The sequence below is a fragment of the Anomaloglossus baeobatrachus genome, chromosome 5 (genome assembly GCF_048569485.1).
Source record: "Anomaloglossus baeobatrachus isolate aAnoBae1 chromosome 5, aAnoBae1.hap1, whole genome shotgun sequence".
Classification (NCBI taxonomy): domain Eukaryota; kingdom Metazoa; phylum Chordata; class Amphibia; order Anura; family Aromobatidae; genus Anomaloglossus; species Anomaloglossus baeobatrachus.
The window spans coordinates 18,981,905-19,126,083 of record NC_134357.1 but is presented as its reverse complement, the minus strand read 5'-3'; the positions used below and the strand labels follow the sequence as shown (position 1 = coordinate 19,126,083).

General features: G+C 48.1%; 2 protein-coding genes across 2 annotated transcripts in view; both read right to left on the bottom strand.

Moving 5' to 3' along the window:
• LOC142310669 (uncharacterized) overlaps nt 1-13,021 on the bottom strand; it is a 22,388-nt gene extending 9,367 nt beyond the window's left edge. The window contains exons 1-6 of the mRNA XM_075348252.1: nt 12,843-13,021; nt 12,598-12,747; nt 8,962-9,141; nt 6,417-6,540; nt 5,816-5,883; nt 4,979-5,096 (exon numbers count right to left, since the gene is read on the bottom strand). Of these exons, the coding sequence (XP_075204367.1) occupies nt 4,979-5,096; nt 5,816-5,883; nt 6,417-6,540; nt 8,962-9,141; nt 12,598-12,675 (568 nt within the window). The 5' untranslated portion in view covers nt 12,676-12,747; nt 12,843-13,021. The remainder of the gene's footprint in view (nt 1-4,978; nt 5,097-5,815; nt 5,884-6,416; nt 6,541-8,961; nt 9,142-12,597; nt 12,748-12,842) is intronic.
• A 39,248-nt stretch (nt 13,022-52,269) lies between these two features.
• LOC142312566 (uncharacterized) lies at nt 52,270-126,857 on the bottom strand. The gene is made up of 14 exons (XM_075351558.1): nt 126,674-126,857; nt 123,020-123,199; nt 122,814-122,937; nt 122,583-122,650; nt 115,695-115,815; nt 111,314-113,032; nt 107,035-107,326; nt 88,789-88,828; nt 75,441-75,575; nt 66,567-66,746; nt 66,361-66,484; nt 66,086-66,153; nt 65,268-65,388; nt 52,270-57,640 (listed from the first exon to the last, which is right to left on the bottom strand). Exons 1-14 carry the CDS (start codon nt 126,749-126,751, stop codon nt 56,004-56,006), a joined length of 4,887 nt encoding a protein of 1,628 aa, XP_075207673.1. The 5' UTR covers nt 126,752-126,857; the 3' UTR covers nt 52,270-56,003.
• Nucleotides 126,858-144,179: the final 17,322 nt, after the last annotated feature.

Below are 144,179 nucleotides of genomic sequence, written 5' to 3'. Positions count from 1 at the left end.
CAGCCCCGCGTGTGGTGCCTGTGCCCCCAGCCCCGCGTGTGGTGCCTGTGCCCCCAGCCCCGCGTGTGGTGCCTGTGCCCCCAGCCCCATGCCCCCAGTTAATTAATTGTTTCACCCAATATAGCAGGGTCATTTAAACATTGATAATTTTGTGCGGCCCCTGAAGGTTGGTAGAAATTTCCAAATGGCCCCCAACAGAAAAAAGGTTCCCCACCCCTGCTTTAAGGGTATTGAGAGCAAGACCCGAGTCCATACCGTCTTGCAAAAAGGCAAGAACATTAGGGATTGAAAAGGTCAGGGGCGACCGATTATGACGGTCACACCAGGACAGATAGGTCTTCCAGGTCCTGTGATAAATGCTGGCGGAGGAAGGCTTGCGAGCATTAAGCATGGTATGAACTACCCTGGAAGAAAGATGAGACTTGGCTAGAATCAAGGATTCAAGCGCCACGCCATCAAATGTAGCTGTGCTGTATTCTGGTGGAATATTGGACCTTGCGACAGAAGATCCGGGCGGTCGGGAAGACGCCAGGGAGTGTCGCCGAGAAGGTGGAGGAGCTCTGGAAACCAGGCTCTTCTGGGCCAGTCCGGGGCCACGAGGATCCCCGGGATTCCCTCCGCTTTGATTTTCTTGATTACTCTCGGAATGAGAGGGAACGGAAGGAAAACGTATGGCAGGCGAAACTGCGACCACGGGAGGACTAGAGCATCGGAGCCGAGTGCTAGCGGGTCTCTCGACCGGGATACGAAGGGATGTACTTTGGCGTTTAGCCGAGACGCCATGAGGTCCACATCTGGGAGCCCCCAACGAAGAGTGATCTGATGGAACACCTCATCGTGGAGGGACCATTCCCCTGCCGCTAGACCTTGCCTGCGGCCCAGTTGTCTATCCCCGGAATATGGACAGCTGAAATAATGGGAATGTGCATCTCTGCCCAAAGAAGAATCCTGGAGACTTCTTTCATCGCTGCCCTGCTGCGAGTTCCTCCCTGACGGTTGACCTAAGCCACAGCCGTGGCATTGTCTCACTGGATCAGAACCGGGAGGCCCAGAAGCAAGGATTGAAAGGTCTGAAGGGCCAGAAATATGGCCCTGATCTCCAGAACGTTGATATGAAGGGATCGTTCGGGGTGAGACCAGCGTCCGTGAGCAGTGTGGTGGAGAAACACCGCCCCCCAGCCTAACAGGCTGGCATCTGTCATGACTACGTGTCAGTGGACAGGGCGGAAGGACTTCCCCTGAGATAGGGATGAGACCTGAGTCCACCAGACGAGGGAGCTGAGGGCAGTCCGAGATAAGCGGACTGACCAGTCTAGAGAGGCTGGATTCTTGTCCCAAGAGGACAGAAGATCCAATTGCAGAGGGCGCAAATGGAATTGGGCAAACAACATGGCTTCCATGACTGCTACCATCTTGCCTAACACTCTCATCCCACTCCGGAGGGATGGGTAACGGCGGGAGCGGAGGGATTGGTCGGCCCGGATCAGGGAACACCTCTTGTCTTCTGGAAGAAAAACCCCAGGCCTGAACCGTGTCTATCAGCATACCTAAAAAGGTGATGCGCTGATGAGGAATGAGGGATGACTTGTTGAGTTGAGAAGCCACCCTAGCCTTGAGAGCGTGTCTGGGCAAATTTGCACGCTTTCTGAGCAAACTTGAGGAGAGCTCCCCTTGACAAGTAGGTCGTCCAAATAGGGAACGACCAGAACGCCTCTGGGGTGCAAAATGGACATAACGGCCGCCATGACCTTTGTGAAGACCCGAGGCGCAGTAGCCAGTCCAAAGGGAAGGGCCCTGAATTGGAAATGACGGTGTCCTACGGCAAAACGAAGGAACCGTTGATGCGATACACATATGGGAATGTGTAAATAAGCATCTTGAATGTCTATGGAAGCTAGGAATTCTCCCGGTTCCATAGCAGCTAGTACTGCTCTCAATGACTCCATTCGGAAGGTCCGAATCCGTACGGACCTGTTTAGCCTTTTAAGGTCCAGGATAGGACGGACAGAGCCATCTTTTTTGGGGACGACAAAGAGGTTTGAATAGAAACCTTTGCCGCGCTGTTCCAGGGGCACTGGAATGATAACGTTTGCTTTCTGTAAAGAGGCTATGGCCTGAAATAAGGCCTGGCTTCGCGTTGTGGACTTTGGAAGCCGAGAACGCAGAAACCTGTTGGCCGGTAGGTAATGGAAATCGATCTTGTAACCTGAGGTGACGATTTCTCGAACCCAAGCATCGTGAGTATGGTCTAGCCAGATATCCCGAAAAAGCAGAAGCCGCCCTCCAACAGGAGTCGGCTCTGAGGGGTACCTGGCGTCATGCTGAAGGGGCCTTCGCGGGGCGAGGTCCCTTGGGTGTAGATTGCCTGGAGTGGGAATGCCAGGAAGAGTCCCTTGAGGGACCGGATCCCCGATCTAAGCGTTGCGACGACCCCTGTGATGGTTTTTGGGGGGCGGGCCGAAAGGACCTTAAAATTTTTGGATACAGGCCGCTTTTGTGGTAGAATGGTACTTTTACCACCCGTCGTCTCAGATATAAGCTTGTCCAGGGATTCTCCAAACAGACGAAGACCCTGGAAGGGGAGTGTGGACAGGGACGTCTTGGAGGCACTGTCCGCGTTCCATATCTTTAGCCACAGGACTCTGCGGGCAAAAAAACAGCATTGGCTGTCAAACTAGCTGCATCTAAGGAGCCATGAAGCAAGTAATTAGAGGCTAGAGAGAACAAATCAAGGATCTCAAGAGCCTCTGAAGGAATATTGCAAGAGCGAAGCAACTTGCGCAAGTTCCTACTCCACACACTCATAGCTCTCGCCACCGATGTCAAGGCAAACAGGGGGCGCAGAGAGGAGCTGGAAGCCTGGAAAATAGATTTGACCGCAGCATCAATTGCGCGGTCAGACGAGTCCTTGAGAGACGCGGTGTCTGAGACAGACATAACCGTGTGTTTAGCCAGCCTGGATACTGGCGGATCCACAACGGGGGGTACTGACCAGAGCTTAACCAGTTCCGATGGAAAGGGATAAGCGAATGAAGAGGAGGATGTTTTATTAAACCTCCTATCAGGGTGATTCCACCGTTTTAGATATGATTTGATGAAAAATCGGATCCTGGGCAAAGGACTTAGGAGGCTTCTTGGCCCGCTTGATTGCCGACTGAGAAGTCGGGTCCGAAGGCTGATCAGAAATCGACAGAGAGTGATTGACAGCCGAAATGAATGTGTCTTCCATATGTCTAGACTCAGAAGGGACATCTGAATCAGAGTCAGAGTCTTGGGAATCGTGACTACTAAAGGTCACGGAGCCGGAGTCAGACTGATCATCGTCCGAGTCGGACGAGACGTAACGGTCGCAATGGCGCCTTTTGGAGACAGCCTTTTTACGTACTGGGAACGAGACACCAGACGAAGGCGGGCTTCCTTGGGGGAGCTGAGCCGGGGGGAGGCTGTGAGAGCCTGTGGAAGGCTGGGATATCTGAGTGGCCAGGTCATCTAACCTCTTAGACATTAGAAGAGCCCAGGCAGGAATAACGTCATCAGACTGGGGTACTGACTGGATAGTGGCCGCAGCCAAATCCACAGACTGCACGACCTCCTGGTCCGGCAGCGGAGGCTGTTGTGACACGGTAATAGGGGCATCGCAGCCCCGGCATAGTGGATAGCTTCGGCCATTACAAAAAAGAGCGTCCACAGGTGGTACAAGCATAGTACAGGTCCATAGAGGATGCCTGGGAAGCTTTATCACCCTTGCGGTTACGCATGTCAGCAACAGTTCCACAATAAGTACAGTGAGCCTCTAGCAGTATTATAAAGGGACTGCTGTGGGTGAGGAGCTGCTAGCAGTATTATAAATGACTGCTATGCAGAGCCGGTATATACCGAGTAAAGTAGCACACCCTATCAAACAGTCGGTATATACCTACAGGCACAGTTAGTATATACTGCTAAAAGCTGATATACACCGCCAGCCAGCAGACACACACCGCTAGAAAGACAGCGATATACCACTGAGCAGAGCGGTATATAGTGCTGCAGAATCGCAGAGCCAAGGAGGCGATCTCACCAGTGTCTGCTCCCCACAAGTAATGGCGTCCAGTGTTCTCTGGCAGCATGGAGGGGAGAGATGGCCCACTAGAGGGGGCGTTGCTAGAATGCAGGCCGACGCCGGGAGCTAAATTAATGATGCTTCCCCGGGATCACGGCCTGCATTGCCCCACCAGCGCCTTTCCAGGCGGCGGTTTGGATGCAGGGGACTGACTCGTCGTCTCCCTACCTGCCCTTGCTCCGTCTGAAGACGCGTCGGTCCTGGGATGCGGGGATCTCGGGGACGCATCTTCGGCTCAAGGCTGAAGCAGGTTCTCGGCTCTGCTAGCCCTCTGGAGCTACCTTTGTGAGGTGCTTCCAGGGAGCCTGGAGGGGTACGCAGACCCGACCACTTGGGCGCGAGGGAAGACTGACAGCTTGTGCACGCCAGGTTTCCTCTGCCCGTACACGGGGGGGACGGGGGTGGCAAGGCACCCTGGTATTGCCCCTATCAAAAATAGAATGAATAAAAAGTAAAAATAAGCTGGCCTGAGGCACCTCTGGTGGAGCTCAGTCCAGACATGTCAGCCTCCCTGCTGACACTAGGAAAAAACTGAGCTAGTTTCCTGCCTAGCTGGGGTTATATGCTGTGGGGGGAGGAGCTAACACTTTTTTCAAACCTAGTGTCAAGCCTCCCCTGGAGACACCATATAACCCACTGTCTGTGTCCCCCCCAATGAAAAGGCGAGAAAGGAAGGTCTTTTGTACATAGAAAAAGTCTTAGATCTGAGTTGGGAGAAAAACCAAAAAAAAAAAAAAAAGTGTTGTGTTGATATAATTGGTGAATCTGGTGAAAGTGAGATCTGGTGAGAGATCCACTTCATAAAATTCAACATAAAGCTGCTGCATCCAGTGGAGAAGAGGAATATGTGATCTGCGTTCAGTGGCCACTACTCACCGGAGCAGTCATCTGTCGGAGTCTCCTTACCCTGCTCGTCACCCCTCACATATTCCTCCTCTTCTTCCATTATGTCTGTAGTAGGACAATGGTTCAAAACTTCATCCTGATTCACAAGCTGTGAAAGAAATGTGCTAAATGTGACCGGATACTTGGAGACTTCACATGGAATGAATAGATGACCAGAAAAGATCATTAAAGGGTTATTCCTCAGCAAAACAGCAAGTTATCCCCTATACATTGTAGATTGGTGGGGGCCCGACTGTTGGGACACCAGATCCAGGGATCCTGTGAATGCAGCTCTGCTACACCGTCCTGAAAAGAGTGAAGGTGCGCATGCTCGGTTTCTGCTCCATTCATTGTCTATGGGACTGATGTAAATAGCAGAGCGATGCACTTCCAAGTCCCACTGACAATGAATGAAGTGGAGGTTGAGCATCTGCACCTTCGCTCTTTTCAGGAAGGGGCAGCAGAGCCACATTCTCGGATTTACAGAGCCCCAATCGTAGGATCAATGGAGAGACCAGTGATCATGTCATTCCTTATTCCATGGACAGGGAATAACTTCTTGTCTAGGTAACATCCCTTTAAATATGATGACCGAAGCTCACATTACAGCAAATAGCGGCACATCTGCCATATAAAGCCAACCTGTCGGTTCCTTTACCCAACATTTTCCACAGCCAAAAAAAAACTGAAGAACATCCAGACCCCATGTAACTTCTGTGGTCAGCTGCCTTCTCCACCATGTATAAATCATATAATAATGCTGGACGGCAGAACACGACCTGCACAGCCTCCTACACATCAGATCCCTACAACCTCCTCCCCACCGACCTGATGATCCTGTGACCAGTCCTGAGCTCCGGGATGTCTCTCTGGCGTCGTCCTCTTACTGCTTCTTACTGTAGGAAAGACACAGAAGGAAAGTAATTCATTCTTTATATACTATATATTAGTAATTTACTATTTGCCACTTTGGGAAACTCAACACAATGATTGTAACAAATGTACTAAAGTTTTATCAAACGTTCTGCTCTGTTTTCGCCCCTTCCTATGGCAGCTATGTCTTCTGACCACACACCGCTCCCCTCATTGATATGGAGGAGCCTGTGACCAGACACTCTGCATCCAGGACACGAGTGCAGGGGCTGTGCGCCACAATGAGAGAAACGGAGACGTCTCATCATTGACCGCAGCGGTAACTGCTGTTCCTGTGCCCATGATTGATGGCAGAAGTCACACATCAATCTATATTGTGCAGCACAGTGACAGGTAAGTGACCCAGGAGAGGAATCATAGCAGATCAGTAAGGGGAACATTACTTATTTCTTATCTTTCTGAATGTTTTTTTCTTCAGTGGCTTGTCAACTTTTAAAGATTTCCCTAAAGCGGACAATCTTTTTAACAGATGTGTGTATTTAGTGTTGTCTATTACCTGGTGATGTGCAGGGCTGGGGATCCTTCATCATGACGTCCTTGTACTGATCCTTGTGTCCTTCTAGATACTCCCACTCCTCCATGGAGAAATAGACGGTGATGTCCTGACACCTTATAGGAACCTGATACATACAATGATACTATCATCCCCAGATCCCTTCATAGCGTTACTGTATAATGTCCCAGCATTCCCAGCAGGGGCGTAACGACCGCGGTCGCAGAGGTCGCCACTGTGACCGGGCCCGCGGGGTTAAAGGGGCCCGGCAGCCGCTCTGCAGAGCCGGCTGCCGGGCCCCTATGTGTAGTGCCGCTGTGTAGTGGCCGACTGCGCGACTGTTAGGGGGCCGGCCTGTGAGTCAGGGGGCCCGGTGTCAGCAGGGGGCATAGGGGCCCCTGACCTGGAGAGGCCACCAGGCATTCCTGACCTACAGCAGAGCAGGACTGCTCCTGCACGGCAGACGGAATCCATCCTGCAGGACCTGCGATGATGTCATGCCCATGTGACTGTGGGAGGAGACACAGGATTGCCGGGGAGAAAGCAGGAGACGATACTTTGGACACATGACTGGTAATGAGAAAAGAGGGAAGATGAGAGGGGGAGGGGGGCTGCAGGGTGAGTGCAGACTGCGACAGAAGCATGTGAAGGGGTGCAGAGTGTTTGAGAGGGGTAATTTGGGGTACAGGCAGGGTGAGTTATGTGGGGCAGGGTGTGTGACATATGGGGGTGTAGTGTGTGTGTGAGTGATATGGAGGGATGCAGGCTGTATGGGGAGCAGGGTGTGTGACATATGGGGGCAGGGGCGTAACTACCGCGGTCGCAGGGGTCGGAAGGAGAAGAGAGGTATTGTACTTGTTTTTTGTTATTTTGCTGGCTCCATGACACGTAGAGGCCCCGGGGGAAGCTGGCTGCATGACACATAGAGGCCCTTGGGGGGGAGGGGAGGGCGGCGGCTGGCTGGCTGCATGACACCTGGTGGGACTGGCTGCATGACACATGGAGACCTGGGGGGGCTGGCTGCATGACACATGGAGGCCTGGGGGGCTGGCTGCATGACACCTGGTGGGGCTGGCTGCATGACACATAGAGGCCTGGGGGTCTGGCTGCATGACACCTGGTGGGGCTGGCTGCATGACACATAGAGGCCCTGGGGGGGCTGGCTGCATGACACCTGGTGGGGCTGGCTCCATGACACAGAGGCCCTGGGGGGGCTGGCTGCATGACACATGGAGGCCTGGGGGGCTGGCTGCATGACACCTGGTGGGGCTGGCTGCATGACACATAGAGGCCTGGGGGTCTGGCTGCATGACACCTGGTGGGGCTGGCTGCATGACACATAGAGGCCCTGGTGGGGCTGGCTGCATGACACATGGAGGCCTGGGGGGCTGGCTGCATGACACCTGGTGGGGCTGGCTGCATGACACCTGGTGGGGCTGGGGGGCTGGCAGCATGACACGTAGAGGCCCCGGGGCAAGCTGGCTGCATGACACATAGAGGCCCTGGGGGGGCTGGCTGCATGACACCTGGTGGGGCTGGCTGCATGACACATAGAGGCCTGTGGGGCTGGCTGCATGACACCTGGTGGGGCTGGCTGCATGACACATGGAGGCCTGGGGGGCTGGCTGCATGACACATGGAGGCCTGTGGGGCTGGCTGCATGACACCTGGTGGGGCTGGGGGGCTGGGCTAGCAGCATGACACGTAGAGGCCCCGGGGCAAGCTGGCTGCATGACACGTGGAGGCCTGGGGGGCTGGCTGCATGATACATGGAGGCCTGGGGGTGCTGGCTGCATGATACATGAAGGTCTATGGGACTGCATAATAAACATGAAGGACACCTTATACATGGACTATAGGGGTGCATTATACATGGAGGAGTATGGGGCTGCATAATACAATATGATTCATGGGGCTGCATTATAATACATATAGGACTATGGGGGCTACATTATAATATATGGAGGACTATGGAGGCTAGTTTATACATGGTCTGTGGGGGTGCATTATAAAACAGGGAGGACTATGTTGTGCAGTATAAAATATGGAGAACTATGGAAAATGTATTATAATACATGGAGGACTATGGAAGTGCATTCTAATATATGAACGGTTACGTGGGACCCTTTATACTATATGGAAGGCTATGTGGGGGCCATTATAGTATTTGGAGAACTATGTACGAGGGGGGACAAAGATACAAGTATGGGATGGGAATGTTTTGTGCTGAGGTGTGAAGGCTCTTTCCCTCAGCACCCAGCTTTCCCATGCTCTGCTATACATCTCTCAGCACCCAGCTTTCCCATGCTCTGATATGGGAAAGCTGGGTGCTGAGGGAAAGATGTGTGACAGAGCATGGGAAAGCTGGGTGCTGAGGATAAGATGGATATCAGATCATGGGAAAGCAGGGTGCTGTGGGTAAAAGCCAAGTGTCAGCATCATTATCCCGTACCCTAAGTGTCGGTGTACATGGAGGGGGGCCCTGGTCCAAATTTTGCACCAGGGCCCATCAAACTCTAGTTACGCCACTGATTCCCAGCAGTGTCACCTCTCCAGTCAGCAGCTCAATCATCTTGTAGGTGAGTTCTAGGATCTTCTGGTCATTGATGTCCTCATGTGTCCGGGGGTGAGGTGGAGGCCCTGGGATTGGGCTCAGGGTTCCCCCCCATCCCTCAGACACAGGGGCCTGACAGCGCTCACTAGAGATCTTCTTCACCAATGTGTAATCCTGTGTATGGAGACACAGTAACAAATCTCACTACAGACATTTCTATAAATCCTTCAGTTGCAATGCTGCTTAAATGTTTGTGAACCCTTCATAATTTTCTGCATAAATTTTACCCAGAATTACATCCCATTTTCACAAAAGTCGTACAAATAGACAACAATCAAATAAAATAAAGGAGTAAAACATAGATAATTACTTACTGGTAATTGAGTTCCTCTTTTTTTTTTTTTACACTGACCCCGTGACTTAAACAGTATAACACACCACTAAAGAGGAACAGAAAAAATGGTAATAGAAAGAAAGGAAGAGAAAATAAAGGGTGCTGTCATGGGTCTGGAAAACTCAATTAACGGTAAGTAATTATCTATTTTCCCTTCCTCACGACAGCACCAAGGAAGGATTACAGAGCAATCCCTTAGGGAGAGACCACCATTTGGAAAACTTTTCTCCCAAAGGAAAGGTTATTAGAAGCCCAACCCAACCTGTAATGCCTTAAAAAAGGAAAGTGAAGACCATGTGGTTGCCGTACAAATTTGTTCAAGAGAGGCTTCCGCTCTCTCCGTCCAAGATGTGGATACAGCCCTGGGGGGTGTGTGCGTTGAAGCTTTTAGTGGGGGTCAAGGACTTCCTGCCATGTATGCTAGTGAAATCCTGGATTTAACCCATCTGGCCAAAAATTCTTTCGATGTTGCCTGGCATCACTGGGACAGTGAAGACTAAAGAGGGAGGTAGATCTTCTGAAACTCTTTGTTGCTTCTATGAATTGAAGAAGATACCTCCTATCATCAAGCATATGAAATTCCCCTTCTCATTCTTGGGGTTATCACAGAATGAAAGTAGTACAATACCCTGGCATCTATGAAATACTAAGACTACCTTAGGAAGGAACGCTGGGTCAGGCCTAAATATTACCCTATCCGAAAGGATTTTTGTAAAAGGCCAGTTAATTTACAAAGCCTGTAGCTCCCCTATTCTTGTGGCCGATGTGAGGGCTACTAAATGAGCAGTCTTAATGGTCAGAACTCTGGTAGTGCATTCCGACAATGGCTCGAATGGGGCTCTAGGACAGGGCCTTCAAAAGTAGGTTAAGATCCCAAGGGAAGGTCCGATGTTGAGGTAGTACCACAGACAGACTTATGGCTTTAACACACCTCACTACCCAAGGGTGATCTGCTAGTTTACAATTAAAAAGAACTCTTAAAGCTGAAACGTGAACTTTAAGAGTCAAGCCAAGACCTTTTTCTAGCTCCTTCTGTAGGAATTCCAAAATGACTGACCTGGGAATTGGATTATTTTCAACAGGATTTAACCTTATAAAAAAAAATCTAAACACCCTTAGGCTATGTGCCCACAAACGTTTGTACCTGCAGATATATCTGCAGGTACATCCGCAGGTTTCCCGCAGCTGCTCGCCGGAATCCTCAGCTATTTTTAGCTGTGGTAGTACAGCGTAATAGCTGTGGTAAACCTGCGGGCATTTGTGCGGCTTACTTGCGGAGGTCCCGGCCTCTTTCTCCATAGTGGAGGGCCGGGATTTCCGCAGGTAATTCTGCAGAAATAATTGACATGCAATTACGTGCGGCTGCGGGACATGCGCAGCATGTTTTGCAGCCACCCGTATCCGCAGTATGGACACAGCACTCCCCATGTCCCATGGGATAACATGGGGAGTGTCTGTACATGCTGAAACTTGAGGATTTATCTGGAAAATCCAGAAAATCTGTGGATTTTCCGCAGATAAATCCGCAGGTTTAATCTCCCGTAGGCAGATAGCCTTAATGTAAACGTTAGCAGTTATTCTCTTCCTATAGTCCATCAGACTGGAGGTAAGACTGTCCGAAAATCCCCTGGCCACTCAAATGCAAGCTTATTAGCTTGGGATATGGGATTGGACCCAGGGATAGAAGGTCTGGAAGGACCCACAGGTCTCCTGTCATTATCAGGCGCAGCCATGTGAACCAAGTCCTTCTGGGCCAAAAGTGAGTAATGAAAAGTACTTCTCCCCCAGTCCATCAGAATCTTCCTCAGAACAATCAAAATCAAAGAAATGGTAGGGAAGGAATAAACCACCTCGCAGGCCACACTTGGAGAAGGGCATCCACCTCCTGGGGAGATTCTCTTGGGTTTAGGGAAAAAAATGCTCTGACTTTTTGTTTGAACACAAAAGTCTATTAATGGACCCCTGATCTGTGAGTAATCTCTTAGTATATTGCGGGGTTCAGATTCCATTTCTCCAGGTTTATACAGTGACGACTGAGGTAATCGGCTTCTAGAATTCCTTAACCTTTAGATAGTTTGCCAACAGTGACTGAAAATTCTCCTCTGCTAAGGTCATTATTTCCATTGCCTTCGATATGAGTTTTCTGGATCTTGTACCTCCATTTGTTCTCGTAAGCTACAGCCGTACTGTTGTCCGAGAATACTTTCATATGGTGACCTGATAAGCACGGCAGAGCTCCTAGAGGTGCTATCTTCATGGCCACTTGTTCCTTTAGGTTTGACAATGCCTCCTTCTACTTCTCCTACCATCCACCTTGAAGAATCTCGCCCTCTGTGTGGGCTCCACAAACAAAAGGACTTTTGTCTGTTCTGATGATCTTGGGATTTCTTATCTCTCACAGAACCCCCTGGGAGAGGTTCTCCCTGTGTTTTCACAAGGACTATGTGGAGCACACGCATGTCTGTGTGCTCCGCACAGTGACATATCCATTTTTATCCAGCAGCACGGTTGTCACACGGACTGTACATTGATGTGATCCATGTGACACGTCCCAGAGAAAGCTCAAGTCACATAACAATAAATAATGGTTATACTTGCCTGTCTCTGGTGCTGCTGTGTCTGCCTCTGCTGCTGCTTTTGGGTCACTCATTATGCTCATTGCATATTCACTGCACTCACTGTAGACCCAGAAGTAACAGCAGCGCTGGGGGCAAGTAAGTATACCAGCTCATGCTGTCCGTGTACTATCCGGATATTACACGGCTTGCACATGGACAGAACACAGAGAACACACACATATACACACCTACACCACTGACTGTGCAAGCTGTTCATGTTTTGTCCGGACATGTGAAAGAGGCCTAAAGTAGAGGATTGAGGTTTATATGAGAAATATTATGTCTGGACAAAGAATATGCTGCATTAGAGGATAAAACCCTCCTCCCATCTGTGACACACGGTGGCGGTAGTATCATGGCTTTATCACTCACAGACACGTCACACTGGATCAATCTCCTCGTCTAAAAAATGATTGTGACATTTTTTTTGAACCATTTGTTTGATTTGGGGTTTTATCTAATTTTAGGACTCGTGTGAAAGTGTAATATAGTTTTAGGTCAAATTTATGCAGTAATATGGCAAATTCTGAAGGGTTCACAAACTTTCAGGTACCATTAAATGTCCATCTCTTATTCCCATAGATAATAATGTAATGTGACGTCACCAGAACCTCTCACCTCTCCAGTAATCCGGAAGAGGATCTCCAGGGTGAGGTTTATTAACCTCTCCACCATCTTGTCTCTGTCCTTATTCATCCTCGATGGGTCAATCAGGAAAATGATGTTATCAAGAAGATCTTCACTGAGAGGATCCTAGCTTGTTGGAATCTGAAAGCAAAGAAGATGAATCAGAGTAAAATCATCCAAAATCCCATTGAAAAAATACAATTACTAAGGATAAGAAGGGGAAACGTGTTACTCACATCCTGGGAAGGAGTCCTCACGTGAGCTCCGTCCACACGTGGCAGATGACGGCTGTATTTAACAGCCAACATTTGTTTCTAACAGCCACTATTTAAATGTAACACTTAGGAGCCGATGTGCGGGTGCACCACTATCGGACATTACACATAATTCAACGCATACCAAGAGGGAGGGTCCTTTTTGGAAGTGTACAATCTATGAGGAAATAGTGGTAAGAAAAAGTAAAAAAAAAAAATAAAAAATAAAATGCTCGTCATGTATAGTTTAGCCATTATTATTATAATAAATAGTGGCGGGGGCGTGGCCTGGCAATGGAGGAGTGAGGACGCTGACTTCCCTTGCTCTCGTGCTCGGACAGGCCCTGGACCCCGTTTAGGAGACACATACCCGGCTCTACCTCAGCCAATGCCGGCTAAGAGAAGCAGCAATAGCGGCAGGCCCAAAATAGAACATCGGATACCGGCTCCTGCGCGCATAACAAGATATTTAAGGAGCTCCACCGGACCAGGCCGAGTGTCTTCCTCACCTAAAATGGCGGCCGCAGCACTCCGGGAGACATCCGCGCCGCCCGGCAGCATGGAGGAGGGCGGCATTATCACACAGCCTCAGCTGCCCAGGGCCCTTTCGACAGCGGCGGTGGTTGGAAAGCAGAGCAGCGGCGGTAATGGGCCCGAACGCGGCGAGGAGGCGCAGCACAGGGGAATCCCCTCCACTCACATAATGGCGGCAGCTGCAGCGCCGGAGACCCACCGCCCGAGGGACCGGGAGAAAACAGAGCAGCGTACAGAGCGGGACGCCGAAGGCCAGGATGGGGGTAAGGCTCTGGGGAAGCCCCTGATAATGATGCAGCCAGCCCAACAGACTAACAGGGGGAATCAGCAGCAGGACTATAACGACATCCCCCATGGGGTACCCTATGAGCGGGAAACACTAGAGGAATACAGGGAGGCATCGCTCAGTACAGAGCAGTTAAGGCTCAGGAGCCTTGGTGATGAGCCACTTGTTACTGCTGTACACAGTACATTAGAGGCCCCTCTAATCCCTGCTCCCAGTAGTGCCCGGCCTAAACGGATGGAAAGGGGACCTCCGGTAAACGCCCTAGACACGGTGGGGGACTCCTATATAAGTGAAACCTCATCATCCCCTGAAAGAGGACGGATACCAGCTGCCCTCAGGTCTCCTCCACACAGTCCGGAAGATGGAGACATTGGAGAGAGGGGATCAGAGATATGTGTCTGGGATGATCTTAAGGCCCGTATCCGAGCTATCCCAACTAGAGAAGAAATGGAGGATTACATCAGCAGAATGGAGGCTTCATACAAAGCAGAGTCTAAGTCCATGAGAGGAGAAATGCAGCAGTTAAACGTACGCATGACAGCTTCCGAGACGTGCTCAGCCTCTATGTCTGCACAGCTTTCCCAACAGGCACAGACTCTTGCGGCACAAGCTATCCAAATAGAGAACTTGACGAACCTGTTAGACGATTTAGAGAACAGGGGCAGACGTAATAACATCAGGATACGGGGTATCCCCGAGTCCGTAGCCCCCCAGGACTTGGATGCATCATTAGGACGTCTGTTCAACTCCATTTTGGACCTACCAAGGGATTCCCACCTGGAATTGGACAGAGCACATAGATCTCTGGGCCCCAGACCATTGGACAATGCTAATCCTCGGGATGTAATATGTAGAGTCCATAAGTATAAAAAAAAAGAAGAAATCCTGGCCAAAGCTAGGCAAAGGGACTCTGTCTTGTTTAAGAATACACCGATCCAATTACTCCCGGATTTGTCTAGGCACACTCTACAGAAGCGCAGGGCCCTGAGACCTCTATTGGACGTTCTACGACAGAGAAATATTCTGTATTCTTGGGGTTTCCCCTTTAAACTACAGGTTCGACATGCTGGAGGTTCTCATGTGCTCCATTCTCTAATGGATATTCCATCCTTTTGTGCAGCCCTCGGATTACCGGTCGTTCATATCTCAGACAAGGAGTGGCCACGAGTGCACAGCCTCCCTGGAGAGTCAACCACCAACCCTCTACCGCGACGAGAAATTACTCGTAGGAAAAATCGGGGCTCACAGCGAAAGAAAGGGGTGGAAATGACACCAGCTGACTGTGAGGGGGAGTGAGATCATCCCACCCTTTCCAGTCTTGGACATGTTGTTGAATCCAGATCTTGCAGGCCGGTTTAGAGTTGATTCAGAATTTATTTCGGCTAAGTTCTGACCTGAGCCATCAGTCTCAGGAACGTAATAATAGCTAAATATTTTTGATGTCTTACTAGTTAATTACTAACAGTTATTTGAAGTTCAATGATAAGTGGGGTGAAGGTGTGTCGTCCTCAAATATTGTTCTAGTTTAAAATACTTCAGTTTAAGGGGTCTGGGGCCTGTTCGGGGGAGACGGGCCTCTTTTGAAAGACTACTCCCCACCGGGGTTCTACACGCTGCGGGCAGGTGTAGGTTATACTGACCCCAAGACCACGGCCTAATACTATTGTTGAGGGCCTATCTTCTTTTTCTTAGTCTTTTTCTTCCCTTTTCTTCTTATTTCCTCTTTTACATTCTTTTTTTCTTCCTCTTCTCTTTTTCCTTCTTTCCTCTCTTCCTTGCTCCCATCTATAACTAGTCCTATCGCTAACTCTCCTTAGTAGTTGTACTACCTCTTCTCCTCTCTTCCCTTCTGCACATCACCTCCCCCCCCCCCCCTTACCCCCCCCCCTCTTCCTCGCCCCTTTCTGACAATAATAATTTCCTGTTCCTTGGGGGACCTATAGACGGGGAGATGGAGGCCCTTAGATTATGTTCACTCAATGTAAGGGGATTCAATATCCCACAGAAGCGCTCGCAGGTCCTTTACTCCATGCACAAACAGAGGACACAAATTCTCCTGTTGCAGGAGACGCATTTCAAAACCGGCAATATACCAGCATTTAAAGATAGATTCTACCCCGTATGGTACCACAGCACTAACCCGGAGGCTAAGTCTAAGGGAGTCTCTATAGCAATACATAAACAGCTTGCGCATACGATCATTGATACATGCATAGATAGCCAAGGTAGATACGTGTTCCTCAAATTGAGGGTATTCAATATGGTGTTTAGCATTGCTAATTGGTATCTTCCAAACAATAACCAGGTCTCTATGTGCAGATCTCTCCTGAAGACACTGGCGGACTTCGCAGAGGGGACGCTGCTTATCGGCGGGGACTTTAATTTTACCCTAAATCCAGCAGTAGACTCCTCCTCTGGAAGAGGCCCAGGTCGGCGTCGCGAGATGGGTTCTTTGAGGCGGGACCTCCATGCCCTCCAGCTGATAGACATTTGGCGCATTCTGAATCCACAGGGTAAGGACTATACTTTCTTCTCCCCCCCACATAATACATACTCTAGAATTGACTTCTTTTTGGTGGGACAGCGAGCCCTTTCTTGGCAACCGATAGCTAAAATTGGAGATATATTCTGGTCAGACCATGCCCCAATTTACTTGTCCCTACAGATCCCCCCTGTCACTCAGCGCCCATGGACATGGAGGCTAAATAGCAATCTTCTCAAAGATAGCATATGCCAGAAAGAGTTGCAGGACACAATAGAGTCCTTCGTCCAGGTACATAAAGGAGATCCAACATCACCTCCGGTCCAGTGGGAAACATTGAAATGCGTCCTGAGGGGAGTGCTGATTAAGCACGGCTCCAGACTTAAAAAAGAAAGGACAGAGGAGGTGAACGGTTTATTGCAGCAGATTCACCGATTGGAGCTTCGGCATAAGCAGACGCTCGCCCCAACGGATATGGCTGACCTTATTCAAAAGCGAGCTGCGCTTAAGGACCTTCTGGACCGGAGGTATTTGTATCAGAAAGAACGTATGAAGCGATTCTTTTATGAGGCGGCAGATAAATGCGGACGTCCTCTGGCACGCATGCTACATCCCAGGGCTGCCATTTCATACATCCCATTTATCAAGACACAGAGAGATGGGAACACACACGATCCAGGGGAGATCCTTGAAGTCTTCAAATCATACTATGACAAGTTATATAACATTAAGGGTCAGTTCGCGGACCTCGCCCCAACGGAATTAGGGGAAAAAATAAGAAAATATGTAGGAGATACTGCCCTCCCCCCTCTGGATGTCTTGCTTTCTGGGGCTTTGGAGGAGGACATTTCAGAAATAGAGATAGGTGCCGCTATTCGACACACTCCCTCTGGTAAATGCCCGGGACCGGATGGATTCACCCCGGCTTTTTATAAACTGTTCGGAGCACAGTTGGCCCCAATTATGGCCAGAACGTTTAACTCCTTGGATGGAGAGGTTGGATTCGTTCCTCAGTCCCTAGAGGCACACATTAGTGTAATCCCCAAGCCCGGGAAGGACCTAGCACATGCTGCAAATTATCGACCCATATCTTTGTTGAACATTGACATTAAACTTTTCTCTAAGATACTGGCGGACAGATTGGCGCCCTTGCTGCCCCCGAGTATACATACAGACCAGGTGGGCTTTGTCAAAGGCCGTGAAGCCAGGGATAATACCATCAAGACTGGACTTCTGGTAGCGAAGGCCAAGCTTGAATCAATCCCCATGGGCTTATTGTCCATCGATGCAGAAAAGGCCTTTGACCGGGTCCACTGGGGATTCATGAGAGCAGCCCTAGATCAACTGGGATTGGGTCCCAAGTTCCTACAAAAAATCTTTGCGCTATACTCTGGTCCGACTGCCCGGGTCCGGATCAATGGTATGTTGTCCTCCTCTTTTGCCATACAGAACGGGACCAGACAGGGGTGCCCTTTGTCCCCTCTGTTATATGTAATTGTTATGGAACATTTGGCGAATGCCATTAGGAAAAATGAGGATATCCAGGGGATTAGATGTGGTTCAGTCCATCATAAAGCGGCATTGTACGCAGACGATTTATTATTATATGTCAGTCAACCCCACACCTCCCTACCATCATTGATGAAGGAACTTGAACGATTTGGCCACTTAAGTAATTTTAGGGTCAATTTTTCTAAATCGGAGGCCTTGAATATCTCGTTACCCCAATCAGAGGTTAGTCGGATCGCCTCCAATTTCCCGTTCAAGTGGAAACCTGAGGCAGTGAAGTATTTGGGGGTGTACATTCCGGCAGATTTATCTAAATTATACACGCTTAATTACCTAACCCTGCTAAACCGAACAATTAAAAATCTAACATCCTACAATGGATTGAGACTATCGTGGTTTGGTAGGATGAACGTGATTAAGATGGACATTTTACCCCGTTTTTTATACATTTACCAAACTGTCCCTATAATACCCCCAAGTGGGTTTTTTCAGAGCCTACGTTCAGCTTTGGTGCGCTTTGTGTGGGGGGGGAGGAGGCCTCGGATTGGGTTGCGCTCCTTGACTCGCCTAAAGGAAAAGGGGGGAGCTGGACTCCCTGACTTTAAAACATACTTCCAGGCCTCAGCTCTGGTCCGTGTGCTGGATTGGACTTTCCAAAACAAACATAAACAATGGGTACAGATAGAACAGACAGATATTCCAGTCCCTCTGGGCCATCTCCCCTGGATACCACTACCAGACAATTCCATGATGGGTTCGGCACCGAAATACACAAGGGACACCCTCAAAGTTTGGCACACAGTATCAGGCAAATTTGCTCCATCAAACACTCTAGGCCCCCTGTCTCCTCTCTTTTCTTGCCCTTCTTTCTGTCCTGGTTATCGGAAGAGCGCTTTTCTCGGATGGAGGGCAGTGGAGGACACCCGCGTTGGAGACATTCTCGTGGATGGTAAGCTGCCTGACTTTCAGGATATCAGATTGCGGCCCATGGGGAGAGGAGTGCAGTGGTTTGAATACGTACAGCTGCGGTCGTTTCTCGCTGCACGGGAGGCAGAGGGCCTGATCCGCAGAACTCTTACTCCACTGGAGGAACTGTTCAAAAGGGGGGACTCCCCGGATCATGCAATCTCCCTCATATATAAGGTCCTCATCGGACATGGGGGAGCTGATAAGACAAACTACCAGCTGGCTTGGGAACGGGATCTGGGGGAGACCATCTCACAGGAGGAGTGGGCGAAAAGTTTCTTATTCAGCCACAAGATGTCAATTGCATGCTCTGCCCAGGAGAAAAATTATAAAATATTAACACGATGGTATCAATATCCGTCAAAGCTTCACGCGATCTTCCCACAGGTCTCCCAAGTGTGTTGGAGGTGTAACAAGGAGAAGGGCACCATGATTCATATCTGGTGGGAGTGTCAGCTGATAAAACCCTTTTGGACTAAGGTATTTGACAACTACCGACTCATAACTGGGAGACAGGTGGTAAGTTCTCCTAAAATTGCCCTACTTTCCATTTTGCCACAGTCAATCTCTTACCACAAGAAAGACATCCTGAGATTCTGCATAACAGCCGCCCACTCGGTAATTCCAAGACATTGGAAAACGACCACAATTCCTCCAATCACAGAATGGTATTCGGAAATGACCGATATCTACAGAATGGAGGAAATGTCGGCTGACCTCTCTGGATATGGAGCTAAGTTTTATACAACCTGGAGTGAGTGGATGAGTTTCCATGACTCCACGGATTTCCATAAGCTTTTTTAAGAAACCTGAAATGGGTGGACAGGGACACCTGCTTGCGCGGAGAGATATGGAAGGAGGAACAGGGGCTTCGGCTTGACCCTTGGTCACGGGTCCCCCAGGTGACCTCTTTCCCTTCCCCTCCCCCCCTCCCGCCCCCTCTTCGCCCCCTCCCTGCTTTCTCTTTTCTCTTATATGTATCTTTTATAATGCTCTTTACTCATTCATATCCATAATCTTGTTGGAGTCTTTAATCTCTCTGGAAGTGACGAACAATATAATATTTCTTAAGATATACTGTCCTAGTGACCCAGGAAGTCCAAATGTAGTCGTTTGTGGCTACATTCCTTGTATTGCATGAACTCAGCTACAGAAGGTCATGGGGATGCGGGGGCACTGTTTGGAATGGACAGAGGGAGTTGTGTCTTAGGACACATAAGGACATAACTAAACAGTTCAGTACATTTTTGTGTTGGAAATTTGTAAATGTTTTCAATATATGCTCATGATGTTTATTGTAATTATGAAAAAATACTTAATAAAAAAGATTGAACATAATAAATAGTGGCATTCAAATAACGCTGCATGTACCAGTCATCATCCAGTATCTGTACCCATACAGATACAAAGTGCTATTACGTGCATGTGTGGGAAAAGATGATACGAGAGACCAGTATCTGATAAACATTTAGGAAGGGATAGCAGGCAATAGTTAAATTATTGAGGTGAGGTGATAGGTGCAAGTCTAAAAAAATGCATTTTTAGGGCAAATTTAAAACTGTAGATACTGGGAATTGTTCAGGGTACCGCATTCCAGAGAACTGGTGCAGCACGAGAGAAGTCCTGCAGACTAAAAGTGGGAGGTTATGGGAGGATATTGGTCTTAGGTCATTTTAGGGCACGCTTAAAACTGTGGGTATTGGGAATTAAGCAAATTGTCCTGGATAGTGCGTTCCAGAGACTTTACGCAGCTCACAAGAAGTCATGGAGAAGGGAGTGGGATGTTCGGATAAAAGAGGATTTTACTATTACGTTATTAGTGAAATGGAGTGCATGGATCGGGTGAAAGACAGATTAGGGAGAGAGGCAGTGCAGAACTGTGGAGAACTTTGTGGGCAAGAGTGATAAATTTATATTGTACGCTGTAGAGGATGGGCAACCAGTGCAATGACTGGCACAGGATGGAGGCATAAGTGTAGCGGTTGGAGAGAAAAAATTATCACGGCTGCTGCATCCAAGATGTATTGGAGAGGGGAGAGTTTAGTAAGAAGGATATTGATTTGTAGAGAGTTGTAATAGTCCAGATGAGAATGAATAAAAGAAGAGGCATACAGTGCCTACAAGTAGTATTCAACCCCCTGCAGATTTAGCAGGTTTACACATTCGGAATTAACTTGGCATTGTGACATTTGGACTGTAGATCAGCCTGAAAGTGTGAAATGCACTGCAGCAAAAAAGAATGTTATTTCTTTTTTTAATTTTTTTTCAAATTGTGAAAAGTTTATTCAGAGGGTCATTTATTATTCAACCCCTCAAACCACAAGAATTCTGTTTGGTTCCCCTAAAGTATTAAGAAGTATTTCAGGCACAAAGAACAATGAGCTTCACATGTTTGGATTAATTATCTCTTTTTCCAGCCTTTTCTGACTAATTAAGACCCTCCCCAAACTTGTGAACAGCACTCATACTTGGTCAACATGGGAAAGACAAAGGAGCATTCCAAGGCCATCAGAGACAAGATCGTGGAGGGTCACAAGGCTGGCAAGGGGTACAAAACCCTTTCCAAGGAGTTGGCCCTACCTGTCTCCACTGTTGGGAGCATCATCCGGAAGTGGAAGGCTTATGGAACTACTGTTAGCCTTCCACGGCCTGGACAGCCTTTGAAAGTTTCCTCCCGTGCCGAGGCCAGGCTTGTCCGAAGAGTCAAGGCTAACCCAAGGACAACAAGGAAGGAGCTCCGGGAAGATCTCATGGCAGTGGGGACATTGGTTTCAGTCAATACCATAAGTAACGTACTCCACCGCAATGGTCTCCGTTCCAGACGAGCCCGTAAGGTACCTTTACTTTCAAAGCGTCATGTCAAGGCTCGTCTACAGTTTGCTCATGATCACTTGCAGGACTCTGAGACAGACTGGTTCAAGGTTCTCTGGTCTGATGAGACCAAGATCGAGATCTTTGGTGCCAACCACACACGTGACGTTTGGAGACTGGATGGCACTGCATACAACCCCAAGAATACCATCCCTACAGTCAAGCATGGTGGTGGCAGCATCATGCTGTGGAGCTGTTTCTCAGCCAAGGGGCCTGGCCATCTGGTCCGCATCCATGGGAAGATGGATAGCACGGCCTACCTGGAGATTTTGGCCAAGAACCTCCGCTCCTCCATCAAGGATCTTAAGATGGGTCGTCATTTCATCTTCCAACAAGACAACGACCCAAAGCACACAGCCAAGAAAACCAAGGCCTGGTTCAAGAGGGAAAAAATCAAGGTGTTGCAGTGGCCTAGTCAGTCTCCTGACCTTAACCCAATTGAAAACTTGTGGAAGGAGCTCAAGATTAAAGTCCACATGAGACACCCAAAGAACTTAGATAACTTGGAGAAGATCTGCATGGAGGAGTGGGCCAAGATAACTCCAGAGACCTGTGCCGGCCTGATCAGGTCTTATAAAAGACGATTATTAGCTGTAATTGCAAACAAGGGTTATTCCACAAAATATTAAACCTAGGGGTTGAATAATAATTGACCCACACTTTTATGTTGAAAATTTATTAAAATTTAACTGAGCAACATAACTTGTTGGTTTGTAAGATTTATGCATCTGTTAATAAATCCTGCTCTTGTTTGAAGTTTGCAGGCTCTAACTTATTTGCATCTTATCAAACCTGCTAAATCTGCAGGGGGTTGAATACTACTTGTAGGCACTGTATCTAGAGGGGGGCTGGTGGGGCATGTGCCCAGATCGCAGCAGTCAGGGGAGCGCCATCAGGCTGACTGATTCAGCTGTCTGATGTGTCTCCCTGGCGGCTGCATTTTGCCGCTCCCTGTAGTAGGAGCCGGCCATTCTCTGAGCTGGTTGTCAAGCTGACAGCCATACACAGAAAAAGTGTGGCACGCTGGCTCCCTAATATCAATTGTACTTGTGTCTTGCAGACACGAGTAGAATTGGAGTCCTGACCGCAGGCACTTCCAGCTCAGGGTGACATCTCCAGCATGATCACATCAGCTATTCACAGTGCTGATGTCAAAGACATAATATGGGGAGAGAGGGTGAGGGAGGAGGAATGTATATATGGACACAATATAGGGGCAGGAGGGAATAATTTGTATACACAATATGTAGACACAATATGGAGAGACTGTGTGAGGGGGAGGAATGTACACACGGACACAATAGGGGGAGACAGGGTAGGGTTAGGAGGGAGCAATGTATATATAGACACAATGGGGGGAGACAGGGTGAGGGGGAGGAATGTATATACAGACATAATATGGGTAGGGGGGAGGACAGTATGGGGAGAGAGGGTAGGGAGGGGGAATGTATACCGACATAGTATGGGGAGAGAAGGAGGAGTGCATACGAAGAGAGGGTAGGGAGGGGGAATGTATACCGACATAGTATGGGGAGAGAAGGAGGAGTGCATACGAACACAGTATGGGGAGCAAACGGAGGAAAGGAATTTTGAGGACAGTATGGGGACCAAGAGGGCAAGATGGGCGCAGACACATTATGGGAAGTAAGGGGGAAATGTATTTGGACACACTATGGGGAGTGAAGGGGGGATGAATACGGAGGTAGTGAAAAGACAGTATTGGATGAGAAAAATGTGAGGGGGCAGAGAACAGAGATGGGGCAGTGGTGGGGTGGGACTAATAAAATCAGCAAAAAAAAGTTTTTAAAAATATAAAAAAAATAGAAATCTAGAAGTTCAAATCACCACCCTTCACCCCATTGAAAACACATTTGTTATGGCCATGTTCAGAAATGCCAGATCTAACAAAATATAAAATCAATCTGATCAGTTTACGGCGTAGCAAGAAAATCCAAACGCCAAAATTTTTTGGGCTGCTGCAACATTGCATTAAAATGCAATAACAGGCGATCAAAATGTCACATCAATGCAAACATAGTGTAACGGGGTGCCAGGGGCGCCTCTGGGCTTGTAGTCGTGGCCCCTTCTGTCAGGCTTACCCCTGGCTCCGCCGTCACTATCGGGACGGGAGATGCCTTGGTGGGGCAGAGTGTGGTGGTGCAGATGTCGTCCGACGTATAAACACTCTCCAGGCATGGTTCGATGCAAATAAAAGACATTCTTTATTTCACAACTCTTTCCAAAAAACCGGCAGTTACAGATGACTTCACGTTCTTTTCTTAGCTGGGGAAAGCCTGCCCTGACGTCTCCTCCAGTGGGGATGTGCCCGGCTACTCTACTTCACCTGGCTCCCACTTATGGCTACCCACAGCCCGGACCCACACCGGGACTGCTTCGCACTATGAGGTTCCGCCCGCTCCTTTTCTCTCCGGCTTCCCTGTTCTTCCAGCTCCCTTCTTTCTTTCTTTCTTTCTGCCCACTCAGCTCCACACTCTGCCCCTGGCTGTTTCTTCTCTCCCGTCCCGGACACAACTCACTTCAACACACACACACTTCTCTCTCTAAGCTGCCGGCTCCTCCTCTCTCCTGCCCTGTTTCTATGGGGACAGCCGTCCCACCCGGGCTCTAGGGGAAAACCCACTGCACAGTAAAAACATGTTTATTAATAACATCAACAGTAACTACCCCAGAGTGAGGTATCTTCAGGGGGAAACTGCACCTCCTTGTAAGGGGTCTGCCCACCCCTTACACATAGTATCATTAAAAACATCAGCGCAAGATGCAAAAAATAAGCCGTCACTGAGCCCCAGATCCCGAAAAATGAGAACGCTACGGGTCTCCAAAAATGGCTCCAAAAGCACTATGAGTTTTTTGGACACAATTCTGAGGGTTTTTTTCTCAAACTGATGCATAGGTTTTACCATATAGTGAGTGTGGCAAATAAAAGACCCCCAAAACTCCAGCATTATTTCAAAAGAAAAAAAAAATGCTTGAGTGGTGCTTTAACATATATAAGTTAGAGATTTTTTCTTTTAAAATCTCAAAAACCAGTGCTGAATAATGGTGAAAGTTATTTTATTACTATCCTTATTCTGAACACTTAACAATAGTCACATGAATTAAACCTACACGTGAGTATACAGAAAGACAATCACATATAACTTCTAGGTACAATGACACCTAAAAAAGTCATGGGGCCCCGGCCGGTGGCAACCACGATCAAATAAAAGGATTTAATCCAAATGTTAAAAAGATAATCCTCAAGAAAAGTTTAGTTCAGTAACTGCAAAACGACTTTTGCAAGGAAGCACTATGGCAGTGCCAACCTGTGTGTCAAATCGACATTCTTGCTTAAGAGTACCTCCACAAAGGTTAGATCTTCACCGCTTGTTAAAATCTTACTGACAGCCACGCTGCACTTAGTTCACGAGCCCTAGTTGTTACTAGGTATACCGCGCTCCTGGCAGGGAGTCTAGCGGTAATTAAGTCAGTGCATCGGGGGCCCGTTACAGATCCCCAGTGTATGTTACCTGACACCGATACTAGGCAGAGGGGCTCCGTGAATTGTGGTCCTTGCGTGGTGCGGTTTTTCTCCTATCTGGAGAGAACGGGTTTAGTGCTGAACTCCTGTGCACATGATCTTCATATCCAAGAAGCAAAAAGCTGACAAAGCGTTGTTGAATATTACAAGGAGTTCTCTGTTTAACTGCTTGGGCGTCCACCTGTTGGGGAACCCGTGTGTGCTGTGTATGAGGTTCCCTGAGTCATGTGCACAGGAGTTCAGCTCTAAACCCATTCAAGCTGCTGATACTGCGGGCTGACACTGACACACAGCAGTGCAGGCAGCGGCGGGGCTGGAGCGGGACACAGACTGCACGGGCACCTGGAGGTCACACGGAAATGCTTCTGTGCGGCGTCCAGGGAGTGTGATGTGTGTTTACTCTGCTCCGCTTCCTCTTCTGTCATAATGACATCACTTTCTGCAAAACCGCAGGCAGCGATGACCATTACCGCAGGTAAATCGCGGCTACACCGGGGGTATACCGCACATCATTTGCTACCTGCGGTATACCCCCGGGGTATTTCGCGATTACATTACAGTGAATGGAGTGAAATACCGCAGGTACCTGCGGAAAAGAAGTGACATGCACATTTTCTCAAGAAATTTTCTCAAGAAAATCTTCAGAAAGAATTTTCTTGAGAAAAAAACGCAGCGTGCGCACAGCTATTTTTTTCTCCATAGCTTTCGCTGGGAAATGTCTGCAGAAAGATTTCAAACATTTCTCAAGAAATTTCCGCAGCAAAACCGCGGGTAAAAACGCCTAGTGCGCACAGGGCCTTAGACTTTGGCTCAATGACGTACCAAGAACTCAATCTGAATATGCAGCTCCACTGGTGTCATTTTGCTGAACACCATCGGATGTAACGGTGTACATGCAACGCCCACAGTGCCCTTTTGTTAAAGACTGTTTGACGTCACGGTGCATATACAACGCCCACTACGCCATTATGGTAAAGACGGAAGAATGGCACTGTGCGCACAGGGCTATTTTGTTAAAGACAGGTAGATGTCACTGTGCATATACACCGCCCATGACGCCATTTTTCTGAAGACCATCTGATGATATTGTGCATATACAATACCCATGGCACCATTTTTCTGAAGACTGTCCTATGCGAGTGTGTGTATTCGCTTTCTGCAGTGCCATTTTGCTGAAGACTGCCCAGAGATGAATGTGTGTAAGCTCTGTCCTCGCTTTAGGCAATTCTAGCAATAATATTTGGACAATAAACAAACAAATATATAAATAAACGCCGGGTTATAAGAAATAGCTATGAAGAGAGAACCAGTCCCTGGATGGGGAATCTGCACTCACCTCCGCCACCTGCAGAGCCGCACACTGGAGAATACGCTGCTCTGTGCTTACAGGACCTGCCGTGATGTCACCATCATGTGATCAGTCACATGTGTGGGAGGAGTCAGGGGTCACATGACCAGGAGGCTCAGCGTGTGCTGCACTGCAGTGCTGGTTGTCATGGTGCTGGATCTCACTTTCCTTCTGCTGTTCCTAGATTTATTTACTCACTTTATAGCCCCTTTCAGACGTTCGTGTTTAAACAGGTACAAGCCACACGCATGATACAGAAATGAATGGTTTTTTAATGTGTAAAAGATGGACAAATCCTGAAAAATTAAAGATATAGAGAGATAGAGCGATATAAAGAAAGAAAATATGAACATATAAAATCGACAAAAAGAAAAGACAGATTAGCTCAATAGATATAGAGTTAGCTTGTCCAGCTGTTTTGCAGCATTTTTATTTTTTAATTTAAAAAAAAGACGTGGGGTCCCCCCATTTTCCATGTCCAGCACAGGAACAGCAGCAGCTCTCTGTCGTACTTTGGCTGATTATTAAACATAGAGGGGATACCACGCTTTTTTTTTTTAAATTAATGCTTTATTGTCAGTGTTCAGAAAGGGTTTGTCCGGTACCATCAAGGATGAGTTAGCTCGTGCCGAATCTCCACAGGATTTTGAACTGTTTCTCCAACACTGTGTGCGTATTGATACCCGCTTGACGGAACACAGACAGGAAAAATGGGCAGCTGTAAACCGGGTAACCAACTTTGCGTTTCCTTATAGAGAACCCGCTCACAAGACGCCACGGGAGGCCGAGGATGATCCTATGCAAGTGGACTCTCTACAAAGGCGAGAGACCAATGAACGTCGTGAACATCGGCTCCGTGAGCGTTTGTGTTTCTATTGTGGTCAATCGGACCATTTTCTGATTGACTGTCCAAATCGCCCGAATAAGGTACTGGCAGCAATGGCAGAGTGTGACAACACGGACGCAGAGTCCGATATCTCCGAGGCAAGTTTACACCTGGATGCGGTATTTCCCTCGACATTGATGTCAACTTCACCTAAGGACCCAGAAGGGAAATACACCCATTGCTTGCTTCCCATTCAGATACGGTGGGAGGGACAGTTAATTCCTACATCTGCTATGATAGACTCTGGGGCAGGGGGAAATGTCATGGACTCTTCTTTTGCCAGGAAACACGGTATCCAGACTCAACAAAGATCCTCACCGGTTTCCATGGAGACGGTAGATAGTTCTCCATTAGTTTCCGGACCAGTTGATCGGGAGACAGTACCCCTTGAATGTGTGATGAAACCAGGTCAGCAGGAGACCCTTGTTTTCATGTTGATTTCTTCTCCCCATTTTCCGATAATTTTAGGAATTCCTTGGCTGCGGTCTACAAATCCAGTCATCGATTGGGAGACTAAAGAAATATCCTTCCCACCCCAGAGTGGTCCGACCATTAGTCCAACTGTACCGGTTCCAGTAACACCGAATGCGGAGGGCACTGTACAGGTACCTGTTCTACCCCTGGTTTATAATGACTTTGCTGATATATGCGACAAAAAAAAGCAGATCGGCTTCCCTCGCATAGACCGTATGATTGTCCCATAGACTTACTTCCAGGGGCAGAGATCCCGTTTGGTCATGTCTACCCGTTGGCGGCACCTGAGTTACAAGCACTAAAAGATTACATCGATGAAAACCTAGCCAAGGGATTTATTCGACCTTCTACCTCACCAGGAGGGGCACCCATCTTTTTCGTGAAAAAGAAAGAGGGGACTCTGAGACCTTGTATCGACTACCAGGAACTAAATAAGATAACCATCCGGAACCGGTATCCGTTACCGTTGATTCCTGAACTTTTGGAGAGAGCACAACAGGCCAATATATTTACTAAATTGGATCTCCGTGGGGCATATAATCTACTCCGCATACGTCCCGGGGACGAGTGGGAAAACAGCGTTCAGATGTCGGTATGGACATTATGAGTATCTAGTGATGCCTTTCGGACTTTGTAACGCTCCTGTGGCTTTCCAACACCTAGTCAACGATATTTTTAGGGATATAATGGACCAGTTCATGGTGATTTACCTGGATGATATCTTGATCTTTTTTGATTCCCTACAGGAACACCAGGAGCACGTCAAGACAGTACTTACCCATCTGAGGGATAACCACCTGTATATTAAACTGGAGAAGTGCGAATTCCATTGCTCAAAGATACAATTTTTAGGATATGTCATCTCTCCTCAGGGACTGAACATGGAGTCTGGCAAGATACGGGCAATTCTAGACTGGCCGGAACCGGGAAACATCAAGGAGGTACAACGCTTTGTCGGTTTTGCTAACTTTTACAGACGCTTTATTCGCAACTTTTCAGAGATCGTCCGTCCTATCACTCTGTTAACCAAAAAGGGGCAGAAGTTTGTGTGGTCCACCCAGGCCCAGGAAGCTTTCAATCGTCTCAAGGTTTGTTTTACCTCAGCGCCAATACTAATACACCCGAATCCCGCACTCCCTTTTATTGTGGAAGTCGATGCTTCCGATTATGCATTAGGGGCTATCCTTTCACAAAGGACTGGGGACAAGAGTCTCTTGCACCCGTGTGCTTTCTTTTCTCGCCGGTTGTCCCCTGCAGAAAAGAACTATGACGTTGCGGACAAGGAATTGTTGGCGATTATTTCTGCTTTTAAGGAATGGAGACACCACTTACAGGGAGCAGCGCAACAAGTGATAGTTCTCACAGACCATCGTAACCTAGAATTCCTTAAATCTGCCAGGTGCCTGTCTCCATGGCAAGCCCGTTGGAGCCTGTTCCTTAACCAGTTTAATTTTATCGTTACATACCGTCCAGGGTCACGTAATGGGAAAGCCGATGCCTTGTCCCGAATCCACGCCATGGACTCCGTGCCTTGAACCCCGTCTCAGACCGTTTTATCAGATGCCAATTTTGTTGGAGTAATCCGGGACCAGGACTTGTGGAAGGACATCAAGCTGGCCTATGATGGTGACGTATTTCTTGCTGCCCCCCCCGAATTATTTGACTCTTGTCCTTCGGAATGGTGTGTGGTTGAGAGAGCGACATATTTATGTCCCAGGGGCTGTAAGACTTCGGGTTCTCAAGTTGGTCCATGACTCCGTGTTGGCAGGTCATAGGGGGGTACAGAAGACGCAGGAATTTCTGAGTCGTTTTTTTCTGGTGGCCTACCTGTTTAAAGGATGTGAAAGACTATGTCCACTCATGTGTGGTTTGTGCCCGGTGCAAGGTCCCTCGTGTGGCTCCTACGGGACTCCTTCAACCGTTACCCGTACCATCTCGCCCTTGGGGATCCATCTCAATGGATTTTATTGTGGAGTTGCCCGTCTCGGGCGGTAACAATACCATTTTGGTGGTAGTGGATCGGTTGACAAAGGCTGCTCACTTTATTCCGTGTACCGGTCTTCCCTCAGCTGCAGAGACAGTGGATTTGGTTATCCAGAATATATTTCAGTTGCATGGGGTACCGGATGAGATCATCTCTGACCGGGGCGTGCAGTTCACTTCTAAGTTCTGGAAAGGGTTTTGTTCGGCACTCCATATTGATGTCTGTTTGTCTTCTGCATACCATCCCCAGACGAATGGGCAAACCGAACGGACTAATCAAACCCTGGAGCGGTACCTGCGATGTTATGTCAGCCATCTGCAGGACGATTGGTTGCAGCTGCTTCCTTTGGCGGAGTTCTCGTATAACAACACTCAGAGCAGCTCCACTAAGGTAATGCCCTTTTTCGCTAACTTGGGTTACCATCCGAATATTTTGCCTAGGTCACCGGTGGCGGTTTCGGTGCCAGCGGTGGAGGACAGATTGATGGAGCTACAACGGAATCTGGAGGTTTTAAAGGACTCTTTGGCTTCGGCTCAGGAGCGTTACAAGAAGTCGGCAGACGCTCACCGGAAACAGACACCCATGTATAAGGTAGGGGACTCGGTGTGGTTATCCACCAAGAATCTGAAACTAGGTGTTCCTTAGCAGAAGCTGGGACAGAAATTCATTGGTCCTTTCAAGATCACCGGGATAGTGAGCTCTGTGGCCTGTCGGCTGAGGTTGCCGCACAATTTAAAGGTACACCCAGTCTTTCACGTTTCTCTGCTGAAACAAGTTTCCCCTAATACGTTTCAAGGTCGTATCGTGCCTCCTCCTCTGCCGGTGATGGTTGATGGCCAGGAGCAGTTTGTGGTTGAGGACATTATTGACTCCCGGCTCCATCGGGTTCAGTATCTGGTACGTTGGCAGGGGTACTCCCCCGAGGACGATTACTGGGAACCTGTGGGTAAAATCCGAGCGCCCCGGAAGGTTGCTCAGTTTCATCGGAGGTACCCGGACAAGCCTGGCCCTGGTCTGTCCTGAAGCCGTTTCTGGGGGGGGGGAGTACTGTCAAGAGTTCCGGGATTTCCAGTTTTCTTCTGAAGGATCTTGCCCTTTGTTAACATGGAGTTTTCTGTTCTGTTGCCCTACTTCCTGTTCATCTGTTTAAAAGCCCGCCCCTAAGCTTAGTCTAGTTGCCTGAGTATACTGCTTCCTGTGTACTCCTGCCCTGCTGCTCTCATCTCCTGATTGCTGTTGGATCCTGTTGAAACACCCGACACCAGCTCTGGACTTCACCTGTCTCATCAAGCTGTGCCCGGACTCCGTCTGCCGTCTCTGGTCGGCACTTCTGCCCGGTCCCTTCCGTTTCATATCCACCCTAGGACTCGCATCACGTACGGACATTTTTTGGACTATACCTATTGCCCTTTCGTGTCCCGGCTGCTGCGCATTTAGTCCTTCTGGGGTGATTGCCAGACAGCCCCTGTATAGGGGTTCGCTCCTGGTGGTCTCCCTGGGGGAGTCCGGTGCGTGGTCCCGGGAATTCCCCTTTGCTCTGAACCCGGCAGGTATTTACTGTGTTTATGTTCTACTGTGTATATTCTGTTCTGTGTACATATTGTGGTTACATATTATAAAACGTCTTTGCACCAAGAACCCGTCTCTGTTTGTCATTGCCCTAACGCAATCGAAATCCTCAGTACATACAATAGTATTACACTGCCCCACAGATCTGCACCAGCCGCTGCATAGTGGCGTGTCAGCCACCGCACAGAGCCGCGCCGCACAGAGCAGAACAATATTGTCCTGCCTCCAGTGACCCCTCTCCATCACCGCCCCGGTAAGCTATATTCGGATTTTAAGACGCACCCCTCATTTTCCTCCCTAATTTTTGGGAGGAAAAGTGCGTCTTATAATCCGAAAAATACGGTATTTGATTTGTTAAAAAAAAAGAGAAATTACATGGACTTCCCCCCATTTTTCTAATACTTGCCTAGGTACAGCAGACAACTCAGTGCTGATATTAAGGTGAGAAGGGCCATGGTTATTTTGCCCTTTCCATCCATTAGATGCGCTAATTCTGGGGCTGGACCCGGCTCTTCACATTGCCCTGGTGCGGTGGTAATAAGGGTAATAAGGAGTTAATTGCAGCCCACAGCTGCCACAAAGACCTAAGATTAGTAATGAGAGGAATCTGTAAGTGGAAGGAAATAAACACAAACAGCTCAAAAATCCTTTATTTGAAATTAAAGACAAAAAAGCACAAACCTTTCACCACTTTATTAACCCCAAAAAACTGCTGGAGGTCTGACGTAATCCAAACGAGGTCCCACGACAATTCAACTCTGGTACATTTCAAGCTCACAGCGAGCACCATAGAACATGACTGCCGGCTGTGAGGTTCAGGCAGTGACTGCAGTGAGCCGCGCAATCAGTGGTGATGTTACTCAGGCCACAGCTAAAGGTTCCCACTGTTCTTAACCTGTGACCGTAAATCACCTGAGTGACATCACCACTGATCTTCTGGCAGTCATGTTCTATGGCCACTCGGTGTGAATTCAGATGAAGCAGTGCTGGAGGTGTTGTGGGACCTTGTGTGGAATACACCAGACCTGTAGGGGTGTTTTTGGGGTTAGCAAAAGAGGGTGCTTAGTTGACTTTTATTTCCAATAAAGGTTTTTTTTGTTTTGTTTTTTTTGCTGTTTGTGTTTATTTACTTTCACTTACAGATTAGTAATGTTGGGGTCTTAAGCTGGTGTCACACATAACGACGACGACAACGACGTCGCTGCTACGTCACCATTTTCTGTGACGTTGCAGCGACGTCCCGTCGCTGTCGCTGTGTGTGACATCCAGCAACGACCTGGCCCCTGCTGTGAGGTCGCCGGTCGTTGCTGAATGTCCAGCTTCATTTTTTGGTCGTCACTCTCACGCTGTGACACACACATCGCTGTGTGTGACAGCGAGAGAGCGACGAAATGAAGCGATCAGGAGCCGGCACTGGCAGCTGCGGTAAGCTGTAACCAGCGTAAACATCGGGTAACCAAGGGAAGACCTTTCCCTGGTTACCCGATGTTTACGCTGGTTACCAGCCTCCGCTCTTGCTGCCAGCGCCGGCTCCTGCACTGTGACATGTGGCTGCAGTATGCATCGGGTAATTAACCCGATGCATACTGTAGCAAGGAGAGCAAGGAGCCAGCGCTAAGCAGTGCGCGCGGCTCCCTGCTCTCTGCACTGTGACATGTAGCTGCAGCACACATCGGGTTAATTAACCCGATGTGTGCTGCAGGAGAGCAAGGAGCCAGCGCTAAGCGCGGCTCCCTGCTCTCTGAACTGTGACATGTAGCTGCAGCACACATCGGGTTAATTAACCCGATGTGTGCTGCAGGAGAGCAAGGAGCCAGCGCTAAGCGCGGCTCCCTGCTCTCTGAACATGTAGCACAGCGACCTTATGATCGCTGCTTCTGCTGTGTTTGACAGCTAAGCAGCGATCATAACAGCGACTTACAAGGTCGCTGTTACGTCACCGAAAATGGTGACGTAACAGCGACGTCGTTGTCGCTGTCGTTTAGTGTGACACCAGCTTTAGCGGCAGCTGTGAGCTACCATTAACTCCCTATTACGCAGATTGCCACTGCACTAGGGTAATATGGAAGAGCCAGGTAAAGTGCCGGAACTGTGTCACATCCCCACCGGAGTCTGCTCCTGTGACTTCTACTTCAATCACCAGGCGACGCCGTGTTCCTGCCGTGGATAATGCTGGTGATGGGAGAGGAGTCGGTGCCAGTGACTCTGGCTCCGCTCATTCGCCAAGCTGGGTTTACGTGGGATCTGCAGTACCACTGGCTGACTGTAGGTGGCATGTGTCTTCCAGCTGAAGTTACCATCATTCAGCCTCAGCCAGCGGGAAGACGCCACACCCTTTTAATTCCCCCTCCTGTCTGCTGGCTACAGCCAGAGATAGTTCTGTATTCCTGTCTCCCTCTTTGTTTTGCTTAGGCTACATTCACATGACCATTCCGTTTTTGCGGTCCACAAAAAACGGTCCTTTTTTTTCCTGGATGCATCCGTGTGGCATCCGCTCCGTATACGGTCTGTGTGTCATCCATGTGTCATCCGTGTGCCTTCCTTTTTTTTTTTTTTTTTGCGGACAGCAAAAAACAGAAGCAGCTAGAAAGATAAATAGATGAGTAGATATAGAGATGGATAGATAGATATAGACAGAGATAGAGGGATGAATGAAAGACTAGAGGGATAGATAGATGAGAGACATATATAATGTCCTACCTCCTGCATATTCTAAGCTGGCACTCTTTAGAGACTTTCACGTGGCACTAAAGGGTGCTTAGCTTTTTTTTTTTTTAACCAATCCGTTTTTATTGAAATTTTTCAAGAGAAGAATATATAACATGCATACAGAAAAGAGAAGAGAGGATTTGCCACTACAGTTTGCCTAGGTGGGCCACTGCCCTTGGTACATATATAGCCCTCATAATACACTTTCAGACCAATATATACTTTTATTTAGGGTTTGCTAGTTTATCTGCTCGATCTCTTGGTCTCCCAGACCCTTGTGACAGTTTCGGATTTACATGTTGCAGTACTTTTATTTCTGCATTTGCATAGCTAAGCCCATCGATCTATATGTTATACCGTACTAGAAAGCGGCTATGTTAGAGTGTGTGTCAATAGCAGAGTAGAGATAAAAAAGAGAAAATAGCAGAGTAGAGAGAAAGGAGGGGTCGGGAAAACATTCAAAAGGGGACTAGGGAGGGAGGTAAAAGGGGAGTTATAAGTGCGCTGTCACTGGAACAGATCCCGGAAGGCAGGGGACTCCTTGAACATGCTCCACGGCTGTCAGAGTCTGATAAACGTCTTGTTGGTGCCCGCAACCCAAGATGAAAGTTCCTCCATATGGCACAAATGAGAGAGCTCCGCTTGCCATTTCCCCATTCCAGGGGTCACTGTGGACCTCCAGTGTCTTGGGATGACTGCTCTGGCCGCAATCAAAAAGAACCGCAAAAGGCACTTCTTTTGACGCCCCAATGAGCCGGGTAGAATAGAAAGAAGAGCAATCTTTATGGAGGGAGCTATGTTTTCTCCTGTCATTTGGTTGTAGATTGTAAAAACCTGAATCCAGAAATTGGATATTCTGTTACATCCCCACCAAATGTGTGATAACGTGCCACTACCCAAGCCACAGCGCCAGCACTCCTCTGGGACCGAGGGGAAGGCTCTATGCAGGTTAGCCGGACATTGGTACCATCTTGCCAATAACTTGTAACTCTTTTCCTGGGCATTGTATGCTACTGAGATCTTGTGGGAAAACACGTAAGCTTTTTGTTTTTCATCATCGGAGAGGTTGAAGCCTAATTCCGCTTCCCATCGTGTAATATGGCTAGGATCCCCAGAGTGAAGGTTTCTGTTCATCATGCCGCTAATGAGGGAGATCTGGTGTGACGGAGGCGAACCCCGCAGAAATATACGTTCAAACTGGGTGGGCGTGTCTGGGGAGGGGGGCCGCCCCCCGTTTAGCCAGGATTTCACAAAGGAGCGAAGTTGGATATATTCGAGCCACCTCAATCGTCTCCCCGGGAATACAGCCTGTAGGTCTACAAAAGAGGGCAAGTCATTTTCCTGTAGGATCTGCCCCAGTCTGATGTCTGATCTCCTTTGCCATCCAAGAAATCTCTCCGCCGTGTACCCTGGGGGGAAGCCCGGATTGCCGAACAAAGGTGCCAGGGGAGTGGGCGAGCTAATCAGCCCACCTTTCATCTTTATGGCCTCCCATGCCTCTAATGTCGCTTTGAGCAATATTCCGTTTGGCTCCACCTGCCTCCTTATGTCCTCTATTTCTTTTGGCATCAGCCAGGGAAGTGAACCAAGTGGAACCGGGGTATAAAGCTGTTCCAAAGTCATCCACTGCTTGGTCTCTCTGTGGAATCGCCAGTCTACCAGTCTGGCCACTAGAGCAGCACGATGATAGGTACGCAAGTCTGGCAAACCGCCCCCCCCCTCTGTTTGGGCCTGGTCAAAGTCTGATAGCTAATCCTTGGTTTTCCCCCTTTCCATACGAAGCGTACCAATGCGGACCTCAGTGTCTTGAAGAAGGCCGGGGGGGTTTATAGGTATTGTCTGAAAAATGTAGAGGAATCGTGGTAATATATCCATTTTAAAAGCGTTTATACGCCCGAACCACAAAAGGGGCCATTTGTTGTATTCTTCCATGTCCTTTAGGGTTCTATTTAACAAGGGTTGGTAGTTTAAGGAATAAAGCATCCCCAAATTGGATGGAATCGATACCCCTAGATATTTTATCGAAGATGTCTGCCATCGAAACGGGAATTTTTCTTTTAATATGGAAACTTCTTCTGTTTTAAGGGAGATGTTTAATGCCTCTGTTTTGGAGTAGTTTATTTTAAAATTGCTCAGATTTCCGAATCGCTCGAATTCTTTTAGTAGGGAAGGGAAGGTGATCAGAGGTTGGGACGTGTAGAGAAGGAGATCATCCGCATACATAGCTGTCTTAAATTCCTTCTCTCCGAGGTTCAGACCGTGTACACTGGGGTTTTGTCTAATGGATACCGCAAGGTGCTCCATAACAATGATATGTAAGAGAGGGGATAGAGGGCATCCCTGGCGGGTACCGTTTCTAATTTCCACCGGGTCAGAAAGGGCCCCGTTAACCCTGACTCTGGCCGATGGTCTGGAGTATAATGCCATTATCTTGCTCACAAAGTTCGGGCCTATACCAATCTGCTTTAATGCTGAGTTCATGAATCCCCAGTGTACTCGGTCGAAAGCCTTTTCTGCGTCTATTGAAAGAAGCCCTAGGGGCTCTCCTCTCGATGTCGCTCTGGCTATTAGGTGTATTGTCTTGTTTACATTGTCTCGGGCCTCCCTACCCTGCACGAACCCAACCTGATCTGTGTGTATTATGGATGGCAATAGAGGCGCCAACCGGTTGGCCAATACTTTCGCGAAGACTTTTACGTCAATATTTATTAGTGAGATCGGGCGGTAGTTGGCCACCAGTGTTTGATCTTTTCCGGGTTTAGGTAAGACCGTGATATGGGCTTCTAGTGATTGTGGAGTAAATGGGGACGACTCGGATACTGAGTTATATACTTTTGTGAGGAATGGAGTAATTTGAGTTTTGAAAAGTTTATAAAACGCGGGGGAGAACCCGTCTGGTCCGGGCTTTTGCCGCTTGGAGAGTCTTCTATTGCCCTGGCCACCTCCCCCTCTCCAAATGCCGCGTCCAAACCCCTGGCGTCTTCCTGGTCTAATGTGGGTAGGGCTGTCTCTGTAATGTATGAATCCATTCGGGTCTGTAGATCCCGCGGAGCCATTTCGGAGAATTTACCCCAAATATTGTATAGATCTGTATAATATTCTTTAAAATGGTTTAAAATTTTTACGGGGTCTTGCGTGTCTATGTTTCCCTGGGTCTTTATTTTAGTAACATGCAAGGCTTGGTTACGCGGGTGTAATAGGCGTGAGAGTTGTCGCCCGCTTTTGTCTGAGTGGCTGTATAGTAGTCTTTTAAATTGATTGTGGAACCTAAGAAGCCTACAATCCAAAAGCTTCTTTAATTTATCTCTTGCTGTTGTGAGGTTGGCTAGTACATCCGGGGAGGGATTAGATTTGTGTGTTGTCTCTAGTGTAGTGATCTTTTGGAGAAGCTGGGCTACCTCCTGGGCTCTCTCTTTTTTGATCCGTGTCCCATGCTTTATTAGGGTCCCGATTATCACATATTTAAATGCCTCCCACTGAAACGGTAGGGGCGTGGAGTCCGCTGCGTGGGTGGCTATGAAGAATTCTATAGACTCCCTCAAGTCTGTTACACATTGTTCATCTCTCAATAAGGAGTCGTTAAGCCTCCACGTCCATGCTCGGTTTGGATAATCCGGCGGAGACATTTCCAAGAATACTTGGGCATGATCAGACCAGACCACATTCCCTATGGTAGCAATCGGGTGCCACGAAAGAACTCTCTGGCTGACCAGGATAAAATCGATGCGACTGGAAGTCTGGTGGGGATTGGAGAAAAATGTATAGTCCCTGTCTGTGGGGTGCATAATTCTCCAAGCATCAACCAAGTGGAGATTGGCTAACTCACGTTTCAGGGCATTCAGTCGTCTCAGAGGTATGGCGCTCCTCCCCGTCGACACGTCCATCATGGGATTTAAAGCAAAGTTAAAGTTGCCTCCTAGCAGCACCTCCCCCTCAGCAAATTCTGATAGAACCTTTAAAAAAGAGCGGCATGCGTTAGTTTGGTTAATATTTGGTCCGTACCAACCTGCAATTGTATAAACCACAGAGCCTATTTTGATTTTTAGCAGTGCGTATCTGCCTGCCTCATCTGTCTTGAAGTCCAAAATCGTGTGAACCAGGTTTTTGTGTATTGCGATTGAGACCCCTTTAGATCTTGATTCATTGTTCGTGCTGTGGTACCAATGTGTAAAGTATCTATTGTGTAGATTTGGTATATGGTCCGTTTTAAAGTGCGTTTCCTGAATGATAAGAATCTGGGTTCTTTGTTTGTGCATCTCGTATAGGATATGTGATCTCTTTTGGGGAACGTTGAATCCCCTAACATTTAGTGAGCCTATTTTGAGCCCCGGCATTCTGTCCCAGTGCAGCGCTACCTCCTAAGGGAAAGAACACTATGGGCAGTAGGGGGTTTGACGAAGGGAGGGGGGGGGAAGAAGTATAGAGGTGTAAGTGGAGAGGAAACTAAAAATCCTTTAGGAGGAAGTAGAATGAAAAAGGAAAAAGAGAAAGACGAAGAAGTCAAGGGTTCAGTACCTCAATCTGACCTTTATCTCCCTAACACTCCTCCAAGGGTGTGTGAGGAGGGAAGGGGGAAAAAACAAAATTAGATAACTTTAAGTTCTCCCCCCTCTTACCCTCGACAACCAGAGAAAAGGGTAACAATATTTAACTAATCCTCGCAACGTGAGGATTGGTACCCTCTATGGGGGTTGTGCTTTCCAAGGGGAGAGCCTCCCCCCGAGCCAAGAATTTTCAAGACATGTAAACTTAACGGTATATTGTTGCAAACGTTTGAACAAATGCCCTATAAATGTGCCAATGCTGTGTAACGGTACTGGGTTCTTTCTGTTATGCTTTCTGTGTGGGCCTCATTTCGGTACATATACTTATATACATCTTCCGTTAGGAGGAGACGGTGACCCCGCCCCACTTGCCCTTTCGCTCCCCCGTGTTATTCTCGAGTATTGATCTAGGGTGACCGGTCACCGTGGGTCTGTTCTCCAAGATAACTACCTCAAAACCTTAGCAGGTATTCAAATCTAAGTTGACTCAGGACGCACGTGACCGTCCCCCATAGCACGACTATCAGCAGGACATTTTTACATTATAACTGTATTAAAGTCCAATCACTCAGAACCTTGGTCATTACTGCTCCATTTCCTCCCGTCTCAGTCTTCTCCTTGGTTCTCTGCGCCGTTGAGGTTGCGGGCGATTTGGACCATTCTCCTGTAGTCCTGATGGTAGCTCCGGCCACTCTTTTATCTGGACCTGCGGAAGATTCAACGCTGCCGTAAAGTCCTGGAGGCCTCTGGGATGAGTAAGCATGTGCATCCGGCCCTCTCGATGTACTCTCAGACGGAAGGGGAAGCCCCATGTGTAGGGTATGTTACGCTCTCTCAGGATATCTAGTAAGGGCCTCAAGGCTTTTCTTTTCTGTAGGGTCCATCTCGACAAATCCAGGAGAATCTGCAAGCGGGATCCCTGGAAGCAAATATCTCCCGCCGCCCGGGCTTGTGTCATTATTGAGTTTTTCACTTGGTATCTGTGGACCCTGCAGATTACTTCCCGTGGGTAGTTTGGGTCCACAGGTTTAGGGCCCAAGGCTCTATGGGCTCTATCCAGTTCCAGATGGGAATCTCTGGGGGAGCCGAGCAAGGGGTTAAATATTTCTTGAAGTGTTGTATGCAGCTCGCCTGGGGACACAGATTCTGGGAGCCCTCTAATTCTTATATTGTTTCTTTTTCCTCTATTCTCGGCATCATCTATCATATCTGCCAGGTAGTGAAGTTGAAAAGAGTGATCGGACATGTCCTCATTTTGTGTTGTGATTTGGGCAGACAATGTGGTTGTGGTTGCCTCGACTGCTGTTACTCTTGTATCCAAGTGCTGGACCTCATCTTTCAACACTGTCAATTCAGCTTTATAGGATTTCTCTAATCTTTCCACATACTGCTCCATGTCCTGTTTAGTTGGGATGTTCCTAATATGGGCAGCAAGGCTTTGAATATCCATGGCCAGCGTGAGTCCCCCTTGAAACCCCCCATTGTTGTCTGTGTCAGTCTCTGTGCTTTGGCATTGAGATGTGAGCTCATTACTTGGTGCTGTACTGGTGTTTAGCATTGTTGTGCCTGCAGACTTCTGCCCCACCTCATAGTGAGCTTCTGTGTTAGGTAATTTGAGATGCAATAGGGAACTTTGCTGGAAGGAGCTATGTGTTCTGATAGCTGCTCCACCAACCCCCCCTCCCCCATCAGGAACGTGCTCCTGGTGGTTATCTCCTGCTCTGAATTGATCCCTGTCTGGCATGTGCCTGCTGCATTGTTATTTAGAGTCAGTGTTTGTGGCCGCTCCGTCTGCCCCCTGCTGCTGCTGCACAGCTTGGTCGGCTCCTGTATCTCCCCTGACAGGGACTCACATTCATTTGGTGACCATGACGCTGCAAGCTGTGCTGTTCCTGAGCTCACTGCACCATCTTGCTTCCACATGGACACTGACTCATCGCCCGCTGGGGTTTCCTGCATCTCTGGAGTCACTCGGTCAGAGGTATGTGGAGCTGTGCTGGGTGTCACTTCTGCCGCCTGTCGGTTCACAGCACTCCTCAGAGATATGCGCTGATGGATAGTTGCTTGTGTGACGCCCTGGGCAAGCCAGGGGTCACAGGTCATAACACCACCACACCCTACACCCCAGTTAGGAACACCAAAGCTAACCCAAAATCCTTGTTGCCTTCCTCCAGGAGCTGGTGTCCACACCAGGGGGTGGGCCAGGCGGTTGGCTCCGCCCACAGAGGAGTTCACAGCTCTGGAGGCGGGAAAACCAGGCAGATAGAGTTTGGAGTTGAAGTCTAGCGGAGGGCTAGAGTGGAGTCAGCTCAGGGAAGAGCTTGAGAACAGTTAAGGAAGTGAAAGTAGAAGGAAGTGAAGTAGTAGTGGAGCTAAGGAGAAAAGCTGAAGTGACAGAAAAGTGAGAGTAGTAAAGCCTGAAGTTGGTCCGGGTGTGTGCCCCGGACAGTGACAGCAAGGTCAGCAGACGGCGGTGATAGTCTGCAGGGGGACTGCTCGGAGGTTGCTGGAAGGACCGCGGACGGGTGGTGACCCGGCGGTCTGGAGCAGTGTACAAGGAACAGTCAGCACCAGGGCAGGGGCCTTTTGGATCCCGGCAAGGCTAGGAGTCACCATAATTTGCCAAATCCAGATCCCCATACAGAGCAGCGGTGGTGTCAACAAATCACCACAACCGTGGGTGGCGTCACGGACAATAAACTATATCCCAAAACCCAATCCCCTTTCACTCACGGGCGAGGAGCGCCGCTCGAGACCCCCGGGATCCGGCCCACCGCTCGAGCCACCACAGAGCAGCAGCAGCCGGACCCGAGCAGTGGGGTGAGCGCAGTGCTGACACCCTCATCCCCGCCCGCGACACTTGCTGTGTCCACTGCTCTGTCCTCCATGACTGCTTGCCTGGGGCCTGTGAGATACAGAGTTATGCCTCCAGTTACTGTTGCAGACTGTCCCACAAGTGCTGCCTTCGGTCCCCGTTTCTTCTTGATTCCCATGGGCCGGTTTTGGGCTGGTTTGCTGCTCTGTTTCACTGTTAGTTCTTGGCTCGGGCCAGGAGCTGTGCTTACACACGTCTTGTCTCCTCCATGGCCAGGCCACGCCCCCCGGGTGCTTAGCCTTTTATTTAGCCAAAAAATAAATAAATAAATAAAACGACGTGGGATCCCCCCTATTTTTGTAGCCAGCTAGGGTAAAGCAGACGGCTGCAGACCACAGCTGGCAGCTTCACCTTGGCTGGTAATCCAAAACAGAGGGCACACCACTCTGTTATTTTAAATTAAATAAATAATTTAAAACAAAAAACACGGGGTCCCCCCAAATTGGATCACCAGCCAAGGTAAAGCGGACAGCTGTGGTTTGGTATTCTCAGACTAGGGAGGTCCGCGGTTCTTGGACCCTCAGCCTAAGAATAGCTGGCCACAGTCGCCCTAGAAGTGGAGCATCCATTAGATGTGGCAATCCTAGTGCTTTGCCCCAACTCAACCCGTTGCCCTGGTGCGGTGGCAAACGGGGTAATATATGGGGTTGATGCCAGATGTGTAATGTCACCTTGCATCAAGCCCTGGGGTTATTGATGTCACGCGTCTATCAGATACCTGACATCAGCAACCCAGTCAGTAATAAAATAAAAAAAAGTCAATAAAAAAAGTTTTATTTGAAAAAACACTCCCCTAAACATTCCCTCTTTCACCAATTTATTGAAAAGAACAATCAAATCCAGGTCCAGCGTAATCCAATAAGGGAGTCCCACAACGATCCATATCATAGTCACTGTCCTAGTCAATGAAGAACAGAATGTTCCCCATTGGCTGGGAGAGCAGTGCAGTGACCTGAGCTAACATCAATACGTCAGCCCAGGTCACTGCAGGGGATGATGAGCGTTGCTGTCAGGAGGTTAGATGAGATCATTACCTGCTGTGACGATCTCCTGAACTCCTCACGCAAGCGCTGTCACTGCCTTCCATTGCCCGCCGCGTTCACAGTGATGAATCACGAGAGCCCGTGACGTCACTACTAGTGACAGTCTCGGGCCACCCGCGAGACTTGATGTGAGAACGCGGCGGGCATAGAAGGCAGTGACAGCGCTGACGTCAGGAGAGCAGGAGATCGTCACAGCAGGTAATGATCTCATCTAACCTCCTGACAGCAGCGCTCATAATCCCCACGGCTGCCCCTACTGCAGTGTGAGAAGCTGCTGATACTGCAGTGCAAGCAGACACTGACACACTGCTATGCCGCCATATGCGGACACACTGCAGTGCGGGCAGCCGCGGGGCTGGCGGAGGGAGCGAGACACAGACTATAGGGGCATCTGACGGAGGTCACACGGGAGTGCTTCCGGGGATTTTGCGGACCCATTGACTTTTATTGGGTCACGTTTCGTTATTACGGAACAGAATAGAACATGTCCCATAATAACGGAACGGACATACGGCATCCGATGTGTTTTTTTGTAGATCAGATGTATACGGAAGTTCTTCCGTGTGCCATCCGATCCTACACAAAAGACATTGAAAAGATGGTCCTGTACGTACAGTACAGACCAAAAGTTTGACACACCTTCTCATTCAAAGAGTTTTCTTTATTTTCAGGACTCTGAAAATTGTAGATTCACATTGAAGGCATCAAAACTATGAATTAAAACATGTGGAATGAAATACTTAAAGTGTGAAACAACTGAAAATGTCTTATTTTCTAGGTTCTTCAAAGTAACCACCTTTTGCTTTCATTAATACTTTGCCGACTCTTGGCATTCTCTTGATGAGCTTCAAGAGGTAGTCACCGGAAATGGTTTTCCAACAGTTTTAAAGGAGTTCCCAGATATGCTTAGCACTTGATGGCCCTTTTGCCTTCACTCTGCGGTCCAGCTCACTCCAAACCATCTCGATTGGGTTCAGCTCTGGTGACTGTGGAGACCAGGTCATCTGGCGCAGCACGCCATCACTTTCCTTCTTAGTCAAATAGCCCTTACACAGCCTGGAGGTGTGTTTGGGCTCATTGTCCTGTTGAAAAATAAATGATGGTGCAACTAAACACAAACCGGATGGAATAGCACGCTGCTGCAAGATGCTGTGCATCGGACTGCAGCCTTCCACAGGTAGTGATCACCGGGGCCCTGTGTAATTCCAAATCCCTGTATAGGGGATAAATGGTTTCAGGATTCTAGGGGTCCTCCTTGGTGAGTGGCTACCCTCGAGCTTGTCCATTACAGCCAATCTGAGTCTGTGGTTCCAGGCAGGCTTTACAGACTGTCACATCTAATGGATGCGGCAAATCCGGGCGACTGCAAGCTGATATTTTTAGGCTGTGGGGCAACCAATAACCATGGGTCTCCCCAGCCTGAGGATACCAGCCCCTAGCTGTCAGGCTTTATCTTGGCTAGGTATCAAAATTGGGTGGACTGCATGCCATTTTTTAAACTTATTTAAATATTTTTTTTAAAAAAAAGCACCGCATGCAATTCTTCCTGTTTTGATACCCAGCCAAGATAAGTGCATTGCTTGGGACTGCAGCCTATAGCTTTATCTGTGCTGGGTATAATAATATGGGTGGACCATATGCTAATTTTTTTATTTCACTGTATGATATAGATCCACTCACTGTATGATATAGACCTCATCTGTGATTGTAAGCATCAGACACGGTGTCACTCAGCGTGGGGACGTGTCTGACTGCAACCAACCACAGATGCCGGTGGGTGGGGTGAAACAGGGCATATTCAGTGAAGGTAATAAGTGGCCTGGGAAGTGAAAGAGCGGCTGCGGGAGCAGGGTGACAGCTATCCTGGTGACTCGGTAATTATGAAACGCTTGCTCCTAACCACCCCGAGTCAACTGGGGAGGACTGGCAGATCAATCCCATCACTAGTGAGAAATGCAGGGACAAAATGCAAAAAGAATTGAGATGCTGCATCTTGGCTGTATCTTCAAAAGTGCAGCCAAAAAAAGATGCACTGTGCAGACAGCAAAATAGAAATCTCATAGACTTTGCTGTAGGGTGGAAATGCATGCATTTGGATGCATCTTTGTCACCACAAAACTTCACCAAAGCAAATGAAAAAGAAAATGTGCAAAAATCACCAATATAACAAATAATATCATTTATTAGACACAAAAAACCAAACATGGACATACATTAAAACAATTAAAAAAGCACAAGCTTATATGAATACATATATTTGGTGTCAATGGTATATGGCACCAAAAACACCCCACACCCTCAACAAGCCAAACAACCCAATGGAGAGGACATAGTCCGGCAAAAAGGTTCAAACAATTGCAATATAATAAGGCAGGTGAGTAAAATGCAACACCAAAAAATGCCCAGACATAAATAAGGTAAGTAACTAATTAGCAATGCATTGCAGTAAATAACACACATGGGCTGAAACACAACAATCACCTGTCCCAAGAAAGTATGTTGAACCAGAAAGATGCAAAGGCGCACGCCAGTAAAAAATGAGGGCTGGAGGCGAGGAAAATACAAAAGAGGGGGTGGGGTGGTGACCCCACGCGTATCTCTACAGCAAAGTGTAGCTTCCTCAGGGGAAAGTGAGGAATGCCATGAATAGTGTGTCTTAAATACAAACAAATCTAGCGCATGCGCAGTATATGGTACTCTCATGTCACGAGCCCACCTGACCGTATCACATGGTGAACATGGCGGCGTTCATCGGCGTCCCTTGGTATACATGGTGATTCCTCTCTGCCGCCTACCTTCATGCTGGTAAACAATTTATTAATCAATTAATGTTTGTATTTAAGACACACTATTCATGGCATTCCTCACTTTCCCCTGAGGAAGCTACACTTTGCTGTAGAGATACGCGTGGGGTCACCACCCCACCCCCTCTTTTGTATTTTCCTCGCCTCCAGCCCTCATTTTTTACTGGCGTGCGCCTTTGCATTTTTCTGGTTCAACATACTTTCTTGGGACAGGTGATTGTTGTGTTTCAGCCCATGTGTGTTATTTACTGCAATGCATTGCTAGTTAGTTACTTACCTTATTTATGTCTGGGCATTTTTTGGTGTTGCATTTTACTCACCTGCCTTATTATATTGCAATTGTTTGAACCTTTTTGCCAGACTATGTTCTCTCCATTGGGTTGTTTGGCCTGTTGAGGGTGTGGGGTGTTTTTGGTGCCATATACCATTGACACCAAATATATGTATTCATACAAGCTTGTGCTTTTTTAATTGTTTTTAATGTATGTCCATGTTTGTTTTTTTGTGTCTAATAAATGATATTTGTTATATTGGTGATTCCACTTTTTGCACATTTTCTTTTCTTTTTCATTTGCTCAAGTCTTTTCTAAAATGTGCTAGTGGTTTTTTATGATCCCCTTTTTGATTTCCATATGCTATTTGCATCTCATGCCCCCCCACACTTGAGTGTTTACATTTGTCGCAGTTGTGAAGGCTTTCTCTTCAATTCTGGGAGTGTGGCACAGCGGTTAGTTTTGTAATTGAAGTATTTTTTCAGCATGGATTTGGACGCTAGAGAGGCCGCATGGAATAATCAATCTGGTGATTTGTTTGGCGCACCTTCTGAGGTGCTGGCGCAGGATTCTTTTCAACAGTTGTCAATTGAGCTTACCAATTTACACAAAGCAGTCACCAAGACATGGTGGAATGTTAAGACTCTAGAGGAGTATGTTAAAATGGGTATTGTGCCCCGTGGCCTGAGAGTGCAGATTTTCCCTGCCTGGGAACCAAACGCAGGGTTCAAGAGCACATGGGAAGCAGGTCTTATGAAGTGCTCAGATATAATCTTGAACATGCTGATTGAACATGACAGGGCGCTGTTAAATTACATCAAAGATAAGATTAGAATGTGTGAGTCCAAGTTGAAAACATTTGACCTTAATACACAGGTCCTTCCCTTTCAACAACAGCTTAAAGTTTCTATTGAAAGATATGAGAAGGACATTGTCAGGGGCAAAAAACAAAAATTCTTTAGAGACAAAAAGGATTTTGAAAATGGTGCAGTTTTTCGATGGACACATCATGGCAATCAGAGATTTCGGAAAGCTGTCACAATGGGCCACAGTGGATCAAATATTACAACCCGTGATCTATCCTCAAGTGATTTTTTGTCCTCGGACAACAGCGACAGAGAAGGCCCACCAGACGAGGTAGACGTAAATCTACCAAACACATCAGGGGGTGTGTTACATCAGACACGACGCAAACAATGGCCTACAACGTCCAACAGGACAACAAGGAACAGGAAGAAGTGGTGATGGAGGATGGTACTTGTTCTGCGAACCAGGAGAACAACTTGCAAGGTAATCTGCAGATTATTAATTTAACTAATTATCAGTTGTCTGAAGAAGAATTGAGTCTCTTGTCCAAGGGTCTTTCTTTTTCACCCACTAAGGTACTTGATAAATTCGAACTCACTAAGGATGTATACCTATTCTGTAGGCAACTGGTTTTTAAACTCATGTACCATCAACCTGGAGTCATTGATACCCTACCTGTGGAGGACAGACAAGCTTTTCGGGATCTGCTGGAGCTCCTAGAGGAGAGCGATGGACCTGGAGGTAAGAAGTTGCCTTTCACATCAAGACTTCCCTCTCAGGCTACACCCTCGTTCTCTTTGTTCCCAGCAGTACAAATCTTTTTTGAGATTATGTGTCGTGATATACAGTCTAAGGATTGTGCCTTTTCAGCAAAACAACCTTACTGCCGTGGAACAAAAAGCCCTGTCCAGACTTGGGAAGAATACCTCATTTATCATCCGCGAGGCTGATAAAGGAGGGAATGTAGTGTTATGGCCCGTTGAATTGTACACAAAGGAAGCTATTAGACAACTTTGCAATCGGGTTTTTTACACTATCCTCCCTTCAGACCCCACTGATTCTTATAAGGCAAAACTGGACAGACTCTTGGATCGGGCTTTTGATTTGGGCATCATTTCTAAACGGGAAAGAGATTTCCTTACTACACGTTATCCTACAATCCCTACGTTTTACATGCTCCCGAAGGTCCACAAATCACTGGTGGACCCACCGGGAAGGCCCATAGTATCGGGCATAGGGGATTTGTATGAACGTCCATGTGTGTATTTGGATTTTTATTTGCAACCTTACGTGTTCACTCTTGATTCCTATATCAGAGATTCATTGCATTTGATCACCCAATTGGAGCAGGCTGAACTACAGGCCGGAACCCTATTGATCACTATGGACATTGAATCCTTGTACACGTGCATCGATCACAACCTTGGCATACAAGCAGTTACCTATTTCTTGGATCGTCGCTCAACAGGTGACAGAAAACACGATTCTTTCCTGTTAGATTTATTACAACTTGTCTTACATAACAGCTTCTTTGTGTTTGACCGTGTCTTCTATAAGCAGGCGTCTGGGACCGCGATGGGCGCCCGATGTGCCCCTTCGTATGCCAATCTATTTTTAGGTTGGTGGGAGGAGACGCACGTGGCGCTCACCGCTTTGTTCCGGGGGCATGTGTCACATTGGTTCAGGTACATCGACGATGTTTTGTTTTTCTGGGTAGGTGATCATGCATCGTGTGAGGATTTCATTGCCCAGCTGAATGAAAACCCGTGGCACATAAAATTGTCATCAAATATCTCAACCACATCGGTGGATTTTCTCGATCTGAAGATTACGTTGGAGAATGATCGGATCACGACCTCTCTGTTTCGGAAACAGACTGCAACCAACAGTGTGTTACACTACACGTCGTTCCATCCTAAACATGTGCGGGATGGAATACCCAAGGGCCAGTTCCTGCGGGTACGTCGCAACTGTTCTAAAGTGACTACATTTAGGAGTGAAGCACAAGATCTGACCACACGTTTCCTCAAGAGAGGTTATCCACGAAAAGTGGTCTCTAGAGCCTTTCAACACTCAGCTAATATCTCACGGTCTGACACCTTTCATGGCCGTCAAAAAACAGAGATGAGCACTATCAATCTTGTGACAACTTACAACAACCAATGGGATAAAGTACGACAGGTTTTGGCAAAAAACTGGAACATCCTTCTCAGTGAACCCAGGTTGGTCCCTTTTATTAATACCCGTCCGAAACTGATCGCCAAACGTGCCAAAAATCTGAAAGACCTTCTCTCCACAAGTCATTTCAAAAGACCTACGGTCTCTTTGGGTCGGGGAGAGAGATTGGTTGGTTCTTTCCCATGTGGGGACTGTTCCATCTGTCCTTTTCTTGCTGCCGATAGGTCTGTCCAAATTTCTATTTTCCCAGGAACTATCACAACCAAGGTCTATTCTAATTGTCGTACCAAAAATGTTGTGTACCTTTTGATTTGTGACTGTCCCAAATTGTATGTTGGACAGACCACACAGGAGCTCCGGCGTCGGATCCAACACCACTTCTCGGACATTGGACAGGCAAATAAAGATCAAGCTCAAGGTAAGCCCATAACATCTGTGGCTAAACATTTCCTTGATGCACATAATGGTTCGTTTCGCAAGGTCCGGATTTTGGTGCTTGAATCTGTCCCACTTAACATTCGGGGGGGCAGGATGTCTGACGAGTTGTTGAGAAGGGAAGCCAGGTGGATTTACCAACTACAGAGCCTTTCTCCTAATGGCCTTAACGAGGAATTACTATTCACAGGCTTTTATAAGAAATGAGGGCCCGATTTGGGTCCAGTAATGGACCTTTTGGAGGACACTCTCTCTCTGTTGTAAGGGTCAGTTGAATTTTCCTCGCTGGCCTGACATCTTCTTGGTTTTGGGTCACTTTGTCTCCCCCAGTGGAGCCCCCCCCCCCCTTTTTTGTGGTGGGGGGGTTGTTGGGGGGCTCTTTTCCCTCACTGGTTTATTCATTTGTGGGTTTTTCCTTTACTTGCAGGTGGTATTTTTATACCTGGGTGGGTCTGATCCCCTGCGATGGAACAGTGTGCGTAATCATCTCCCACGTTTGAAGAATCCTATCTGATGTTGGAACGCTCTTTAAGTGACGAATTTTGGTCCACCCGTGGTTTCATCTGTTCATCTCTGGCTGTGGGTTTCATCAAGCTCTTTTTGGATCTACGGATTTCTTACATCATTGTGACATCCTCCTGTTTTATATCCAAGAATCCCACAAAAATTTTTGAGTGTCTCATTAAAAACTATGCCCCACAAAGAGGGGTCTTCTTCTCCACAGAGATTTTTCCTGCCCCTTTCAAGTTTAAGGACTTTTTATTTGTTATCACGTATGTGGTCCATCTATGATTCAGCTGGTCTATTCCGCCATAATGTTATCATGTTTACATTCCTGACTGCCTTTATGTGTGTTAAGCCTTACACTATTTCACTTGTTGTATCTAGTCTAGACCTTTGGTTATTTCAATAACCTTATGAGTTTATGTGATGAGTGCCGCTGCTCTTGCGCATGCGCTGGACAATGATTTACCTACACAATGTCGGTTGTGATGGCATGGGTAGTGTTGTATGTTACGTGTTCGCACGCTTACTCTTCTTTGTTTGCGTCATATGCCTTCTGGTGTTTTTTTTGGGATAGGTTTACCCTGTACTGGGCCCTCCATTTATTTTCATGTACTCCCAGGCGACATGTGTGAACATCTGCATTTTGCGATCCATACCCCTCATATGGATGTATCTTTTACTCATGTGGTCTATCTGTGTTTTGGTTGGTCTATTCTGCCATAATTGCATCACGTTGACATTCCCACGGCTTTCATGTGAACCATGCCTTATACGGTGCTATTTGCTGCATCCAGAGTTCAGATCTCTGGTTATTTTTTTGACTGTATGAGTTCATTTCTGCTGTGATGAGTGCCGCCGCTTCTGCGCATGCGTTGGATAATAATTTACCTACATAACGTTGTTTGTGACATTATGGCAAGGACAGTGCTGTGTATCATGTGTTCGCATGCAGACCTCTCTCTGCTTATATGCATCTGATGTTCTATAGGAACCTGTACTACATGTAATACGATTGTGCTTACGCATGCGCGCTTGATGAATGACGTGATGCACGGCCTGTAGTCATGTGATTGAACTATGTGCGCTCCTTCTGTCTGTAGCGTCGCGCATGCGCATGCGCATGTGAGGCTCTTTGATTACGAGCGTCATTGATCTAGCGCATGCGCAGTATATGGTACTCTCATGTCACGAGCCCACCTAACCGTATCACATGGCGAACATGGCTGCGTTCATCGGCGTCCCTTGGTATACATGGTGATTCCTCTCTGCCGCCTACCTTCATGCTGGTAAACAATTTATTAATCAATTAATGTTTGTATTTAAGACACACTATTCATGGCATTCCTCACTTTCCCTGAGGAAGCTACACTTTGCTGTAGAGATGCGCGTGGGTCACCACCCCACACCCTCTTTTGTATTCTCCTCGCCTCCAGCCCTCATTTTTTACTGGCGTGCGCCTTTGCATCTTTCTGGTTCAACATACGTTCTTGGGACAGGTGATTGTTGTGTTTCAGCCCATGTGTGTTATTTACTGCAATGCATTGCTAGTTAGTTACTTACCTTATTTATGTCTGGGCATTTTTTGGTGTTGCATTTTACTCACCTGCCTTATTATATTGCAATTGTTTGAACCTTTTTGCCGGACTATGTCCTCTCCATTGGGTTGTTTGGCTTGTTGAGGGTGTGGGGTGTTTTTGGTGCCATATACCATTGACACCAAATATATGTATTCATATAAGCTTGTGCTTTTTTAATTGTTTTAATGTATGTCCATGTTTGTTTTTTTGTGTCTAATAAATGATATTATTTGTTATATTGGTGATCCCACTTTTTGCACATTTTCTTTTCTTTTTCATTTGCTCAAGTCTTTTCTAAAATGTGCTAGTGGTTTTTTATGATCCCCTTTTTGATTTCCATATGCTATTTGCATCTAGTGCCCTCCCACACTTGAGTGTTTACAAAACTTCAAATAAAACGCAGTAAAAGATGTAGCGTGCGCACATAGCCTAAGATAATGCTCAATATGAACATGAAAAGATGTTCTCCTGTGTGTGATTCCTCACATGTTCAGCATAATAGGATTTACTTGTGAAACATTTACCACCCTCTAAGCAGCAATATGGCTTCTGACCCATGTGACTTTTCTGATGTCTAATATATGGGATTTATGTGTAAAACATTTGCAACATTCTAAGCATGAATATGGCTACTCCCCTGTATAAATTCTCTGATGATTAACAAAATGTGATCTCTGAAACATTTCCCACATTCTGACCATTAATACCATTTCTCTCCCGTGTGAATTCTCTGATGACTAAGATGATGTTATTTCTGTTTAAAATATTTACCACATTCTGAACATGAATATGGCTTCTCCCCTGTGTAAATTCTCCTATGTATAACAAGAATAGATTTTGTGCCAAAACATCTTCTACACTGTAAACATGAATAAGGTTTCTCCTTTGTGTGATTTCTTAGATGCATATCAAGAGCTAATCTTATTTTAAAACATTTTTCACATTTGGAACATGAATATGGTTTCTCACTTGTGTCAGATTTCTGATGTCTGACAAGATCTGATTTACTTGGAAAACATTTCCACATTCTGATCATGCATATGTTATTAAAGGGGTGGTCGGGGGGTTTGATAATCGTGGCAGAACCTGCTGTTCGGCTGCAGCGCAGCCCGATTTTATTTTCTCTGCACCCCAACCACCACTTAAGTGCAATACAGTAATGAGTATACTTTTTCTTCATGCGTCACAGGCACTGACACGGTCACAGGTTTTATTAATCAAACTTCTTTACTTATCAATGTCTTCAAAAACAGTTTATCATCTCGCCTTAGGCGGGCACATTCTTGATTCCCGAAGGGGTTACTATTAGCAACGGATAATTCATACATTTTACTGACCGACCACTTCCCTGGTACTCGGGCGCCCGTTGGGGTCCCTAAGCTCCTCATCCTCTCCTTTAGCTTCATTATTCCTGACAGAAAAAACAGTCTCTCCAGTCAATCAGGGCCTATTCTTCTCTCAAGAGCCCACTGACCTTCCGGTGACTGAGGGAATTTGTTAGGTATTCGCCAGTGAATGGTTGCCACCTGGGCCGCACTGCGTGTCAAGCACCCAGATTCGACCCAGGTCACACCAAATTAAAGTTATTGGGGTAGTTCCTCCACCATGTCTCTCACAGACGCAGTCTGTTTCTCTCCCTGAGGAACTCCGCCTACTTCCTGTCTTTCCAGTTATTTTCTCTGACTAAGCTACTCTCCTTAAAGGGGTGGTTCACTCATTTTTTTTAATTTCTCTGAGTGTAACTTACTATTTCACATCTCTTCTTAATAGGCTTCTATTTCTAGTTTTGACACTGAGCGGCGCTATCCTGCACGCTTAGTGCCAGTCACATGACCCCTGGTACTGTGGCCACTGGTATCCGCTGATGTCACATTAAGTTCTGGGCTCTCAGACTTGACGGTACATCAGGGGTTGCAAGCGCCACTCATACTGATTGTCAGGGGAGAATCCGTAGGATGGTACAGTGTGGGAGGTGAAGAGCGCTTAGCATCTGCTGACTTGTGAGGTACGGGGCGCCAGTGTGGAGTACAGGGAGGGTTTCTTCAGCACCTCCTGTCGCGCAAGTATCTGATCACACTATCCAGCACAGCCGCCCTATCTGCTCAGCTGTCAGGAGAGCGTGTGGTGCCGGGCAGTATGATCCTGTACTCCCACGAGCACTACAGATAACCGGACGCAGCAAGAGACTGATAAGTTGGCGACATGCAGCACAGCATAAGTCAGAGCAGAGCAAGTTACCAACTTGCTCTGCTCCATCACCTGTCGTGCTGCATGTCACCAGGTTACTCCACACTGTGTCTTGTTCTGCTTCATGGGACCAACTTTCTCCACTCTGTCACCTGCACAACAAGTCACAGAGTGGAGCAAGTTGGTGACATGCAGCACAGCATGTGACAGTACACCTCTCTTCCCTCCCTCTCTCCTGGCTTGGTCAGTACAGAAATCTCTCTAACGCTACAGCCGGTGATGAATAGCGGCGCCGAGAATCGGGTGATCGGAGATCACCGTTGCTATAGTAACCCCTGCTCGATTAGACAGCGCGGGGAGCAGCAGCGTCTTCCTCCCCACCGTGCTGTCTGATATAGCATAGCTAGATCGGTTGAAAAAGACAGAAGACCAGGATCGTGGAGGGGCGAGAGGGAGTAATAAAGATGGAGTCCCTAAATATGTCTGTGTATTTATTTCTAATAAAAAAATTTTTCTCTGTGTGATTTTTTTTTTAACCCTTTATTGGAGATTCTGAATGGCTGCGTCAAACTTGGCCTGACATTAAAAATCTCAGGCTTTATACCGGCTGTCTGGTAAAACAGAGCTGATATTAACCCCTTATTACCCAGCGTGCTACTCGGCACCAGGGCCGCTAGAGGAGTTGGATACAGAGCCAGAAGATGGCGCTTCGATGAAAGCGCCATTTTCTGGGCTGGCTGTGGACTGCAATTCACAGCGGGGGAAGGGGGGGCAGGAAGCTTGGGCCACCCTGCACTGCAGATTCCAATCCCCAGATGCCTAGTTGTACCTGGCTGGACACAAAAAAAATGGGCGAATCCCACGTTGTTGTTTTTTTTATTTCATGAAATAATAAAAAAAAAAAAAAAAAGGACTTCCCTATATTTTGGGCTCCCAGCCAGGTACAAATAGGCAGCTGGGGGTTGGGGGCAGTCCGTATCTGCCTGCTGTACCTGGCTAGCATAAAAAAAAAATGGCGAAGCCCATGTCATTTTCTTTTTTTGTTTTAGTTTTTGGCCAAAAATATAAAAAGAAAAAAAAAAAAAGGCTTTCCTGGATTTTCCATTGCCAGTGAAGGCAACACCAAGCAGTGGGGGTTAGCAGCCAGTAGCTGCTTGGGTTACCCTTAGCAATAGAGAATGCAGCGGAAGCCCACGCATTTCTTTTTTACCCCTAACCTTAGGGTTAGGGTTATGTGTTTGGGGTTTTTGTTTTTTTTTTATTTTTTTGAATGAATTTGAAAAAAAAAAAATAAATAAATATTGACATGCATTGAGCACTCGAGCATTTTACTGTTTACTCATCCCTATTCCTGACTACACAGCCAGCAGAACAAGTAGTCAGATCAGCTGACTCCGATGCCGGACGATTACTTGTTCTGTGTCCCCCTGCATCCATCGCAGCGTGTGCGGGCTGTGAGTTCAGCTGAGTTCGGCCGGCACTGGAATCAGCTCATCTGAACTCCGTTGAATTCCTGCCCGCACAGTCTGCGATGGATGCAGCGGGACACAGAACAAGTAATAGGCCGACACTGGAGTCTTCAGCTGATCTGAACTCAGCTGAACTCCTGACCACACAGCCCGCACACGGTCACATGTGATCGGCAGCAGTCAGTGACTGCTGTTAACCTGCATCCATCGCAGCATGTGCAGGCTGTGAGATCAGGAGTTCAACTGACGCCCGATCAGCTGACTACAGTGCCAGCCGATAAATTCTGTGTCCTGCTGCATCCATCGCAGCAGCCATAAAAACTAGAAGGATCCGGTAAAATAACAATTGCGGTTGCATGCGTTGCACATTCAATCCACAGAATCCCGTCATATGCGGTTTACAGTTTTTTGCCTACAGGCAAAAAAACACTGATGTGAAAGTAGCCTGCAAAATGCATGCCACACGGATGATACGGACGACACACAGACTAGGCAAGAGGGGAAAAAGCAATTTTTTCCCCCAATTTATTTTTTTCACATGTTGCACCAGCTAATCATAAGTTCTGTACACACACACACACACTATGAACTATATCAGAACAAGCAGAATATAGACACTTTTTTCCCCTGGTTGTGCAGAGCTTGGAGCTGCTGCTGTGTGATGTAATTTCTCTCAGTGCTTCCATAACATGCAGACACAGTGAAGAGAGCAGGGAGGAGTCTTTGGGTGGAGTGCTCAGTGAGTGTGTTAGATACAGTCCTAGAGCCCACGCAAAGAATCACGGAAGTTGTAGAAACTGAATCCAGGAAGTCAGGAGAGAGAAATTAACCCCATCAGAGCTGGCGTTAGCAATGAGGATGTGCTGCTACAGCATGATAAAAAGGTAATATTGTTAAAATAACATAATAGATGTGTGGAGAGGCACATAATAGCAAGATTTATGAGAAATAAAAATCAGTTTTGGTAACTGGACGACTTCTTTAATTAACTCCCTGTAGCCCAGGAGTACCAGGGAAGCAGCCTACTCATTGCAGCCACCTAGTGGTCGTTTGAGCACACTACACCATTATATCAAATTGAAACATTACACACAGTGGATTTGCAAGTGTGGCGCGGTCAAGCCTTACACCCCCTTACACTCTTTATATGTGCATGTGATGCTCCCATTGGGGCATGAGGCATTTTGGGTCACGTCCGAGTTACCTCCAACTTTACATAGGTCCTCGTCATGAATAAGGTTTCTCCGATGCATATCAAGATATAATTTCGTTTTGAAACTCTTTTCTCATTTGGAACATGATTTCTCACTGGTGTGAGTTTTCTGATGTCTGATAAGATCTGATTTAGTTGTAAAACATTTCCCACATTCTGAACATGCATATGGCTTCTCCCCTGTGTGAATTGTCTTATGCTTGCCAAGAGCAGAATTACTGAGAAAACATTTTCCACATTTTAAACATGAATACGGCTTTTCACCTGTGTGTTTTCTTTGATGTATAACAAGATCATGACTTCTTTGAAAACATTCCTCACATTCTGGACATGAATATCGTTTCTCTCTTGTGTGACTTATCTGATGACTAACAAGACTTGATTTATATGTAAAATATTTACCACATTTGGAACATGAATACGGCTTCTCCCCTGTGTGAATTCTTTTATGTGCAAACAAACCAGACCTATTCCTAAAACATTTTCCACATTCTAAACATGAATAAGGTTTCTCCCCTGTGTGGGTTCTTAGATGAACAACAAGACCCATTCTTGATTTAAAACCTTTTTCACATTCGGAACATGAATATGGTTTCTCACTTGTGTGACTTTTCTGATGGCTAACAAGATCTGATTTATTTATAAAACATTTTCCACATTCTGAACATGAATATGGCTTCTCACCTGTGTGAATTTTCTTATGTCTGACAAGAATAGATTTCTTGTTAAAACATTTTCCACATTCGGAACATGAATATGGCTTCTCCCCTGTGTGAATTTTCTTATGTCTGACAAGAACAGATTTACTGCTAAAACATTTTCCACATTCTGAACATGCATATGGCTTCTCCCCTGTGTGAATTTTCTTATGTCTGACAAGATCAGATTTACTGCTAAAACATTTTTCACATTCGGAACATGAATATGGTTTCTCACTTGTGTGACTTTTCTGATGGCTAACAAGATCTGATTTATTTATAAAACATTTTCCACATTCTGAACATGAATATGGCTTCTCACCTGTGTGAATTTTCTTATGTCTGACAAGAATAGATTTCTTGTTAAAACATTTTCCACATTCGGAACATGAATATGGCTTCTCCCCTGTGTGAATTGTCTTATGTCTGACAAGAACAGATTTACTGCTAAAACATTTTCCACATTCTGAACATGCATATGGCTTCTCCCCTGTGTGAATTTTCTTATGTCTGACAAGATCAGATTTACTGCTAAAACATTTTCCACATTCTGAACATGCATATGGCTTCTCACCTGTGTGAATTTTCTTATGGCCAATAAGAACAGATTTCTTGCTAAAACATTTTCCACATTCTAAACATGAATACGGCTTCTCCCCTGTGTGTTTTCTTAGATGTACTACAAGATGTGATCTAGCTGTAAAACATTTATCACATTCAGAACATGAATACAGCTTCTCCCCTGTGTGTATTCGCTGGTGTACAATAAGATTTGCTCTGTTATAACATTTTTTACATTCTGAACATGAAACTGGCTTATTTCCATTTAGAGTTGCTGGATATTTCATACCCATTCTGTGAATTTTACTTTGCTTTTCAGTCTGTGATGAATCAGAAGATGAGGGTATATCTGGGACAATTGCATGTATGTCATGTGTAGCTTGCGAGTTATCAGGATTTTCTGCCTTTAAATCAGACGTCAGATGTTTATCTGCGCTCCTATTACAGTCATCTGCCAAAAAATGAATCTAATGTGATTATTTATGAATAAAAAAACCGAAACTTTTAAAAAGTGTTGTAATTTTACCAACATCAGTATGTCACAAGAAAAACATGCCCTCATACAACCCAAGCAACAAAAAAAAAAAATTATATATATACTTTTTCTTTTACAAATTTCAGAATTTTTCTTTCACCACTAAATAAAATACAAAACTATACAGGATTGGCATCACTGTGATTGTACTGATCTGAAGTCATATTTCAACTCCTTAGTTATCATTAAACCCCCCCCCCCCCAAAAAAAAACGCAATTGCGGGATTTGTTCACCACCTCCCCTTCCAGTATAACATATAGTAACGGGTTATTCAAAACTACAACTTGTCCCACAAAAAAAATCAAGCCCTTAAATAGCAATGTCACCAAAAATGTAGAAAAAGTTATGGCTCCTGAAAGAAGAGGTGAAAAGAACAACAAAAAAATAAATAAAAATGGGTTGCGGCGATAAGGGTTTAAAGAAAGGGTTAATGAGGATATTACAGAATATAGAATGAGAATAATATGCAATTTAATTGGAATAATTGGGGTTGAGAATCCACATTTGCCAGCTCTTTGTCTAATTGGAATAAATAAGTTGCTGCGGTGCAATCATATTTTCATATATAAATGTAATATTCCCATAGCCTGGCATAAAAAAGGTAAGAAGATATTCAGCTCTTTTACCACCCTCCCGTATTTATGTCCACATATAATGTACACCACCGGGTATAAAGAATGTGAATATGTTAGATATTAATTTTTATTATTATTATTATTATGATTATTAATAATAATAATAATAAAATATAAATATTGTTAAAATGTCCCTATTCTTGACCAAGAAATACCAGTTCGTGGGATGGGAGAGGACATGCCCGATTCTCAATGTTAATTACCAGTCTAATTAGGGATTCTATTATCCCTTATATAATGAGCAGTGATAATATAATTAGTAAGCAGCACTGTGATTGTGACGCCCTGGGCAAGCCAGGGGTCACAGGTTATCACACCACCACACCCTACATCCCAGTTAGGAACACCACAGCTAACCAAAAATCCTTGTTGCCTTCCTCCAGAGGCTGATGATTCACACCAGGGGGTGGGCCAGGCGGTTGGCTCCGCCCACCGAGGAGTTCACAGCTCTGGAGGCGGGAGAAACCAGACAGATAGCTCAGGGGGAGCTTGAGTGAGGAGCTAAGTGGAGGAGTAAGCAAGCGAAAGTAGAAAGAAGTAAAGTGGTAAAGGAGGAGAGCAAGAGTGGTGACAGAGAGAAAGCCTGAAGTAGTCCAGCTGTGTGCAGGACAGGTCAGCAAGGTCAGCAACGGTGGTGACTGTCTGGAGGGGGACCGTTTGGAAGTTCCTGGAAGGACCCCGTAGGCTGTGTGCCCGGTGGTCTGGAGCAGTGTTCCGAAGGACAGTCAGCACCAGGGCAGGGGCCTCTCGGACCCCGGCAAGGCTTGGAGTCGCCATAATTTGCCGAATCCGTCAGTGAAGGGGACGTAGATCCCCCAACAACCAAGTCCCGATTGAAGGCAACAGCCCAGCCAGTGTAAGAGGGACACCGCCTCCGCCAAGGCACCAGTTTCTTAGGGCCAGCGCCTGCGGGCAAAGAGTAGAGCTCCCCCGGTCCAGCTTGAAGCCGGGGAGCGGGTTACCGGTGGGGACCCATCGCAACCAACAAGTACACCAAGGTGCTAGGACAAGGGACATCACCGTCACCTACCGGGAGAGCAAGTGCAGCCGTCCGTGGGACCGTCTTTCCAGCCGTTTGGTTTACCGTAAAAACTGTGTCAACGTCTCAGGCTGAGTGAGTACCACAGTGCCGCAAGGCACAGCGCTGCCCCCGCGTCCCTGCGCCCACCAGGCCCTGCACCTCACATCTCATCACCGGGCCCCGGCATCACCAACCCCTACCCACGGAGGGGCAACACAACACCTGGCTGCTCCGCATCACCATCCCCGGGATCCCCATACTGAGCAGCGGTGGTGCAATCACCACAACCGTGGGTGGCGTCACGGACAATAATCATCCCCACACCCAACAACCCCCTTTCACTCACGGGCGAGGAGTGCCGCTCGAGAAACCCCCGGGATCCGGCCCACCGCTCGAGCCACCACTGAGCAGCAGCCGCCGGACCCGAGCAGAAGGGGTGAGCGTAGTGTGCTGACACCCTCCTCCCCGCCCGCGACAACTTGGCGTCACGAACAGGATCTTACCGCTCTGCCGTCTGGTAGAGGTGACTAGAAATAAGAAATAGCGCTATGAGAAGCACCCGTGGCGACAAATTGATTATAGTATATGAAAGCTTCTCACCTGATTAGGTTGTGCGCCCTCGCACAACCTCGGTGATGATCATGTAGATCCTATGGAGGATATGGGGTTGTCACGGCTGATGTTAACCGATTAAGCTGGGTAATCCTGGGGAGATGACCGCTCTTAGTTCCAGGTTCACCGACTCTTGAGATCCTGGAGCTGATTACGGTCGTGAGTCTTCCTCTCAAAGTGTTTGGAGTAATTTAGAGCTATTACCATCAGCAGCTATTAGAACCGGAATCCCAGACAGGGAGTAGAGTATATGGATAGTGGTTGGAGCCGGTCTTTTTTTAGCGCTAGTAATAGATCTAATGAATCTCAACCACTGAGCAGTAGCCGCCGGACCCGAGCAGAAGGGGTGAGCGTAGTGTGCCGACACCCTCCTCCCCGCCCGCGACAACTTGGCGTCACGAACAGGATCTTACCGCTCTGCCGTCTGGTAGAGGTGCGCCTTGTTACCGCCGGAGGTATCCGGCAGAAAAATTTCAGAAGCCGCCATCTTTGGCGCGAAAAGTTCCCGCTCGAGCGTCTTCTCGAGTAGCAGAGGCGCGAAGGCCAAAACCCCGCCCCGAGAGAGGAGGGGCCGGAAAGAGCTAAGGGGGACGCGATGGCGGCTGGACGCATGTAGCTGCAGCTATAAAAGCAGGGACGCCAGGACTCTGCAAACATACCGTTCCTGGAAGAAGAAGCCATCATGTGGATGCCGTCCCGCGACACCGTAGCCCCCGCGCCTGGAACCGCGGCGTGGGTGGAAATCCGAACCGCGCAGCTCTACCAAAGGCTGCAGGTCAGGATGCAGCTCCTCATGGAGGAGTGGGAGGCCGACATGGCGGACGTTATAGCCACCGTGCGGAGACGCGAGGAGGAGGCGGAGAAAGGGAGGGTGAGTGATCCACGTCCCGATGCCCTTGAAGGGCCGGTCATCGCGGCTGTGGGGCCCAGTCCAAGCCCTCTCCCCCCGTTGCCTCCCTCGCCACCCGTCCCGGAGGCCGTGACCCCGCCACTAGGCCTGCTACCACCGCAACCGGTAGCAGTACCCAGCGTCCCCGCCCAGGCAGGCCGACCTGTAGCCGGAGCCCGTGGCACACCGGAGGTGTTACCGTGGAAGACTCCGAAAGTGGAACCGGAGGGATCCCCTGAAAAATCTCCCGAGCCGGAGCCGATGACCCGCTCCGAGCCGAAGGCCCAGCAGCGGAAAGCCCCTATGCCCATCCCCCACACCTCGGCTGAGGTAGCGCCGGGTTGTTGCTGCAAAGCAGCGCCCAAGGCCAAGACACCGCTGGACATGCCGCCCAGATTCCTGACAGTGGGCAACGTCCAGGATGTCCCGCGGGGCCCGACCCGTGCGCCGGCGCTGGCGGCAGCGCCGTATTGGGATAGGGAGCCGGTACCGCTGGGCCTGGAGATCGCCGAGAGGGAGCGGAAGAAGGCCGAGCTGGTGGCTCGAGCTATCCGAGAAAAAGAAAATCTCCGCCAGGCCACGTTCCGTGTCCGGGGCCCGTTGTACGAGGGGCAGGTGAGGCGGTTTGATGTCCGCCGGGGCTACGGGTTCATATACGAACCGGGCCTGGAGGCCGAGGTGTTTATAGCCCGGCGGGATGTGAATGCCCACCTGCCTGAGGAGCATCCCGGACGAAATCTAATGCCGGGAGACATCGTACAATACACCCGGTACTTTGGGGAGCGGGGGTGGTTCGCGCTGGACGCTAAATTGAGGGGCAGCCCAGAGGCCTGAGCGAGCGCCGCGCCCCCTCCCTGGGAAGGAGCCCATGAGCCTGAAAGTCCGGAGTAGGGCAGCGGATGCCCGTTGCACCGTCCCCGTTGGGACCACCACTTTGTTTGTTGTTTGAAAGTTCTGCAAAAGTTGAAGAATGATAAGGAAATAATTACCGAAGTTTAACCTGATTAACTGTGTGATTTGCAACCGGCTGGAGCCGGCACCGTTGTCCCTGTGGGGACCGTTTAAGTTGTTTTTGCATGGGAACTATCCATGGACAAGCCCGTGAACTTGCAGGGCACCCACAAACGTTAAGTGGCTTGTAAATATGTTGTTTACCGTTACCGTTTTCCGCAATGCCGCCTCCGGAGAGGCAGGTTGGAGGGAGGGCCCTCAGCAGAGCAGGCTGGGGCCCAGCCACCAAAGGAACCGGTGGCTACCCTCTGGAGGGAAGGACAGATCCCACTCGGGTGACTTGTGTTGGACTGTGGGTCAAGGGGTGCTGCCTGGGTTTTAGGGGCAGCATCAGGGCCAGGTTGCTTGGGTGGGAGAGAGCGGAAACCGTAACCGTAAACCGTTATGCAACGTTTAAGTACCGAACCTCCCGATGTGGGATGATGTTATAATTTGTATTATGTTTACCGTTTTACCTTTTATATATTTTCAGAAAATAAAACCGGTATTGGACGGGCAGCCCGCAGACGGTCTGCATTTTGCTAAGGGGGAATGTGACGCCCTGGGCAAGCCAGGGGTCACAGGTCATCACACCCTACATCCCAGTTAGGAACACCACAGCTAACCAAAAATTCTTGTTGCCTTCCTCCAGAGGCTGATGATTCACACCAGGGGGTGGGCCAGGCGGTTGGCTCCGCCCACCGAGGAGTTCACAGCTCTGGAGGCGGGAGAAACCAGGCAGATAGCTCAGAGGGAGCTTGAGTGAGGAGCTAAGTGGAGGAGTAAGCAAGTGAAAGTAGAAAGAAGTAAAGTGGTAAAGGAGGAGAGCAAGAGTGGTGACAGAGAGAAAGCCTGAAGTAGTCCAGCTGTGTGCAGGACAGGTCAGCAAGGTCAGCAACGGCGGTGACTGTCTGAAGGGGGACCGTTTGGAAGTTCCTGGAAGGACCCCGTAGGCTGTGTGCCCGGCGGTCTGGAGCAGTGTTCCGAAGGACAGTCAGCACCAGGGCAGGGGCCTCTCGGACCCCGGCAAGGCTTGGAGTCGCCATAATTTGCCGAATCCGTCAGTGAAGGGGACGTAGATCCCCCAACAACCAAGTCCCGATTGAAGGCAACAGCACAACCAGTGTAAGAGAGACACCGCCACCGCCAAGGCACCAGTTTCTTAGGGCCAGCGCCTGCGGGCAAAGAGTAGAGCTCCCCCAGTCCAGCTTGAAGCCGGGGAGCGGGTTACCGGTGGGGACCCATCGCAACCAACAAGTACACCAAGGTGCTAGGACAAGGGACATAACCGTCACCTACCGGGAGAGCAAGTGCAGCCGTCCGTGGGACCGTCTTTCCAGCCGTTTGGTTTACCGTAAAAACTGTGTCAACGTCTCAGGCTGAGTGAGTACCACAGTGCCGCAAGGCACAGCGCTGCCCCCGCGTCCCTGCGCCCACCAGGCCCTGCACCTCACATCTCATCACCGGGCCCCGGGATCACCAACCCCTACCCACGGAGGGGCAACACAACACCTGGCTGCTCCGCATCACCATCCCCGGGATCCCCATACTGAGCAGCGGTGGTGCAATCACCACAACCGTGGGTGGCGTCACGGACACTAATCATCCCCACACCCAACAACCCCCTTTCACTCACGGGCGAGGAGTGCCGCTCGAGAAACCCCCGGGATCCGGCCCACCGCTCGAGCCACCACTGAGCAGCAGCCGCCGGACCCGAGCAGAAGGGGTGAGCGTAGTGTGCTGACACCCTCCTCCCCGCCCGCGACATGATCATGACAAATAATTTTATAAGTGAAATGAAATAGACACTGAACAAAAATATGAAATGCAATACATTTTTTTTCTTCCATTTTTCATGAGCTGAACTCTAAGATCATGACTTTTTCTATGTACAACAGGCCTTTTTCTCTCAAATACTGTTCACAAATTTGTCTAAATCTGTGTGCCTTAGGCTGACCACAATTAAAGGCCACTGTAAAATGTGCAGTTTTCCAGTAACTGAAGGGGATTTGGAGAAGGAGGAGGGGCAGAAAACCAGTCGGTGACCACCATTTGTCTTCACGCAGTGCAACACATCTCTGCATACAGTTGATCAGGTTGGTGATTGTGGCTGTGGATTGTTGGTCCTCTCCTCTTCAATGGCTGTGAAGTTGCTGGATATTGGCAGGAACTTGTCCTCGCTGTTGTATGCGCTGATCCAGAGCCCCAAATCTGCTCAATGGGTGACCTGTTATGGTGAAGATGCTGCCATGCAAGAACTGTGATGTTTTCAGCTTCTGGGAATTGTGAACAGATCCTTGCACCATGGGGCCGCACATTATCATCTGCAACATGAGGTGATGGTCGTGGATGAGGCACCTCTCTGTGCATTCAAAATAGCACCAATAAAATGCACCTGTGTTTGTTGTCCGTAATATACGCCTGTCCATACCATCACCCCACCACCACGATGGGCTACTATATTCACAGCGGTGACATCAGCAAACCGCTCATCCACATAATGCCATACACACGGTCGGCCACCTGCCCTGTACAGTGAAAACCGGGATTCATCCGTGAATTGAATGTGAGCATTTGCCAACTCAAGTCAATTACGACGATCCTTTTCAGTCAGGTGGAGACCTCCGATGAGGACAACGAGCAGCAGATGAGCTTCCCTGAGATGGGCTCTGACAGTTTGTGCAGAAATGCTTAGGTTTTGCACTGATTGTTGCAGCCGCTGTCCGGGGGCCGGTCTCAGAAGCTCCTGGAGGTGAAGATGCTGTATGTGGAGGTCCTGAGCTGGTGCAGTTACACATGGTCTGTGGTTGTGAGGCCGGTTGGATATCCTGCCGAATTCTCTGACACACCTTTGGAGATGACTTATGGTAGAGAAATGAACATTCAATTCACAGACAACAGCTCTGGTGACATTCCTGCAGTCAGCAGCCAACTGCACGCTCCCTCAAAATTTCAACATCTGTGACATTGTGCTGTGCGATAAAACTGCACATTTTAGAGTGGCCTTTTATAGTGCCAGCCTCAGGCACACCTGTGTAATAATCATGCTGGCCAGCCTGAGACGCACCTGTGCAATAATCATGCTGTGTAATCGGAATCTTGATATGTCATACATGTGAGGTGGATGGATTATCTTGATAAAGGAGAAGTGCTCACCAACACAGATTTACACAAATTTGTGAACAACTAAAGGTCTTTTGTACATAGAAAAAGTCTGAGATCTCTGAGTTCAGCTCAAAAAATGGGAGAAAAATAAAAGTGTTGTGTAAATATTTTTTGTGAATCTGGTGAAAGTGAGATTTGGTGAGAGATCCACTTTACCAAATTCAACATAAAACTGCTGCATCCAGTGGAGAAGAGGAATATGTGATCTGCATTTAGTGGCCACTACTCACCGGAGCCGTCATCTGTCAGAGTCTCCTTCTTACACTGCTCGTCACCCCTCACATATTTCTCCTCTTCTTCCATTATGTCTGTAGTAGGACAATGGTTCAGAATGTCATCCTGATTCACAAGCTGTGGAAGAAATATGCTAAAAAGTGACCGGATACCTAGAGACTTCACATGGAATCAATAGATGACCAGAAAAGATCATTAAAAGGTTTATTCCCCCCAAACAAGCAAGTTATCCCATATACATTGTAGTTTTGTGGGGATCCGACTGCTGGGACACCAAATCCAGAGATCCTGTGAATGCAGCTCTGCAGCCCATCCTGAAAGGAGTGAAGGTGCGCATGCTCGGCTTCTCCATTCACTGTCTATGGGACAGATGTAAACAGCCGAGCGATGCTCTTCCAAGTCCCACTGACAATGAATGAAGCGGAGGTTGAGCATGCGCACCTTCGCTCTTTTCAGGAAAGGGCTGCAAAGCTACATTCTTCGGATCACAAAGCTCCAATCTCAGGATCAATGGAGAGACCAGTGGTCAAACCCCGAGTGATCAAGTCATTCCTTATTCCATGGACAGGGAATAACGTGTTTTGGTAACATCCCTTTAATTAGCAGGATGAACGACGCTCACGTTACAGCAAATAGCGGCACATCTGCCATATAAATCCAACCAGTCAGCTCCTTTTCCACAGCCAGAGACGTGTGAGACGATCCAGGTAACCTGTAACGTCTGTGGTCAGCTGCCTTCTCCGCCATGTATAAATCACAATGCTGGATGGCAGCCTCCTACACATCAGATCCCTACAACCTCCTCCCCACCGACCTGATGATCCTGTGACCAGTCCTGAGCTCCGGGATGTCTCTCTGGTGTCGTCCTCTTACTGGTTCTTACTGTAGGAGAGACGTAAGTAAAATATATTATTTATATTTATATATATATATATATATATATATATATATATATATATATATATATATATATGTAATCTTACTTAATTTTATCTTTCTGAAAGTTTTTTCTTCAGTTGGTCACCGTTTACAGATTTCCCTAAAGTGACCAATCCCTTTAACAGATGTGTGTATTTAATCCTGTCTAACCTAGTGATGTGCGGGGCTGGTGCTGCTCCATCATGACATCTTTGTACCGATCCTTGTGTCCTTCTAGATACTCCCACTCCTCCATGGAGAAATAGACGGTGACGTCCTGACACCTTATAGGAACCTGACACATACAATGATACCGTCATCCCCCGATCCCTTCATAGCGTTACTGTATAATGTCCCAGCATTCCCAGCAGTGTCACCTCTCCAGTCAGCAGCTCAATCATCTTGTAGGAGAGTTCTAGGATCTTCTGGTCATTGATGTCCTCATGTATCCGGGTGTGCGGTGGAGGCCCTGGGATTGGGCTCAGGGTTCCCCCCCATCCCTCAGGCACAGGGGCCTGACAGCGATCACCAGAGGTCTTCTTCACCACTGTGTAATCCTGTGTATGGATACACAGTAATAAATATCACTACAGACATTTCTATATTTCCTTCAGTTACAATGCTCTTTAAACGTTTCTGAACCCTTCAGAATTTTCCATATTTCTGCATAAATTTAACCCAGAATTACATCACATTTTCATAGAAGTCGTGTAAATAATCAATCAAATAAAATGAAGGAGTAAAAAATAGATATTTACTTACTGGTTATTGGCTTTTCCAGACCCACGACAGCACCAAGGAGAGAGATAATCCACCCCAAGGGCAAGAAACCCCCTTTTTTCCCCGATCCCCTGTGGTTAAGCAGAGTAACACACCACCTCAAAGGAACAGAAAAAATATAAAGAGGAAGGGAAAATAAAGGATGTGGTCATGGGTCTGGAAATCCCAATTACCAGTAAGTAATTATCTATTTCCCCTTCCTCACGAAAGCACCAAGGAGGAAAATCCTCTAGGGAGGGAGCACAACGTTCAAAACATTTCTCCCATAGTAAATGCCATTAGAACACCAATCCAACCTGAGGAGCCTAAAAAATGGAAGATGAAGACCATGTGGCTGCCGTACAAATTTGTTTAAGAGAGGCTTCTCGTCTCTCCACCAAAGATGTGGATACAGCCCTAGTGAGGTGTGCTTTCAAGCTTTTTGGTGGTGGTGGGAGGGGTCACTATAGGTCTCCCGAAGGATTGCAAACAACTGAAGTGTATAGGGAGGCTCTGCCTTTTAAAGCTGTAGGTTTCATGTCTTTGGGGCAGATCCTGAATCTCCTTGGTGATGTCGAGAGGAAGGGAAAATATTAGATTTTGTTTTTTAAATGAGGAAAACAAGTCAATATCACATGTATAAGATGCAACAATACGTAAACCTTTAGGATTAACAGATAATTTGACAGTGAAATAAGAATCTGGTGTTATCAATCAACAGAGTGACATTTAGGTGTTCTATTTAAAGAGCAAGGATCTATCAAAGTGTACAACATGTTTATGGAAATGGATGTATTGTCTATGTCTATTTCCATTTTTTCTGTATTTACGCCAGCATTCGTATGACTTCATTACTGTACCTGTATTTTCTGGCTCGTGTCTTCACTGATGTGCGCGAGCTCGCGCCACCGGCCCTGCTCTCCCCGGCAGTCTCTGGTCGGCGTCCGCGCATGTCCGGGGGCTATGGAGACGCGTCCCTGCTCCCGCGCATGTGCCGAGGCCGTGACGGCTTGCGGGAGTTTCTGGGTCTGAGCGGCGCTGCGTGCGCCTGCGCCGCTTGATCAGTTATGAGATTCAGCTGCCTCAGGGCTATTTAAACTGGCCCTGTTGTGCTTGTTACTACTCCCTGATGAAGCAAGATACCACTGTATTGTGAAACGTACGTTGGAATCTTATACATGGGGTAACCCTCCCTGTCACCCTCGGACCTATCTGCACGTCATATAGCACTTTGTTTTTTCTATTATGAATTTAACCCAATTGTGGTGTTGCATTGCTCATAAACACGTGTTTTTTATCTATTATCTGTATATGCATGTATATGACCAGTTTTCAGGTGGAATTTTGATCTTTTCCCTTACTGAAGTGTTTTGATCGGTCCTTTTTGCCTATCTTTTCCATCTGGTCTCCACTCTGTGCCATATACGTGTTTTTTGGTCCATACAGACCTTTTCCTCATATATTTATGATCTCTATGAATAAAAATAATATTTTTGAAGCAATTCTACTCTTTCTCCTTTGTGGTTTAAATATATCCTCTGAGTAGCTCTGAAGCTGGGTGTTGATCTCCTATATGATCCACCCCGCTTCTTTTGTCTTTCTATGTATTAGGAACATCCATGTCTAATCATTCTGTGGTTTCCACAGTTTTTGTTCCAAGTATTATGGATTTTAGAGCCCGTGATGATGTCTGGCTCTCACAACGTAACACGGCACTTGAGGCGGCTGGCAATGACGGCGACGAGGCTTGTGGTGATATCGATGCCAAAGAGGCAATTTCCCGTTATAGGGAACTTTTGCGACGCAGAACCAAAACCTGGTGGAACAGGGCATTTCATTTCTTGACAAGTACTTACTGAAAAATTTAATCCCAAGGGGACTTCGTATACAAGTCTTCCCCTCTTTTCCTGTCGAGATTGAGTCCTTTAGAGTTAAGTGGGAGGAGCTGTTGAGTGCATGCTCTAGAGGCTACCTACAGCTTCTTAGTGAACTTAACAGTTCATCTATTGGAGAAATGGAAAAAGAAATGGAAGAACTTCTCCAACTAATTAACACTAGAACTACTGGACTCGTGACACATATAGAAATACATAGTGCAAAGTAGTCAAAATGACTACCTCAGTAGTTCTAGTGTTAAATCTAAACTATCTATTGAGGCTCTAGCCAAGTTTAACAATGATCTTGATCTTGGTAAAATGGAGAAGGAGTTGCAAGCTTTCAAGGTAAAAAAATTTCAAAAGGGATTTACGTGACCAACAAATGAATCAAGTATATAGATGGCAACAGCCTTCTTATAGGTCACGATCAAAATATCGATCTAAATCTGGATCACGTTCCCGATCCACTTCCATTGTGTCTGGTCTCTCCTCTGACGAAAATTGCACTTCCAGGGCGAGCTAGTAATAATAAAATAGACCTTACATCATCTGGCATGACTACAAGACTGAAAGCCACCAAATAGGCTCCACCGAAAATAACTGAAAAAAAAGATAGCAGAGCCTTGCAGGTAATCAATCTGTCTACACATACACTGTCGGAGGCTCAGGTTGAGGTTCTCTCTATGGGACTCTCTTTTTCGCCGACTAACTCTTTTGATTTCTTTACAGCCATGAAAGACTTATTTTTATTTTCTCGTAAGTTGGTGCTGAAGAAACTTCATACTAGAGAAGCACCATGATTTGGATTGGATAGTCGTGCAGAGAGGGAGGCCCTAGCAATCTTGGAGGAGCTCCAATCTGAACAAGCCTCTGACAGTGCATGTAGGTTTCCATCTTCAGTGATGCCCAAATCCAAAAGATTTCCCCCCTTGTCACTATGTCCCTCTGTTGATAATTTTACTAGACTAGTGGTCGACGATTTTACTAAACTATCGTCAAGACGACACAATGATAATCTTAGTCATCGACATAGGACTGCCCTAAAACAACTCGAAGGGTGGAAGGCTGTCCTTTTTAAACCGATAGACAAGGGGGAAATGTGGTGATATGGCCCATTGACAGATATGAAAAGGAAGCGTTTCGCCAGTTGAGGGATAAGGATACATATGGTAAATTGGATTATAATCCCATCAACTCCTTCTCCAGAGATCTTTTGGTGATTCTGGAGCGGGCACTTGACAGCGGCCTCATCACAAAGAAGGTGTTGGAGGGACTCCTTGTTAAATACCTTAAGGTGCCCACTCTTTATCTGTTCCCCAAGATTCACAAAGATGCCATCAATCCGCCGGGCCGTCCGATTGTGTCTGGACTGGAGGGAATGTGTGACCCAGTATGTAAGTTTATTGACTTCTACTTGAAACCTCTGGTGGAAACACTTTCCTCCTATCTAAAAGACACCACGGACGTGCTCAATAGGATTGATGGCATCTATATGGAATCAGACATGTTGATTGTAACGGCGGATATAGAGTCGGTTATACACCTGAATCCGCCATGAAGATGGACTCGCAGCTGTCCGCTTCTTCCTCGGGGCCTCCGGTCGGGACGGCGAGATGTGTGACTTAATACTCCAGCTGCTCCGCTTTATCATTACCCATAATTTTTTTACGTTTAAGAACTCGTTTTACCTGCAGCGGCGCAGCACTGCAATGGGTGCGGCCTGCGCGCCATCGTACACTAATCTCTTCCTGGGATACTGGGAGAGATTCATTTTTGGCGACGATGGCGACCAGGCCGTATCCCATGTGCAGTGCTGGCTCAGGTAAATTGATGATTTGTTAATTTTTTGGAGGGGTACGGCGGAGCAGCTCGACTTATTTATGGACCGACTTGGCGTGAACTCTTTTAACATCAAACTATCTTACAAATACGATACCAAACGTATCGATTTCTTGGATGTATTGATTGAGGTTGACGATAACAATTTGATTCAAACGGATGTCTTTCGCAAGACTACATCTGTCAACTCTCTCATTCACGCCTCGTCGGCCCATAATGTATCTACCATTCGCGCTGTCCCCACCGGACAGTTCCTGAGGATGAGGAGGATATGTTCCTCGGATGTTAAATTTGAGGAACAAGCGGCGGATCTCATGTCTCGATTCCGGGAGAGGGGATATAGCAACCGCAGCATCAAGAGGGGGTACCTTAGGGCCAAAAACACTCCTAGATCCCAGCTCCTCCTCGCCAGACGAGATCGCTCCTCAGATGGGCCTAGTATTAGATTTATTACAACTTACAATAGTGAATGGCATAACATCCGAGCCATCCTTAATCATCATTGGTCCATCTTGAGGACTGATCCTACACTGAAGGACTCGATCTCTGACCATCCACTTATGACCGCTAGAAGGTCATCAAATCTAAGGGATAAGCTTGTCCGAAGACATTACGTTCCTCCTACATCAGGCTTTCTTGGCTCTGTGTCTCCTTGCGTAGGAGGTTTTCCATGCGGCCACTGTTTGGCCTGCCGCAATGTTTCACGTAGCTTTGTTTTTTCTTCTGCTGATGGGAAACGTGAATTCCAAATTAGAGACTACATTTCATGTGGAACCTCAAATGTGGTGTACTACGAGGTTTGCGGTTGTTCACTAATCTATATCGGTTTGACATCTCGCGAACTCCGCATCCGTGTTAGAGAACACGTTCGTGACATTGCTGCGGCCCAAACAGTGGACGACATTGCCTCCCTAAAACATTGCCGCATCATTTTTAAATGCATCATGGATGCGACGCCAAATCTTTGACAGTACGGGGTATTGAGGTCATCTATGGTGGCATTAGAAGTGGCAATGTTAAGAAGAAGCTGGCCCAACGTGAGACCAGATGGATGGTGACTCTTGGCACAGTTGCCCCATCTGGTCTCAATAAGGCCTTTCCTTTGATGTCACCCTGTTCCCCCTTGTATTGGGGGTTTCTTTTAAAAAAATCTTTTTAATGTAATTATATATTTGACTGGTTTTAATATGTCATTTTTCCTATCCCCATCCTTATTTTCTGTGCACAGTTATGATTTCAGCTTCTATTCTCATCTCTGGTCTAAATTTGAACACCACCGTTTACATCTCTACTGTGAAAGAACACAAGCAAAATGGAACTAATAATGGATAGCTTAAATAGACATTACTTATACTGTTTTTACGTACATATGGATATATTGTCTATGTCTATTTCCATTTTTTCTGTATTTACGCCAGCATTCGTATGACTTCATTACTGTACCTGTATTTTCTGGCTTGTGTTTTCACTGATGTGCACGAGCTCGCACCACCGGCCCTGCTCTCTCCCCGGCCGTCTCTGGTCGGCGTCCGCGCATGTCCGGGAGCTATGGAGACGCGTCCCTGCTCCCGCGCATGCGCCGATGCCGTGACGGCTTGCGGGAGTTTCCGGGTCTGAGCGGCGCTGTGTGCGCCTGCGCCGCTTGATCAGTTATGAGATTCAGCTGTCTCAGGGCTATTTAAACTAGCCCTGTTGTGCTTGTTACTACTACCTGATGAAGCAAGATACCACTGTATTGTGAAACGTACGTTGGAGTCTTACACATGGGGTAACCCTCCCTGTCACCCTCGGACCTATCTGCACGTCATATAGCACTTTGTTTTTTTCTATTACGAATTTACCCAATTGTGACTGGTCAGTGTCTATTGTAAGTTATGTGTAACTATGTATCCATTGGTCATATAGATCATTCTTGTGATGTAATATTTTGACCATTTGTTCTGTGCTTGGTACATTGTTACATTGTTATACATGTACTAATACTTTTTGCTGGCCCCTCTCTCCCTTTGTTCTGCCTCAAAGGTGCTGTGGAGGAAAAAAGCGCAAATAGGGTCTTATCTGGTAGACAAGGGGTTATAGGGATAGAGACAGGAACTCACCTGTTTTTGTTGTGATAGGCACAACTCCTTTAAGGCATCAAGCAACAATACATATAGTGGTCAGCTGCAGCCCCGATGGAACAGATATGATTCACAGAGTGGGTGAAGAAAAATGGGGGGAAAAACAGCATGGGGGCTGTTTCTTTCTCATCCTGCTTTGTTCTGATGAAGAAGGCAGGCATACCTTCGAAACGCGTTGACTTGTGTAAATAAAGGAAAGGATTTCACCGCACCACCTGGTTTTGTGGTTTCTAGCGCAGCAAAAAAAAACGTTTTTCTTCACCCACTCTGTGAATCGCCTTTGTTCTGCCTGACACATGATCATATACTTATGTTTCATTGCTCATAAACACGTGTTTTTTATCTATTATCTGTATATGCATGTATATGACCAGTTTTCAGGTGGAATTTTGATATTTTCCCTTACTGAAGTGTTTTGATCGGTCCTTTTTGCCTATCTTTTCCATCTGGTCTCCACTCTGTGCCATATGTTTTTTGGTCCATACAGACCTTTTCCTCATATATTTATGATCTCTATGAATAAAAATAATATTTTTGAAGCAATTCTACTCTCTCCCCTTTGTGGTTTAAATGTTTGTGGAAATGTATCAAAAAAGATTTCCGAGGACCTCAGAAGAAATGTTTATTCTCTTCAGGCTTGAAAAGGTCATAAAACTATTGCTTAAAAGCTTGAACTACCACCAATGCACAGTCAGACAATTGTGCAGAAAAATGGTGGAGATTCAAGACCCACAAAAAGCAAGGTGTATAATAATCCATGAGGTCTCAAAGGAACCCAAGGTAACTTCAAAGCAACCAAAGGCCTCTGACACATTAGATAATGGTAAAGTTCATGCATTTACCATCAGATAACATTGAAAAACAAATGGTGTGCATAGCAAGATTGTAAGGAGAAAGCCACCACTCTGCAAAAAAAAAAACATTGCTGCCAGTCTGCAGTTTGCTAAAGATTACCTGAACAAGCCAAAGGATACTGAAATAATGTTTTCTGGATGGCTCAGACTAAAATAGAGATTTGTGGTTTATATGAGAAACATGTTGTGAGGCAAATCCCGGGATATGAAGATGAATTATGACTCCAGTCATAATCCCTCATCACTCCCTGGCAGTGCCCCCTCCCTTCTTGTTCTCAGTGTTCCACTTACACCTCCATGGCCATGTCCTGTGATATGGAAATTAGGTGGCTTGGGGACAATGGACACAGGATGACTCCCTGCCGTGACCCTGTAGTGGGGGCTGCTAGCTAGTTAGCAAGGCTATGGAAATAGCCAGACAGAACGACTCCAGTAAAAAATGGTTCATATCTCGCAAGCCATATTTCCGATAAATATGGCAACCATAAAAATGGTGTCTCCGCATGCGGACGATGCCGGCACACCCTTTTTATGGGAGCAGGACATTGGGAAATGCCCCAGGCGTGATATCAGCCAATGGGGAACTGGCAGACAGGTCATGAGTCCCCTCGTTCTGTAGCTAAATTCATAACTGTCACAATGAGAGCATTGGCGTCCGCCTACGACGCTCCCAGGCAAAGTTATGGCCCATATTCCATGTTGTGGATTGTCCATAACTCAAGCCAGGGGTGGAGCAGTGCTCCCTCTGAGGTCACTAAGGTAGGAGGGGACCTGGATTTGTCCAGGTTGATAACCCTACTTCGGCCATTTTCCAGTGTTCTTTTCGCTGGGGGCACGTGTAGGAAACATCTGTGGGAAGGATCCTAGAAACCTGGGTACAGCGCCCCCCTGTGGCCAGACGCAACAAGGTAACTGCTGGAACTGTGTATGCCTGTTTGTAACCCATGCTTTGATTGTAACTGTACTCTGACATATGTATATTCTGTAGATTCCCTATTGTATATATTGCAGTTTCTAGTGTGCTTTAGGCTGATTAAATTATATAATTAATCTTGGGCTGTTCTGTTATCTCGATCTTGAATCCCACGTCTGTGTGTTCGGCTAATAGTTACCGTAAATCGGTTGGTGGCAGCGAATTGTGCCAAGGATTATTGTGGGGAGGCCAGTGAGATTCGGGGAGATTTTATATATTCCGCCCGCGGAGGTCGGGGGAATATATACCTTACTCTCACCGGGGACCCTTCAATAATCGGCATAAGTAGTATAGCGGCCTCCTTGCTTATGGTCGGGCAATTCCATAATTGGCCTGACTATAAGAGGGGCGCTAGAGAGCGCGTCACGTGCTCTGTCTGTCGGTCGGGAGGTATAAAGGAGGGGTGACCCCCACTTGTTACCCCCCGATTGTGACGTACTGGTAGCCAGCGCGGGGGATTTCTGAGTGACCCCCCCGGTGGTTTGTGACACATGTCTAGAGAAAAAAAATGCTGCATTAGAGGATAAAACCCTCCTCCCATCTGTGACACACGGTGGCGGTAGTATCATGGCTTTATCACTCACAGACATCTGATATTAGATCATTCTCATCTAAAAAATGATGAAGTGTAATTTTTTTTGACTCATTTGTTTGATTTGGGGTTTTATTTACTTTTAGGACTCATGTGAAAGTGTACTATAGTTTTAAGTCACATTTATGTAGAGATATGGCAAATTCTGAAGGGTTCACAAACTTTCAGGCACCACTGAATGTCCATCTCTTATTCCCATAGATAATAATGTAATGTGACGTCACTAGAACCTCTCACCTCTCCAGTAATCCGGAAGAGGATCTCCAGGGTGAGGTTTATTAACCTCTCCACCATCTTGTCTCTGTCCTTATTCATCCTCGATGGGTCAATCAGGAAAATTATGCTATCAAGAAGATCTTCACTGAGAGGATCCTAGCTTGTTGGAATCTGAAAGGAAAGAAGATGAGACGGAGTAAAATCATCCAAAATCCCATGGAAAAAAAGACAATTACTAAGCATAAGAAGGTAAAACATGTTATTCACATCCTGGGAAGGAGTCCTCACGTGAACTCCGACCACACGTGGCAGATGACGGCTATATCTAACGGTCAACATTTGTTTCTAACAGCTTCCATTTAAATGGTGCCCGTGCGCATCGGCTCCTATCGGAGATTACAGAGTAACACATAATTCAACGGATTCCAAGAGGATTGAGGATACTTTTCGCAAGCTTAAAATCTAAGAGGAAACAGTGGGAACACAAAAAGTAAAAAAAAAGTGCTGGTCATCAAATAACGGTGAATGAACTGGTCATCATCCAGTATCTGTACCCATACAGATACAAAGTGCTATCAAGTACATATGTGGGAGAAGATTATATGACGGACCAGATTCAGAAGAAAATTTAGGAAGGGATAGCAGGCAATAGTTAGATTATTGAGATGAGGTGATTGGTACCAGTCTAAAAAAATGCATTTTTATTGCACATTTAAAATTGTAAATACTGGGAATAATTTATTGAATTATCCGGGGTAGCGCATTCCAGAGAACTGGTGCAGCCCGAGAGAAGTCCTGCAGACTGGAAGAGGGAGGTTCTGGGAGGATATTAGTCTAAGGTCATTTTAGGGCACGCTTAAAACCGTGGGTATTGGGAATTAAGCAAATTGTCCTGGGTAGTGCGTTTGAGAGACTTTACACAGCTCACGAGAAGTCTTGGAGAAGGGAGTGGGAGGTTCTGATAAAAGAGGATTTCACTATTAGGTAATTAGCGACACGGAGTGCATGGATCGGGTGAAAGACAGATTAGGGAGGAGATGTATGGTAGTGGAGAATTGTGGAGAGCTTTGTGGGAAAGATTGATAAATTTATATTCTACTCTGTAGAGCAGGGGTGGGGAACCTCCGGCCCGCGGGCCGCATGCGGCCCGCCATGACCTTTTATGTGGCCCCCGGGCAGATTCCCGGGGGAGGCAGTGCTGGTGCTGTCAGCGCAGTTTGCTGCCGCCGGCCCTTTAAATCCACACATTGCTGTTTGTACTGCAATGTGTTCTCCCGTCGGCCAGTGCCAATTGTGGGCGGGTCCACATCAGCCTCAGCTTCCAGCCTTGTGTGTCCGCCCCCTGCCCTCCGGAGATCAGTGCCTGTCTTCTTCTGATGCAGTGTGTCCGGCTCCTGCACTCCGGTGATGTGAGTGCAATGCTGCTGTGAGCCCAGTGCTGACCCTCTGCTGCTATGTGCCCTGCCCAATGCTTTGTGCCTCCCCACACCAGTTCTGTAAACCTTCTCCCCCAGAGTTGCATGAAACTCAGTGCAGTGTGCCCCCCAATGTCCTGTGTGCACCCCTCCCCCAGTCCTGTGTGCAGCCCATCACCCAGTAGTCCTGTTTGCACCCCCCCAATCCTGTGTGCACCCCTCCCCCAGTCCTGTGTGCAGCCCCCCAATGTCCTGTATGCACCCCCACACAATCCTATGTGCAGCCCATCACCCAGTCCTGTGTGCACCCCCCAGTCCTGTGTGCACCCCCCCCAGTCCTGTGTGCACCCCCCCAGTCCTGTGTGCACCCCCCCAGTCCTGTGTGCACCCCTCCCCCAGTCCTGTGTGCAGCCCTTCACCCAGTAGTCCTGTTTGCACCCCCCCAATCCTGTGTGCACCCCTCCCCCAGTCCTGTAAGCAGCCCCCCAATGTCCTGTATGCACCCCCACACAATCCTATGTGCAGCCCATCACCCAGTCCTGTGTGCACCCCCCAGTCCTGTGTGCACCCCCCCAGTCCTGTGTGCACCCCCCCAGTCCTGTGTGCAGCCCCCCAGTCCTGTGTGCAGCCCCCCCCAGTCCTGTGTGCAGCCCCCCCCGTCCTGTGTGCAGCCCCCCCAGTCCTGTGTGCAGCCCCCCCCAGCCCTGTGTGCAGCCTCCCCCAGTCCTGTGTGCAGCCCCCCCCAGTCCTGTGTGCATCCCCCCCCAGTCCTGTGTGCATCCCCCCCCCAGTCCTGTGTGCATCCCCCCCAGTCCTGTGTGCATCCCCCCCAGTCCTGTGTGCAGCCCCCCTCCAGTCCTGTGTGCAGCCCCCCCCTCCAGTCCTGTGTGCAGCCCCCCCCTCCAGTCCTGTGTGCAGCCCCCCCCTCCAGTCCTGTGTGCAGCCCCCCCCCTCCAGTCCTGTGTGCAGCCCCCCCCTCCAGTCCTGTGTGCAGCCCCCCCCTCCAGTCCTGTGTGCAGCCCTCCCCTCCAGTCCTGTGTGCAGCCCCCCCAGTCCTGTGTGCAGCCCCCCCAGTCCTGTGTGCAGCCCCCCCAGTCCTGTCTGTGCCTCCCCCTCAGTGATGTCTGTGCCTCCCCCCCAGTGATGTCTGTGCCTCCCCCCAGTGATGTCTGTTCCCCCAGCCCCTCCAGTGGTGTCTGTGCCCCCAGCCCCGCGTGTGGTGTCTGTGCCCCCAGCCCCATGCCCCCAGTTAATTAATTGCTTCACCCAATATAGCAGGGTCATTTAAACATTAATAATTTTGTGCGGCCCCCGAACATTGGTAGAAATTTCCAAATGGCCCCCGACAGAAAAAAGGTTCCCCACCCCTGCTGTAGAGGATGGGCAACCAGTGCAATGAGTGGCACAAGATGGAGGCATCGGTGTAGCGATTGGAGAGAAAAATGATCACGGCTGCTGCATTCAAGATGTATTGGAGAGGGGAGAGTTTAGTAAGAAGGAGATTGATTTGTAGACAGTTGTAATAGTCCAGATGAGAACGAATAAAAGCAGAGGCGTATCTAGAGGGGGGCTGGAGGGGCATGTGCCCAGGGCGCAGCAGTCAGAGGGGTGTCGACGGGCCGACTGATTCAGGGGTCTGCAGTGTCTGCCTGGCAGCTGCATTTTGCAACCCCTGTAGTAGGAGCTGGCTATTCGCTGAGCTGGTTGTCAAGCTGCCAGCCATACACAGAAAAAGTGCGGCACGCTGGCTCTCTAATATCAATGGTACTTTTGTCTTGCAGATGCGAGTAGAATTGAAGTCCTGGCTGCCGGCACTTCCAGCTCAGGGTGACATCTGCAGCGTGATCACATCAGCTATTCACAGTGCTGATGTCATGGATATAATATGGGGAGAGAGGGTGAGGGGGAGGAATGTATATACTGACATAATAGGGTGAGACTGTGTGAGGGGGGAGGAATGTATACACGGACACAATATGGGGCGAGGAGGGAGGAATGTATATATGGACACAGTATAGGGGCAGGAGGGAAGAATGTATATACGGACACAATAGGGAAAAGGTGAGTGGGGAGGAATGTATATAAAGACACAATAGGGTGAGAGAGGGTGGGGTGGAATCTATATACGGACACAATATGGAGAGACTGTGAGAGGGGGAGGAATGTATATGTGGCACCCATGCGGTCTGGATGCCACAGCAGTGTTGCCCTCCCAAAAGGGTTAATGCTGAGCCTGGAGGTAGTTGGAGAAGTCCATTGGCCAGTAAGTACCATCACTCAACACAGTTTCTCCCCCGGGCCAGCAGAGGGAGCTCTAAACCTGAAGTTCCAGGGAGATTCCTTAAGCTCTGACCTGGGGGAGGAGTTAGTCTGTGAGGGGAATTCAGTGAGAGAGCTCGAGTAGTGTGGCGTGTGAGTTGGGAGCTGAGCCGGATCGCTCAGCCTAGAGAAACACGGTCCACAGCGAGGCAAAGAGGAGAAGGACATTGGGAAGTGGAGCGCAGCCAGCTCACCCCGAGGTCACCGCTTGAAAACCGAATACCGGAGTTCGGGGCTACTCGAGTACCGGTGGTCGCATCCGGAGGACAAAAGGACTTCAGGTCTCCTGTCCACCCCACACCCGGAGGCACAGCTGGAGAGCCAGGACCTGGAGCCGCGACTGGCAGAGCGGCATCTGACGGTCCACACAGCCTGCCATACGGGTGAGGTAAAAATTACCTTAGAACAGCAGAACTGGCCTCAGCATCGCTGAAGCAGCAGGGCCCTGCATAAACAGACAGAGCGTAGGGATCAGGCCTCATTTCTCCACTGGCCATTGTGAGTTCCCTGACTGCTTCCAGGCTACCAAATCGCCACCGCCATCTGTAACAGGCTCCCTGGATGTCACCGGTTGAAAACAAGTAAAGGAGACGGTAAAAGAAATCATTGTCTGTTCCCTTCCACTGCCCTGTCAGCCCTGCAATATACAACCAGGAGTACTACAAGTCCCATCTATCCCACTCCTGCTGCTGAAGTCCACCCAGTCCCTACCTTACTACACCACGATAGACTTTACTAACGGTCACCCCGGGGTACCGCAAGAAACACCTCAGCTGCCATAACACTGGCCCCGGGAGTCCCGTCCAGCAGCGGCGGCCCACATAACCGCAAAATCACAGGTGGCGTCACAAACTTTATTATTAATCTGTTTTTATTGAATTTTCAAGAAATAAACAAACATTTTTTGAGAAAGTAAGAAAGCAATAGTGGCTAATAAGAAAAACTAGTAAGAAAAATGCAGGTAGGGTCCCTCTCCGGGTCCAACGGTCATATATACTCCATTACATGTAATGACTAGGATGCTAATCAAGGTCTTATCATATACTCTACAGTAACATTGCTTACTATATGGCCAATTCCCAAATCCTTCTATTCCAGAGTCCCTTCACTTCCGGATGTGTTTCAGATGAATTGGCTTACATAAAACATACAACCGTAACAGTGCTGTTTTTCTGTTTTTCGGTCTGGGGAGGATCTTGGGCGTAGCCCCCTCGTTATCTATAAGTCTTACCTCTGACTGGGACCAAAAAGATGGACCTATAAGTAACATTTTTAGGGGTGTAGGGTATACTTTGCGCCCAAGGGGCCAAATAATGAAGTCCCAGAGGGGGTTGGCGTACAGAGGGTGTGGATGAAGCGAGCAGTGTGGGAATAGTGTGTGCTAGTGTGTGAGAGGAGAGGACAAAGAAAGAGATGGGAGGGATAAGAGAGGAATCAGAAGAGAAATCTAGGGAGGAGGAGAGGGGGAAGAGGAGGGGGGGGGGAGAGAGAAAAAAAAGGAAGGGGGGGGACTGAAGAGAGGGGAAAATTGAGGGGGGACAGGTCGAGGGCAGAGGGGGTGGAGTCAAAAGTGGAGGTGACGCCTCTGCGCCTTTGACCTCCCCTTTACTGAGTCAATAGCCTCGAGAATTCCTGGGTTTCTTTAAACATAATCCAAGGTTGCCAAGTACGGGTGTAGGTATCTGTAGTGTCATTGGTTATTGCCGAAAGTTCTTCCATTAGAGCTATGTGTGAGAATTCTTTAACCCAATCCCCTGCAGGTGGCGTCTCCGTCCTTTGCCAGTATCTGGAAATACTGATCTTGCTGCAATCAGGCAAAACCTGAGGAGGTCTCTTTTTGTGCCCCTATGGAGCCTGGCAACATTGAGAGAATCGCCACCTGGGGGGTAGGTCTGACCTGGGTTCCTGTAATCCTCATGTAAGCCCCGAACACCGCGTCCCAGAAAGGCCTAATTTTGTCACATTACCACCATATGTGGGTCATTGTCCCCTTTTCAGTTCCACATCGCCAGCACCTGTCTGGTGCCGTAGGGAATAGTTTATGAATTTTGGTTGGGCAAAGGTACCACCGAGCCAGAATCTTGTAATTCTTCTCCTAAGCAAACCCTGCCACCGACATTTTATGTGTAAAAAGGAAAACTTTTTGTTTATCCCCCTTTGATTCCCGTGATTCCCAGTTCTCTTTCCCAAGCCTGGACATAGTCCGGGCCCGGGTGGTTAGGTTGTCCATTAAGGTGCTTATAAATCACTGAGATCAGGTGGGGGGGGGGGGGCGTTGAATTCCTTAGAAACAAACTTTCAAAAGGTGTAGGTAGCACCGGATGGGAGCGCTGACCCTCCGACCTCCATCTCCCCAAAAAGGTCCGCAACTGTCCATACTGCAACCAAGATAGTTTCATGGGGGGATCCCTTGCCTCCAGCTGTTCCCTCGTGGGGATGTGAGCATCCTGTAATAAGTGAGACACTCGGAGATCAGAGTTTTGGTGCCACCGAAGGAACCTCTCCCTCCCCATCGCTGGAGGGAACTCCGGGTTGTTAAATATGGGAGTCATTGGGCTAAGGGGCTTAGTCAGTCCACGATTTGCTCTCATCCCGTCCCACAGCTTCAATGTTGACATTGGCGTCACAAACTTTATTATAATTCCCTCCATCATCTCCCCCATCTGCCATTTTAGTTGACTCCACCAGGGTCCCGCCACCACTGACTACCCCGGACTGGTCCGGCCCGACACCGAGTCACCTAAGGCCCTGGGGCGGGCGAGTCACTTTTGGCATCACGAACAGGATGATCGTGCTGTGTACTACCAGGTACTGTGTGCCTAAGAACTGTGTTTAATAGACTGTGTTTTACTGTTTGTGGAAACTGACGCCGCCATTAATATACCACAGAAATTAAACTGCGTCATACAGTGAGAAGTTGAAAAAGAGCGAGAAGAAAGCCCGCCATCAGAGCGACGGTTAGTTAACCCTGCGCTACCCGGAAGAGAAACGCGGAGCCTGGTAAGATCCACTAAGGGGGGAGGAAGATGTCCAGCCCAGGTAGAGATGAGGCTGCCACTACAGCTCCAGCGTCCGTATGCCGCTCACAATGCCATACCTCCCGGGAGCGGCCTGGTTACCGCAATACTCAGGGGAGTCGCATACCCTGAGCGACTTTAGAGAGAGGCTACAAAGGCTATTTGAAGTATACCCCCTGAGAAAAGTTCAAAGAGTGGGCATAATAATAGGACAGTTAACTGGCGCAGCCCAGCGTGAAGTAAAGTCCTGGCCTGACACTGATAAAGAGATTAACACGTATACTGGCCAGGTTAAAGGACACCTTTGACACCCACACCGCGGCATAAATTAAAATGAAATTCTTTGGCTTCAAACAAAAGGCACAAGACGGTATACGGGACTATGCCTTAAACTTGCAAAAGGCACTAAGAGCAGTTAAACAGGTGGACCCAGAGAGTGTACATGATGAATACAGGCTACTGACCGAGAAGTTTATAGAAGGGCTCCTGTCAGACGATCACAGGACACAGCTGTGTATTATGGTCCTGCAGAACCCTGCCCTGGACTTTGCAAAGTTTAAGGACCAAGCCATTTGGGTGCTGAGAGAATCTGCACCTAATGACACAGTATGCCTCCGGCATCCTCTCATCACATACCCGGAGGTGGTGCCCGCAACCCAAGCAACTGAGGGGCAGAGGCACAGACCCTAGATAATGACCCCTCTGCAGACCTCAGACATCAAGTCCAAGAACTGACCAAGAGTGTGGCTGCCCTCACAAAAACAGTGCAGTCTCTACAGGTGACCCCATTGCCTGTAAGCATCGAGTTGGCATCCAGTCCAGATGCCATCCCGTGGATGCAGCACAGGAAGATCCCACCAACCCGAGGAAAAAGACACAGACCATTATGATTCAACTGGATGACCGATTTGACACCGCTGTAACGAGGCAGGGCACTACGCAAGGCACGGTCCTTTAAACGGGCAGAACCTGGGGCCAGGAGCCAACCCCCAGGTGTAAGAAAATCCGGCTCGTCTTCCTGGCGCAACAAGTATGTAGGAGGACGACCGGTCTTTCCTATTGTGCTGGATGGGATCCCTATGACTGTCCTCCTGGAGACGTGGTCCCAGGTAACGACCATACCTTATATCCTGTACAAAAGATACTGGGCTGATTCAGACATTACCCGTGGCCCAGATGATGACTTGACCATTGTAGCCAGTAATCAGGGCCGGCGTCAGCATCCGGCACACCTGGGAAATGCCGGGGCCCTGGAGAACCAGGGGGGCCAACTCAGCCTTGTCAGTTCTGCTGCCCCAGGGCCGAGTTCTGGGGACCGCAGTCCTCGGCACGACAGGAATCTGCGGCTGCCTTCCCTTTAAGGCGCGCAGACCACAGCGTTCAATGCGTCCTCCTGGCTTGAACTTCATCTGTGGGTGGAGCTACCGCGCGCCGTCCTGCTCAGTCCCACAAATGAAGAAGGCGCAGTGCCAGCCAGCGACCCCCAGCACAGCACTTCTCTCTGGTGCTGTGTGGGCCCCCTCTGGGCCCTCTCCACCGTCACCTGAGCCTGAGGGGTATGTGCTACACCCCTCCCCACCACACTCGATCTGTATGTGCCCTCCCTGCCCCCAATTTATGGGCCCCGGTGAGCTGTATGGGCTCCCCCCCCCCCTTCCCCCGAGATGTATGTCCTCCCCCCGTCCGGAGCCGCGTGTGTGGGCCCCTGCAAGGCCGCGTGTGTGGGAGCCCCGTCTGTCTGTCTGTCTGCAGCAGAGCCCCGTCTGTCTGTCTGTCTGCAGCAGAGCCCCGTCTGTCTGTTTGTCTGCAGCAGAGCCCCGTCTGTCTGTCTGTCTGCAGCAGAGCCCCGTCTGTCTGTCTGTCTGCAGCAGAGCCCCGTCTGTCTGTCTGTCTGCAGCAGAGCCCCGTCTGTCTGTCTGCATGTATGATGTGTATCTATGTATGTCAGAGTATATGACTGTATAGATTTGTCTGTTTATATGTATTTTTGTGAGTTTGTCTTTAAATATGTATATGTATGTGTACGTATCTTTGTATGTGTGTGTCTGCGTGTGGATGGGGCCCACTGGGACTCTTCCGCCCGGGGCCCATAAAAACCTGGAGCCGGCCCTGCCAGTAATGCTGAGCCCTTGCCTCAAATTGGGTATAAAGTGGTAACCATTAAAGTGGGGCGGGTAGAATTGTCATCCCAGGGAATGATAATTGTGGACACTGATTGCAAGGAATCTAACCCAATGTTAATGATCGGTACAAATGTTACAGTAAATTGTCTTGCCGAGGTGATAATCTTGTTGCAACAGGTGGCTGAAACTGCCAGCTTCGGGCAGCAGCGTGCCCTACAGAGGGAGATCCGAGGCCTGATGAGGAGGCAGCAGGTAGAGCTGGCCGGAGGAGAAATTGGCAGTGTGAGGGTAAGTGACTCTTTCCCCATTGCAATACACCCAAAAAGTGAGATGTTGATATGGTGTCGGGCAGCAATAGGCCTCAAGGGTCAAGATTACCAGGCCCTGGTAGAACCTGTGTATTCAGACAGTAGGCCTGGAGTCCTGATAGCCAAGGGGGGTAGTAGACATCCGAAAGGGGAGAGTACCTGTCCGCATCTTGAATTGTGGGGAGGAGGAAGCCAAATTACCCCAGTACGCCACTGTAGCTAAGCTGTACACGGTCAGTAATAATGCCATCAGGACAGTGGAATCCTTGATCCCGTCTGACCAGGCGGAAGACAACGGCTCCAAGGAACAGCTGGAGGACTGGTGTCAGAAATTGCATGTGGGCACAGACTCCACCCCTTCACACCAAAAGCATGGGGTTTACCGGGTGGTACAACAATATGAGCGGGTCTTCAGCAAAACACCCTCTAGACTTCGGGCAGGTAAAAGGGGTTCAACATCAAATCCCCAATGGTGACCATCCTCCCATTAAAGAGAGATATCGCCCTGTACCCCCAGCTCAATATCAGCGTGCCAAAGAGATGTTACGGGAAATGAAGGAGGCTGGGGTGATCAGAGATAGTTGTAGCCCCTGGGCAGCTCCACTGGTGCTCGTAAAGAAAAAAAGATGGTACAATGAGAATGTGTGTTGATTACAGGCAGATTAACGGCATTACACATAAAGATGCTTATCCACTACCCAGAATAGAGGAGTCGCTAGCAGCCTTAAAATCAGCTAATTATTTCTCCACCTTGGATCTCACCAGTGGGTATTGGCAGGTTCCCGTGGCAGAGGCGGACAAGGAGAAGACCGCATTCACGACACCATTGGGCCTCTACGAGTTCAACTATATGCCTTTCGGGCTCTGCAACGCACCGACAACATTTCAAAGATTGATGGAGTGTTGCTTGGGACATTACAACTTTGAAACCGTGCTATTGTACCTGGATGACGTCATAGTCTACTCAAAGACCTATGAAGACCACCTCAAGCACCTGGCCTAAGTGTTTGAGTCTTTGTCCGGGTTTGACCTGAAGATAAAGCCATCAAAATGTCACCTCTTGACGCCAAAAGGTAAAGTATCTGGGTCATGTAGTCAGGGCAGAAGGTGTGGCACCTGATCCAGAGAAGGTCACAGTAATCAAGAACTGGCCAAGACCCACCACGATTAAGGAGGTGCGTCAGTTCCTTGGGCTGGTGGGCTACTACCGAAGGTTCATTAACAGTTTCACGAAAATAGCAGCACCCCTTTAAGATCTCCTGGTGGGTCAGTCGAAGAAGGCTAAGAAGCAGAGTCCTCCATTCGAATGGAACAGCCAAGTAGAAAACATCCTTTGTCCGGTTGAAGATGGCTCTCACAGGGGAGGAAGTCCAGGCCTACCCTTACTATGGCCAGCCGTTTGTACTGTACACAGATGCCAGCAACGTGGGATTGGGAGCAGTTCTGTCCCAGGTACAGGGAGGCAGAGAGAAGGTGATAGCTTACGCCAGTAGAAAGCTTCGTCCCACAGAAGGGAACCCAGAAAACTACAGTTCCTTTAAACTGGAGTTCCACGCCATCGTCTAGGCAGTGACCGAACGCTTCAAGCATTACTTGGCCTCAGCCAAGTTTACCATCTTCACGGACAACAATCCGTTGACCCACCTGGCAACAGCCAAGCTAGGTGCGCTGGAACAGCGATGGATGGCTCGGATGTCCAACTATGACTTTACCATCAAGTACAGAGCTGGCCGAAAGAATACCAATGCTGACGCGCTGTCCTGAATGCCTCATTTACTCGAGTTCGAAGAAGACCTGGATGAGCTGGAAGAGATAGAGTTAACAGCTTTCCACCAACAAGGTGTCTCCCAGTACGTGCATGCTGTAATAGAGAAGCGCTCGAGCCAACAAGGGGTCTCTTTCAACCCGTTGCCTCACTATGGATGGGAGGAAACGCAGAACAGTGACCCGGCCGTCCGATTAGTCAAAGAAAAGCTGGCACAAGCTGACCCCCATCTTAGTCCTGATGCTCCACAAGAAGCCCAACAGCTGTGGAAAGAGAGGGGTCGACTGTGTCTCTACAAAGGCAAGTTATGAAAAAGATATGTTAATTGGCGGACCAATGAACTTGTCTGGCAAATAGTGGTTCCACAGAGGGATGCACCTATGGTCCTAGAAGCATACCACGATGGAGCAGGACACTTCGGGTGGAAGAAGTTGGAGATCCTACTCCGTGACCGGTTCTACTGAATTGGCATGAGAAAGGCAATCGAGAAGTGGTGCCGAGAATGTGGCCCATGTAACCTGAGGCGGAAAGATTATACTAGCCAGAGGGCTCCCCTGCAACAAATCATCACAAAGCAGCCCCTTGAGTTAGTGTCCTTGGACAATGTGAAATTAACACCAAGCCGGTCAGGCTATGTCTATGCCCTCACCATTGTGGACCTTTACTCCAGTTTCCTGGTAGTGGTGCCTGTGAAAGATCAAACAGCCAAGACAGCAGCTAAGGCATTTCAAGCACACTTTTGTCGGCTCAACGGTTATCCTGAAAAAGTACTGACTGACCAGGGCCCTGCATTCGAGGCAGAAGTGTTCCAGGAATTCTGTAATCTGTACAGCTGTAAGAAAATAAGAATGACACCGTACCACCCTCAAACCAATGGACTGTGTGAGAAAATGAATCAGGTGGTTATCGACTTGCTCAAGACTCTGCCTCTAGTGGAAAGAAACCTGTGGCCAGAGAAGTTACCAGACCTGGTGGACTTGTACAATCATATCCCAGTAAACTCTACCAACTGCGCCCCGGCTTACCTGATGCGAGCAAGACCTGGCAAGTTACCTGTAGACTTCGACATGGGAACTTTGTCACCTGACACAGTCCAGCAGAAGGAAGATTGGGATGCAGAGCAGCAACAACAGTACCGCAAAGTTCAGGAATGTGTAGAATAGAGCCTGTCCCAAGCAAGAATGCAACAAGAAAAGAACTACAATCAAACAACCCCAGCAACTACCTTAGCACCTGGAGAACAGCTCCTCAAGAAAAAGCGTAGAATGCACAAATTAGATGACCAGTGGGAATCTGCACCCTACACAATTATTGTCAAATTTTGACAATCACAAACGGTGTCTCATAAATAAAGATGGAGGCAAAACACATCAAGCAGTTTCCAGAGATCGTCTGAAGATATGCCCTGAATGGTGTAAAACCAAAGAAGAAGATCAAGAAAATCCCCAACCTCAAGAAAAAGAAGAAACAATTCAAAAAGTACATGGAGAATTCCCCAGAACAAGGACTCAGATAAACCAGGCTATAGTGGTACCAGTATTGACTTTCCCACAAGTAATAGTACCAGAAACAGTAGAGGTTACAGATCCACCTGAAGACTTGTCGGCCCAAACATCAGATGCCACACCAGCAGTGGAACAGGAGAATCAATACCCTGCCAGTGGTGAATCTGTCATGCCCTTAGTGAATCTAAGAACGCGTAGGAGATTGCCAACCCTACCAGTTAGGCCTACCTGCAACATTGAGGTAGAACACACACCAGGTAGTGAGGAATTACAACCAGTACTACGCAGGTCCCAACGTAGTACCCAGTGATAGCATCCCCTTAGATACAGTAAAGTGGTATCTGTAAAAAAAAAAATGTATATAGTTAAACTATTTTCTTGCATAAAAATGTAAATATACTTGTTTATTTGAATGAATATAAGTTATTGAGAAAAGACTGTAGGGTATGGACAGTGAATATCCAGAACTTTATTTGTAAATAGTTAAGCACCGAGCAGGATGCTCGGTTGAAACCCCAGAAGAAAAACCCGTCCGGCAGGCAAAGAATTGGGGCATCGATGCTCTGACGCACGCCCAGAGCCTACGTTGAGGGTTTTCTTGGTGGTGTGTGAGCTGGGAGCTGAGCCGGATCGCTCAGCCCAGAGAAACACGGTCCACAATGAGGCAAAGAGGAGAAGGACATCGGGGAGTGGAGCGCAGTCAGCTCACCCAGAGGTCACCGCTTGAAAACCGAATACCGGAGTTTGGGGCCACTCGAGTACTCGTGGTCGAATCCAGAGGACAAAAAGGACTTCAGGTCTCTTGTCCACCCCACACCCGGAGGCACAGCTGGAGAGCCAGGACCTGGAGCCGCGAATGGCAGAGCGGCATCTGTGTCGGTCCACACAGCCTGCCATACGGGTGAGGTAAAAATTACCTCTAAGAACAGCAGAACGGGCCGCTGAAGCAGCAGGGCCCTGCATAAACAGACAGAGCATAGGGATCAGGCCTCATTACTCACCTGGCCATTGTGAGTTCCCTGATTGCTTCCAGGCTACCAGATCGCCACCGCCATCTGTAACAGGCTCCCTGGATGTCACCGGTTGAAAACAAGTAAAGGAGACGGTAAAAGAAATCATTGTCTGTGTCTGTTCCCTTCCACCGCCCTGTCAGCCCTGCAATATACAACCAGGAGTACTACAAGTCCCATCTATCCCACTCCTGCTGCTGAAGTCCACCCAGTCCCTACCTTACTACAACCACGATAGACTTTACTAACGGTCGCCCCGGGGTACCGCAAGAAACACCTCAGCTGCCATAACACCGGCCCCGGGAGTCCCGTCCAGCAGCGGCGGCCTACATAGCCGCAAAACCACAGGTGGCGTCACGAACTTTATTATAATTCCCTCCATCATCTCCCCCATCTGCCATTTTAGTTGACTCCACCAGGGTCACGGAGTCGGGCCACGCCACCGCTGACTAGCCCGAACTAGTCCGGCCTGACACCGAGTCACCTAAGGCCCTGGGGCGGGAGAGTCATATACACAGACAATATGTGGTGAGGAGGCAGTAATGTACACACGGACACAATAGGGGGAGACAGGGTGAGGGGGAGGAATGTATATACAGACATAATATAGGGTGAGGAGGGAGGACAGGGTGGGGAGGGGGAATGTATACAGACATAGTATGGGGAGAGAGGGAGGAGTGCATACGAACACAGTATGGGGAGCAAATGGAGGAAAGGAATTTTGAGGACAGTATGGGAATTGAGATGGGGAATTTGAGGTCTGGATGGGGATTGAGGGGAAAAATTGAGGACACAGTATGGAGACCAAGAGGGCAAGATGGGCGCAGACACATTATGGGAAGCAAGGGGGAAATGTATTTGGACACACTATGGGTAGTAGTGAGGAGACAGTATTGGATGAGAAAAATGTGAGGGGGCAGAGAAAAGGGATGGGGTAGTGGCAGGGTGGGACTAATAAAATCAGTAAAAAAAAGTTTAAAAATATGAAAAAAATAGAAACCTAGAGGTTCATATCACCACCTTTTCGCCCCATTGAAAACACGTTTGTTATGGCCATGTTCAGAAATGCCACATCTGATCAGTTTATGGCGTAGCGAGAAAATCCAAACGCCAACATTTTTTGGGTCGCTGCAACATTGCATTTAAATGCAATAACAGGCGATCAAACCATCACATCTGTGCAAAGACAGTATCATTAAAAATGTCAGCGCAAAAATAAGCCATCACTGAGCCCCAGATCCCGAAAAATGAGAACGCTACGGGTCTCCAAAAATGGCTCCAAAAGCTCTATATTTTTTTGGACACAATTCTGAGGGGTTTTTTTCATACTGATGCATCAGTTTTACCATATAGTGAGCGTGGCAAATAAAAGACCACCACAAATTCAGCATTATTAAAAAGAAACAAAAACAGGAAAAAAAAAATGCTTGAGTGGTGCTTTAACATGTTAAAGGCCATAAGAGATACCTGTTGTGCAGAAATCTGCAGCTTGGTTCTTGTTTAATTCATGATGGACATTTTAGTGCAAAATCCTTTTTGTGCATCGGGACGGGACCTTGGTTAGGGTCTTCAGGTCTGCTGCGGCATCTCCATGCAGAAACGGCGGCACTTTCACACATTCATCTCCCGATGGTCTTCAGCAAAATGGCACCTGCATGTGTCGCAGGCGGTGGGGCGCGCTCACTAACGCTCGGGTCCGGCGCCCCTGCTGGGTGCTGCTCGGTGGCTCGAGCGGTGGGCCGGATCCGGGGACTTGAGCAGCGCTCCTCGCCCGTGAGTGAAAAAGGGGTGGTTTGTGTTTGTTTGGGGATTTAGTTAGTTCGTGACGCCACCCACGGGTCGTGGCGAGAGTGGGCACCACCGCTGCTTAGTGATGGGGATCCCGGGAGCGATGGCAGGGAGCAGCTGAGATGTTGATTTCCCCCTCCGTGGGTAGGGGTTGGTGATCCCGGGGCCCGGTGATGATACGGGGAGGCAGGGTAGCTGGGTTGCAGGGACAGCGCGGCACGGTGCCAGATGGCACTGTTGTACTCACTCAGATACAAAGGCACAAAAGTCATCGGTAAACCAAACAGCTGGATGGACGGGTCCCGCAGCCGGCTGCTGCGTTGCTCTCCCCGGACAGGTGATGGTGGCTGTCTTTCCCTGCACCCTGAAACTGATTTGACTATGATGGTTTCACAACGGTAGTCCACTCCCTGGTATATATGCCCTAGGGAGCTCTCATTGCCCGCAGGCGCTGGCCCTTTGGATCTCTAGCCCTTGGCGGTGGCTCTTTATCCTGACGGGTTGGGCGGTTGCCTTCTGACAGGACTTGGTAGTTAGGGAACCCTGGGGGTTCCGGTCACACTCGGATTTGATCTTTGCCGGGTCCGATGGCCCTGCCTGTGTGCTGGTCACACTCGGATTTGATCTTTCCCGGCGGCTTCTAGCCTGATCGGGGTCCGATGGCCCTGCCTGTGTGCTGGTTACAGGATCTGTTCCCCGGTACGGTACGGGGGGCCCACCGCCCGTCTACGGTCCCTCGGTTCCACTCCCACTCCTGCGGACGGCCACCACCGTCTGCCGACCTTGCTCCGTGCCTGGACTCCGTTCCAGACACTAGCAGCGTCACTTCTCCTCTACTACACTTCACTTCTCTCCTGCCCACTCCGGGCTCCTCTCTCTCCGACTCCTCTACACCAACTCCCAACATCAACTAACTGTTTTTCCCGCCTCCAGGACTGTGAACTCCTCGGTGGGTGGGGCCAACTGCCTGGCTCCACCCCACCTGGTGTGGACATCAGCCCCTGAAGGGGGCAACAAGGATTTCAAATTTGACTGATAGACTATCCAGGGGAGGGTGTGTGTGTGTGTGTGGTGTTGTGTCTGTGACTACCTGGCTAGTCCAGGGCGTCACATTCCCCCTTGGTGAAATGCAGACCGTCCGCGGGCTGCCCGTCCATCACCGGTTTTATTTTCTGTAAAGATATAAAGTAACAGGTAAAACATTCAACACAAGTTTGCTTTTTGTCTTCCCTGACGGGAGGTACTTCCTTTAACGTTACTAAACGGAAAATATAAAAACACTTTTATTAACAACGGACGGGTCTACGGTCTTCCGCTCTCCCACCCAAACAAACTGTACCTTGATGCTGCCCCTAGGAAACGGGCAGCACCCCTTTCACCCCAGTCCAGGTCCAGGTCACCCGAGCGGGAACGGGTACGGTGTCTCGCACTCGGCTGTCATTTCAGGGAACCCCATGTCCAAGGGGGACCCCTGACCCCCGGAGAATGGTCACCGGTCCTGGTGGTGACCGGACCCCAGCCTGCTCTGCTGCGGGTCCTTCCTCCAACCTGCCTCTCCGGAGGCGGCAACGGAAAACAGCCCACCACATTATTTACAAGCCCACTAGTTCGTGGGTGGCCTGCAAGTTCTTGGCCATGTTCATGAGCAGTTCCTCATGCGGTAATGGGCTAACGGTTTTACGAAACAGGGACTACTCCAGTCCCAACGGGGACGGCTTTTCTTTTGAGAACGGACGGCAATCAGGTGAAGTACTCGGTTAATCATTGTTCAATCATTCAACTCGAACAAACCGGTGCTGAGGGTCCCAACGGGGGACAACTGGGTTACAGCGGAGGGCCGCTTCCTTACTTGAGGTCACACTCATCAAGGACCTCTTCCACTTCCGGACGGCACGGTGGGGGAGGGGACTGGGACCGCATCTGGGTGCCGCGACCTTCCCTCTGCTTCACATCAAGGACATACCAGCCCCTCTCCCCGCAATGTCGGGTGTAAGTCACCAGGTCACCTGGCAGCAGATCACGCCCTGGATGGCCCGTTGGCAGATGGGCATTCACATCCCGGCGGGCCACAAATATCTCGGCCTCCAGGCCCGTCTCGTAGATGAATCCGTACCCCCGCCTGGGGTTGAATCGCCTGACCTGGCCCTCGTAGATCGGGCCCCGCACCCGGAAGGTGGCGTGCCGTAGATGATCTTTTTCCCGTATGGTACGGGCCACCACATCGGCTCTCTCCCACTCCCTGGCGGCTATCTCCTGGCCCAACGGATTCACCTGTTTGTCCCAGTACGGGGCGTTGGCGTACCCCTGCGCTCGGGTCGGGCCCCGCTGGATTTGGATTGCCCCCACGCCGGCTACAACCAGCATGCTCTTTGGGGGGTCCGGCGGTGACGTGGCCTGGGGTGCTGCCCTGCAGCGACGACCCGGCGTAGCCTCAGCCGAGACAGGAGGTTCAGGGACAGATGGCCTCACCGGTTGGGCCTTCGGACCCGCAGCTTTCAGTTCTTCCACGGCCGGGCGGACTGCCGGAGCCGGGTCATCCGGGGGCTATGCTTCACGGGCGGGCACCTCCACAGGTGCGGGCCGTCTCCGGGTAACGCCTACAGGCCGGTCCTCGAGGGCGGACGGGTTGGCTTCCGCTACCGATGTTGGGGGTAGCGGACCGAGTGGAGGGGCAACAGCAACCGGTACGGATGTCGGGGGAGGCAGGAGGGTGAGAGGAGGCAGACCGGGCCCCTCAGCCGCAGCGACCGGTCCTTCTCGGACACAGGGGCGTGGGTCGCTTACCCCCTCCTCCAACACTGCCTCCACCTCGCGTCTCTGCATAGCTGCTGCCACATCCTCCATCTCGGCCACCCAGTGCTTCATCAAGAACCGGACCTGGGTCTGCAAGCGGCAGCACATTTGTGCGGTCCGGACTTCCACCCACGCCGCTGTTCCTGGCATGGGCTCTGGGATTTCGGCATCACCGGACGGGACGTACATGCTGATCGTAGGCTTCCAGGAACCGGATATATGCAGAGTCCTGGCGTCCCCGCTTCTTTTATCCACTTGGCAACATTAGGCAGGCTACCACCCGCCCCCCCTTGGTTCTTTCTAGCACTTCCTGCTTCAGGGGGCGGGGCTGTTCTTTCGCGCCTTCCCCGCTCGGGGAAGACGCTCGAGCGGGAAAACCTTTGCGCCCAAGATGGCGGAATTTCAAATTTTTCGTCCGGACACCGCCGGCGGGAACTGCAAGGTGCACTTCTACCGGTAGGTAGACTGATTCGATCCTGTTCGTGACGCCAAGTTTTGTCGCGGGCGGCGGGGCGCGCTCGCTAACGCTCGGGTCCAGTGCCTCTGCTGGGTGCTGCTCGGTGGCTCGAGCGGTGGGCCGGATCCGGGGACTCGAGCAGCGCTCCTCGCCCGTGAGTGAAAAAGGGGTGGTTTGTGTTTGTTTGAAGATTTAGTTAGTTCGTGACGCCACCCACGGGTCGTGGTGAGAGTGGGCACCACCGCTGCTTAGTGATGGGGATCCCGGGAGCGATGGCAGGGAGCAGCTGAGATGTTGATTCCCCCCCTCCGTGGGTAGGTGTTGGTGTTCCCGGGGCCCGGTGATGATACGGGGAGGCAGGGTAGCTGGGTTGCAGGGACAGCGCGGCGCGGTGCCGGATGGCACTGTTGTACTCACTCAGATACAAAGGCACAAAAGTCATCGGTAAACCAAACGGCTGGATGGACGGGTCCCGCAGCCGGCTGCTGCGTTGCTCTCCCCGGACAGGTGATGGTGGCTGTCTTTCCCTGCACCCTGGAACTGATTTGACTATGATGGTTTCCCAACGGTAGTCCACTCCCTGGTGTATATGCCCTAGGGAGCTTTTCTTGCCCGCAGGTGCTGGCCCTTTGGATCTCTAGCCCTTGGCGGTGGCTCTTTATCCTGACGGGTTGGGCGGTTGCCTTCTGACGGGACTTGGTAGTTAGGGAACCCTGGGGGTTCCGGTCACACTCGGATTTGATCTTTGCCGGGTCCGATGGCCCTGCCTGTGTGCTGGTTACAGGATCTGTTCCCCGGTACAGTACCGGCGGGCCCACCGCCCGTCTCCGGTCCCTCGGATCTGCTCCCACTCCTGCGGAGGGCCACCACCGTCTGCCGACCTTGCTCCGTGCCTGGACTCCATTCCAGACACTAGCAGCGTCACTTCTCCTCTACTACACTTCACTTCTCTCCTGCCCACTCCGGGCTCCTCACTTCACTCCTCTCTCTCCGACTCCTCTACTCCAACTCCAAACACTAACTGCTTTTCCCGCCTCCAGGACTGTGAACTCCTCGGTGGGTGGGGCCAACCACCCGGCTCCACCAAACCTGGTGTGGACATCAGCCCCTGAAGGGGGCAACAAGGATTTGAAGTTTGACTAATAGACTAACCAGGGGAGGGGGGGGTGTGTGTGTGTGAGGTGTTGTGTCTGTGACTACCTGGCTAGTCCAGCGAGTCACACATGTGGCGCATGCGCAGATTAAGACTTCGGCTTAATGACGTACCAAGAACTCCATCTGCACATGCAGCTCCACCGGTATCATTCTGCTGAAAACCATAGGATGTTATGGTGTACATGCACCGCCCACAGCGGCATTATGGTAAAGACGGAAGCATGCCACAGGTCTACTTTGTTAAAGACAGGTTGATGTCACTGTGCATATACACCGCCCATGACGCCATTTTTCTGCAGACCGTCAGATATCATTGTGCATATTCAACGCCCATGGCGCTATTTTTCTTAAGACTGTCCTATGCGAGTGTGTGCATGCACTCTCCGCAGTGCCATTTTGCTGAAGACTGCCCAGAGATGAATGTGTGTAAGCTCTGTCCTTGCTTCAGGCAATTCTAGCAAAAAAATAAAAAATTGGCTTGTACAAACGCAGAGGGGCAGTGGCAGAGCCGAAGACTCTACCCACAGCCCCGCCACATTGCAGGAAAAGCAAAATATTGCACCAAAACTTCTATAATGAATTAAACAACAACCGGGCTGCAGATTTCTGCACAACCGGTGTCTATTCCATCAGTATAACAGCCCCAATATGGCCGCACCTTTACTTTATCAGGATAAATCGGGATGACAGGGTCTCTTTAAAACAAAGAAAGAACAATGGAGTTATTGATCGATTTTTTCCAACTTCTCAAAATAAGTTCTCTGCACCCGAAAATGGCGCCAATCAATAACACAAGCCCCGCAACAAAACTAACCCCCGCTCTCATACTGCGACCCCCACAGAAGAGTAATAAAGATCCGGCTCTTGCAAAAACAACAATAAAAAACAAATAAACATATAAATAAACGCCGGGTTATAGGAAATAGCTGTGAAGAGATAAACAGTCCCTGGACGGGGAATCTGCACTCACCTCCGCCACCTGCAGAGCCGCACACTGGAGAATACGCTGCTCTGTGCTTACAGGACCTGCCGTGATGTCACCAGCATGTGATCAGTCACATGTGTGGGAGGAGTCAGGGGTCACATGACCAGGAGGCTCAGCGTGTGCTGCACTGCAGTGCTGGTTGTCATGGTGCTGGATCTCACTTTCCTGCTGCTGTTCCTAGATTTATTTACTCACTTAGGCCCATTACACGGTCGTGTTTAAACAGGTATAAGCCACACGCATGATAATGAATGGTTTTTTAATGTGTAAAAGATGGACAAATCCTGAAAAATTATAGATATAGAAAGAGAGATAAAATAGACAGAGGGATATAAAGAAAATATGAACATATAAAATTGACAAAAAGAAAAGACAGACAGACTAGCTCAATAGAGATAGTTAGGCTAAGCACACACTGCGTTTTTTTGACGCTGCGTTTTTGTGCGGTTTTGGCCGCTAAAAACGCACCCGCGTCAAAAAAACGTGGCAAAAATGCATGCGTTTTTACCGCGATTTGGTGCATTTTTGGCTGCGTTTTGCTGCCTTTTTGATCTCTGCGTTTTGCGTTTTTCCAATGCATTGTATGGGGGGAAAACGCAGAAAAACGCAGGAAAGAATTGACATGTCCATTTTTTTTTAAGCTCAAAAACGCAGCGGACAGCAAAAATGAAAACTCATAGACTTTGCTGGGGAAGCAAAGTCATGCAGTTTTGAGGCCAAAAACGCACCCGAAAAACGCACTGTGCGCACATAGCCTTACTTTGTCCAGCTGTTTTGCAGCATTTTTATTGTTAACCCCTTCACAACTGGCCGATTTTTCGCTTTCCATTTTTTTTTTTTTTCAGTCAATATGGTCATGTGAGGGCTCATCTTTTGAAGAACAAGCTGTACTTTTAAATGAAACCATAAGTTTTACCATATAGTGTACTGGAAAATGGGAAAAAAATCCAAATGCAGAAAAATTGCAAAAAAAAGTGCGATAGCACTATTGTTTTTGTTGAGATATTTTATTCACTGTGTTCACTATATGGTAAAAATGATGTGTGGGTGTGATGCCTCAGGTCAGTGCGAGTTCGTAGACACCAAACATGTATAGGTTTACTTTTATATAAGGGGTTAAAAAAATGGGAAGTTTGTCCGAAAAAAGTGGCGCACGTTTTACGCCATATTCCGTGACCCGTAGGAATCTCATTTTTCAGGATTTATGGCTCAGTGACGGCTTATTTTTTGCGTCTCGAGCTGACGTTTTTAACTGTACCATTTTTGCGCAGATGCTAAGTTTTGATCGCCTCATATTGCATTTTGCGCAAAAGTTGTGGCGACAAAAAAAACGTAATTTCGGCGTTTGGAATTTTTTGCTGCTACGCTGTTTACTGATCAGATTAATTGATTTTATATTTTGATAGATTGGGCGTTTCTGAACGCAACGATACAAATGTGTGTATAGTTTTTATTTTTTTACTCTTTAATTTTCAATGGGGTGAAAGGGGGGTGATTTGAACTTTTAGGGGTTTTTTTTTACTTTTTTTTATTTTACTAGTCCCCCTAGGGGGCTATAGCGATCAGCAGTCCGATCGCTCTGCCCTATCTGCTGAAACCACTGCACAGCTGTAAACAGCAGATACGCTCACTTTGGCTGGAAATACATCTATGCGAGTAAAATCTGTCAGAGTTGGCTGAAAAAAACTCGGCTGATTTTAGTTCACGTTAGGTCCGAGTGCAACGCAAGTGCGATGCTTTTTCTGAATAAATTAATGATTTTACTAGCGTGTGTAATGCGTGTGTAATGCGTATTTTTTACTATGTCATCTGCCATTCAGCTCTGCTACATGGCCGCTGACAGCAGACACAGACAGCCATGTAGCAGAGCTGAATGGCAGATGACAGCAGACACAGACAGAGCCGCACGATCAGAATGAACTCGGATTAACTTCACCCGACTTCATTGTCATGCTGCGGCTCTGTCTGTGCCGCGTCCTGATTAGCGGTCACATGTGAAGGACTCACCGGTGACCGCTAATCCCCTGAGTGACTGAAGTTAGCAGCTCTCTCTCATATACTCACCGATCCCCGGCGCAGCGCTGCACGGCATTCACACTGCTGCGGCGGCTTTTACTATTTTGAAAAAGCCGGCCGCTCATTAAACAATCTCGTATTCCCTGCTTTCCCCGCCCACCGGCGCCTATGATTGGTTGCAGTGAGACATGCCCCCACGCTGAGTGACAGGTGTCTCACTGCACCCAATCACAGCAGCCGGTGGGCGTGTCTATACTGTGCAGTAAAATAAATAATTAAATAATTAAAAAAACCGGCGTGCGGTCCCCCCCAATTTCAATACCAGCCAGATAAAGACATACGGCTGAAGGCTGGTATTCTCAGGATGGGGAGCTCCACGTTATGGGGAGCCCGCCAGCCTAACAATATCAGTCAGCAGCCGCCCAGAATTGCCGCATACATTAGATGCGACAGTTCTGGGACTGTACCCGGCTCTTCCCGATTTGCCCTGGTGCGTTGGCAAATCGGGGTAATAAGGAGTTATTGGCAGCCCATAGCTGCCACTAAATCCTAGATTAATCATGTCAGGCGTCTCCCCGAGATTCCCTCCATGATTAATCTGTAGATTACAGTAAATAAACACACACACCTGAAAAAATCCATTATTAGAAATAAAAAACACTAACAAATTCCCTGGTTCAACAATTTAATAAGCCCCAAAAAGCCCTCCATATCCGGCGTAATCCAGGATGGTCCAGCGTAATACGAGATTGTTTAATGAGCGGCCGGCTTTTTCAAAATAGTAAAAGCCGCCGCAGCAGTGTGAATGCCGTGCAGCTCCGAACCGGGGAACGGTGAGTATGAGAGAGGAGGGGAAAATGACCGACAGACTGTGAGAGAGAGACAGAGATAGTGACGGACCGACAGAGAGAGAATAGAGACCGAGAGGGAGAGACCGACTGACAGAGAATAGTGATTGACAGACAATGTGAGACATCACTCATTTCCAGTGTTTTAGGAAACATGCGAGAAATGTATTTAGAAAATCGGATGTCACTAGGATGGTGTGAGTGCCGTCCCGTGACATCCGATTATTTACACGCTCCCATAGACTTGCATTGGAGAGACTCGCAGTAGAAACTCGCAAAAAAGCAGCATACTGCGATTTTTTTCTCAGTCCGATTTGGACTAAGAAAAAAAATCGCAAATGCGAGCTGAATCATTCACTAACATGTGTCCGATTCCAATGCGAGTTTTTCTCGCATTGCTCTACTGCGAGAAACTCGCAAGTGAGAAGCAGCCCTTTCTGCTTCACTCGGCTCCGGGCCGAGTGAAACTGAAAGTAATTCATGTGTACTACAGGAGTAATACAGTCTCTTTGGGTCGGGGAGAGAGACTGGTCGGTTCTTTTCCTTGTGGGGATTGTTCCATATGTCCCTTTCTTGCTGCCGATAGGTCTGTCCAAATTTCTATCTTTCCAGGGACTATCACGACTAAGGTTTATTCCAACTGTCGTACCAAAAATGGTGTGTACCTTCTGATGTGTGATTGTCCCAAATTATATGTTGGACAGACCACACAGGAGCTTCGGCGACGGATTCAGCACCACTTCTCAAATATCGGACGGGCCAAGAGAGATCAAGCTCAAGGTAAGCCCATCACTTCTGTGGCTAAACATTTCCTTGATTTACATAATGGCTCTTTTCGTAAGGTCCGGATATTGGTGCTTGAATCTGTCCCCCTTAATATTCGGGGGGGAAAGATGTCTGATGAATTGCTGAGAAGGGAGGCCAGGTGGATCTATCAACTTCGGAGCCTTTCCCCCAACGGCCTCAATGAGGAAATGTTGTTCAGTGGCTTCTATAAGAAATGAGGGCTCGTTTTGGGTTCAGTTTTGGACCCTCTGGGGGATGTTCTCTCTTTGACATAAAGGTTGACTGAACTTTTCCAGTTGGCCCAACACCAGCTGGACTTTCGGTCATTCTGTTTCCCCCAGGGAAACCCCCCCCTCTTTCTTATTTGGGGGTCCCCGTGGGGGGGGGGGGGCACTCCTCTTGTCCACTCATTTGTGGTTTTTCTTTGATTGCAGGTGTGAATATATACTTTGGTGTGTTTGATCTTCCTCGATGGAACAGAATGAAGATTCATCTCCCTCTTTTGAAGAAACCATGTCGGGTGTTGGAACGTCTTCAATGTCCTTAGTGACGGATTCTGATCTTTTCACGGTTCTATCTACTTTCCTCCTCTGGCCATGTGTCTTTTCCAGCATTTTTTGATCCATGGACTTCCTATGTCTTTTTGACATCTCCTTATTTTTTGTCCAAGAATTATATTAAAACTATGTGTGCCTCATGAAGTTTCCTGCTCCATCAAGAGGGGTTTTTCCTCCATAGAGACTTTTTTGGCAGGTTATACGTTATATGTACATATATGTGTGCACGAGTTCTGTATGCACAATTATTCTGCAGATATGTCCTTTGGGATTCTGGGTTGGGTTTACCCTCTATGGGGGCTCTATACTCATGGTTATGTACTTTTATGTGACATTTTTGAATATCTGCATTTTGGGGTTCATACCCCTTATAAGTGAAAAAACAGCTATATGTGATCTATCTGTGACCTGGTGGGCTCTATATCGTTGATATTGCTATCATGTCTGCATCTCTCTTTGTGTAGGAGTTCTGTATGCACAATTATTCAGCAGATATGTTCCTTGGGTATTCCGGGTTAGTTTTACCCTCTATGGGGGTTCTATACTCACTGTTATGTACTTCCATGTGACACTTTTGAATACTTGCACTTCGGGGTCCATACCCCTTACAAGTGAAAAATACAACTATATGTGATCTTTCTGTGACCTGATGGGTTCCATCTTTGATATTGCTATCATGTCTGCATTTTTATTGTCCTTATGTGAAATATGCCGTATATAATGATACATGTTGCTTCCAGAGTCTACATTTTCTGTCACTCTAATGACTGCTTATATTTTTATTTTTCTTTGATGTGATGGGTGCCACTGCCTCTGCGCATGCGTTGTATAAGGATTTATATGCATGATGTCTGCGACATCATGGCATAGATAGTGCTGGATATTATGCGTCCGCATGCGCTTCTCTTCTTGTGTCCGACACTTTATAGATATTTGCATTGCGGATAATGCGACCGTGCTAGCGCAGCGCGCTTGTAATGACACATACACAGCTTACGGTCATGTGACCTATGACGTACGCTTCCTTGGCTTGTAGCATTGTGCATGTGACGCTCTTCTGTTTATGGGTGCCATGGTTTCGGCGCATGCGCGGTGGAGGGTACCCTCACGTCATGAGTCCACCTGACCAGATCAGGTGGCGAATATGGCGGTGTCCATCGGCGTGCTTTGGCCTGCATGCAAAATTCTCTCTGTCCTCTAATTACATGCTGGTAAGCAATCTACTATCTAATTATTGCTTGTATTTAAGACACGTTAATCATGGCTTTCCTCACTTTCCCCTGAGGAAGCTACACTTTGTTGTAGCGATACGCGTGGGGTCACCACCCCACCCCCTCTTCCACATTTCTCTGGCCTCCAGCCCTTATCCCTACTGGCGTCCGTACTTGCTTTTTTGGTTCAACAAACTTCTTTCTTATTCCAGGTGATTGCTGTGGCCCAGTTCACTTATGTGTCTTATTGCCATGTATTGACAGCTGGTCTTTATGTCTGGGCATTCTTTACATTGTATCTCAGTCACCTGTCTCTGTTCTATTGTACCATTTTGCAAGGTTACGTCTTTTCTAACAATATATATTGGTGGTTTGGCCTGCTGAGGGTGTGGGGTGTGTTTGGTGCCACATACCATGGCACTAAATATGTGTTAATATATGAGCTTATGCTTTTTTAATTGTTTTTAAATATTGTTCATGGTTTTGTTTTGTGTCTAATAAATGATATTATTTGCTATATTGGTGATCCCACTTTTTGCACATTTTCTTCTCTTTATTGTACTACAGGAGTCATCACATGACCCTGTGCTACCATGACAACCACCGGAAGTCACGTGATCACACAACGTGACTTCCGGTATTGGCCAGTAAGTAAAAGTTTACCGCGATCATAATGGCGCTGTCACATGTTGACAGCGCCGTTTAAGGCGTTAAACGGCACGGGCAGATAATAATTCTGCTCGTGCCTAGCAGGCACACATCTCAGCACTTGTGCAGAACGCTGGAGGAAGAGGGGAAAGTGCGGTCACGAGGTTATGGGCGGCACTTGCTGATGACACTCACAGCGCCACCCATAACCTCGTGCCTGCGCAAAACGTCACCAGCGGTCACACGTGCACACAGTGCACAGTAACGCTACAGTCGCACAGCGCATGCGCGGGACCTCGGCACCCAGGGTGGCGTCCTGAGGTTTGAAATTCAGCATTCAGGGGGCGGCGTAAATCGGCAGGAGGACAGTAACAGACACCAGAGAGCCCGCCCACATGGATAATTTACAGAATTTGCATACCAAAAGGTACAACTTTACAAAGTATTTATTTTGGCATAAAAGGAGCCAGAAAAACTAGAGGAACCTTGCTAGAAAGCAGCCCACGAGCTGCAGAGGGGGAAACTTTTAGGTTTACAGCTAAATTTCTGATGACAGGTTCCCTTTAAAATGGACAAACAATCACAAAAAGACCTCAATTTGTAATACAATAGCTCCAGGATAATAATCCAATTGATACAGATCAGTAAGAGTACTAATAAGTAGATTCAAAATATCCAAAATATGTATCAATAAATTCTCCAATTATAATTATAATAAGTGGCCTGCAAAGATGGATTCAGGCAATGAAATGCAGTCAGCACCTAAAGAGTTAATTCCCAGCAGAACAGGGAAGAAGGGGAACACTTAACCAAGGTTAATGCATGGACACATGAAATCATAACCATAGTCATTGAGAGTACACAAAATAGTAATGTGTCTCAGCACCGTTGTGCGTATGACCTAGGTCAGACAGACAGCAGATGGAAATATATAGTCATCACAATATTAGAGATCATGTAGTAAGAGGAACCCCTTATACACAATTACAAGGCTAACAAAAGCTATGTCAGTGTAGTACTAGAGAAAAAAAAAAGTTACAAAAAACAGTGATTGTGTATGTAGATAGGTGCAGACAAAAGCAGATTTAATTATAAAAGAGGCCAAACTCAGGGAAATCATACAGATGGCCATGATCTCACAGGTGTAGAAATGTGAGCAAGGATAGCTGCATCAAAAGGCGCATAGGCGCAAGATGTCAGAGCAAAAAATGATCAAAAGGAGCATAGCTTTTTAAAGTGATTTTAAAATTGTTTGTTTTTCTATTGACCCAATAAAAATTATAATATATTACATTAATTCTTACTGTTACTCTTGATGTGCGCCCGAGTTATGTGTGCCTTTTTCTCCCTTTGTGCACATCCCCACAGGAGTCTGCTCCTGCAACTTCTACTTTAATCACCAGGCGACGCCGTGTTCCCGCCGTGGATAGTGCTGGTGATGGGAGAGGAGTCAGTGCCAGTGATTCTGGCGGACGTAGGCTCTGCTCATCCACTAAGCTGGGTTTACCTGGGATCTGCAGTACCACTGGCTGACTGTAGGTGGCGTGTGTCTTCCAGCTGAAGTTACCATCATTCAGCCTCAGCCAACAGGAAGACACCACACCCTTTTAATTCCCCCTCCTGTCTGCTGGCTACGGCCAGAGATAGTTCTGTTTTCCTGTTACCTGGCTCCCTCTATGTTTTGCTTAGCTACATTCACATGATGGTCCACAAAAAACGGTCTGTTTTTTTCACGGATGCATCCGTGTGGCATCTGTATGACATCCATTCCATATACGGTTTGTGTGTCATCCGTGTGCCTTCTGGTTTTTTTGCGGACCCCAAAAAAACGGATACAGCTAGAAAGATAAATAGATGAGTAGATAAAGAGATGGATAGATAGATATAGAGACAGAGAGATAGAGGGATGAATGAATGAATGGAGGGATAGATCGATAGCTAGATAAATGAGAAAGACATATATAATGTCCTACCCCCTGCATATTCTAAGCTGGCACCCTTTAGTGACTTTCATGTGGCACTAAAGGATGCTTAGCCTTGTATTTAGCCAAAAAAAAAATCATTAAAAAAAAAAAACGACGTGGGGTCCCCCCTATCTTTTGTAGCCAGCTAGGGTAAAGCAGACGGCTGCAGACCACAGCTGGCAGCTTCACCTTGGCTAGTAATCCAAAACAGAGGTCACCCCGTGCTGTTATTTTAAATTAAATAAATAATTTAAAACAAAAACCACAGGATTCCCCCCCCCCAAATTGGATCACCAGCCAAGGTAAAACAGACAGCTGTGGTCTGGTATTCTCAGACTAGGGAGGTCCGCGGTTCTTGGACCCTCCCCAGCCTAAGAATAGCAGGCCACTAGCTGTGCCAATCCTGGTGCTTTGCCCCAACTCATCCTGTTGCCCTGGTGCGGTGGCAAACAGGGTAATATATGGGGTTGATGCCAGATGTGTAATGTCACCTGGCATCAAGCCCCGGGGTTAGTGATGTCACGCGTCTATCAGATACCCGACATCAGAAACCCAGTCAGTAATAAAAAAAAAAAAAGTCAATAAAAAAAAGGGTTTTTTTGAAAAACCACTCCCCAAAACATTCCCTCTTTCACCAATTTATTGAAAAGAACAATCAAATCCAGGTCCTGGCATAATCCAATAAGGCGGTACTGTCCCTGTCAATGAAGAACAGAACGTTCCCCATTGGCTGGGAGAGCAATTCAGTGACCCGAGCTAACATCAATAGGTCAGCCTAGCTCACTGCAGGGGATGACGAGCGCTGCTGTCAGGTTACATGAGATCATTACCTGCTGTGAATCTCCTGCACGCCTGATGTCAGCGCTGTCACTGCCTTCCATTGTCTGCCGCATTCACAGCGAAGAATCGCGGGAGACCGTGACGTCACCGCTAGTGACAGTCTCAGGCCGCCCACAAGACGTGATGTGAGAACGCGGCGGGCATAGGAGGCAGTGACAGCGCTGACGTCAGGAGAGCAGGAGATCGTCACAGCAGGTAATGATCTCATCTAACCTCCTGACAGCAGCGCTCGTCATCCCCACGGCTGCCCGCACTGCTGTGTGAGAAGCTGCTGATACTGCAGTGCGGGCAGACACTGACACACTGCTGTGCCGGCATATGCGGACACACTGCAGTGCGGGCAGCCGCGGGACTGGCGGCGGGAGCGGGACACAGACTGCAGGGGCATCCGACAGAGGTCACATGGAAGTGCTTCCGTGCGGCTTCTGGGTATTTTGCGGGCCCATTGACTTGTATTGAGTCACGGTCCATTATTACGGAACAGAATAGGACATGTTCCATAATAACGGAACGGACATACGGCATCCGATGTTTTTTTGTAGGATCGGATGCATACGGAAGTTCTTCCATGTGCCATCCGATCCTACACAAAAGACATTGAAAAGATGGTCCTGTCCGTAGGTCCGCAAAGAAACAGGAACTGACCAGGAGAAACGGAACGGTCATGTGAATGAGCCCTTAGTGACCCTCTGTGTTTGGACTTCTGCTTGTTTTCTGACTACCCTTCTGACTGCCATTTCTGTACCTCACCACCAGTCCCGAATTTGACCTCTGCTTGGTTTCCTGATTACGTCCTTGACTGCCCGATTCTGTCCTTGTTCTGCAATTCCTGGTTTGACCCTGCCTGACAACTACTCTCATAGGACTGCAGCCTTCCACAGGTAGTGATCACCAGAGCCCTGTGTAATTCCAAATCCCTGTATAGGGGTTAAATGCTTTCAGGGTTCTAGGGGTTCTGCTTTGTGAGTGGCTACCCTCAAGCCTGTTCATTACAACCAATCTGAGTCTCTGGTTCCAGGAATCCTTTACAGACTGTCACATCTAATGGTTGTGGCAAATCCGGGCGACTGCAGGCTAATGTTTTTAGGCTGTGGGGCAACCAATAACCATGGGTCTCCCCAGCCTGAGTATACCAGCCCCTAGCTGTCTTTATCTTGGCTGGGTATCAAAATTGGGTGGACTGCATGCCATTTTTTAAACTTATTTAAATAATTAATTAATAAAAAAAAACGCCGCATGCAGTTCCTCTTGTTTTGATACCCAGCCAAGATAAGTGCATGGCTTGGGGCTGCAGCCTGTAGATTTATTTGTGCTGGGTATAAAAATATGGGTGACCATATGCCAATTCTTTTATTTCACTGTATGATATAGACCCGCCCACTGAATGCTATAGCCCTCGTCTGTGATTGTAAGCATCAGACACGCTGTCACTCAGCGTGGGGGCGCGTTTGACTGCAACCAACCACAGATGCGCTTGGGGTGGTGAAACAGGGCATATTCAGTGAAGGTAATAAGCGACCCGGGAAGTGAAAGTGGCACTGGAAGTGAAAGAGTGGCAGGGTGACAGCTATGCTGGTGACTCGGTAATTATAAAGTGCTTGCTCCTAACCACCCCGAGTCAATGGGGCAGGACTGGCAGATCAATCCCATCACTAGTGAGAAATGTATCTTGGCTGCATCTTCAAAACCGCAGCCAAAACAGATGCACTGTACAGACAGCAAAATAGAAATTTCATACACTTTGCTGTAGGATGGAAATGCATCTTTGTGACCACAAAACTTCACCAAAAACGCAGGTAAAAGATGTAGTGTGTGCACATAGCCTAAGATAATGCTCAATATGAACATGAAAATATGTTCTCCTGTGTGTGATTTCTCACATGTTCAGCATAATAGGATTTACTTGTGAAACATTTACCACCCTCTAAGCATCAATATGTCTTCTCACCCGTGTGACTTTTCTGATGTCTAATATAAGGGATTTATGTGTAAAACATTTCTAACATTCTAAGCATGAATATAGCTACTCCCCTGTATAAATTCTCTGATGATTAACAAAATGTGATCTCTGATTGAAACAATTCCCACATTCTGACCATTAATACCATTTCTCTCCCGTGTGAATTCTCTGATGACTAAGATGATGTGATTTCTGTTTAAAAAATTTACCACATTCTGAACATGAATATGGCTTCTCCCCTGTGTAAATTCTCCTATGTATAACAAGAATAGATTTTGTGCCAAAACATCTTCTACACTGTAAACATGAATAAGGTTTCTCCTTTGTGTGATTTCTTAGATGCATATCAAGAGCTAATCTTATTTTAAAACATTTTTCACATTTGGAACATGAATATGGTTTCTCACTTGTGTCAGATTTCTGATGTCTGACAAGATCTGATTTAGTTGGAAAACATTTCCACATTCTGATCATGCATATGTTATTAAAGGGGTGGTCGGGGGGTTTGATAATCGTGGCAGAACCTGCTGCTCGGCTGCAGCGCAGCCCGGTTTTATTTTCTCTGCACCCCAACCACCACTTAAGTGCAATACAGTAATAAGCATACTTTTTCTTCATGCGTCACAGGCACTGACACGGTCACAGGTTTTATTAATCAAACTTCTCTACTTATCAATGTCTTCAAAAACAGTTTATCATCTCGCCTTAGGCGGGCACATTCTTGATTCCCGAAGGGGTTACTATTAGCAACGGATAATTCATACATTTTACTGACCGACCACTTCCCTGGTACTCGGGTGCCCGTTGGGGTCCCTAAGCTCCTCATCCTCTCCTTTAGCTTCATTATTCCTGACAGAAACAACAGTCTCTCCAGTCAATCAGGGCCTATTCTTCTCTCAAGAGCCCACTGACCTTCCGGTGACTGAGGGAATTTGTTAGGTATTCGCCAGTGAATGGTTGCCACCTGGGCCGCACTGCGTGTCAAGCACCCAGATTCGACCCAGGTCACACCAAATTAAAGTTATTGGGGTATTTCCTCCACCATGTCTCTCACAGACGCAGTCTGTTTCTCTCCCTCAGGAACTCCACCTACTTCCTGTCTTTCCAGTTATTTTCTCTGACTAAGCTACTCTCCTTAAAGGGGTGGTTCACCCATTTTTTTTAATTTCTCTATGAGTGTAACTTACTATTTCACATCTCCTCTTAATAGGCTTCTATTTCTAGTTTTGACACTGAGCGGCGCTATCCTGCACGCTTAGTGCCAGTCACATGACCCCTGGTACTGTGGCCACTGGTATCCGCTGATGTCACATTAAGTTCTGGGCTCTCAGACTTGACGGTACATCAGGGGTTGCAAGCGCCACTCATACTGATTGTCAGGGGAGGATCCGTAGGATGGTACAGTGTGGGAGGTGAAGAGCGCTTAGCATCTGGCTGACTTGTGAGGTACGGGGCGCCAGTGTGGAGTACAGGGAGGGTTCCTTCAGCACCTCCTGTCGCGCAAGTATCTGATCACACTATCCAGCACAGCCGCCCTATCTGCTCAGCTGTCAGGAGAGCGTGTGGTGCCGGGCAGTATGATCCTGTACTCCCACGAGCACTACAGATTACCGGACGCAGCAAGAGACTGATAAGTTGGCGACATGCAGCACAGCATAAGTCAGAGCAGAGCAAGTTACCAACTTGCTCTGCTCCATCACCTGTCGTGCTGCATGTCACCAGGTTACTGCACACTGTGACTTGTTCTGCTTCATGGGACCAACTTTCTCCACTCGGTCACCTGCACAACAAGTCACAGAGTGGAGCAAGTTGGTGACATGCAGCACAGCATGTGACAGTACACCTCTCTTCCCTCCCTCTCTCCTGGCTTGGTCAGTACAGAAATCTCTCTAACGCTACAGCCGGTGATGAGTAGCGGCGCCGAGAATCGGGTGATCGGAGATCACCGTTGCTATAGTAACCCCTGCTCGATTAGACAGCGCGGGGAGCAGCAGCGTCTTCCTCCCCACCGTGCTGTCTGATATAGCATAGCTAGATCGGTTGAAAAAGACAGAAGACCAGGATCATGGAGGGGCGAGAGGGAGTAATAAAGATGGAGTCCCTAAATGTGTCTGTGTATTTATTTCTAATAAAATATTTTTTCTCTGTGTGATATTTTTTTTAACCCTTTATTGGAGATTCTGAATGGCTGCGTCAAACTTGGCCTGACATTAAGAATCTCAGGCTTTATACCGGCTGTCTGGTAAAACAGAGCTGGTATTAACCCCTTATTACCCAGCGTGCTACTCGGCACCAGGGCCGCTAGAGGAGTTGGATACAGAGCCAGAAGATGGCGCTTCGATGAAAGCGCCATTTTCTGAGCTGGCTGTGGACTGCAATTCACAGCGGGGGAAGGGGGGGCAGGAAGCTTGGGCCACCCTGCGCTGCAGATTCCAATCCCCAGATGCCTAGTTGTACCTGGCTGTACACAAAAAAAATGGGCGAATCCCACGTTGTTGTTTTTTTTTATTTCATGAAATAATAAAAAAAAAAAAGGACTTCCCTATATTTTGGGCTCCCAGCCAGGTACAAATAGGCAGCTGGGGGTTGGGGGCAGTCCGTATCTGACTGTTGTACCTGGCTAGCATAAAAAAAAAAAATGGCGAAGCCCACGTCATTTTCTTTTTTTTTTTTAGTTTTTGGCCAAAATATAAAAAGAAAAAGAAAAAAAAAGGCTTTCCTGGATTTTCCATTGCCAGTGAAGGTAACACCAAGCAGTGGGGGTTAGCAGCCAGTAGCTGCTTGGGTTACCCTTAGCAATAGAGAATGCAGCGGGAGCCCACGCATTTCTTTTTTACCCCTAACCTTAGGGTTAGGGTTATGTGTTTGGGGTTTTTGTTTTTTTTTATTTTTTTTAATGAATTTGAAAAAAATAAATAAATAAATATTGACATGCATTGAGCACCCGAGCATTTTACTGTTTACTCATCCCTATTCCTGACTACACAGCCAGCAGAACAAGTAGTCAGATCAGCTGACTCCGATGCCGGACGATTACTTGTTCTGTGTCCCCCTGCATCCATCGCAGCGTGTGCGGGCTGTGAGTTCAGCTGAGTTCGGCCGGCACTGGAATCAGCTCATCTGAACTCCGTTGAATTCCTGCCCGCACAGTCTGCGATGGATGCAGCGGGACACAGAACAAGTAATAGGCCGACACTGGAGTCCTCAACTGATCTGAACTCAGCTGAACTCCTGACCACACAGCCCGCACACGGTCACATGTGATCGGCAGCAGTCAGTGACTACTGTTAACGTGCATCCATCGCAGCATGTGCAGGCTGTGAGATCAGGAGTTCAACTGACGCCCGATCAGCTGACTACAGTGCCAGCCGATAAATTCTGTGTCCTGCTGCATCCATCGCAGCAGCCATAAAAACTAGAAGGATCCGGTAAAATAACAATTGCGGTTGCATGCGTTGCACATTCAATCCACAGAATCCCGTCATATGCGGTTTGCAGTTTTTTGCCTACAGGCAAAAAACCACTGATGTGAAAGTAGCCTGCAAAATGCATGCCACACGGATGATACGGACGACACACAGACTAGGCAAGAGGGGAAAAAGCAATTTTTTCCCCCAATTTATTTTTTTCACATGTTGCACCAGCTAATCATAAGTTCTGTACACACACACACACACACACACACACACACACACACACACACACACGCACACACACACACTATGAACTATATCAGAACAAGCAGAATATAGACACTTTTTTCCCCTGGTTGTGCAGAGCTTGGAGCTGCTGCTGTGTGATGTAATTTCTCTCAGTGCTTCCATAACATGCAGACACAGTGAAGAGGGCAGGGAGGAGTCTTTGGGTGGAGTGCTCAGTGAGTGTGTTAGATACAGTCCTAGAGCCCACGCAAAGAATCACGGAAGTTGTAGGAACTGAATCCAGGAAGTCAGGAGAGAGAAATTAACCCCATCAGAGCTGGCGTTAGCAATGAGGATGTGCTGCTACAGCATGATAAAAAGGTAATATTGTTAAAATAACATAATAGATGTGTGGAGAGGCACATAATAGCAAGATTTATGAGAAATAAAAATCAGTTTTGGTAACTGGACGACTTCTTTAATTAACTCCCTGTAGCCCAGGAGTACCAGGGAAGCAGCCTACTCATTGTAGCCACCTAGTGGTCGTTTGAACACACTACACCATTATATCAAATTGAAACATTACACAGTGGATTTGCAAGTGTGGCGCGGTCAAGCCTTACACCCCCTTACACTCTTTATATGTGCATGTGATGCTCCCATTGGGGCATGAGGCATTTTGGGTCACGTCCGAGTTACCTCCAACTTTACATAGGTCCTCGTCATGAATAAGGTTTCTCCGATGCATATCAAGAGATAATTTCGTTTTGAAACTCTTTACTCATTTGGAACATGATTTCTCACTGGTGTGAGTTTTCTGATGTCTGATAAGATCTGATTTAGTTGTAAAACATTTCCCACATTCTGAACATGCATATGGCTTCTCCCCTGTGTGAATTGTCTTATGCTTGCCAAGAGCAGAATTACTGAGAAAACATTTTCCACATTTTAAACATGAATACGGCTTTTCACCTGTGTGTTTTCTTTGATGTATAACAAGATCATGACTTCTTTGAAAACATTCCTCACATTCTGGACATGAATATCGTTTCTCTCTTGTGTGACTTATCTGATGACTAACAAGACTTGATTTATATGTAAAATATTTACCACATTTAGAACATGAATACGGCTTCTCCCCTGTGTGAATTCTTTTATGTGCAAACAAACCAGACCTATTTCTAAAACATTTTCCACATTCTAAACATGAATAAGGTTTCTCCCCTGTGTGGGTTCTTAAATGAACAACAAGACCCATTCTTGTTTTAAAACATTTTTCACATTCGGAACATGAATATGGTTTCTCACTTGTGTGACTTTTCTGATGGCTAACAAGATCTGATTTATTTATAAAACATTTTCCACATTCTGAACATGAATATGGCTTCTCACCTGTGTGAATTTTCTTATGTCTGACAAGACCAGATTTCTTGTTAAAACATTTTCCACATTCGGAACATGAATATGGCTTCTCCCCTGTGTGAATTTTCTTATGTCTGACAAGAACAGATTTACTGCTAAAACATTTTCCACATTCGGAACATGAATATGGCTTCTCCCCTGTGTGAATTTTCTTATGTCTGACAAGATCAGATTTACTGCTAAAACATTTTCCACATTCTGAACATGAATATGGCTTCTCACCTGTGTGAATTTTCTTATGGCCAATAAGAACAGATTTCTTGTTAAAACATTTTCCACATTCGGAACATGAATATGGCTTCTCCCCTGTGTGAATTTTCTTATGTCTGACAAGATCTGATTTATTTATAAAACATTTTCCACATTCTGAACATGAATATGGCTTCTCACCTGTGTGAATTTTCTTATGTCTGACAAGACCAGATTTCTTGTTAAAACATTTTCCACATTCGGAACATGAATATGGCTTCTCCCCTGTGTGAATTTTCTTATGTCTGACAAGAACAGATTTACTGCTAAAACATTTTCCACATTCGGAACATGAATATGGCTTCTCCCCTGTGTGAATTTTCTTATGTCTGACAAGATCAGATTTACTGCTAAAACATTTTCCACATTCTGAACATGAATATGGCTTCTCACCTGTGTGAATTTTCTTATGGCCAATAAGAACAGATTTCTTGCTAAAACATTTTCCACATTCTAAACATGAATACGGCTTCTCCCCTGTGTGTTTTCTTAGATGTACTACAAGATGTGATCTAGCTGTAAAACATTTCTCACATTCAGAACATGAATACAGCTTCTCCCCTGTGTGTATTCGCTGGTGTGCAGTAAGATTTGCTCTGTTATAACATTTTTTACATTCTGAACATGAAACTGGCTTATTTCCATTTAGAATTGCTGGATATTTCATACCCATTCTGTGAATTTTACTTTGCTTTTCAGTCTGTGATGAATCAGAAGATGAGGGTATATCTGGGACAATTGCATGTATGTCATGTGTAGCTTGCGAGTTATCAGGATTTTCTGCCTTTAAATCAGACGTCAGATGTTTATCTGCACTCCTATTACAGTCATCTGCCAAAAAATGAATCTAATGTGATTATTTATGAATAAAAAAAACCAAACTTTTAAAAAGTGTTGCAATTTTACCAACATCAGTATGTCACAAGAAAAACATGCCCTCATACAACCCAAGCAACAAAAAAAAAATTATATATATACTTTTTCTTTTACAAATTTCAGAATTTTTCTTTCACCACTAAATAAAATATAAAACTATACAGGATTGGCATCACTGTGATTGTACTGATCTGAAGTCATATTTCAACTTCTTAGTTATCATTAAAAAAAAACCCAAAACAAAACACACTATTGCGGGATTTGTTCCGCATCTCCCCATCCAGTATAACATATAGTAACGAGTTATTCAAAACTACAACTTGTCCCACAAAAACACAAGCCCTTAAATAGCAATGCCACCAAAAATATAGAAAAAGCTATGGCTCCTGAAAGAAGAGGTGAAAAGAACAACAAAAAAATAAATAAAAATGGGTTGCGGCTAGAAGGGTTTAAAGAAAGGGTTAATGAGGATATTACAGAATATAGAATGAGAATAATATGCAATTTAATTGGGATAATTGGGGTTGAGAATCAACATTTCCCAGCTCTTTGTCTACTTGGAATAAATAAGTTGCTGTGGTGCAATCATATTTTCATATATACATGTAATATTCCCATAGCCTGGCATAGAAGAGGGTAAGAAGATATTCAGCTCTTTTACCACCCTCCCGTATTTATGTCCACATATAGTGTACACCACTGGGTATAAAGAATGTGAATATATGTTAGATATTAATTTTTATTATTAATTATTATTAATAATAATAATAAAATATAAATAGTGTTAAAATGTCCCTATTCTTGACCAAGAAACCCCAGTTCGTGGGATGGGACAGGACATGCCCAGTCCTCAATGTTAATTCCCAGTCTAATATTGGGGATATATTATCCCTTATATAATGGAGTGATAATATAATTAGTAAGCAGCGCTGTGATCATGACACAAATTATTTTATAAGTAAAATGAAATAGACACTGAACAAAAATATGACACACATTTTTTTTTGCTCCCATTTTTTCATGAGCTGAGCTGTAAGATCTAAATCTTTTTCTATTTACAACAGGCCTTTTTCTCTCAAATATTGTTCACAAATTTGTCTAAATCCTTAGGCTGGCCACAATAAAATGTGCAGTTTTCCAGTAACTGAAGGGGATTTGGAGGAGGAGGAGGGGCAGAAAACCAGTCGGTGATCGCCATTTGTCTCACGCAGTGCAACATCTCCACATAGAGTTGATCAGGTTGGTGATTGTGGCTGTGGATTGTTGGTCCTCTCCACTTCAATGGCAGTGAAGTTGCTGGATATTGGCAGGAACTTGTCCTTGCTGTCGTATTCGCCGATCCAGAGCCCCAAACATGCTCCATGGGTGACCGGTCTGGAGAGTATGCTGCCATACAAGAACTGGGATGTTTTCAGCTTCCAGGAATTGTGCACAGATCCTTGCACCATGGGGCCACGGTGATGGTCGTGGATGAAGCACAACAATGGCCTCAGGATCTCATCATGGTGTCTCTTTAAATTTAAAATGGCATCAATAATGCACCTGTGTTCGTTGTCTGTAATATACGCCTGTCCATACAATAACCCCACTGCCACGATGGTCTACTATATTCACAGCGGTGACATCAGTAAACCGCTCATCCACATAACGCCATAGACAGTCTGCCATCTGCCCTGTACAATGAAAACCGGGCTTCATCCGTGAATCGAATGTGAACATTTGCCAACTCAAGTCAATTACGACAACGCTTTTCAGTCAGGTGGAGACCTCCCATGAGGATGACAAGCAGCAGATGAGCTTCCCTGAGACGGGTTCTGACATCTTGTGCAGAAATGTTTTGGTTTTGTACTGATGGTTGCAGCCGCTGTCTGGATGGCCGGTCTCAGACGCTCCTGGAGCTGAAGATGATGGATGTGGAGGTCCTGGGCTGCTGTGGTTACATGTGGTCTGCGGTTGTGAGGCCGGTTGGATATTTTGCCATGTTCTCTGACACACCTTTGGAGATTACTTATGGTAGAGAAATGAACATTCAATTCACAGGCAGCAGCTCTGGTGACATTCCTGCAGTCAGCAGCCAACTGCACGCTCCATCAAAATGTCAACATCTGTGACATTGTGCTGTGCGATAAAACTGCACATTTTAGAGTGGCCTTTTATAGTGGTCATTCTAAGGCACACCTGTGCAATAATCATGCTGGCCAGCCTAAGGCACACCTGTGCAATAATCATGCTGACCAGCCTAAGACGCACCTGTACAATAATCATGCTGGCTAGTCTCAGACGCACCTGTGCATTAATCATGCTGTCTAATCGGAATCTTGATATGTCACCTGTGAGATTATCTCGGCAAAGGAGAAATACTCACCAACACAGATTTACACAAATTTGTGAACAACATTTGAGAGATAAAGGTCTTTTGTACATAGAAAAAGTCTTAGATCTCTGAGTTCAGCTCATAAAAAAATGGGAGGAAAACAAAAGTGTTGTGCTTATATCTTTAGTGAATCTGGTGAGAGTGAAATCTGGTGAGAGATCCACTTTACCAATTTCAACATAAAACTGCTGCATCCAGTGGAGAAGAGGAATATGTGATCTGCATTCAGTGGCCACTACTCACCGGAGACGTCATCTGTCGGAGTCTCCATCTTACACTGCTCGTCACCCCTCACATATTCCTCCTCTTCTTCCATTATGTCTGTAGTAGGACAATGGTGCAGAACTTCATCCTGATTCACAAGCTGTGAAAACAATGTGCTAAAAAGTGACTGGATACCCGGATACTTCACATGGAGTGAATAGATGACCAGACAAGATCATTAAAGGTTTATTCCCCCCAAAAACGCAAGTTATCCCCTATACATTGTAGCTTCGCGGGGATCCGACTGCTGGGACACCAGATCCAGAGATCCTGTGAATGCAGCGCTGCAGCCCGTCCTGAAAAAAGTGAAGGTGCGCATGCTCGGCTTCTGCTCCATTCATTGTCTATGGGACAGATGTAAATAACTGAGCGATGCACTTCCAAGTCCCACTGACAATGAATGAAGCGGAGGTTGAGCATGCGCACCTTCACTCTTTTCAGGAAGGGGCTGCAGTGCCAGATTCTTGGGATCACAAAGCCCCAGGCTCCCGATCAATGGAGAGACCAGTGGTCAAACCCCCAGTGATCAAGTCATTCCTTATTCCATAGACAGGGAATGAAGGGAATTTTGTTTACTTACCGTAAATTCCTTTTCTTCTAGCTCCTATTGGGAGACCCAGACAATTGGGTGTATAGCTTCTGCCTCCGGAGGCCACACAAAGTATTACACTTTAAAAAGTGTAACCCCTCCCCTCTGCCTATACACCCTCCCGTGCATCACGGGCCCATCAGTTTTGGTGCCAAAGCAGGAAGGAGGAAACTTATAAATTGGTCTAAGGTAAATTCAATCCGAAGGATGTTCGGAGAACTGAAACCATGAACCAAAAGAACAATTCAACATGAACAACATGTGTACACAAAAGAACAACAGCCCGAAGGGAACAGGGGCGGGTGCTGGGTCTCCCAATAGGAGCTAGAAGAAAAGGAATTTACGGTAAGTAAACAAAATTCCCTTCTTCTTTGTCGCTCCATTGGGAGACCCAGACAATTGGGACGTCCAAAAGCAGTCCCTGGGTGGGTAAAAGAATACCTCGATAAAAAGAGCCGAAAACGGCCCCCTCTTACAGGTGGGCAACCGCCGCCTGAAGGACTCGCCTACCTAGGCTGGCATCTGCCGAAGCATAGGCATGCACCTGATAGTGTTTCGTGAAAGTGTGCAGGCTCGACCAGGTAGCCGCCTGACACACCTGCTGAGCCGTAGCCTGGTGCCGCAATGCCCAGGATGCACCTACGGCTCTGGTAGAATGGGCCTTCAGCCCTGAAGGAATCGGAAGCCCAGAAGAACGGTAGGCTTCAAGAATCGGTTCCTTGATCCACCGAGCCAAGGTTGACTTGGAAGCCTGCGACCCCTTACGCTGGCCAGCGACAAGGACAAAGAGCGCATCCGAACGGCGCAGGGGCGCCGTGCGAGAAATGTAGAGCCGGAGTGCTCTCACCAGATCTAACAAGTGCAAATCCTTTTCACATTGGTGAACTGGATGAGGGCAAAAAGAAGGTAAGGAGATATCCTGATTGAGATTAAAAGGGGATACCACCTTAGGGAGAAATTCCGGGACCGGACGCAGAACCACCTTATCCTGGTGAAACACCAGGAAGGGGGCTTTGCATGACAGCGCTGCTAGCTCAGACACTCTCCGAAGTGATGTGACTGCCACTAGGAAGGCCACCTTCTGCGAAAGGCGTGATAGAGAGACATCTCGCATCGGCTCGAAAGGTGGTTTCTGAAGAGCCGTTAGCACCCTGTTAAGATCCCAGGGTTCCAGCGGACGCTTGTAAGGTGGGACTATGTGGCAAACTCCCTGCAGGAACGTGCGGACCTGCGGAAGCCTGGCTAGACGCTTTTGAAAAAACACGGAAAGCGCCGATACTTGTCCCTTGAGAGAGCCGAGAGACAAACCCTTGTCCATTCCGGATTGAAGGAAAGAAAGAAAAGTGGGTAAGGCAAACGGCCAGGGGGTAAAACCCTGATCAGCGCACCAGGATAAGAAGATCCTCCAAGCCCTGTGATAGATCTTGGCGGACGTTGGTTTCCTGGCCTGTCTCATGGTGGCAATGACATCTTGAGATAACCCTGAGGACGCTAGGAGCCAGGACTCAATGGCCACACAGTCAGGTTGAGGGCCGCAGAATTCAGATGGAAAAATGGCCCTTGAGACAGCAAGTCTGGACGGTCTGGGAGTGCCCACGGTTGACCCACCGTGAGGTGCCACAGATCCGGGTACCACGACCTCCTCGGCCAGTCTGGAGCGACGAGGATGGCGCGGCGGCAGTTGGACCTGATCTTGCGTAACACTCTGGGCAGCAGTGCCAGAGGAGGAAATACATAAGGCAGTCGAAACTGCGACCAATCCTGAACTAATGCGTCCGCCGCCAGAGCTCTGTGATCTTGGGACCGTGCCATGAATGCCGGGACTTTGTTGTTGTGCCGAGACGCCATGAGGTCGACGTCCGGCGTTCCCCAGCGGCAACAGATCTCTTGAAACACGTCCGGGTGAAGAGACCATTCCCCTGCGTCCATGCCCTGGCGACTGAGAAAGTCTGCTTCCCAGTTTTCTACGCCCGGGATGTGAACTGCGGAGATGGTGGAGGCTGTGGCTTCCGCCCACAGCAGAATCCGCCGAACTTCTTGGAAGGCTTGACGACTGCGTGTGCCGCCCTGGTGGTTGATGTACGCGACCGCCGTGGCGTTGTCCGACTGTATTCGGATCTGCCTGCCCTCCAGCCACCGCTGGAACGCCTTTAGGGCTAGATACACTGCCCTTATCTCCAGAACATTGATCTGAAGGGAGGACTCTGTCAGAGTCCAGGTTCCCTGAGCCCTGTGGTGGAGGAAGACCGCTCCCCACCCTGACAGACTCGCGTCCGTCGTGACCACAGCCCAGGATGGGGGCAGGAAGGATTTTCCCTTCGACAAAGAAGTGGGAAGAAGCCACCACTGAAGAGAGGTTTTGGCTGCCAGTGAAAGAGATACGTTCCTGTCTAGGGACGTCGACCTCCTGTCCCATTTGCGGAGAATGTCCCATTGAAGTGGACGCAGATGAAATTGCGCAAAGGGAACTGCCTCCATTGCTGCCACCATCTTCCCTAGGAAGTGCATGAGGCGCCTCAAGGGGTGTGACTGGGCCCGAAGGAGAGATTGCACCCCTGTCTGCAGTGAACGCTGTTTGTCCAGCGGAAGCTTCACTATCGCTGAGAGAGTATGAAACTCCATCCCGAGGTAAGTCAGTGATTGGGTCGGTGTCAATTTTGACTTTGGGAAATTGATGATCCACCCGAACCTCTGGAGAGTCTCCAGAGCAATGGTCAGGCTGTGTTGACATGCCACCCGGGAGGGTGCCTTGACTAGAAGATCGTCTAAGTAAGGGATCACCGAGTGGCCCTGAGAGTGTAGGACCGCCACCACTGCTGCCATGACCTTGGTGAAGACCCGTGGGGCTGTCGCCAGGCCGAAAGGCAGTGCCACGAACTGAAGGTGTTCGTCCCCGATGGCGAAACGCAGGAAGCGTTGATGCTCTGGTGCAATCGGCACATGGAGATAAGCATCCCTGATGTCGATTGATGCTAGGAAGTCTCCTTGGGACATCGAGGCGAAGACAGAGCGGAGAGATTCCATCCGGAACCGTCTGGTTCTCACGTGTCTGTTGAGCAGTTTGAGGTCCAGAACGGGACGGAATGATCCGTCCTTTTTTGGCACCACGAACAAGTTGGAGTAAAAACCGCGACCACGTTCTTGAAGGGGAACGGGGATCACAACTCCTTCTGCCTTCAGAGTGTTCACCGCCTGAAAAAGTGCATCGGCTCGCTCGGGGGGCGGAGATGTTCTGAAGAAACGAGTCGGAGGACGAGAACTGAGCTCTATCCTGTAACCGTGAGACAGAATGTCTCTCACCCATCGGTCTTGGACATGTGGCGACCAGGTGTCGCAAAAGCGGGAGAGCCTGCCACCGACCGAGGATGCGGTTTGGGGAGGCCGAAAGTCATGAGGCCGCCTTGGAGGCGGTTCCTCCGGTGGTCTTTGTAGGACGTGACTTAGACCGCCATGCAGAAGAGTTCCTCTGGCCCTTCTCTGACCTGTTGGACGTGGAGGAATGGGACCTGGCTGAGGGCCGAAAAGACCGAAACCTCGGTTGTATTTTTCGTTGCTGAGGTCTGTTTGGTTTGGACTGGGGTAAGGACGAGTCCTTTCCCTTGGATTGTTTAATAATTTCGTCCAATTGCTCGCCAAACAAACGGTCGCCAGAAAATGGCAAACCGGTTAAGAACTTCTTGGAAGCAGAGTCTGCCTTCCATTCGCGTAGCCACATGGCCCTGCGGACTGCCACCGAATTGGTGGATGCTACCGCTGTACGGCTCGCAGAGTCCAGGACGGCGTTCATGGCGTAGGACGAAAAGGCCGACGCCTGAGAAGTCAAAGACACAACTTGCGGAGCAGAAGTACGTGTGACCGCATTAATCTCAGACAGACAAGCTGAGATAGCTTGGAGTGCCCACACGGCTGCAAAGGCCGGAGCAAAAGACGCGCCTATGGCTTCATAGATGGATTTCATCAGGAGCTCTATTTGCCTGTCAGTGGCATCCTTGAGCGATGAACCATCTGCCACTGATACTACGGATCTAGCCGCCAGTCTAGAGACTGGAGGATCCACCTTGGGACACTGAGCCCAACCCTTAACTACGTCAGGGGGGAAGGGGTAACGTGTGTCATTAAGGCGCTTAGTAAAGCGCTTGTCCGGAAATGCTCTGTGCTTCTGGACAGCATCTCTGAAGTTAGAGTGATCGAAAAACGCACTCCGTGTACGTTTGGGAAACCTAAACTGGTGCTTCTCCTGCTGCGAAGTCGACTCCTCTATAGGTGGAGTTGGGGGAGAAAGATCTAGCACCTGGTTGATGGACGCTATAAGGTCATTTACTATGGCGTCCCCTTCAGGTGTATCTAGATTGAGAGCAACGTCAGGATCAGAGCCCTGAGCTGCGACCTCCGCTTCATCCTCCAGAGAGTCCTCATGCTGAGACCCCGAACAGCGTGATGAAGTCGAGGAAGGTTCCCAGCGAGCCCGCTTAGCCGGTCTGGGACTGCGGTCCGTGTTGGAGTCCTCACCGTGGGACCTAGGTGTCACCCCAGGAGCACTTTGCTGCGCCGACCGAGAGGGGCCTGGGGGTGAACTCACAGTGCCCTGGGCCTGTGTTACCGATCTGGACTGCAAGGCTTCTAGTATCTTAGCAGACCATTTGTCCATAGACTGAGCCATGGACTGTGAGAGCGACTCAGAGAGTTTCTCAGCCAAAACTGCAAACTCTGTCCCTGCCACCTGGACAGTGGAAGCCGGCGGTTCTACCTGAGCCGAGGGTCCCACCAGTGCCCGAGGCTCCGGCTGAGTGAGTGCCACAGGGGCCGAGCATTGCACACAGTGAGGGTAGGTGGAACCTGCAGGTAACATAGCCGCACAAGAGGTACAGGTTTCAAAATAAGCCTGTGCCTTGGCACCCTTGCTCTTTGCGGACGACATGCTGTTGTCTCCTCTGAGAGTGATCAGTGAGGGTATATAGCCAAAAGCAAAATAATGCGGCCGAACAGAGAAAATGTATACAATATATATATATATATATATACACTTCGGCACCCTAGGGGGGCCAGCACCTGGTAACCGGTGTGGCTTACCGACCGCCCAAAGCGGTTGTGTGTCCACCAGATTCCCCGCCTGGGCCTCCCAGAGCTGTGGAGCTCGTTCTGAAATCCTCCACCGGCAGAAGCGATTGTAACAATGGCTGCCAGAGTTCTCAGGGGAGGAGGGAGCCGTCGGCGGTGACTAATAAAGTGCGGGAATCTGGTGCCCCACAGTGCTCAGTGAGGGGGGAGGAGAACACCTAAGTATGCTCCAGCCCTCACTGCCGACGTCCAGTCGACCGTCCCGCCCTTACCCCTGACTGGCAGGCCCGGGGGCGGGAGTTATGGTACTAGGCCGTAGAAGCCGGGGACTAAATTTAATAACGCGGCCGACGAACAGGCGCGGTCGGCGTGGTAGTCCCGGTCGTCACAGAAAAACAGCAGCCGCTGCAGCGTCTAACACAGGCGCTCCATGCGCCGTCCCCAAGGGGACACAGAGTACCTTTTAGATGCAGGGCCTGTCCCTGATGATACCCAGTCTCCTGTCCGTCAGATTCCCCCAGGGGCTGCGGAGGGAGCCCGGTCCTAGTGAAAGGTGACCGGTTAGGATCCCACTTCTCCCAGAGCCTCTAAGGGATGGGGAAGGAAAACGGCATGTGGCTCCAGCCTTTGTACCCACAATGGGTACCTCAACCTTGACAGCACCGCCGACTTAGTGGGGTGAGAAGGGAGCATGCCGGGGGCCCCGTGGGGGCCCTCTTTTCTTCCATCTGATACAATCAGCAGCTGCTGCTGACTAAAATGTGGAGCTTGCGTGAATGTGTGCCTCCTTCAACACAAAGCATAAAACTGATGGGCCCGTGATGCACGGGAGGGTGTATAGGCAGAGGGGAGGGGTTACACTTTTTAAAGTGTAATACTTTGTGTGGCCTCCGGAGGCAGAAGCTATACACCCAATTGTCTGGGTCTCCCAATGGAGCGACAAAGAAAACATGTTTTGGTAACATCCCTTTAATTATCAGGATGAATGAAGCTCACATTACGGCAAAGAGCTACTCATCTGCCATAGAAATCCAACCTGTCAGTTCCTTTTCCCAACATTGTCCACAACCAGAGACGTGTGAGGAGATCCAGACCCCATGTAACGTCTGTGGTCAGCTGCCTTCTCCACCATGTATAAATCATACAATAATGCTGGACGGCAGAACACGACCTGCACAGCCTCCTACACATCAGATCCCTACAACCTCCTCCTCACCGACCTGATGATCCTGTGACCAGTCCTGAGCTCCGGGATGTCTCTCTGGTGTCGTCCTCTTACTGGTTCTTACTGTAGGAAAGACATAAGGAAATATATACAGTATATGTACGGTAATTTTACTTAATTTTCATCTTTCTGAAAGGTTTTTCTTTGGTTGTTGGTCACCGTTTACAGATTTCCCTAAAGAGAACAATCCCTTTAACAGATGTGTGTATTTAGTCCTGTCTATTACCTGGTGATGTGCGGGGCTGGTGCTCGTCCATCATGACGTCCTTATACCGGTCCTTGTGTTCTTGTAGATACTCCCACTCCTCCATGGAGAAATAGACGGTGACGTCCTGAGACCTTATAGGAACCTGACACATACAATGATACCGTCATCCCCCGATCCCTCCATAGCATTACTGTATAATGTCCCAGCATTCCCAGCAGTGTCACCTCTCCAGTCAGCAGCTCAATCATCTTATAGGCGAGTTCTAGTATCTTCTGGTCATTGATGTCCTCATGTATCCGGGGGTGCGGTGGAGGCCCCGGGATTGGGCTTAGGGTTCTTCCCCGTTTGTCAGGCACAGGGGCCCGACAGCGCTCACCAGAGGTCTTCGTCACCACCGTGTAATCCTGTGTATGGAGAGACAGTAATAAATCTCACTACAGACATTTCTATATTTCCTTCAGTTACAATGCTGTTTAAACGTTTGTGAACCCTTCAGAATTTTCCATATTTCTGCATAAATTTAACCCAGAATTAAATCACATTTTCATAGAAGTTGTAAAAATAATCAAATAAAATAAAGAAGTAAAAAATAGATAATTACTTACTGGTAATTGGGTTTTCCAGACCCACGACAGCACCAAGGAGAGAGATAATCCACCCCAAGGTCAAGAAACCCCCTTTTTTCCTGACCGCCTGTGGTCAAGCAGTGTAACACACCACCTCCAAGGAACAGAAAAAATATAAAGAGGAAGGGAAAATAAAGGCTGTGGTCATGGGTCTGGAAAAACTAAATTACCAGTAAGTAATTTTCTATTTCTCCTTCCTCACGATAGCACCAAGGAGGGAAATCCTCTAGGGAGGGATCACAATGTTCAAAACTTTTCTCCCATAGTAAATGTCATTAGAACACCAATCCAACCTGAGTTGCCTAAAAAAATGGAAGATGAAAACCATGTGGCTGCCGTACAAATTTGTTCAAGAGAGGCTTCTGGTTTCTACGCCCAAGATGTGGATACAGCCCTAGTGGGGTGTGCTTTCAAGCTTTTGGGGGGGGGGGTGGGAGGGGTCACTATAGGTTTGCCGAAGGATTGCAAACAACTTACCGTATGTGTATAGGGAGGCTCTGCCTTTTAAAGTTGTAGGTTTCCTGTCTTTGGGGCAGATCCTGTCTCTCCTTGGTGACATAGTGGAGAAGGGAAAATAGTAGATTTTGTTTTTTAAATGAGGAAAATGAGTGAATATCAGGTGTATAAATGGGAACAATACCTTATCCTTTAGGATTATATCTATATATTGATCTATTTAAAGAGCAGGGATCTATCAAAGTCTACAACATGTTTGTAGAAATCTATCAAGAAAAGATTTGAGGACCTCAGAAGAGTTGTTTATTCTCTTCAGGCTTGAAAAGGTCATATAACTATTGCTAAAGAGTTTGGACTCCACCAATCCACAGTCAGACAAATTGTGCAGAAATATGGAGGAGATTCAAGACCAACAAAAAGCAAGGTGTATAATAATCCACGAGGTCTCAAAGGAACCCAAGGTAAATTCAAAGCAACTAAAGGCCTCTCACACATTAGATCAGGGGTGGGGAACCTCCAGCCCGCGAGCCGTATGTGGCCCGCAATGACTGATTCCCGGGGACCGCAGTGCTGGGGCGGCAGCCGCATCTTGCCGGCTCCAGGCCCTTTAAGACCCCGCACGGCGCATTAAAAAATACTGAATGCTGCGATTACGCTGGCACTGGCTACGTGAGGACGTACGGGCGGGAGGTGCGCTACAATTCAACAAAAGAGGAGCAACTGCCACATCGTCCCCAAGGTCCTACTGTGCCAGGCAGCGCCCTCTCTTTGTGCTCGGCGGCAGCGCTCTCTCTTTGTGCCCGGCGGCAGCGCTCTCTCTTTGTGCACGGCGGCAGCGCACTCTCTCTCTGTGACCGCAGCCTCCCCCAGTGCTTTCGCTCAGCGATCCCAGCCTCCCCCAGTGCTCCCTCTCTGTGATCCCAGCCTCCCTCAGGGCTGTCTGTGCCCCGCCGGCAATCCCCCAGGGCTGTCTGTGCCCCCCCGGCTATCCCACAGGGCTGTCTGTGCCCCGCCGGCTATCCCCCAGGGCTGTCTGTGCCCCGCCGGGTATCCCCCAGGGCTGTCTGTGCCCCGCCGGGTATCCCCCAGGGCTGTCTGTGCCCCGCCGGCTATCCCCCAGGGCTGTCTGTGCCCCGCCGGCTATCCCCCAGGGCTGTCTGTGCCCCGCCGGCTATCCCCCAGGGCTGTCTGTGCCCCGCCGGCTATCCCCCAGGGCTGTCTGTGCCCCGCCGGCTATCCCCCAGGGCTGTCTGTGCCCCGCCGGCTATCCCCCAGGGCTGTCTGTGCCCCGCCGGCTATTCCCTACGGCTGTCTGTGCCCCGCCGGCTATTCCCTACGGCTGTCTGTGCCCCGCCGGCTATCCCCCAGGGCTGTCTGTGCCCTGCCGGCTATCCCCCAGGGCTGTCTGTGCCCCGCCGGCTATAACCCAGGGCTGTCTGTGCCCCGCCGGCTATCCCCCAGGGCTGTCTGTGCCCCGCCGGCTATCCCCCAGGGCTGTCTGTGCCCCGCCGGCTATCCCCCAGGGCTGTCTGTGCCCCGCCGGCTATCCCCCAGGGCTGTCTGTGCCCCCCAGCTATGTATATACCCCCAGCAATATTTGTGCACCCCAGCTCTGTCTGTGTAACCCAGTGATGTGTATATACCCCCAGTGATGTCTGTGCCGCTCAGTTATGTATGTACCCCCAGTGATGTCTATACCCTGCTGCTTCCCTAATGATGTATATTCCTCACAGCCCTCCCCAGCAATGTTTATGCCACCCTAGCTATATCTGTGCTCTCTATCAATAATGTATATACCCCCAGTAATGTATGTACCCCCCAGTGATGTCTATGCTCACAGCCACGTCTATGTCCTGCAGCTTTTCTAGTGATATATACTCCTCCCAAGCGATGTATTTGCCCCCAGCATCTCCTTTGATGTCGATGTCCCCAGCCTCCCTAGTCATGTCTATGCCCCCAGCCTCCTCATTGATCTATATTCCTTCCAACCCTCCCCTGTGATGTATATACAGCAGGCCCAGCCAACTCAAACCTGGAAAGGCAGTCGTGAAAAGCAAGAAGATCAGTATCACCTAATATTACAGCTGCACCAAAGAGTAGAAGCTCCAGCCGCTACAGTGAGTTGTTTGACCAAATATAGCAGGGTAATTTTCAAGTTGATAGTTTTGTGCGGCCCCCGAAGGTTGGTAGAAAGTCCCAAATGGCCTCGGCAGAAAAAAGGTTCCCCACTCCTGCTTTAGATAATGGTAAAGTTCATGCATCTACCATCAGATAACATTGAAAAATAATGATGTGCATAGCAAGATTGTAAGGAGAAAGCCACCGCTCTGCAAAAGTAACATTACTGCCAGTCTGCAGTTTGCTAAAGATCACCTGAACAAACCAAAAGGATACTGGAATAATGTCTTCTGGACGGCTAAGAGTAAAATAGAGATTTGTGGTTTATATGAGAAATATTATGTCTGGAGAAAGAAAATGCATAAGAGGATAAAACCCTCCTCCCATCTGTGACACACGGTGGCGGTAGTATCATGGCTTTATCACTCACAGACACGTCACACTGGATCATTCTCATCTAAAAAAATGATGAAGTGGAATATTTTTTTTTACTCATTTGTTTAATTTGGGGTTTTATCTACTTTTAGGACTCGTGTGAAAGTGTTATACAGTTTTAGGTCACATTTATGCAGAGATATGGCAAATTTTGAAGGGTTCACAAACTTTCAGGCACCACTGAATGTCCATCTCTTATTACCATAGATAATATTGTAATGTGACGTCACCAGAACCTCTCACCTCTCCAGTAATCCGGAAGAGGATCTCTAGGGTGAGGTTCATTAACCTCTCCACCATCTGGTCTCTGTCCTTATTCATCCTTGATGGGTCAATCAGGAAAATTATGTTATCAAGAAGATCTTCACTGAGAGAATCCTAGCTTCTTGGAATCTGAAAGGAAAGAAGATGAGCCGGAGTAAAATCATCCAAAATCCCATTGAAAAAATACAATTACTAAGGATAAGAAGGGAAAACTGGTTATTCACATCCTGGGAAGGAGTCCTCACGTGAGCTCCTTCCACACGTGGCAGATGACGGCTATATTTAACAGCCAACATTTGTTACTAACAGCCGCCATTTAAATGTAACGCTTAGTGGTGCACGCGCGCATCGACTCCCATCGTAATTCAACGCATACCAAGAGGGAGGGTGCTTTTTGGAAGTGTACAATCTATGAGGAAATAGTGGGAACACGAAAGGTTAAAAAAGATAAATGAATAAAAAATGCTCGTCATGTATGGTTTAGCCATTATTATAATAAATAGGGGCATTCAAATAACGCATGAACCGGTCATCATCCAGAATCTGTACACATACAGATACAAAGTGCTGTAAAGTGCATGTGTGGGAAAAGATGATACGAAGGACCAGAATTTGATTAACATTTAGGAAGGGATAGCAGGCAATAGTTAAATTAATGAGGTGAGGTGATAGGAGCCAGTCTAAAAAAAATGCATTTTTAGGGCACACTTAAAACTGTAGATACTGGGAATAGTTAATTGAATTATCCGGGGTAGCGCATTCCAGAGAACTGGTGCAGCACGAGAGAAGTCATGCAGATTGGAAGTGGGAGGTTCTGGGAGGAAATTAGTCTTAGGTCATTTTAGGGCACGCTTAAAACTGTGGGTATTGGGAATTAAGCAAATTGTCCTGGATAGTGCATTCCAGAGACTTTACGCAGCTCACAAGAAGTCTTGGAGAAGTGAGTGGGAGGTTCAGATAAAAGAGGATTTCACGATTACGTCATTAGTGAAATGGAGTGCATGGATCGGGAGAAAGACAGAGATTAGGGAGCAGATGTAGAGTGATGCAGAAATGTGGAGAGCTTTGTGGGCAAGAGTGATAAATTTATATTGTATTCTGTAGAGGCTGGGCAACCAGTGCAATGACTGGCACAGGATGGAGGCATAGGTGTAGCGGTTGGAGAGAAAAATGATCACAGCTGCTGCATTCAAGATCTATTGGAGAGGGGAGAGTTTAGTAAGAAGGAGATTGATTTGTAGAGAGTTGTAATAGTCCAGATGAGAATGAATAAAAGAAGAGACGTATCTAGAGGGGGGCTGGTGGGGCATGTGTCCAGGGCGCAGAAGTCAGGGGGCGCCATTGAGCCGACTGATTCAGCAGTCTGATGTCTCCCTGGCGGCTGCATTTTGCCACCCCCTGTAGGAGGAGCCGGCCATTCTTTGAGCTGGTTGTCAAGCTGACAGCCATACACAGAAAAAGTGCAGCACGTTAGCTCCCAAATATCAATTGTACTTGTGTCTTGCAGACGTCAGTAGAATTGGAGTCCTGACTGCCGGCACTTCCAGCTCAGGGTGACATCAGCAGCGTGATCACATCAGCTATTCACAGTGCTGATGTCACGGATATAATATGGGGAGAGAGGGTGAGGGGGGAGGAATGTATACATGGACACAATATGGGGTGAGGTGGGAGGTATGTATATATGGACACAATATAGGGGCAGGAGGGAATAATGTGTATACGGACAATATGGAGAGACTGTGTGAGGGGAAGGAATGCATACACAGACAATATGTGGTGAGAGGGGAGGAATGTACACACGGACACAATAGGGGGAGACAGGGTAGGGTGAGGGAGGAGTAATGTATATACGGGCACAATAGGGGGAGACTGGGTGTAGGGGAGGAATGTATATACAGACATAATATGGGTAGGGGGGAGGACAGTATGGGGAGAGAGGGTAGGGAGGGGGAATGTATACAGACATAGTATGGGGAGAGAGGGAGGAGTGTATACGAACACAGTATGGGGAGCCAACGGAGGAAAGGAATTTTGAGGACAGTATGGGGACCAAGAGGGCAAGATGGGCGCAGACACATTATGGGAAGTAAGGGGGAAATGTATTTGGACACACTATGGGGAGTGAAGGGGGGATGAATACGGAGGTAGTGAAAAGACAGTATTGGATGAGATAAATGTGAGGGGGCAGAGACTAGAGACGGGTAGTGGTGGGGTTGAACTAATAAAATCAGCAAAAAAAAGTTTTTAAAAATATAAAAAAATAGAAATCTAGAAGTTCAAATCACCACCCTTCACCCCATTGAAAACACATTTGTTATGGCCATGTTCAGAAATGCCAGATCTAATAAAATATAAAATCAATCTGATCAGTTTACGGCGTAGCAAGAAAATCCAAACGCCAACATTTTTTGAGTCGCTGCAACATTGCATTAAAATGCAATAACAGGCGATCAAAATGTCACATCAATGCAAACATAGTATCATTAAAAACATCAGCGCAAGATGCAAAAAATAAGCCGTCACTGAGCCCCAGATCCCGAAAAATGAGAATGCTACGGGTCTCCAAAAATGGCTCCAAAAGCACTATGATTTTTTTGGACACAATTCTGAGGTTTTTTTCTCATACTGATGCATCAGTTTTACCATATAGTGAGTGTGGCAAATAAAAGACCCCCAAAACGCCAATATTATTAAAAAGAAAAAAAAAAAAAGAAAAGACAAAATGCTTGAGTGGTGCTTTAACATGTTAAAGTAAATGTCATAAGAGATACCTGTTGTGCAGAAATCTACAACCTGGTTCTTGATTCATTCATGATAATAATAATAATAATAATCTTTATTTCTATAGCGCCAACATATTCCGCAGCACTTTACAATTCAGAAGGATCATATACAAACAAGTAACAGTTAGAGAAGTTAGAGAAAATACAGTATTTAGAGGGAAAAAGACAACCCTGCTCGTGAGAGCTTACAAACTACAATGAGATGGGGGGGGGGGGGCAAGGTACAAGTATGTATTTACAATGACAATCCAGCCATCTCAAAGAAATGGGGGATAGATAATGGCTTCCTGGACCAGTTGGCCAGAACCTTGAGATGCATTTGGGTGCCATGGAGTTTGGCGTGAGTTACGTTCTGAGAAGACGTGGAGGGACTATGTGAATTTAGTTCGGCTAGGGAGTGTGATAGGCCGCCCTAAAAAGATGCGTTTGTAGGGTGTGTCTGAAGCTGAGTAAGTTATGATTTGTCCTAACTTGTTGGGGTAGAGTGTTCCAGAGGGTTGGTGCAGCTCGGGAGAAGTGTTGGATCCGGGAGTGGGAGGTTCGAATTAGTGTGGATGTTAGTCTAAAGTCATTTGCAGAGCGTAGAGAACGGGTGGGGTGATAGACAGAGAGGAGGGTGGAGATGTAGGGGGGTACCACACTATGGAGAGCTTTGTGGGTGAGAACAAGCAATTTGAATTGGATCCTGTGATATATGGGCAGCCAGTGCAATGACTGGCACAGAACGGAAGCATCTGAGTAGCGGTTAGCCAGATAGGTGACCCTGGCTGCTGCATTAAGGATGGCCTGTAGAGGAGAGAGTCTAGTTAGTGGGAGACCAATTAATAGAGAGTTGCAGTAGTCAAGGCGAGAGTGGATCAGGGCCACGGTGAGGGTTTTTGTCATTTCCATTGTGAGAAAGGGGCGGATTCTAGAGATGTTCTTGAGGTGCAAGCGGCAGGAGCGGACAAGGGATTGTATGTGGGAGGTGAAAGAGAGATCAGTGTCAAGTATAACACCCAGACAGCGGGCCTGCTGCCTAGGACTTATCGTTGTGCCGCACACACAGAGGGAGATGTCGGATTTAGGAAGGTAGGAAGGAGGGAAAAGAAGTTCAGTTTTTGAAAGGTTAAGTTTCAGATATAGAGCAGACATGACATTGCAAACTGCAGTCAGGCAGTCACTTGTGTTCTGTAGTACAGCGGGGGTGAGCTCAGGGGATGAGGTGTATAGCTGTGTGTCATCCGCATAAAGATGGTACTGAAAGCCAAATCTGCTGATGGTCATTCTAATTGGGGCAGGGTAGAGGGAGAAAAGAAGAGGGCCAAGGACTGAACCTTGAGGGACCCCAACAGTGAGAGGAAGAGGAGAAGATGTGGAGCCAGCAAATGATACACTGAATGAGCGGCCAGAAAGATAGGAAGAGAACCAGGAAAGAACAGTGTCCTTTAGGCCGATAGAATGGAGCATAGAGAGAAGGAGATGGTGGTCAACAGTGTCGAAGGCGGCAGAGAGGTCAAGAAGGATAAGCAGAGAGTGGTCACCGTTATGTTTTGCTGTCAATAGGTCATTGGTCACTTTGACAAGTGCAGTTTGTTGAGTGTAAAGGGCGGAAGCCAGACTGTAAAGGATCTAGAAGAGAGTGAGTGGAAAGGTAGCGGGTGAGACGAGAGTAGACCAGGCGCTCCAAGAGTTTAGAGATGAAGGGGAGATTGGAGACTGGTCTGTAGTTGCTTGTGCAGGACGGATCAAGAGAGGGTTTTTTTTAATAATGGGGTAATGATAGAGTGTTTGAGGGAGGAGGGGAAGATACCAGAAGAGAGAGAGAGAGAGAGATTGAAGATTTTAGTTAGGTGAGTAGTGACAACCGGAGAGAGGGACTGGAGTAGGTGTGAGGGAAAGGTATCAGTAGGGCAAGTGGTAGGACGAGAAGAAGAGAGGAGCCTGATAGAAGTTTTAGTGCAATATCCTATTTGTGCATTGGGGCGGGACCTTGGGTAGGGTCTTCAAGTCTGCTGCAGCCTCTCCATGCAGAAACGGCGGCACTTTCACACATTCATCTCCCGATGGTCTTGAGCAAAATGGCACCTGCATGTGGTGCGGTGCATACGCAGATAAAGACTTTGGCTCAATGACGAACCAAGAATTCAATCTGCACATGCAGCTCCACCGGTGTCATTTTGCTGAAGACCATCAGCTGTCACGGTGGACATGCAACGTCCACAGTGCCATTTTGTTAAAGACTGTTCGACGTCACGGTGCATATACAATGCCCACTGCGCCATTATGGTAAAGACGGAAGAATGGCACTGTGTGCACAGGGCTATTTTGTTAAAGATGTCACTGTGCATATACACCGCCCTTGACGCCATTTTTCTGAAGACCATCTGATGATATTGTGCATATACAATGCCCACGGCGCCATTTTTGTGAAGACTGTCCTATGCGTGTGTGTGTATTCGCTTTCTGCAGTGCCATTTTGCTGAAGAATGCCCAGAGATGAATGTGTGTAAGCTCTGTCCTCGCTGGGCAATTCTAGCAAAAAAAAAAAAATTGGCTCGTACAAACGCAGAGGGGCTGCGGCAGAGCGGAAGACTCTACCCACAGCCCCGCCAAAATGCAGGAAAAGGGAAATATTGGACCAAAACTTCTATAATGAATTAAACGACAACCAGGCTGCAGATTTCTGCACAACCGGTGTCTATTCCATCAGTATAACAGCCCCAATATGGCCGCACCTTTACTTTATCAGGATAAATCGGGATGACAGGGTCTCTTTAAAACAAAGAACAATGGAGTTATTGATCTTTTATCCAATTTCTCCTCAAAATAAAAGTTATCTGCTCCTAAAAATGGCGCCAATCAATAACACAAGCCCCGCAACAAGATCTAACACTACTGCGACAACGACAGAAAAGTAACAAAGTTCCGGCTCTTGGAAAACAACAATAAAAAACCAAACAAATATATAAATAAAAAATATTATAAGAAATAGCTGTGAAGAGAGAACCTGTCCCTGGACGGGGAATCTGCACTCACCTCCGCCACCTGCAGAGCCGCACACTGGAGAATACGCTGCTCTGTGCTTACAGGACCTGCCGTGATGTCACCATCATGTGATCAGTCACATGTGTGGGAGGAGTCAGGGGTCACATGACCAGGAGGCTCAGCGTGTGCTGCTCTGCAGTGCTGGTTGTCATGGTGCTGGATCTCACTTTCCTTCTGCTGTTCCTAGATTTATTTACTCACATAGGCCCCTTTCAGACGTTCGTGTTTAAACAGGTACAAGCCACACGCGTGATACAGAAATTAATGGTTTTTTAATGTGTAAAAGGTGGACAAATCCTGAAAAATTATAGGTATAGAAAGATAGATAGATAAAATATATAAAGGGATATGCATGGTGGCTCAGTGGTTAGCACTGCAGCCTTGCAGGGTTGGGGTCCTGGGTTCTAATCCCACTAAGGACACCATCTGCAAGGAGTTTGTATGTTCTCCCCGTGTTTGCGTGAGTTTCCTCCCACACTCCAAAAACATACTGATAGGGAACCTAGATTGTGAGCCCCAATGCAGACAGTGTTGCCTATGTATGTAAAGCGCTGTGGATTTAATAGCGCTATATAAATGAATAAAATTATTATTATTATTATATAAAGAAAGAAAATATGAACATATAAAATCAACAAAAAGAAAAGACAGACTAGCTCAATAGATGTAGAGATAGTTAGCTTGTCCAGCTGTTTTGCAGCATTTTTATTTTTTAATTAAAAAAAAAAAAAATATGACGTGGGGTCCCCCCATTTTCCATGTCCAGCAGAGGAACAGCAGCAGCTCTCTGTCGTACTTTGACTGGTTATTAAACATAGAGGGGATCCCACGCTTTTTTTAAATTATTTGATTTGTTTAAAAAAAAAAAAGAAGAAGAAAAATTACATGGGGGTCCCCCCATTTTTCTAATACTTGCCTAGCTACAGCAGACAACTCAGTGCTGATATTATTAAGGTGGGAAGGGCCATGGTTATTTTGCCCTTCCCAGCCTAACAATAGCAGCCCTCAGCCGACCCAGAAGTGACACATCCATTAGATGCGCCAATTCTGGGGCTGGACCCGGCTCTTCTCGTTGCCCTGGTGCAGTGGCAATAAGGGTAATAAAGAGTTAATGGCAGCCCACAGCTGCCACAAAGCCCTAAGATTAGTAATGAGAGGAATCTGTAAGTGAAAGCAAATAAACACAAACAGCTCAAAAATCCTTTATTTGAAATTAAAGCCAAAAAATACAAATCTTTCACCACTTTATTAACCTCAAAAACACTCCTGCAGGTCTGACGTAATCCACATGAGGTCCCACGACTATTTCAAGCTCCCAGCTAGTGCCATAGAACATGACTGCCTGCAGTGAGGTTCCGGCAGTGACTGAAGTGAGCCGCGCGATCAGCGGTGATGTTACTCAGGTTTGCCATGGCCACAGCTGAAGTTTCCCACTGTTCTTAACCTGTCACCGTAAATCACCTGAGTGACATAACCACTGATCTCTTGGCTCACCTTAGTCGCTGCCTGCACCTCCCAGCGGGCAGTCATGTGCTATGGCCACTCAGTGTGAATTCAGATGAAGCAGTGCTGGAGGTGTTGTGGGACCTTGTTTGGATTACATCAGACTTGTGTGGCGCCCCTGAATATATCAGGGTGCCACAGGGTACTGCAATCCTCAACCAGGATGCAGGGCCTACCCCCATGGTTCCAGGTTCCCAACAACGATGTCACTAACATCCGCACTACAAATCCCAACCACACCTTAGACCATGACCTGTACAGACACACCAGTGGGTTGGTCAAGTTGGAGCCCGACTACCCACCTAGGGGTCAGGCAGACTGGTGGGAGGGAAGACAAGGAAGTGAGGAGAGAGTTCGGTAGCAGCCCTCAAAGAGTGAGGAGCTGGGGAGTTGGAGCTCCCAGGGAGGTGACAGGTTGGGTTGCAGACGGTGGTCCAGGATCACAGGAGTCGGGGACCGGTATCAGGAACACTGGACAGGAGTGTAACGAACGCAGTCTAGAAGGACTGTCGGCACCAGACAGCCCAATTACCTTACCGGTACCGAGCACGGAGGGTACAGGACCCTAGATCAGGGAAGAGCTTCAGGCGCCATGATAATAACCCTGTGGAAGATAGTCTCTTTATGAACTTTCCCCAAGAACTCAGAGATTGAAGGCATCAGCACAACGCGGGGGATAGGGTTCTCCAAAGCACACAACCCACTAAAATCCAAAGTGCCAGCCATCAAGAACACAGCTGCCATACACACGGGCCCCGAAAGCTTAAAGCCGAGGGGCCACAAAGGTCAATCAATTTGTGCGCGGAGGCAGGGTTCCGGACTTACCAAGTGACACTAGTGGGAGTGGGACCTGGACGGGCTCCTCCCGCAGGAACTGCGGTACCTAGAGACTTTGGTTTACCATCTGTGTAAGTGTCTGCTTATTCCAACTAATCCAGCACCAAGACTACCGCGGTGAGTAACTTGACTCCTGAACCCTGCTTTCCCAAGGCCAAGCCACCCGATCACAATACCTCCTTTCCCCCACCATCTGGGGCCATCCCTACCTGCGGAGGGACTGACACCTTGCTGACCCCACACCATCAGCCCTGGTACTCCTATCGGCAGCGGCAGTACTCACCGCAACCCGCAGGTGGCGTCACGAACATTTATCCCCTGTAAATGTGATGCCCTGGCAAAATTAGGTAGTCACACATAGGCTCCCGCACAACACCTTCCCTCATCTAGGTTACATACAGCCGACCTAAAACCCTAGTCACCCCCCCCTCAGGGAAAGATAGGCACACCAGTGGGCGGGACCAAGCGGTAGGAAACGCCCACCTAGGGGTCTAGACAGCCCAGGGCGGGAAAGTAAGCAGTCTAAGTCTAACCTTCAGTCTAAGTTTGGAGTTCAAGTTGAGAGGAGTGGAGGCTGGGGCTAGGTGTAGCTCCAGCAGGAGGAGAAGCTCAAGTTGAACGGTGCCAGGGTCGGAGCCCTGGTACTTTGGCTAGGTGGCAGATGGTGGTCTCCGTCAGCAGGAGACGGGAAGACGGCTCAGCCGATCCGAGGACGACCGGGACAGGGTTGTAGCCCGCCGGTACCGACGCCAGAGAACTGACCTGGAAACGTAGCACAGAGGGGGGTACTCGGACCCTGAAGCCAGGACTGGAACCAACAGCCTAGCTAATTAACCGATTGAGGGCAGGATTACAGGTCCTGTCCCAACCAAAGTCCCGAAAGCAGACAACCACCTACATCTCCCCCGGGTGTCCCACAATAGCAGCGGTGGTGTGCCACTTCGACACATAAATGCCCCCTTTACATTCGAGTGGCCGCAAGCCCCTGGGTCCGGAGACCCTCGAGCCACAGTAACCCCGGATCCGAGCAGTTCGACTGCTGCAGGGGCGGCAGACCTGCAGGGGTGTTTTTGGTGTTAATAAAGTAGTGAAAGAGGGTTCTTTTTTGTCTTTTATTTCCAACAAAGGTTTTTTTGGCTGTTTGTGTTTTTTTACTTTCACTTACAGATTAGTAATGTTGGGGGGGGTCTTAGCAGCAACTGTGGGCTACCATTAACACTCTTTTACGCAGATTGCCACTGCACCAGGGCAATAGGGAATAGATGGGTAAAGTGCCGGGACTGTCGCATCTAATGGATGTGGAAAATCCGGGCAACTGCAGGCTGATATTTTTAGGGTGTGTGGCAACCAACAACCATGAGTCTTCCCAGCCCCTAGCCCCTAGCTGTCAGGCTTTATCTTGGCTGGGTATCAAAATTGGGTGGCCTGCATGACGTTTTTTAAAGGGAACCAATCATCAGGATTATCGGATATAAGGTAAAGCATCAGGCTAATTATCTACATACCATTAGTGGTCAGCTCGGATTTTTAAATTTTCAATTCCAAGAAAGTAAAGTTTATAAATTCAGCAGCTTCTTGAGTGACATTTGCACCGCAGCAGATAATAACCGGGTGGGTATTCATATGGATTCCTGCCCCCCACGCCGCCTGATCCTCCCTCTCTCTGTTGTGTATGCTAATTTTACTATTCACTAAGATGGTGTTGGAGTTGACGCCTGCGCATATCGCTTATCTCTGGCGCCATCTTTGTGAATATCGTGTTACCCCCGGCTATTCTATTCTTGAGGCTGAGAGGGCGGCGCATGCGCCCTCACATCTTCTGCTCTTTTGTGACCGCGGGAGCGTGCAGCGTCACAACAGAAGGGAACAGCTGCTTGGAGGACACCATGCCGCCCCAAGACACCTGCCAGCGCCAGGACACCTTGCCAGCACAGCAAGATTAATCTCACCATCCCGCAGGTATGTTAATATGTCTTCCCTGCCTGCCTGCTATAACAGAACTGCATCGGATGAAGGAGACAGAAGACCAGGACCGTGGAGGGGTGAGAGGGAGTAATAAAGATGGAGACTCTAAGTGTGTTTCTGTATTTATTTCTAATAAAGTATTTTTTCTCTTTGTGGTGTCTTTTTTTTTTTAACCCTTTCTTGGAGATTCTTAATGGCCAGGTCAAACTTGGCCTGACATTAAGAATCCCTGACTTAATACTTCTATGAAAGCGCCATTTTCTAGGGCGGCTGCGAACTGCAATTTGCAGTGGGGGGGGGGAGAAAGCTTGGGGCACACTGCGCTGCGGATTCCAATCCCCAGCTGCCTAGTTGTACCTGGCTGGACACAAAGATTGGGCAAAGCCCACGTCATTTTTTTTTTTTTTACATTATTTCATGACATAATTAATAAAAGAGCTTCTCTATATTTTTCGTTCCCAGCCAGGTACAAATAGGCAGCTGGGGTCGGGGGCATCCCGTACCTGCCTGCTGTACCTGGCTAGCATACAAAAATATGGCGAAACCCACGTCATTTTTTTTCGTTTTTTTGACAAAAAAGTTGAAAAAAAAGGGCTTCCCTGGATTTTCCATTGCCAGTGAAGGTAACACCAAGCACTGGGGGTTAGCAGCCAGTAGCTGCTTGGGTTACCCTTAGGCTATGTCCGCACTTTGCGTCATCCTAGTTGCAGTTCTAAACGCACCCTCTGGCAGAAATTGCTTTTGCAAAAGTTGCTTTTGACCACAGAAAAGCAGAAAATACGCATGCGTTTTTACCGCGTTTAGCCGCGTTTTTAGTGCTTTTTACATGCTTTTCCATTGCGTTTAGACAGATGCGTTTTGAACATAAAGACTCTGCTAAATAAAGTTTAAACAGTCAAACACAATGAAAAAAGGGAAAAAAAACCCCACATAATTATTGAAATAATAACGAAAATAGTTATATTTCATATAATTATAGCGGTTTTATACTATTTATCGGTAATATAGCAATAAATTATTATTTTTCATTAATTTAATTGTTGGACTATGTGTTGTGTGTAAAGGGACATATCATTTCATTATTTTGATGTCAAAAACGCATGCTTTTATGTAGTCCAAAACGCATGTTTTCTGCACCTAAAAAGCATGTAAAACGCTGGAATTTTGATGTTGCTTGCTTTTTTCAACTTCTCATTGACTTCAATGTTATCAAAACGCTTCAGAAATGGCAAAAACAATTGACATGCTGCTTCTTTAAACGCATGGTTTTTGCCACAAATTATCCAAATAAACGCTGCGTTTAGAACTGCATTGTGCGCACAAGAAATCCCCATTTTCCATAGACTTTGCTGGAAAATCAAAACACATGCCTTTTGGCATGAAAACGCTGCAGTTCAAAACGCTGCGGAAACGCAGGTGAAAACGCAAAGTGCGGACATAGCCTTAATTAGCAATAGAAAATGCAGCGGGAGCCCATGCATTTTTTTGTTAACCCTATCCCTAGGGATAGGGTTATGTGTTTGGGCTTTTTTTTTTAATGAATTTTTTAAAAAAAAAATCGACATGGGCTTCGCCATATTTTTGTATGCCAGCTAGTTACAGCAAGCTGGTACGGGCTGCCCCCAGCTGCCTATTTGTACCCAGCTGGGAACCAAAAACATAGGGAAGCCCTTTTTTAATTATTTCATGAATTTCATGAAATAATTAATAAAACAAACAAAAAAAACCCAAACAACGACTTGGGCTTCACCCAATTTTTCAGACGAATGAACTCACTTGCATCTGTGACACCATTGCCCCTGCAGGCCACACACACACACTGCTGTAATCATTCCTGCAGTTACCTGGGCTCACCCTATGAGTTCCAGGTCACCGCAGACAAGCATACACAGCAGTGTGTGTATATGCCTGCAGGGGGTGCTCTCACAATCAATGGAGGACATTAAGTTCTCCATTGAATGTGCCAGCGAGTATGGGATCCGACCCCAGATTTGGAATGATGGCAGACCTGGATTAGGGATTTGAAAAAATGTTCTTCTTTGCGGAACAAGTTGTACTTTTAAATGAAACCAAGACTTTCCATATAGTGTTCTGGAAGACAGCAAAAAAAATCCAAACGTGAGGAAAAACTCCAAAAAATAAAATGCGATTGCCCGATTGTTTTTGGGATTTTATTCACAGTGTTCACTATATGTATATCTGATGTGTTGCTGTGATACCTCAGGTCGGTGCGAGTTCGTAGACACCAAACATGCATAGATTTACATTATCTAAGACGGTTAAAAAAAATCCGGTTTGTCCAAAAAAAGTGACGCACATTTTGCATCATTTTCTGCGACCCGTACCTTTCTCATTTTTCGGGATCTATGGCTCAGTGAGGGATTATTTTTTGCATAGCAAGCGACCGTTTTTAATGTCATTTTTGAGCAGATGCTATATTTCTTCATCGTTCCTTATGGGAGACCCAGACCATGGGTGTATAGCTTCTGCCTCCGGAGGACACACAAAGTACTACACTAAAAAGTGTAGCTCCTCCCTCCGAGCATATACACCCCCTGGATGACCAAATCTAGCCAGTTCAATGCTTTGTGTTCAGGAGGCACACATCCACACATGCATTCTCATCTGATTTTTGATTTTAAAGAGTTGGAAGAAAAGCGGGTCCAAGCCTGGACCCCCGGCATGTCCCTTCTCACCCCACTGTGTCGGCGGTGCTGTTAAGGTTGATTTTACAAGGCTGGAGCCTTACATGCCGCGCTCCTTCACCATCCCTCGGGCTCTGGCTTGAAGTGGGAGCCATCACGGTTCTCACTGCTTTGCAGGAGACCGGTCTCCATCCGCAGCCCTTTCAGGACCCTGCCGGACGGAGCGCTCATCCCTCAGGGACCTGGCCCTGCGTCTCATAAGCTAAGTATTGAGACGTTATTGAGGGGTCCCTTGTACATTTATTGTGGGGAGAGTGTGTTATTTCACTTTGCTGTGATTTCCGGCCGGTTCTCTGGTTTTCACCTGAGAACCGCGCCGAGGGTGCCTGCTCGTCGGCCGCATGGAAAAATTTAGGCCCCGACTTCAGCTGCGGCCTACTTTCGTTTTCACTGCCCCTGCATGTCAGTCATGCAGGGGGACAGTGCGGCTCCGCCCACCGGCCATTCAGCACAGGGGAGGACACTCCTCTCTGAGGAGATGTTTCCCTCCCCTGTATTTCTCCTTGGCCCTCCGGTTCCCGCTCTTGGACTAAACCCCGCCCCCCCTCCTCACTCTGGCGCCATTTTCTCAGCGTTCACACACTGAACGGCGCTGGCTGCTGCAGCTCTGCAACCTGCTGGGGGTCCAAGCTGTGGAATCCAGAGGGCACACAAAACGGCCTGGTAAGCCACAACCTCTGGTTGTGGACTTTCTTATACACTCTCTGGGGGTCATTCTGAAAGAGTGTGTTCTTTACTGCAGAGCCTCCACCTCAGCAGCATGTCTCTCACTAGGAGCAAGGCTGCAAGGCTATACTCCATATGCACTGCATGTAAGCTCATACTGCCTGAACCAAGCACATATCCACATTGTGATGCCTGCTCTAACATGGTGGTGCCTCAGCCTGGAGTCTCCCTAGGGGTCCCTCCGGCTACTCCTGCCCCGGTGGCTGAACCCCCGGCTTGGGTAGCATCGTTTTCTAAGGCTATCTCCCACTCCTTTGCCGACTCCATGGGACAGCTGTCCCGGACTCTGCTGACCATGCATCAGCCCCCTTCTCAGGGCGCCTCTGCTGCTCCGACTCGCTCTGCAGAGCTCACAGAGGATTTTTCTTCTGTTCCTAGACCCCGTCCTCCTAAACTGAGACGCAGGGACTCTTCTCCTTCCTCGTCCCACGGCTCTGATTCACGAGCTGAATCGCAGGGCGAGGAGGATGCCTTTACTGTGGGCTCAGACGCTACCTCTATGTACCCCATTGATCTAACCGAAGGTGATGTGGATGTTAGTGATTTGATTGCGTCCATTAATTCCGTACTGGACCTCAATCCACCAGTGTCAGAGGAACAAGCCTCTCTGGTAGAAAAACACCAGTTTACCTCACCTAAGAGAGCAAGGAGTATGTTTTTTAACCACTCCAGTTTTCAGGCCACTGTGACCAAGCCCAGGGCCTATGGGGAGATAAGGTATGCACACCAGTGACTATGTAAGGGGAATACATGGAATAGCAGAAACTGCTGTGTGAATACTGACTTGAAAAATCCAATAGCTATATGTAAGAGTGAAAATGTGAAAAATTGAATCGGCATTTCTGCCATGAACATATGAATCAAGAGAAATTTAGCTACTGAATTGATCAATGCAATAGAGCCCCAACACTACGCCAAAGTATTTCTCTACGTTGGGGTCCCTAGCTTGTGTGTGTCCTCTCATGCAGTTAAAAAACTTACCGTGTATGGGAAGCTGAGACCCAGGCTATTTATGCGTATGATATGGATTGGCAATATGTGTGGTTGGGGAGGGTTCACAAACGAAAAACAACTAACAAATAAGGAATAACGTTTGGAAACACCATTCTAAGTCTGAACTGGGTGCAAAAACCTAAAAAAAATCACTATGGGGAGATAAGCCCAGGGCCTGTCCTGACAAACGCTTCCCAAAGCGTAGTTCTGATGACCGTTTTCCTTTTCCACCAGAGGTGGTCAAGGAGTGGGCTCATTCACCAAAGGTAGATCCTCCGGTGTCTCAGCCCGGACAGTTGTATCTGTGGCGGATGGCACCTCACTTAAGGATTCCACTGACCGCCAGGTTGACCTTCTGGCCAAATCTGTATATGAAGCGGCAGGGGCCTCGTTCTCCCCGTCTTTTGCAGCAGTGTGGGCTCTTAAGGCCATCTCTGCTTCTCTGGCGGAGATGCATTCCCTCACCAGGGACTCTATGCCCGAAATGGTTGCCTTAACTTCCCAGGCTTCGGCTTTTTCATCCTATGCCATGTCTGCCATTCTGGAGGCTTCTCACCGCACGGCGGTGGCTTCCGCTAATTCCCTCGCGATCCGCAGGATCTTGTGGCTTCGAGAGTGGAAAGCAGACGCTTCTTCCAAGAAGTACCTTGCTGGGCTCCCTTTTGCTGGGTCCCGGCTCTTCGGTGAACAACTGGATGAAATTATTAAGGAAGCTACTGGCGGGAAGAGTACTTCCTTGCCACAAACTAAAACCAGAAAACCTGTCCAGGGCAGGAACCAGTCGAGGTTTCGTTCCTTTCGTTCCTCTACCTGGTCATCCTCTATGCCCTCAGCCTCGTCCACTAACTCAGCCAAGGATCGAAAACCCAGCTGGCGCACGAAGCCGCGTGCTCAGAAGAACGCAGGAGCCGCTGCCACTAAGGCAGCCTCCTCTTGACTATCTGGCTGCGCCAGCAACGTCCTTGGTCGGTGGCAGGCTCTCCCACTTTGGCGACGTGTGGTTTCAACACGTCTCCGATCAGTGGGTGCGGGATATCATCTCCCACGGCTACAGGATAGAATTTTCTTCCAGCCCGCCAAACAGATTTTTTCTGTCCACCCCCCCCTGCTCCAAAGCCGCCGCCTTCTCTCAGGCCGTGGCATCCTTGCAGGCCAACGGAGTAATTGCACCGGTTCCCGCCCGGGAACGGTTCAGAGGTTTCTACTCAAATCTCTTCCTAGTCCCCAAGAAGGACGGTTCCTTCCGGCCCATCCTGGATCTCAAGCTTCTCAACAAGCATGTTCAGGTGCGGCACTTTCGCATGGAATCTCTGCGATCAGTCATTGCCTCAATGACCCAAGGAGATTTTCTAGCATCCATCGACATCAGAGATGCCTATTTGCATGTGCCAATTGCGGTTTCACACCAGCGTTGGCTACGTTTTGCAATCTGAGAGGAACATTTCCAATTCGTGGCTCTCCCCTTCGGGTTAGCCACGGCCCCTCGAGTATTCACCAAGGTCATGGCAGCAGTGGTTGCGGTTCTGCACCTCCAGGGGTTGGCAGTGATTCCTTACCTGGACGACCTTCTAGTCAAGGCCTCATCCAGTGCAGACTGTCAGCAGAGTGTCTCGCTCACTCTCGCCACGCTTGTTCAGTTCGGGTGGCTTGTCAATCTGCCCAAGTCCACTCTGATCCCGACCCAGAAACTTACGTACCTAGGGATGCAATTCGAGACTCTGCCGGCACTTGTGAGGCTGCCCTTAGTCAAACAGCAGTCCCTTCATCTGGCGGTGCGCTCTCTGTTGAGGCCCCGCCGAAATTCCATCACGCATCTCATGCAGGTGCTGGGTGAGATGGTGGCGTCAATGGAAGCGGTTCCCTTTGCCCAGTTCCATCTGCGTCCTCTGCAGCTGGACATTCTCCGCTGTTGGGACAAGCGGACCTCTTCCTTGCACAGGCTAGTGGCTCTGTCGCCACAGACCAGGAGCTCTCTTCAGTGGTGGCTTCGGCCCCTCTCTCTGTCCCAGGGACGCTCCTTTCTGATCCCGTCCTGGGTGATTCTCACCACGGATGCCAGTCTATCCGGCTGGGGAGCAGTATTTCTCCACCCAGAGCACAGGGCACTTGGACTCCGTCTGAATCAGCCCTCTCGATCAATGTGCTGGAAATCAGAGCTGTGCTTCTAGCTCTCGTAGCCTTTCACCACCTGTTGGCGGGCAAGCACATTCGAGTCCAGTCAGACAACGCGACAGCAGTTGCCTACATCAATCACCAGGGCGGGACTCACAGCCGCCTGGCAATGTTGGAGGTTCAACGTATCCTTCAGTGGACGGAGGACTCCAAGTCCACCATATCCGCAGTCCACATCCCAGGCGTAGAAAACTGGGAGGCAGATTATCTCAGCCGTCAAACCGTAGACAGCGGCGAGTGGGCTCTGCATCCGGCAGTGTTCCGGTCGATCTGCCGCAAGTGGGGCACTCCGGAAGTGGATCTAATGGCATCCCGGCACAACAACAAGGTCCCGGTTTACGTGGCTCGCTCCCACGATCCTCAGGCCTTGGCAGCGGACGCGCTGGTTCAGGATTGGTCCCAGTTCCGTCTGTCCTACGTGTTTCCCCCTCTAGCTCTCTTGCCCAGAGTCCTGCGCAAGATCAGAATGGAGGGCCGTCGGGTCATACTCATTGCTCCAGACTGGCCCAGGCGAGCTTGGTACCCAGACCTGCTCCGTCTGTCCGTAGAGGTGCCGTGGCATCTCCCGGACCGCCCAGACTTTCTCTCACAAGGTCCGTTTTTCCGCCAGAATTCTGCGGCTCTCAGATTGACGGCGTGGCTCTTGAGTCCTGGATCCTGATGGCTTCCGGCATTCCTTCCGAGGTCATCTCCACTATGACTCAGGCTCGGAAGTCTTCCTCGGCCAGGATTTACCACAGGACTTGGAGAATTTTCCTGTCCTGGTGTCGC

Excerpts from the sequence above, each read along its gene's own strand:
- LOC142312566 (XM_075351558.1), bottom strand. The coding sequence starts at position 126,751 with ATGAATAAGGACAGAGACCAGATGGTGGAGAGGTTAATGAACCTCACC. Across the intron at positions 107,327-111,313 it reads TGAGAAATCATGTTCCAAAT|ATCTTGTCAGACATCAGAAA; the intron begins GAGTAAAGAGTT and ends CAACTAAATCAG. Across the intron at positions 57,641-65,267 it reads TCTGACAGATGACGGCTCCG|ATGACTGTAATAGGAGCGCA; the intron begins GTGAGTAGTGGC and ends ATTTTTTGGCAG.